The following is a 107,348-nucleotide window of genomic DNA, read 5'->3' on the forward strand; positions in this document are numbered from 1 at the left end:
TACACTAGCAAGTCTACATACTCTAGCCTCTATGTGTAACCCAGCCTCTCTCTCTGTATACCCTAGCCTCCATCTCTGCATACCCAGGTCATTCTTCTGTATAATCTAGCCAATCTGTATACACTAGCCTGTCTTTTGTACACATTAGCCTCTCTGTATAAACTAGCCGGTCTACTGTATACACTAGTCCGTCTGTATACACTAGCAAGTTTGCATACTCTAGCCTCTCTCTCCGTATACCCTAGCCTCCATCTCTGCATACCCAGGACGTTCTTCCGTATACACTAGCCTGTCTTTTGTAGAACATTTGCCTCTCTGTATAAACTAGCCGGTCTTCTGTATACACAGGCCTCTCTGTATACCCTTGGTTGTCTTTTGTATACCCCAGACTCTCTTTATACATTAGCTCTCTGTATAAACTAGCCGGTCTTCTGTATTCACGGGCCTCTCTGTATACCCTTGGTTGTCATTTGTATACACCAGCCTCTATTTATACATTAGCTCTCTGTATACTCAAGCCTCTCTGTATACACTAGTCTGTCTGTATACACTAGCAAGTCTGCATACTCTAGCCTCTCTTTGTAACCCAGCCTCTCTCTCTGTATACCCTAGCCTCCATCTCTGCATACCCAGGATGTTCTTCTGTATAATCTAGCCTATCTGTATACACTAGTCCGTCTGTATACACTAGCAAGTCTGTGTAACCCAGCCTCTCTCTCTGTATACCCTAGCCTCCGTCTCTGCATACCCAGGACGTTCTTCTGTATAATCTAGCCTATCTGTATTATACTACCCTGTCTTTTGTACAGATTAGCCTCTCTGTATAAACTAGCCGGTGTTCTGTATACACGAGCCTCACTGTATACCCTTGGTTGTCTTTTGTATACACTAGCCTCTCTTTATACATTAGCTCTCTGTATACCGAAGCCTCTCTGTTATACACTAGTCAATCTGCATACACTAGCTTCTCTATGTAACCCAGCCTCTCTCTCTGTATACCCTAGCCTCCATCTCTGCATACCCAGGACGTTCTTCTGTATAATCTAGTCTATCTGTATACACTAGGATGTCTTTTGTACACATTAGCCTCTCTGTATAAACTAGCCGGTCTTCGGTATACACTAGTCCGTCTGTATACACTAGCAAGTCTGTGTAACCCAGCCTCTTTCCCTGTGTACCCTAGCCTCCATCTCTGCATACCCAGGAGGTTCTTCTGTATAATCTAGTCTATCTGTATACACTAGCCTGTCTTTTGTACAAATTAGCCTCTCTGTATAAACTAGTCGGTCTTCTGTATACACTAGTCCGTCTGTATACACTAGCAAGTCTATGTATACCCAGCCTCCATCTCTGCATACCCAGGACGTTCTTCTGTATAATCTAGCCTATCTGTATACACTAACCTGTCTTTTGTACAGATTAGCCTCTCTGCATACACTAGCCGGTGTTCTGTATACACGAGCCTCACTGTATACCCTTGGTTGTCTTTTGTATACACTAGCCTCTCTTTATGCATTAGCTCTCTGTATACCGAAGCCTCTCTGTTATACACTAGCAAGTCTACATACACTAGCCTCTCTGTGTAACACAGCCTCTCTCTCTGTATACCCTAGCCTCCGTCTCTGCATACCCAGGACGTTCTTCTGTATAATCTAGCCTATCTGTATACACTAGCCTGTTTTTTTTACACATTAGCCTCTCTGTATAAACTAGCCGGTCTACTGTATACACTAGTCCGTTTGTATACACTAGCAAGTTTGCATACTCTAGCCTCTCTCTCCGTATACCCTAGCCTCCATCCCTGCATACCCGGGACATTCTTCTGTATACACTAGTCTGTCTTTTGTACACATTAGCCTCTCTGTAAAAAATAGCCGGTCTTCTGTATACACGAGCCTCTCTGTATACTCTTGGTTGTCTTTTGTATACACCAGCCTCTCTTTATACATTAGCTCTTTGTATACCCAAGCCTCTCTGTATACACTAGTCCGTCTGTATAAACTAGCAAGTCTACATACTCTAGCCTCTGTGTAACCCAGCCTCTCTCTCTGTATACCCTAGCCTCCATCTCTGCATACCCAGGTCATTCTTCTGTATAATCTAGCCTCTCTGTATAAACTAGCCGGTCTACTGTATACACTAGTCCGTCTGTATACACTAGCAAGTTTGCATACTCTAGCCTCTCTCTCCGTATACCCTAGCCTCCATCTCTGCATACCCAGGACGTTCTTCCGTATACACTAGCCTGTCTTTTGTAGAACATTTGCCTCTCTGTATAAACTAGCCGGTCTACTGTATACACTAGTCCGTCTGTATACACTAGCAAGTTTGCATACTCTAGCCTCTCTCTCCGTATACCCTAGCCTCCATCTCTGCATAACCAGGACGTTCTTCCGTATACACTAGCCTGTCTTTTGTAGAACATTAGCCTCTCTGTAAAAAATAGCCGGTCTTCTGTATACACGAGCCTCTCTGTATACTCTTGGTTGTCTTTTGTATACACCAGCCTCTCTTTATACATTAGCTCTCTGTATACCCAAGCCTCTCTGTATACACTAGTCCGTCTGTATACACTAGCAAGTCTACATACTCTAGCCTCTCTGTGTAACCCAGCCTCTCTCTCTGTATACCCTAGCCTCCATCTCTGCATACCCAGGTCATTCTTCTGTATAATCTAGCCAATCTGTATACACTAGCCTGTCTTTTGTACACATTAGCCTCTCTGTATAAACTAGCCGGTCTACTGTATACACTAGTCCGTCTGTATACACTAGCAAGTTTGCATACTCTAGCCTCTCTCTCCGTATACCCTAGCCTCCATCTCTGCATACCCAGGACGTTCTTCCGTATACACTAGCCTGTCTTTTGTAGAACATTTGCCTCTCTGTATAAACTAGCCGGTCTTCTGTATACACGGGCCTCTCTGTATACCCTTGGTTGTCTTTTGTATACCCCAGACTCTCTTTATACATTAGCTCTCTGTATAAACTAGCCGGTCTTCTGTATTCACGGGCCTCTCTGTATACCCTTGGTTGTCATTTGTATACACCAGCCTCTATTTATACATTAGCTCTCTGTATACGCAAGCCTCTCTGTATACACTAGTCTGTCTGTATACACTAGCAAGTCTGCATACTCTAGCCTCTCTTTGTAACCCAGCCTCTCTCTCTGTATACCCTAGCCTCCATCTCTGCATACCCAGGATGTTCTTCTGTATAATCTAGCCTATCTGTATACACTAGTCCGTCTGTATACACTAGCAAGTCTGTGTAACCCAGCCTCTCTCTCTGTATACCCTAGCCTCCGTCTCTGCATACCCAGGACGTTCTTCTGTATAATCTAGCCTATCTGTATTATACTACCCTGTCTTTTGTACAGATTAGCCTCTCTGTATAAACTAGCCGGTGTTCTGTATACACGAGCCTCACTGTATACCCTTGGCTGTCTTTTGTATACACTAGCCTCTCTTTATACATTAGCTCTCTGTATACCGAAGCCTCTCTGTTATACACTAGTCAATCTGCATACACTAGCTTCTCTATGTAACCCAGCCTCTCTCTCTGTATACCCTAGCCTCCATCTCTGCATACCCAGGACGTTTTTCTGTATAATCTAGTCTATCTGTATACACTAGGATGTCTTTTGTACACATTAGCCTCTCTGTATAAACTAGCCGGTCTTCGGTATACACTAGTCCGTCTGTATACACTAGCAAGTCTGTGTAACCCAGCCTCTTTCCCTGTGTACCCTAGCCTCCATCTCTGCATACCCAGGACGTTCTTCTGTATAATCTAGTCTATCTGTATACACTAGCCTGTCTTTTGTACAAATTAGCCTCTCTGTATAAACTAGTCGGTCTTCTGTATACACTAGTCCGTCTGTATACACCAGGAAGTCTATGTAACCAAGCCTCTCTCTTTGTATACCCTAGCCTCCATCTCAGCATACCCAGGATGTTCTTCTGTATAATCTAGCCTATCTGTATACACTAGCCTGTCTTTCGTACACATTAGCCTCTCAGTATAAACGAGCCGGTCTTCTGTATACATGAACCTCTCTGTATACCCTTGGTTGTTTTTTGTATACACCAGCCTCTCTTTATACATTAGCTCTCTGTATACCCAAGCCTCTCTGCATACACTAGTCCGTCTGTATACACTAGCAAGTCTACATACTCTGGCCTCTCTGTGTAACCCAGCCTCTCTCTCTCTGTATACCCTAGCCTCCATCTCTACATACCCAGGACATTCTTCTGTATAATCTAGCCAATTTGTATACACTAGCCTGTCTTTTGTACAGATTAGCCTCTCTGTATAAACTAGCCGGTGTTCTTTATACACGAGCCTCACTGTATACCCTTGGTTGTCTTTTGTATACACTAGCCTCTCTTTATACATTAGCTCTCTGTATACCGAAGCCTCTCTGTTATACACTAGTCAATCTGCATACACTAGCTTCTCTATGTAACCCAGCCTCTCTCTCTGTATACCCTAGCCTCCATCTCTGCATACCCAGGATGTTCTTCTGTATAATCTAGTCTATCTGTATACACTAGGATGTCTTTTGTACACATTAGCCTCTCTGTATAAACTAGCCGGTCTTCGGTATACACTAGTCCGTCTGTATACACTAGCAAGTCTGTGTAACCCAGCCTCTTTCCCTGTGTACCCTAGCCTCCATCTCTGCATACCCAGGAGGTTCTTCTGTATAATCTAGTCTATCTGTATACACTAGCCTGTCTTTTGTACAAATTAGCCTCTCTGTATAAACTAGTCGGTCTTCTGTATACACTAGTACGTCTGTATACACTAGCAAGTCTATGTATACCCAGCCTCCATCTCTGCATACCCAGGACGTTCTTCTGTATAATCTAGCCTATCTGTATACACTAACCTGTCTTTTGTACAGATTAGCCTCTCTGCATACACTAGCCGGTGTTCTGTATACACGAGCCTCACTGTATACCCTTGGTTGTCTTTTGTATACACTAGCCTCTCTTTATGCATTAGCTCTCTGTATACCGAAGCCTCTCTGTTATACACTAGCAAGTCTACATACACTAGCCTCTCTGTGTAACACAGCCTCTCTCTCTGTATACCCTAGCCTCCGTCTCTGCATACCCAGGACGTTCTTCTGTATAATCTAGCCTATCTGTATACACTAGCCTGTTTTTTTTACACATTAGCCTCTCTGTATAAACTAGCCGGTCTACTGTATACACTAGTCCGTTTGTATACACTAGCAAGTTTGCATACTCTAGCCTCTCTCTCCGTATACCCTAGCCTCCATCCCTGCATACCCGGGACATTCTTCTGTATACACTAGTCTGTCTTTTGTACACATTAGCCTCTCTGTAAAAAATAGCCGGTCTTCTGTATACACGAGCCTCTCTGTATAGTCTTGGTTGTCTTTTGTATACACCAGCCTCTCTTTATACATTAGCTCTTTGTATACCCAAGCCTCTCTGTATACACTAGTCCGTCTGTATAAACTAGCAAGTCTACATACTCTAGCCTCTGTGTAACCCAGCCTCTCTCTCTGTATACCCTAGCCTCCATCTCTGCATACCCAGGTCATTCTTCTGTATAATCTAGCCTCTCTGTATAAACTAGCCGGTCTACTGTATACACTAGTCCGTCTGTATACACTAGCAAGTTTGCATACTCTAGCCTCTCTCTCCATATACCCTAGCCTCCATCTCTGCATACCCAGGACGTTCTTCCGTATACACTAGCCTGTCTTTTGTAGAACATTTGCCTCTCTGTATAAACTAGCCGGTCTACTGTATACACTAGTCCGTCTGTATACACTAGCAAGTTTGCATACTCTAGCCTCTCTCTCCGTATACCCTAGCCTCCATCTCTGCATAACCAGGACGTTCTTCCGTATACACTAGCCTGTCTTTTGTAGAACATTAGCCTCTCTGTAAAAAATAGCCGGTCTTCTGTATACACGAGCCTCTCTGTATACTCTTGGTTGTCTTTTGTATACACCAGCCTCTCTTTATACATTAGCTCTCTGTATACCCAAGCCTCTCTGTATACACTAGTCCGTCTGTATACACTAGCAAGTCTACATACTCTAGCCTCTCTGTGTAACCCAGCCTCTCTCTCTGTATACCCTAGCCTCCATCTCTGCATACCCAGGTCATTCTTCTGTATAATCTAGCCAATCTGTATACACTAGCCTGTCTTTTGTACACATTAGCCTCTCTGTATAAACTAGCCGGTCTACTGTATACACTAGTCCGTCTGTATACACTAGCAAGTTTGCATACTCTAGCCTCTCTCTCCGTATACCCTAGCCTCCATCTCTGCATACCCAGGACGTTCTTCCGTATACACTAGCCTGTCTTTTGTAGAACATTTGCCTCTCTGTATAAACTAGCCGGTCTTCTGTATACACGGGCCTCTCTGTATACCCTTGGTTGTCTTTTGTATACCCCAGACTCTCTTTATACATTAGCTCTCTGTATAAACTAGCCGGTCTTCTGTATTCACGGGCCTCTCTGTATACCCTTGGTTGTCATTTGTATACACCAGCCTCTATTTATACATTAGCTCTCTGTATACGCAAGCCTCTCTGTATACACTAGTCTGTCTGTATACACTAGCAAGTCTGCATACTCTAGCCTCTCTTTGTAACCCAGCCTCTCTCTCTGTATACCCTAGCCTCCATCTCTGCATACCCAGGATGTTCTTCTGTATAATCTAGCCTATCTGTATACACTAGTCCGTCTGTATACACTAGCAAGTCTGTGTAACCCAGCCTCTCTCTCTGTATACCCTAGCCTCCGTCTCTGCATACCCAGGACGTTCTTCTGTATAATCTAGCCTATCTGTATTATACTACCCTGTCTTTTGTACAGATTAGCCTCTCTGTATAAACTAGCCGGTGTTCTGTATACACGAGCCTCACTGTATACCCTTGGCTGTCTTTTGTATACACTAGCCTCTCTTTATACATTAGCTCTCTGTATACCGAAGCCTCTCTGTTATACACTAGTCAATCTGCATACACTAGCTTCTCTATGTAACCCAGCCTCTCTCTCTGTATACCCTAGCCTCCATCTCTGCATACCCAGGACGTTTTTCTGTATAATCTAGTCTATCTGTATACACTAGGATGTCTTTTGTACACATTAGCCTCTCTGTATAAACTAGCCGGTCTTCGGTATACACTAGTCCGTCTGTATACACTAGCAAGTCTGTGTAACCCAGCCTCTTTCCCTGTGTACCCTAGCCTCCATCTCTGCATACCCAGGACGTTCTTCTGTATAATCTAGTCTATCTGTATACACTAGCCTGTCTTTTGTACAAATTAGCCTCTCTGTATAAACTAGTCGGTCTTCTGTATACACTAGTCCGTCTGTATACACCAGGAAGTCTATGTAACCAAGCCTCTCTCTTTGTATACCCTAGCCTCCATCTCAGCATACCCAGGATGTTCTTCTGTATAATCTAGCCTATCTGTATACACTAGCCTGTCTTTCGTACACATTAGCCTCTCAGTATAAACGAGCCGGTCTTCTGTATACATGAACCTCTCTGTATACCCTTGGTTGTTTTTTGTATACACCAGCCTCTCTTTATACATTAGCTCTCTGTATACCCAAGCCTCTCTGCATACACTAGTCCGTCTGTATACACTAGCAAGTCTACATACTCTGGCCTCTCTGTGTAACCCAGCCTCTCTCTCTCTGTATACCCTAGCCTCCATCTCTACATACCCAGGACATTCTTCTGTATAATCTAGCCAATTTGTATACACTAGCCTGTCTTTTGTACAGATTAGCCTCTCTGTATAAACTAGCCGGTGTTCTTTATACACGAGCCTCACTGTATACCCTTGGTTGTCTTTTGTATACACTAGCCTCTCTTTATACATTAGCTCTCTGTATACCGAAGCCTCTCTGTTATACACTAGTCAATCTGCATACACTAGCTTCTCTATGTAACCCAGCCTCTCTCTCTGTATACCCTAGCCTCCATCTCTGCATACCCAGGACGTTCTTCTGTATAATCTAGTCTATCTGTATACACTAGGATGTCTTTTGTACACATTAGCCTCTCTGTATAAACTAGCCGGTCTTCTGTATACACTAGTCCGTCTGTATACACCAGCAAGTCTATGTAACCAAGCCTCTCTCTTTGTATACCCTAGCCTCCATCTCAGCATACCCAGGATGTTCTTCTGTATAATCTAGCCTATCTGTATACACTAGCCTGTCTTTTGTACACATTAGCCTCTCAGTATAAACGAGCCGGTCTTCTGTATACATGAACCTCTCTGTATACCCTTGGTTGTTTTTTGTATACACCAGCCTCTCTTTATACATTAGCTCTATGTATACCGAAGCCTCTCTGTTATACACTAGTCCATCTGCATACACTAGCCTCTCTATGTAACCCAGCCTCTCTCTCTGTATACCCTAGCCTCCATCTCTGCATACCCAGGACGTTCTTCTGTATAATCTAGCCTCTCTGTATAAACTAGCCGGTCTACTGTATACACTAGTCCGTCTGTATACACTAGCAAGTTTGCATACTCTAGCCTCTCTCTCCGTATACCCTAGCCTCCATCTATCTATCTATGTCTATCTGTATACACTAGGATGTCTTTTGTACACATTAGCCTCTCTGTATAAACTAGCCGGTCTTCTGTATACACTAGTCCGTCTGTATACACTAGCAAGTCTGTGTAACCCAGCCTCTCTCTTTGTATACCCTAGCGTCCATCTCTGCATACCCAGGACATTCTTCTGTATGATCTAGCCTATCTGTATACACTAGGCTGTCTTTTGTACACATTAGCCTCTCTGTACAAACTAGCCGGTCTTCTGTATACACGAGCCTCTCTGTATACCCTTGGTTGTCTTTTGTATACACAAGCTTCTCTTTATACATTAGCTCCCTGTTTACCCATGCCTCTCTGTATACACTAGTCCGTCTGTATGCACTAGCAAGTCTGCATACACTAACCTCTCTGTGTAACGCAGCCTCTCTCTCTCTCTCTGTATACCCTTGCCTCCATCTCTGCATACCCAGGACGTTCTTCTGTATAATCTAGCCTATCTGTATACACTAGCCTGTTTTTTGTACACATTAGCCTCTCTGTATAAACTAGCCGGTCTACTGTATACACTAGTTCGTCTGTATACACTAGCAAGTTTGCATACTCTAGCCTCTCTCTCCGTATACCCTAGCCTCCATCTCTGCATACCTAGGACGTTCTTCTGTATACACTAGCCTGTCTTTTGTACACATTAGCCTCTCTGTATAAACTAGCCAGTCTCCTGTATACACGAGCCTCTCTGTATACCCTGGTATACCAAGGTGAACGCAGAGGTGAATTATAGCTGGACAGCTTTAAGTAGGCAGGTCAGACAAGCATGATCAGGGACAGCTGGTAACTGTGGAGAGAGATGATAGCTGGCAATTAGACGACAGCTGAGCAGCCAGCCCAGAGAAGGAAGGGCTAAGCCAGCCCTGACAGTACCCCCTCCTCAATGACCCCTCTGCCTTGGAGGGCCACCAGGCTTGAGGGGAAACCATCTATGGACCTTGCAGAGGAGGATAGGGGCATGTATGTCAGAGGATGAAACCCAGGAGTGTTCCTCCAGACCGTACCTCTTCCAATGCACCAGGTACTGTATGTGCCCACAGAACCTATGGGAGTCAAAAATGGATTGTAGGGGTGGCACTAAGGTGGTAAATCGGTTACAGACCAACGGTTTCAATAAGGAGACATGAAACACATTAGAGATGCGCATTCTAGGAGGAAGTTTGTCACGGTCCCTACCGTGTCTTTTTTCGATGGCCCAGCATGGTCGCGCCCCAAGAGGCTGTAAGCGGTATTGAACTAATGACTGTTTGTTCTTGCTCCTGTTTCTTTACCTCTGAGCCACACCTCAGATCTATTCTGTCTGCTTTCCAGCCATGCCTAGTTTTGCATAAAGTACTGTGGGCAATTCTGTTTGTACCTGTCACTCTTGGATCAGCTGTGGCAGGTTACCTAATTAGCTGGGTATAAAACCCTGTCTCACTCTGTGAGCTGGGTCAGTTCATTGTCTCTTGTCACCAAAAGTACCTGTGTTCCTGTGTTCAAAGTTGCAGTGTTCCAAGACTGACCCCGGCTTCTATTAAGCTTATGCTGACTTCTGGAATCCTGGACAACGGCTTTACTTTGATGATCCCTTGGCTATTCCTGTCAAGCTCCCATGCACAGATTCACAGCCCAGGTAGCTTATCTCTTTGTTACAGTGGGCTGCGTGTATTTGCAAGGGTGAGCATACATCTCTGCACCATGGACTCCAACCTAGGTAAGCCCTCACAAAGGTCCAACGTGTAAGCCACTGGGTTAATCCTGCGAAGGATACAGAAAGGCCCAATTAACCGAGGTGCAAACTTCAGTGAGGGAACACGAAGCCAGAGGTTGTGAGATGACAGCTCGACCCTGTCCCCAACCTAGTAGGAAGGCGCAGGCAGGCATCTGCGGTCAGCATGGCGCAAACCCTCCTGGACTTGTACCCAAGTAGAACGAAGACCACGGAGATGCTCCTCTAATGCAGGAATACTCTGCAGAACAAACGAGTCAGGCAACATGGAAGGTTGGCAACCATAATTCACCATAAATGGAGACAATCAGGAGGCAGAATTCAAGGCACTCTTGTGAGCAAACTCTGCCCATGGTAATAGGTTTGACCAGTTGTTATGTTGGTCAGAAATATAGCAACGTAGGAATTGCTCCAAGGACTGATTGTCTCGCTCTGTGGCCCCATTAGACTGCAGGTGATACCCAGAAGAGAACGCAAGTTGGATTCCCAACTGTGCACAAAAGGCTCGCCAGAACCAGGAGACAAACTGACTGCCCCTGTCCAAGACAATCACCTTGGGTAGCCCATGTAAGCGAAAGATCTCCTGAGCAAAAATGGAAGCCAGTTCCTTATAGGTGGGTAACTTCTTAGGTGGAATACAATGACACATCTTTGAGAACCGGTCAACCACCATAAGGATAACAGTGTTGCCTTGGGTGTTGGGCAACTCCACAATGAAATCCATAGACAGATGAGTCCAGGGCCTCTCTCCATTGGGTATGGGTTGTAGAAGGCCCACTGGAAGGTGTCGTGGAGTCTTACTCTGGGCACACATGGGACAGGCAGCTACGAAGGCAGTAACATAGACTAGGCCACCAGAATTGTTGGGAAATGGCCCAAATGAGTTGATTCTTCCCAGGATGGCCAGCTGCCTTGGGAGAATGGTAAGTCTGGAGCACAGCAGTACGGAGACTCTCTCGGACAAAGCAGCGGTCACAAGGTTTCTCAGGAGGAGCATGGACCTGAGCAGCAAGAATTTTGTCACCCAAAGGAGAAGTAAGACTGGTGCAAACCGCAGCCAAGATACGATCAGGAGGAATCACAGGAACCGGAACCGGCTTTGACTTGGAAATGGAGGAAAATTGTCGTGACAAGGCATCAGCCCTTACATTCTTAGTACCGATAAGAATGAGACAATGTAATTAAAGCTTGAGAAGAAAAGAGCCCATCGCGATTCCGGGAGAGAGTCGCTTAGCCTCAGATAAGAATGTAAGATTCTTATGGTCAGTAAGAATAAGAACAGGCACAGTGGTACCTTCAAGGAGATGTCTCCATTCTTCCTGGGCTAAAATGATCGCCAACAGCTCTCTGTCACCAATCTCATAATTGTACTCAGCAGGTGACAATTTCTTGGAAAAGTAGCCACACGGATGCATAGCGCTCTCAGAGTTAGGACGTTGAGACAGAAGGGCACCAACTCCAGTCTCAGAAGCATCAACTTCTAGGATAAAAGGCAACGTAGGATCAGGATGTGCCAACACAGGAGCAGAAACAAAGGCAGCCTTGAGAGTCTCAAAGGCCTTAATGGACCCCGGAGACCAACTCTGTGGGTTACCGTCCTTTCTGGTCATATCAGTCAGGGGCTTGACCAGAGACGAGAAGTTACGAATAAACTTCGGATAGTAGATGGCAAAGCCCAGGAAACGCTGCAGAGGGCATAAACCCACAAGTCGAGGCCACTGTAGGACTGCCGAAAGTTTCTCTGGGTCCATCGAAAAACCAGCAGTTGAAATGACATAGCTCAGGAATGTAACTTGTTCACGATGAAACTCGCACTTCTCCAGTTTACAATAGAGATTGTTCTGTCTTAGTTTCTGAAGCACACAACAGACATCTGTGTGGTGGCTCTCCAGGGACTTGGAAAATATGAGGATATCATTGAGATAAACCACCACACATAGCAACAAATCTCGGAGGACATCGTTAATACATTCCTGGAAAACTGCCGGGGCGTTACAAAGGCCAAAAGGCATTACCAGGTATTCATAATGGCGTGTTCTGGTATTAAGCGCAGTTTTCCACTCGTCACCCTCCTCAATGCGCACAAGATTGTATGCCCCTCTCAAGTCAAGCTTCGTGAAAACCGTTGCTCTCTTGAGGAGGTCAAATAACTCTGTAATCAGGTAGGCATTCTTAATCGTGACACGACTGAGACCCCTATAATCTATACAAGGTCTCAGTTCAGCGCTCTTCTTCTTCACAAAGAAGAAGCCAGCACCAGCAGAAGATGAGGATTTGTGAATGAAACCTCGAGAAAGTGCGTCAGCACCATATTCCTCCATGGCCTTATCCTTCAAGACCAACAAAGGGTAAACCCGGCCACGAGGAGGTATGGCACCAGGTTGAATGTCAATTGCACAATCATAACACCAGTGTGGAGGCAAACTACCAGCCTGACCTTTATCAAAGACATCGCTAAAATCGCGGTACTCCTCCGGCAGGGAGGGGAGTGAAGAGGTGCACAGGATCTTGGATACCTTCAGGAAGCATGTCTCACTGCATTGTGGTGACCAGGAGCGAACCTCAGCATGGAGCCAATCAAAAGAGGGGTTGTGCCTCTGTAACCAAGGATAACCAATAACCAGTGGAAACTTGGGTGAGGAAATAACTTGGAATTGGATTATCTCATGGTGAAAAGCCCCTATGGCCATGGACAATGGAACTGTCTCATGAGTCACATTGGCAGACTGTAAAGGTCTCCCGTCAAGAGCCTCAATGGCAAGTGGAGTGTCATGCAGCTGCAGAGGAATCGAGTGCTGCGAAACAAATGCAGCATTAATGAACAGGCCTGCAGCCCCAGATTCGATTAGAGCCTGTATCTCGATGGACGGCTCAGCCCAAGAAAGGGTGACCAAAACCAGAGGCTTATCCTTCTGGATAAAGGGACAAAACAACAGGTGTTTGGGTGTTCCCTGGATGGGTAGGACAAGACTTCAAAAATTGACCTGCCTGGCCACAATAAAGGCACAATCTCTCCCTCCTCCTAAAGGCTCTCTCATCCGCAGAGAGATTGGTAAAGCTCAGGTGCATGGGTTCATCTTCACTGACTAACTCAGTGCCAGGAGGCATGGGAGGTGAGGGAGGCATGGGTGGGACTACAAAGCTTGGAGGCAAATGTACAGGAGGCTTCCGCAAGCGCTTCTTAAGAGAAAGTCTTTCTCTGAGTCTGGAGTCAATGAGGATGGCAAACAAGATCAAGCTTTCCAGATCAGTGGGTATATCTCGGGCTGCTATCTCATCCTTGATGGAATCTAAGAGACCATGAGAAAAAGCAGCCATGAGGGCCTTATTGTTGCAAGCAACCTCTGCTGCCAGAACACGTAATTCAATGGCGTAGTCGGCAACAGTTCTCGTACTCTGTTTGATGGATATGAGGCACTTGGCAGCAGAAGCGGAGCATACAGGAATGTCAAATAGCCTTTTAAAGTAGGCCACAAACTCAGGGTAACTCAAGACAACAGTTTTTTTGCATCTAAAAGTAAAAAGTAGTGGTGCGCTGTACTGAGGTGGAGTTTGCCTACCCCCACAGGGACAGTATGCTATATCCACAATTAGATTCAACAAACAATAATCCTAAAGATTATAAATTAGATAGGTATAAATACGACATGTCATAAAGTCAGTTGCTCAGATAAAACATATATGTGAATCCGTACAGCATACTTCAATAGCAAGTAGTGATACTTTTTGTGTTCATAAAGCTGTAAAAAACATTAATACGCAAACTGTAATATAAAAATATATATAAAGTATAAAATAAAAATATATATTCAAAGTGCAGTGTGTGGCGATAAATTAGAAATCGCATAAAGTGCAAGTGCTCTAATGTAATAGAAACGGATAACCTTCCCAAATATATGCAAATATAAACTAACAAACAAGACTAGTGTAAAAGACAACTGTTCATTTAAAGTGCAAAGTGGAGCGATTATCCTCAAAATCCCACAGAGTACTGGTGCTCCAATTCAATTTTGCGTCTCCCATAGAGAGTTAGCCCAGGCCAAGGCTCTCACAGAAAGCAAAGATATCACAAAACCTACTTTTCTTCTGTCTGTGGGAAACGCCTGGGGCAGCATCTCGAAGTATATCTCAACCCTCAACCTGATTGAGAAACCCTCTGCATTGAACTGGATCAACCCCAAATCGCGAGGTAATATTCGAGGCGGGCGACTGCACAGAGACTGGCGTGCGATTCAGGTTGTACCGGAGCAGCCACCGTGGGGGATTCCAGGTGAGCCGTGCAACTCAGGAGCGTTTGTAATGCCATGGCAAACTGATCCATGTGGTGATCTTGCTCATCCAATCTGCAAAAAATATTACCAACAAATGGATTGACTGTATCTTCTGAATTCATGGCCTTCGCCTACTGTCAGAAACCATTAATCAGACCTAGACAGAAGTACAATTAAATGACACTTGTTTATTAAATAATAATAAAAAGCTAAATAGAAAAAGCGTAGTCAAAGCATAGCCAGAGTCCAGTACCCGGATCGAGTAGTCAGCCAGGCCAGAGTTCAATAACCAGATCGGGTAATCAGCCAGTCCAGAAGTCAGGATCCAAATAGAGCAACAGCAAGCAGGATAAGGAGCCAGAAGGGATGTCAGCAAGCAAGTCTTTAAACAGAACCGCAGGAGATGGTTTCTTGTGATGTGACCAAGGCGAAGGCCGAGGTGAAGTGAGCTGGACAGCTTTAAGTAGGCAGGTCAGACGAGCATGATCAGGAACAGCTGGTAACTGTGGAGAGAGATGAGAGCTGGCAATTAGCCGACACCTGAGTAGCCAACCCAGAGAAGGAAGGGCTAAGCCAGCCCTGACACCTCTCTGTATACACTAGTCTGTATACACTAGAAAGTCTACACAAGCCTCTCTGTGTAACCCAGCCTATCTCTCTGTATACCCTAGCCTCTCTGAATACCCCACCAACTCTGTATACCCAGGATGTTCTTCTGTATACTCTAGCCTATCTGTATACACTAGCCTGTCTTCTGTACACATTAGCCTCTCTGTATACACTAGTCGGTCTTCTGTATACACTAGCCTCTCTGTATACCCTTGGTTGTCTTTTGTATACACTAGCCTTACTGTATACCCAAGCCTCTCTGTATAAACTAGCTCTCTGCATACCCCAGCCTCTCTGTATGCACTAGCCTGTCTTTAAACAATAGTCTCTCTGTATACACTAGCCTTTCTTTACACACTAGCCTTTCTGTATACCCTAGCTTGCCTTTTGTATAAACTAGCCTCTCTGTATACACTACCCTCTCTGTATACTCCAGCCTGTCTTCTGTGCCTGTCTTCTATTTACACTAGCCTGTCTTCTGTATCCCCTAGCCTCTCTTACCCCAGTCCCTCTGTACACACTAGCCAGTCTGTATATACACTAGCCTCTCTGTACCCTAGCTTGCCTTTTGTATACACTAGCCTCTCTGTAACCCCTGGCCTCCCTGTATACACTAGCCTCTCTGTATACACAAGCCTGTTTTATTTATACCCCAGCCTCTCTGTATACACTAGTCCGTCTGTATACACTAGCAAGTCTGAATACACTAGCCTCTCTGTGTAAGCCAGCCTCTCTCTCTGTATACCCTAGCCTCTCTGTATACCCCACCATCTCTGCATACCCAGGACGTTCTTCTGTATACTCTAGCCTATCTGTATACACTAGCCTGTCTTTTGTACACACTAGCCTCTCTGTATAAACTAGCCGGTCTTCTGTATACACTAGCCTCTCTGTATACACGAGCCTCTCTGTATACCCTTGGTTGTCTTTTGTATACACTAACCTCTCTTTATACATTAACTCTCTGTATACCCAAGCCTCTCTGTATACACTAGCCTGTCATTATACACTAGCCTCTCTGTATACCCCAGCCTGTCTTCTGTATATACTAGCCACTCCGTATACACTAGCCTCTCTGTATTCCTTTGTTTGTCTTTTCCGTACCCTAGCCTCTCTGTATATCCTAGGCTCTCTTGTTTTGTGTATGAACGTGCCTTTCTTCAATATGCACTAACTTGTATTCTTTTTACCCTAGTCTCTCTGTATATCCTGGCATCTCTGTGCACCCCAGCCTGTTTTCTGTATACCCGAGCCTCAATGTATACCCCAGTCTCACTGTATACACTTGCCTGTCTGTATGAACTAGCCTCTCTGTATACCCTAGCTTGACTTTTTTATACACTAGCCTGTATAACATAGTCTCTCTGTATACATCAGCCTGTTTTCTTTATACCATAGGCTCTCTATATACCCCAGCCACTCTGTGTACACTAGTCTGTCTGTATACACTAGCAAGTCTGCATACACTAGCCTCTCTGCATACCCTAGCCTCTCTGTATACCTCACCATCTCTGTATACCCAAGATGTTCCTCTGTATAGTCTAGCCTATCTGTATACACTAGCCTCTCTATATACACTAGCCCGTCTTTATACACTAGCCTCTCTGTGTACCCCAGCCTTTCTGTATACAGTAGCCTCTCTGTATACCCAGCCTGTCTTCTGTATACCCTAGCTTGTCTTTTATATACACTAGCCTGTCTATGTATAAACTAGCTTCTCTGATTACCCCAGCTTCACTGTATACTCTTAGCTGTCTTCTATATACCCTAGCATCTCGTTGTATACATTAGCCTCTTTGTACACTAGCCTCTCTCCCCCAGCCTGTTTTCTGTATACTCTATCTTCTCTAAATACTCCAGCCTCTCTCTATGACCCAGCCTGTCTTCTGTATCCATGTACCTGTCATCTATATGCACTAGCCTGTCTTCTTTTTACCTTAGTCTCTTGGTATACCCAAGCCTCTCTGTTTAACCCAGCCATTTTCTGTATATCCTAGGTTCTCTGTATACACTAGCCTGTCTTTATACAATAGCCTCTCTGTGTTCCCCAGCCTCTCTGTATACACTAGCCTCTCTGTATACCCCAGCCAGTCTTCTGTATACCCTAGCTTCTCTTTATTTTATCAACAATGGTTTTTATTGAAATAAGGCACATATAGTTAGAACACAGCTTACAGTATGTGAACACACATTTAAGGAGTCTACATCAGGTTACATGGATAATGCTATAACATGATCAACATATATCATCAACTAACACACTTAATATTATTAGCCACTTATTGGTTAATACAATATATGAAAATCTATCGTCATTCAACTGGTAGTCATAAGTCTAAACAATTTCTACGTGCAGTTGTCTGAGTGATTCAGCCATCGGTCCCATACTTTATTATATTTGATCAGGCACTCTCTATTAGTGTAGATACACTTTTTATATGGCAGGGTCAGATTAACGTCCGCTTTCCACTCTGCTAATGTTGGGGGTGTAGGTCTCATCCATTTCCTGGCAATATGTTTTCTTGCAGCCAACAGAGTTTCCTGCAGGAATGTTTTAGTGTGCCTATCGGCACCTAAGGGTATATGCCCAGGAGGCATTGCTTGGGGTCCAAGCCAAGAGGTGCGCCCATGCAATCATGCAGAAAATTCACTACTTGTACCCAGAACCCTTGTAGACGGGGGCATGACCATATGAGGTGGAAGAAGGCTCCTGTGGCTGCCCGACACATTGGACAGTTAAGTGAAAATTCTGTTTTATATCTCGCTACTCTAAGAGGGGTGAGGTAAGCTCTATGTAATATTTAGATTTGGGATAGTCTATCTGATAGCTTGGGAGAAACCTCTCTGCATGTCTCGAGTGCCCCCTCCCATTCACCATCCTCCATCTGACCTAAATCTCTTTCCCACCGTATCTTTGGGGCGTATGCGATTTTGTTAGAAATTGATTGGGGTGGATAGCATATGATAGTAAGATGAAATAAGGCCCTTGGGGTTGGAGCTTCTAGCCACGGACATAATAGGGTTAGGGGTGGGTGGCGGGTAAACTTCTTGTGGGAATTGTGAACGAGCCACGTGTCTACCCTGTAGGTATAGAAAGTGCATATTGTTTTGTATTGCAAACTCCTCCTGTAATTGGTTAAAAGGTTTGGGGGTACCTCTAGAAAGTAGGTATTGCAAATAGTACACACCTCGCTTGCTCCACATCTATTGTACCTGAATTTTTACAAATTCCTTCATATGTTTGTTGTTCCATAATGGCGTATAGTCATTGTAAGTCGAGATTCCTAATTTACCAGTGGCTATATCCCATATGCGCCTGTATTGTTGGAGGATAGGTGCAATTTCGTCATCCGAACCAATGGTGCCTGAGCCCATGGTAATAGCATATAGTGGGTCACCCGTTTGTTGAGCCCACTTGTGGAAAATCAAGGTTATAAAGCGAACTCCATCAGTCTTATCCAGGTGGAAAAACTGGGAGAGCTGTTCTGCAATGTAATAGTGGTTGAAGTCTGGTAATGCTGTGCCCCCCCTGCCTGTGGAGTTCTTGAGCGTTTTCCAGGCAAGTTTGTGCCTATTTTTACCCCCATACAAAGGGACCTAGAAGGGCTTCTAGCATTTTAAAATATTTTAGTGGGAGCTATATAGGTGAGTAAAAACAAGAGAAATAGGGTTAAAGATGAGACATTTGTAAGAATAGTCCTATACTTCTGCAGTCAAACCTTCTTTCTATTTATTGAATTTTCCCATTAACGTAGCATAAATTTACCAAAAAACAAAAACAAAAAAAACAAACACCCAACTAGACAACATAAATGAGATGAAAGTTTTCATGTTATAGTTTACTTGTTTTTAAAATCAGATGCGTGCTCAAAGATTAACTCTGCCTATATATGTTGTATTTTTTTTCTTCTTATTTTTCTTTTTTCTATTTAGCTGTTCTTTTTTTGTGAGGTAGGGCTGGGGGGGGGGGGGGGGCTGGGGGGGGGGGGCTGGGCTTGAGGGAAGGGATAACCTTAAATAGATTCACGTTGATTACTCTACAAATGAGGTGTGCATGGTTAGGTCACAGTAGAAGGCCCCCGGTTATGCCTAGCAAGGCAATGAGAGGTGTATATGAGATGGGTAGATGGTATGATTGGAGTGTTTAGAATGCAAGATATGTAAGGCTCAGTAAGTATATAAGGTGGAGGGAAGATTGGAAGAAGCACATTCAAGAGAATAGAGTTTTTAACGAAGTACACTTGATCACTAAGATACCACAGGCAAAAAGTATTAGTAAAAGGCTAATCAAGTTAATTAGTAAGGAAATGATACAGTGTCACAAGATTAATAGGAAATGTAAACACTAATGATTAAAACCACACTGTTAAACATAGGGGACTTGGTCATGGACAGTGTTTCAACTAGTTTTGCAGCCGATTCATCAGGAAAAACATCTGCGATTTAATAGACACAAGATCAATGGCAATATAATCAATCATATATAAAAAATATATTCTACAATTCAGCAATATATGTTACACAAGGAGGGAAAAGGGGGGGTGTAAGACTGCTTTCCCAAGTCCTGGTGTGCACATGGCACCGGTCGTCAGCAGTGAGGGAGGTCTCCCGTCGCAACTGGGGGAGATTAACAAGTCAAGGGGCTGGAGTCTGGGTGAAATGAGGTACATAAGGTAAATGAGCCAAAAAATTATGTAACGGATGAAAAGAGATGCCAGTGATATGGTGACTATGAAATAAGGTGTTGCGGAATGGTGGGTGGTTACCATAAAGGGGATGTTGGTGGTGCAAATAGTGAATAAATTGTGAATTTTGATAAAAAATAGGTAACGGATGAAAGGAAATCCAAGGAAAACAACCAAACTGAATTGATGTGAGAAAAAACAAAGGCATGTACACCACAGTGAGGAATGGAGGGGGATAGGTGGATAGAGATGAAAGGGGGAAGTTGCCTATGGCCACATCACCCAGAAAAAGCCTGACGTCGTCTGATCTCGGAGGCTAAGCAGGATCGGCCTGGATGGGATGGGAGACCATCTAACAAATATCTATAAGCCTGAATGTTTTTTGGCCAGAAAATTGCATGTGGTGGGGGGGGGGGCTAACCCTTCCATATGTACCACCTAATATCTCTATTTTGATGTGGAATATCTCTGAAATGATGTGAGATCTAACATTAAAACCACTTGATCATACCGGATCTAACGAATATTTATCAGCCTGAATGATTTTTGGCCAGAAAATTTGATAAGGGGGATGATGGGTTAGCCCCCCTGCAAATAACTGTTAATATTGCTTCTTCTGTGTGAGATCTAACGCAAACAACGGTTGATCTAACCTGATCTAACAAAGATCTAACAAACTGAATAAGATTTTTTCAAAAAGTTTGATATGAGTGGCTAACCCGGCAGAGGTACTTTTACCTACTGTACATTGTAATAAATCACAACAGAGGGAGGCTAGAGGTTACAGAAAGGTCACTGCTCAATACAAACAACCAAACATTGATACAATCTCATCTGATCTCGGATGCTAAGCAGGGTCGGACCTGGTTAGTACCTGGATGGGAGAATGCCAGGAAATACCAGATGCCGTAGTTTTTTTTTAATATGTTGTTGGCGTCGACGACCTGTTTTATTTTTCTGTTTGTTTGCCGAGGTGAACATCTTGGCGTTTGTCAAGAAGGTTGAGAGTGGCCAGCAAGATTGCCTATGGCCACATCACCCTGAATGCACCCGATTTCGTCTGATCTTGGATGCTAAGCAGGGTCTGGCCTGGTTAATACCTGGATGGGAGACCGTCTGGGAATACCAGGTGCTGTAGGCTTTTTTAAAATATGTTCTTGGCGTCGATGACCTGTTTTATTTTTCTGCTTGTTTGCCGAGATGACCATCTTGGCGTTTGTCAAGAGGGTTGAGAGCGGCCAGCAAGATTGCCTATGGCCACATCACCCTACATGTGCCCGATCTCGGATGCTAAGCAGGGTCAGGCCTGGTAAGTAGCTGGATAGGAGACCGCCTGGGAGTACCAGGTGCCGTAGGCAATTTTTTAATATGTTGTTGGCGTCGACGACCTGTTTTATTTTTCTGCTTGTTTGCTGAGGTGACCATCTTGGCATTTGTCAAGAGGGTTGAGAGTGGCTAGCAATATCGCCTATGGCCACATCACCATGAATGCAACCTATCTCGTTTGATCTCAGACGCTAAGCAGGGTCGGGCCTGGTTAGTACCTGGATGGGAGACCGCCTTGGAATGCCAGGTGCCGTAGGCTTTGTTTTAATATGCTGTTGGCATCGGCGACCTGTTTTATTTTTCTGCTTGTTTGCCGAGGTGACCATCTTGGCATTTGTCAAGAGGTTGAGAGTTTGCAGCAAGATCGCCTACAGCCATATCACCCTGAATGCGCCCGATCTCATCTGATCTCGGATACTAAGCAGGGTCATACCTGGATGGGAGACTGAATGGAAATACCAGGTGCCGTAAGTTTCTTTTTTAATATGTTGTTGGTGTCGACGACCTGTTTTATTTTACTGTTTGTTTTCCGAGGTGACCATCTTGGCGTTTGTCAAGAAGGTTTAGAGTGGCCGGAAGGATTGCCTACAGCCACATCACCCTAAATGTGCCTAATCTCATCTGATCTCAGATGCTAAGCAGGGTTGGGCCTGGTTCATACCTGCATGGGAGACCATTTTGTAATACCAGGTGCCGTAGGCTTTTTTTTAAACATGTTGTTGGCGTTGATGACCTGTTTTATTTTTCTGCTTGTTTGGCGAGGTGACCATCTTGGAGTTTGTCAAGAGGGTTGAGAGTGGCCAGCAAGATCACTTACAGCCACATCACCCTGAATGCGCCCAATCTCATCTGATCTCAGATGCTAAGCCGGGTCGGGCCTGGTTAGTACCTGGATGGGAGAACGCCTGGGAATACCAGGTGCCGTAGGCTTTTTCTAAATATGTTGTTGGTGTAACGACCTGTTTTATTTTTCTGCTTGTTTGCCGAGGTGACCATCTTTGGCGCTTGTCAAGAGGGTTGAGAGTGGCCACCAAGGTCGCCAATGGTCACATCACCCTGAATGCGCCTGATCTTGTCTGATCTCGGATGCTAAGCAGGGTCGAGCCTGCTTAGTACCTGGATGGGAGACCTCCTAGGGATACCAGGTACTGTAGGATTTTATTTTTAATATGTTGTTGGCGTCGATGACCTGTTTTATTTTTCTGCTTGTTTGTCAAGGTGACATTTTGGCGTTTGTCAAGAGGGTTGAGAGTGGCAAGCAAGGTCGCCTATGGCCACATCACTCTGAATGCACCTGATCTCTTTTGATCTCGGAAGCTAAGCAGGGTCGGGCCTGGTTAGTACCTGGATGGGAGAAAGCCCGGGAATACCAGCTCTCATAGGCTTTTTTTTAATATGTTGTTGGCGTTGATGACCTGTTTCATTTTTCTGCTTGTTTGCCGAGGTGACCATCTTGGCGTTTGTCAAAAGGGTTGAGAGTGGCCAGCAAGATCGACTATGGCCATATCACCCTGAATGCGCCCGATCTAATCTGATCTCGGATGCTAAGCAGGGTCGGGCCTGGTTAGTACCTGAAAGGGAGACCGCCTGAGAATACCAGGTGCCGTAGGCTTTCTTTTAATATGTTGTTTGCGTCGATGACCTGTTTTATTTTTCTGCTTGTTTGCCGAGATGACCATCTTAGTGTTTGTCAAGAGGGTTGAGAGTGGGCAGCAAGATTGCCTATGGCCACATCAACCTGAATGTGCCCTATCTCGTTTGATCTCAAATGCTAAGCATGGTCGGGCCTGGTTAGTACCTGGATGGGAGACCGTCTGGGAATACCAGGTGCCTTAGGCTTTTTTTTATCTGTTGTTGGTGTCGATGACCTGTTTTATTTTTCTGCTTGTTTGCCGAGGTGACCATCGTGGCGTTTGTCACAAAGGTTGAGAGTGGCCACCAAGATTGCCTATGGCCACATCACCCTGAATGTGCCCAATCTCATCTGATCTCGGATGCAAAGCAGGGTTGGGCCTGGTTAGTACCTGGATGGGAGACTACCTGGGAATACTAGGTGCCGTAGGCTTTTTTTTAAAATCTAGTTGGCGTCGATGGCCTGTTTTATTTTTCTGCTTGTTTGCCGAGGTGACCATCTTGGCGTTTGTCAAGAGGGTTGAGAGTGGCCAGCAAGATTGCCTATGGCCACATCACCCTACATGTGCCCGATATCGGATGCTAAGCAGGGTCAGGCCTGGTAAGTAGCTGGATAGGAGACCGCCTGGGAATACCAGGTGCCGTAGGCAATTTTTTAATATGTTGTTGGCGTCGACGACCTGTTTTATTTTTTTGCTTGTTTGCTGAGGTGACCATCTTAGCATTTGTCAAGAGGGTTGAGAGTGGCTAGCAAGATCACCTATGGCTACATCACCAAGAATGCACCCTATCTCGTTTGATCTCAAACGCTAAGCAGGGTCGGGCCTGGTTAGTGCCTGGATGGGAGACCACCTTGGAATGCCAGGTGCCGTAGGCTTTGTTTTAATATGCTGTTGGCATCGGCGACTTGTTTTATTTTTCTGCTTGTTTGCCGAGGTGACCATCTTGGCATTTGTCAAGAGGGTTGAGAGTTTGCAGCAAGATCCCCTAAAGCCATATCACCCTGAATGCGCCCGATCTCATCTTATCTCGGATGCTAAGCAGGGTCGTACCTGATTGGGAGACTGAATGGAAATACCAGGTGCCGTAAGTTTCTTTTTTAATATGTTGTTGATGTCGACGACCTGTTTTATTTTTCTGTTTGTTTTCCGAGGTGACCATCTTGGCGTTTGTCAAGAGTGTTGAGAGTGGCCAGCAAGATTGCCTAAGCACACATCACCCTGATTTTGCCCGCTCTCGTCTGATTTCGGATGCTAAGCAGGGTCGGGCCTGGTTAGTACCTGGATGGGACACCGCCTGGGAATACCAGGCGCCGTAGTATTTTTTTTAATATGTTGTTGGCGTCGACGACCTGTTTTATTTTTCAGCTTGCTGGCCAAGGTGACCAGCTTGGCGTTTGTCAAGAGGGTTGAGAGTGGCCAGAAGCATGGCCTATGGCCACATCACCCTAAATGTGCCTAATCTCATCTGATCTCAGATGCTAAGCAGGGTTAGGCCTGGTTCATACCTGGATGGGAGACCATTTTGTAATACCAGGTGCCGTAGGCTTTTTTTAACATGCGGTTGGCGTCGATGACCTGTTTTATTTTTCTGCTTGTTTGCAGAGGTGACCATCTTGGCGTTTGTCAAGAGGGTTGAGAGTGGCCAGCAAGCTTGCCTTCGGTCACATCACCCTGAATGTGCCTGATCTCGGATGTTAAGCAGGGTCGGGCCTGGTAAGTACCTGGATGGGAGACCGCCTCGGAAAACCAGGTGCCGTAGGCTTTTTTTTAATATGTTGTTGGCGTCGACGACTTGTTTTATTTTTCTGCTTGTTTGCCGAGGTGACCATCTTGGCGTTTGTCAAGAGGGTTGAGAGTGGCCAGCATGATTGCATACAGCCACATCACCTTGAAAGCGCCCGATCTCGTCCGATCTCGGATGCTAAGCAGGGTCAGGCCTGGTAAGTACCTGGATGGGACAACGCTTGGGAATACTAGGTGCCAAAGGCTTTTTTTTATATGTTGTTGGCGTCGACGCCCTGTTTTATTTTTCTGCTTGTGTTACCGAGGTGACCATCTTGGCGTTTGTCAAGAGGGTTGAGAGTGGCCAACAAGATTGTCTACGGCCTCATCATCCTGAATGCACCCGATCTCAGATGCTGAGCACGTTCGGTCCTGGTTAGTATCTGTGATGGGAGATCGCCTGGGAATACCAGGTGCCGTTGGCTTTTTTTTAATATGTTGTTGGCGTTGACGACCTGTTTTATTTTTCTGCTTGTTTGCTGAGGTGACCATCTTGGCATTTGTCAAGAGGGTTGAGAGTGGCCAGCATGATTGCCTACGGCCACATCACCCTGAATGCACCCTATCTTGTTTGATCTCAAATGCTAAGCATGGTCGGGCCTGGTTAGTACCTGGATGGGAGACCGTCTGGGAATACCAGGTGCCTTAGGCTTTTTTTTAATCTGTTGTTGGTGTCGACGACCTGTTTTATTTTTCTGCTTGTTTGCAGAGGTGACCATCTTGGCATTTGTCAAGAGGGTTGAGAGAGGCCAGCAAGATTGTTTATGGCCACATCACCTTGAATGCATCCGATCTCGTCTGATCTCGGATGCTAAGCATGGTCGGGCCTGGTTAGTAACTGGATGGGAGACCGCCTGGGCTTACCAGGTGCCGTAGGCTTTTTTTTAATATGTTGTTGGCGTAGACGACCTGTTTTATTTTTCTGCTTGTTTGCCGTGATGACTATCTTGGTGTTTGTCAAGAGGGTTGAGAGTGGCTAGCAAGATTGCCTATGGCCACATCACCCTAAATGTGCTCGTTCTCGTCTGATCTCGGATGCTAAGCAGGGTTGGGCCTGGTTAGTATCTGGATGGGAGAACGCCTGGGAATACCAGGTGCCGTAGGCTTTTTCTAAATATGTTGTTGGTGTCGACGACCTGTTTTATTTTTCTGCTTGTTTGCCGAGGTGACCATTTTGGCGTTTGTCAAGAGGGTTGAGAGTGGCCACCAAGGTTGACAACGGTCACATCACTCTGAATTCGCCTGATCTCTTTTGATCTCGGAAGCTAAGCAGGGTCACGCCTGGTTAGTACCTGGATGGGAGACCGCCCGGGAATACCAGCTCTCATAGTCTTTTTAATTAATATGTTGTTGGCGTTGACGACCTGTTTTATTTTTCTGCTTGTTTGCTGAGGTGACCATCTTGGCGTTTGTCACGAGGGTTGAGAGTGGCCAGCAAGATCGACTATGGCCTTATCACCCTGAATGCGCCTAATCTAATCTGATCTCGGATGCTAAGCAGAGTCAGGCCTGGTTAGTATCTGGATGGGAGACCGTCTGGGAATACCAGGTGCCGTAGGCATTCTTTTAATATGTTGTTTGCGTCGACGACCTGTTTTATTTTTCTGCTTGTTTGCCGAGGTGACCATTGTGGCATTTGTCAAGAAGGTTGAGAGTGGCCACCAAGATCGCCTACGGCCACATCACCATGAATGCGCCCGATTTAGTCTGATCTTGGATGCTAAGCAGGGTCGGGCTTGCTTAGTACCTGTATGGGAGAATGCCTGGGAATACCAGGTCCCGTAGGCTTTTTTTTAATATGTTGTTTGGGTCGACGACCTGTTTTATTTTTCTGCTTGTTTGCTGAGATGACCATCTTGGCGTTTGTCAAGAGGGTTGAGAGTGGCCAGCAACATTGCCTATGGCCACATCACCCTGAATGTGCCCGATCTCTTCGGATCTTGGATGCTAAGGACGGTCGGGCCTGGTTAGTACCTGGATGGGAGACCGCCTGGGAATACCAGGTGCCGTAGGCTTTTTTTAATATGTTGTTGGCGTCGATGACCTGTTTTGTTTTTCTGCTTGTTTGCCGAGATGACCATCTTGGCGTTTGTCAAGAGGGTTTAGAGTGGCCAGCAAGATTGCCTATGGCCACATCACCCTACATGTGCCCGATCTCGGATGCTAAGCAGGGTCGGGCCTGGTAAGTAGCTGGATAGGAGACCGCCTGGGAATACCAGGTGCCGTAGGCAATTTTTTAATATGTTGTTGGCGTCGACGACCTGTTTTATTTTTCTGCTTGTTTGCTGAGGTGACCATCATGGCATTTGTCAAGTGGGTTGAGACTGGCCAGCAAGATCGCCTATGGCCACATCACCATGAATGCACCCTATCTCGTTTGATCTCAGACGCTTTGTTTTAATATGCTGTTGGCATCGGCGACCTGTTTTATTTTTCTGCTTTTTTGCCGAGGTGACCATCTGGGCATTTGTCAAGAGGGTTGAGAGTTTGCAGCAAGATCGCCTACAGCCATATCACCCTGAATGCGCCCGATCTCATCTGATCTCGGATGCTAAGCAGGGTCGTGCCTGGTAAGTACCTGGATGGGAGACCGCCTTGGAATACCAGGTGCCGTAGGCTTTTTTTAAATATGTTTTTGGCGTCGACGACCTGTTTTATTTTTCTGTTTGTTTGCGAGGTGACCATCTTGGCGTTTGTCAAGAGGGTTGAGAGTGGCCAGTATGATTGCCTACAGCCACATCACCCAGAATGCGCCCAATCTCATCTGATCTCGGATGCTAAGCCGGGTCGAGCCTGGTTAGTACCTGGATGAGAGACCGCCTGGGAATACCAGGTGCCGTAGGCTTTTTTAAAATATGTTTTTGGCGTCGATGACCTGTTTTACTTTTCTACTTGTTTGCGAGGTGACTATCTTGGCATTTGTCAAGAGGGTTGAGAGTGGCCAGCAAGATTGCCTACAGCCACATCACCCAGAATGCGCCCGATCTCATCTGATCTCAGATGCTAAGCCGGGTCAGGCCTGGTTAGTACCTGGATGGGAGACCGCTTTGGAATACCAGGTGCTGTAGGCTTTTTTTTAATATCTTGTTGGCGTCAATGACCTGTTTTATTTTTCTGTTTGTTTTCCGAGGTGACCATCTTGGCGTTTGTCAAGAGGGTTGAGAGTGGCTGGCAAGCTAGCCTAACGCCACATCAGCCTGAATGCGCCCAATCTCATCTGATCTCAGATGCTAAGTAGAGTCAGATCTGGTTAGTACCTGGATCGGAGACCGCCTGGGAATACCAGGTGCCATAGGCTTTTTTTTAATCTGTTGTTGGCGTCAACGACCTGTTTTATTTTTCTGTTTGTTTGCCGAGGTGACCATCTTGGTGTTTGTCAATAGGGTTGAGAGTGGCTAGCAAGATTGCCTATGGCCACATGACCCTACATGTGCCCGATCTCGGATGCTAAGCAGGGACGGGCCAGGTAAGTAGCTGGATAGGAGACCGCCTGGGAATACCAGGTGCCGTAGGCAATTTTTTAATATGTTGTTGGCGTCGACGACCTGTTTTATTTTTCTGCTTGTTTGCTGAGTTGACCATCTTGGCATTTGTCAAGTGGGTTGAGAGTGGCCAGCAAGATCGCCTATGGCCATATCACCATGAATGCACCCTATCTCGTTTGATCTCAGACGCTAAGCAGGGTCAGGCCTGGTTAGTATCTGGATGGGAGACCGCCTTGGAATGCCAGGTGCCGTAGGCTTTGTTTTAATATGCTGTTGGCATCGGCGACCTGTTTTATTTTTCTGCTTTTTTTGCCAAGGTGACTCTCTTGGCATTTGTCAAGAGGGTTGAGAGTTTGCAGCAAGATCACCTACAGCCATATCACCCTGAATGCGCCCAATCTCATCTGATCTCGGATGCTAAGCAGGGTCGTGCCTGGTAAGTACCTGGATGGGAGACTGCCTGGGAATACCAGGTGCCGTAGGCTTTTTTTAAATATGTTTTTGGCGTCGACTACCTGTTTTATTTTTCTGTTTGTTTGCGAGGTGACCATCTTGGCGTTTGTCAAGAGGGTTGAGAGTGGCCAGTATGATTGCCTACGGCCACATCACCCTGAATGCGCCCAATCTCATCTGATCTCGGATGCTAAGCCGGGTCGAGCCTGGTTAGTACCTGGATGAGAGACCGCCTTGGAATACCAAGTGCCGTAGGCTTTTTTTAATATGTTGTTGGCGTCGATGACCTGTTTTATTTTTCTGCTTGTTTGCCGAGATGACCATCTTGGCGTTTGTCAAGAGGGTTGAGAGCGCCCAGCAAGATTGCCTATGGCCACATCACCCTACATGTGCCCGATTTCGAATGCTAAGCACGGTAGGGCCTGGTAAGTAGCTGGATGGGAGACCGCCTGGGAATACCAGGTGCCGTAGGCAATTTTTTAATATGTTGTTGGCGTCGACGACCTGTTTTATTTTTCTGCTTGTTTGCTGAGGTGACCATCATGGCATTTGTCAAGTGGGTTGAGAGTGGCCAGCAAGATCGCCTATGGCCACATCACCATGAATGCACCCTATCTCGTTTGATCTCAGACGCTAAGCAGGGTCGGGCCTGGTTAGTATCTGGATGACCTGTTTTATTTTTCTGTTTGTTTTCCGAGGTGACCATCTTGGCATTTGTCAAGAGGGTTTAGAGTGGCCAGAAAGATTGCCTAAGGACACATCACCCCGACTTTGCCTGCTCTCGTCTGATTTCGGATGCTAAGCAGGGTCGGGCCTGGTTTGTACCTGGATGGGACCCCGCCTGGGAATACCAGGCGCCGTAGTATTTTTTTTAATATGTTGTTGGCGTCGACAACCTGTTTTATTTTTCTGCTTGTTTGCCGAGATGACCATCTTGGAATTTGTCAAGAGGGTTGAGAGTGGCCAGCAAGATTGCTTATGGCCACATCACCCTGAATGCACCCTATCTCGTCTCATCTCGGATGCTAAGCAGGCTCGGGCCTGGTAAGTACCTGGATGGGAGACCGCCTGGGAAAACCAGGTGCCGAATCCTTCATTTTAATATGTTGTTGGCGTCGATGACCTGTATTATTTTTCTGTTTGTTTGCCGAGGGGAACATCTTGCCGTTTGTCAAGAAGGTTGAGAGTGGCCAGCAAAATCACCTAGGGCCACATCCCCCTGAATGCGCCCGATTTCGTTTGATCTTGGATGCTAAGCAGGGTCGGGCCTGGTTAGTACCTGGATGGGAGAACGCCAGGGAATACCAGGTGCCGTAGGCTTTTTTTTATATATTGTTTTGCGTCGACGACCTGTTTTATTTTTCTGCTTGTTTGCCGAGGTGACCATCTTGGTGTTTGTCAAGAAGGTTGAGAGTGGCCAGCAAGATAACCTACGGCCACATCACCTTGAATGCACCCGATCTCATCCGATCTTGGATGCTAAGCAGGGTCAGGCTTGGTTAGTACCTGGATGGGAGACCGCCTGGGAATACCAGGTGCTGTAGGGTTTTTTTAATATGTTGTTGGCGTCGACGACCTGTTTTATTTTTCTGCTTATTTGCCGAAGTGACCATCTTGGCGTTTGTCAAGAGGGTTGAGAGTGGCCAGCAAGATCACCTTCGGCCACATAACCCTGAATGCACTCGATCTCGTCTGATCTCGGATGCAAAGCAGGGTCCCACCTGGTTAGTACCTGGATGGGAGAATGCCTGGGAATACCAGGTGCCATAGGCTTTTTTATTTATATGTTGTTGGCGTCGACGACCTGTTTTATTTTTCTGCTTGTTTGCCAAGGTGACCACCTTGGCGTTTGTCAAGAGGGTTGAGAGAGGCCAGCAAGATTGCTTATGGCCACATCACCTTGAATGCACCCGATCTCATCTGATCTCGGATGCTAAGCAGGGTCGGGCCTCGTTAGTACATGGATGGGAGAACGCCTGGGAATAACAGGTGCCGTAGGCTTTTTTTAATATGTTGTTGGCGTCGACGACCTGTTTTATTTTTCTGCTTGTTTGCCGAGGTGACCATCTTGGCGTTTGTCAAGAGGGTTGAGAGTGGCCAGCAAGATCGCATACAGCCACATCACCTTGAAAGCGCCCGATCTCGTCCGATCTCGGATGCTAAGCAGGGTCAGGCCTGGTAAGTACCTGGATGGGATACTGCCTGGGAATACTAGGTGCCAAAGGCTTTTTTTTAATATGTTGTTGGCGTCGACGACCTGTTTTATTTTTCTGCTTGTTTGCCGAGGTGACCATCTTAGCGTTTGTCAAGAGAGTTGAGAGTGGCCAACAAGATCGTCTACGTCCTCATCACCATGAATGCACCCAATCTCAGACGCTAAGCAGGTTCGGGCCTGGTTAGGAGCTGTGATGGGAGACTGCCTGGGAATAACAGGTGTCGTAGGCAATTTTTTAATATGTTGTTGGCGTCGACGACCTGTTTTATTTTTCTGCTTGTTTGCCAAGGTGACCATCTTGGCGTTAGTCAAGAGGGTTGAGAGTGGCCAACAAAATCACCTACAGCCAAATCACCCTGAATGTGCCCGATCTCATATGATCTTGGATGCTAAGCAGGGTCAGGCCTGGTTAGTTCCTGGATGGGAGACCGCCTGGGAATACCAGGTTCCATATGATTTTTTTAATCTGTTGTTGGCGTCGACGATCTGTTTTATTTTTCTGCTTGTTTGCCGGGGTGACCATCTTGGCGCTTGTCAAGAGGGTTGAGAGTGGCCAGCAAGATCACCTTCGGCCACATAACCCTGAATGCACCCGATCTCATCTGATTTCGGATGCTAAGCAGCGTCGGGCCTTGTTAGTAGCTGGATAGGAGACCGCCTGAGAATACCAGGTGCCGTAGGCAATTTTTTAATATGTTGTTGGCGCCGATGACCTGTTTTATTTTTCTGCATGTTTGCTGAGGTGACCATCTTGGCATTTGTCAAGAGAGAGGCTAGCAAGATTGCCTACGGCCACATCAACCTGAATGCACCCAATCTTGTTTGATCTTAGATGCTAAGCAGAGTCGGGCCTGGTTAGTAGCTGGATAGGAGACCTCCTGCCAATACCAGGTGCCGTAGGCAATTTTATAATTTGTTGTTGGCGTCGACGACCTGTTTTATTTTTCTGCTTGTTTGCTGAGGTGACCATCTTGGCATATGTCAAGAGGGTTGAGAGTGGTCAGCAAGATTGCCTACGGCCACATCACCCTGAGTGCACCCTATCTCGTTTGATCTCGGATGCTAAGCAGAGTCGTGCCTGGTTAGTACCTGCATGGGAGACCGCCTTGGAATGCCAGGTGCCGTAGGCTTTATTTTAATATGCTGTTGGCGTCTGCGACCTTTTTAATTTTTCTGCTTGTTTGCTGAGGTGACCATCTTGACGTTTGTCAAGAGGGATGAGAGTTGGCAGCAAAATCGCCTACCGCCATATCACCCTGAATGCGCCCGATCTCATCTGATCTCGGATGCTAAGCAGGGTCGGGCCTGGTTAGTACCTGAATGGGAGACCGCCTGGAAATACCAGGTGCCGAAAGTTTTTTTTTAATATGTTGTTGGCGTCGACAACCTGTTTTATTTTTCTGCTTGTTTGCTGAGGTGACCAACTTGGCGTTTGTCAAGAAGGTTGAGAGTGGCCAGCAAGATCGCCTACGGCCACATCACCCTGAATGCGCCCGATTTCATCTGATCTTGGATGCTAAGCAGGGTCGGGCCTGGTTAGTACCTGAATGGGAGAACGCCTGGAAATACCAGATGCCGTCTTCTTTTTTTTAATATGTTGTTGGCGTCGACGACCTGTTTTCTTTTTCTGCTTGTTGGCCGAGGTGACCAGCTTGGCGTTTGTCAAGAGGGTTGAGAGTGGCCAGCAGGATTGCCTACGGCCACATCACCCTGAATGTGCCCAATCTCGTCTGATCTCAGACGCCAAGCAGGGTTGGGCCTGGTTAGCACAAGGATGGGAGACCATTTTGTAACACCAGGTGCCGTAGGCTTTCTTTTAACATGTTGTTGGTGTTGATGACCTGCTTTATTTTTCTGCTTGTTTGCCGAGGTGACCATCTTGGCGTTTGTCAAGAGGGTTGAGAGTGGCCAGCAAGATCCCTTACAGCCACATCACCCCGAATGCACCTGATCTCGTCTGATCTCAGATGCAAAGCAGGTTCCGGCCTGGTTAGTATCTGGATGGGAGAACGCCTGGGAATACCAGTTGCCCTAGGATTTTTTTAATATGTTGTTGGCGTCGACGACCTGTTTTATTTTTCTGCTTGTTTGCTGAGGTGACCATCTTGGCGTTTGTCAAGAGGGTTGAGAGTGGCCAGCAAGATCGCATACAGCCACATCACCATGAAAGCGCCCGATCTCGTCTGATCTCGGATGCTAAGTAGGGTCAGGCCTGGTAAGTACCGGGATGGGATACCGCCTCGGAAAACTAGGTGCCAAAGGCTTTTTTTTATATGTTGTTGGCGTGGACGACCTGTTTTATTTTTCTGCTTGTTTGTCGAGGTGACCATCTTGGCGTTTGTCAAGAGGGTTGAGAGTGGCCAGCAAGATTGTCTACGGCCTCATAACCCTGAATGCGCCCGATCTCATCTGATCTCGGATGCTAAGCAGGGTCAGGCCTGGTTAGTAGCTGGATGGGAGACCGCCTGGGAATACCAGGTGCCGTAGGCGATTTTTTAATATGTTGTTGGTGTCGACGACCTGTTTTATTTTTCTGCTTGTTTACTGAGGTGACCAACTTGGCATTTGTCAAGAGGGTTGAGAGTGGCCAGCATGATCGCCTATGGCCACATCACCCTGAATGCACCCTATCTCATTTGATCTCAGATGCTAAGCATGGTCAGGCCTGATTAGTACCTGGATGGGAGACCGCCTGGGAATACAAGGTGCGGTGAAGTTTTTCTTAATATGTTGTTGGCGCCGACGACCTGTTTTATTTTTCTACTTGTTTGCCAAGGTGACCATCTTGGCGTTAGTCAAGAGGGTTGAGAGTGGCCAGCAAAATCACCTACAGCCACATCACCCTGAATGTGCCTGATCTCATATGATCTTGGATGCTAAACAGGGTCGGGCTTGGTTAGTTCCTGGATGGGAGACCACCTGGCAATACCAGGTTTCATAGGATTTTTTTTAATCTGTTGTTGGCGTCGACGACCTGTTTTATTTTTCTGCTTGTTTGCCGAGGTGACCATCTTGGCGTTTGTCAAGAGGGTTGAGAGAGGCCAGCAAGATTGCTTATGGCCACATCACCTTGAATGCACCCAACTCGTCTGATCTCGGATGCTAAGCAGGGTCGGGCCTGGTTAGGACCTGGATGGGAGAACGCCTGGGAATAACAGGTGCCGTAGGTTTTTTTCATATGTTGTTGGCGTTGACGACCTGTTTTATTTTTCTGCTTGTTTGCCGAGGTGACCATCTTGGCGTTTGTCAAGAGGGTTGAGAGTGGCCAGCAAGATTACCTTCGGCCACATAACCCTGAATGCACCCGATCTCATCTGATTTCGGATGCTAAGCAGCGTTGGGCCTGGTTAGTAGCTGGATAGGAGACCGCCTGGGAATACCAGGTGCCGTAGGCTTTTTTTAATATGTTGTTGGCGTCGATGACCTGTTTTGTTTTTCTGCTTGTTTGCCGAGATGACCATCTTGGCGTTTGTCAAGAGGGTTTAGAGTGGCCAGCAAGATTGCCTATGGCCACATCACCCTACATGTGCCCGATCTCGGATGCTAAGCAGGGTCGGGCCTGGTAAGTAGCTGGATAGGAGACCGCCTGGGAATACCAGGTGCCGTAGGCAATTTTTTAATATGTTGTTGGCGTCGACGACCTGTTTTATTTTTCTGCTTGTTTGCTGAGGTGACCATCATGGCATTTGTCAAGTGGGTTGAGACTGGCCAGCAAGATCGCCTATGGCCACATCACCATGAATGCACCCTATCTCGTTTGATCTCAGACGCTTTGTTTTAATATGCTGTTGGCATCGGCGACCTGTTTTATTTTTCTGCTTTTTTGCCGAGGTGACCATCTGGGCATTTGTCAAGAGGGTTGAGAGTTTGCAGCAAGATCGCCTACAGCCATATCACCCTGAATGCGCCCGATCTCATCTGATCTCGGATGCTAAGCAGGGTCGTGCCTGGTAAGTACCTGGATGGGAGACCGCCTTGGAATACCAGGTGCCGTAGGCTTTTTTTAAATATGTTTTTGGCGTCGACGACCTGTTTTATTTTTCTGTTTGTTTGCGAGGTGACCATCTTGGCGTTTGTCAAGAGGGTTGAGAGTGGCCAGTATGATTGCCTACAGCCACATCACCCAGAATGCGCCCAATCTCATCTGATCTCGGATGCTAAGCCGGGTCGAGCCTGGTTAGTACCTGGATGAGAGACCGCCTGGGAATACCAGGTGCCGTAGGCTTTTTTAAAATATGTTTTTGGCGTCGATGACCTGTTTTACTTTTCTACTTGTTTGCGAGGTGACTATCTTGGCATTTGTCAAGAGGGTTGAGAGTGGCCAGCAAGATTGCCTACAGCCACATCACCCAGAATGCGCCCGATCTCATCTGATCTCAGATGCTAAGCCGGGGCAGGCCTGGTTAGTACCTGGATGGGAGACCGCTTTGGAATACCAGGTGCTGTAGGCTTTTTTTTAATATCTTGTTGGCGTCAATGACCTGTTTTATTTTTCTGTTTGTTTTCCGAGGTGACCATCTTGGCGTTTGTCAAGAGGGTTGAGAGTGGCTGGCAAGCTAGCCTAACGCCACATCAGCCTGAATGCGCCCAATCTCATCTGATCTCAGATGCTAAGTAGAGTCAGATCTGGTTAGTACCTGGATCGGAGACCGCCTGGGAATACCAGGTGCCATAGGCTTTTTTTTAATCTGTTGTTGGCGTCAACGACCTGTTTTATTTTTCTGTTTGTTTGCCGAGGTGACCATCTTGGTGTTTGTCAATAGGGTTGAGAGTGGCTAGCAAGATTGCCTATGGCCACATGACCCTACATGTGCCCGATCTCGGATGCTAAGCAGGGACGGGCCAGGTAAGTAGCTGGATAGGAGACCGCCTGGGAATACCAGGTGCCGTAGGCAATTTTTTAATATGTTGTTGGCGTCGACGACCTGTTTTATTTTTCTGCTTGTTTGCTGAGTTGACCATCTTGGCATTTGTCAAGTGGGTTGAGAGTGGCCAGCAAGATCGCCTATGGCCATATCACCATGAATGCACCCTATCTCGTTTGATCTCAGACGCTAAGCAGGGTCAGGCCTGGTTAGTATCTGGATGGGAGACCGCCTTGGAATGCCAGGTGCCGTAGGCTTTGTTTTAATATGCTGTTGGCATCGGCGACCTGTTTTATTTTTCTGCTTTTTTTGCCAAGGTGACTCTCTTGGCATTTGTCAAGAGGGTTGAGAGTTTGCAGCAAGATCACCTACAGCCATATCACCCTGAATGCGCCCAATCTCATCTGATCTCGGATGCTAAGCAGGGTCGTGCCTGGTAAGTACCTGGATGGGAGACTGCCTGGGAATACCAGGTGCCGTAGGCTTTTTTTAAATATGTTTTTGGCGTCGACTACCTGTTTTATTTTTCTGTTTGTTTGCGAGGTGACCATCTTGGCGTTTGTCAAGAGGGTTGAGAGTGGCCAGTATGATTGCCTACGGCCACATCACCCTGAATGCGCCCAATCTCATCTGATCTCGGATGCTAAGCCGGGTCGAGCCTGGTTAGTACCTGGATGAGAGACCGCCTTGGAATACCAAGTGCCGTAGGCTTTTTTTAATATGTTGTTGGCGTCGATGACCTGTTTTATTTTTCTGCTTGTTTGCCGAGATGACCATCTTGGCGTTTGTCAAGAGGGTTGAGAGCGCCCAGCAAGATTGCCTATGGCCACATCACCCTACATGTGCCCGATTTCGAATGCTAAGCACGGTAGGGCCTGGTAAGTAGCTGGATGGGAGACCGCCTGGGAATACCAGGTGCCGTAGGCAATTTTTTAATATGTTGTTGGCGTCGACGACCTGTTTTATTTTTCTGCTTGTTTGCTGAGGTGACCATCATGGCATTTGTCAAGTGGGTTGAGAGTGGCCAGCAAGATCGCCTATGGCCACATCACCATGAATGCACCCTATCTCGTTTGATCTCAGACGCTAAGCAGGGTCGGGCCTGGTTAGTATCTGGATGACCTGTTTTATTTTTCTGTTTGTTTTCCGAGGTGACCATCTTGGCATTTGTCAAGAGGGTTTAGAGTGGCCAGAAAGATTGCCTAAGGACACATCACCCCGACTTTGCCTGCTCTCGTCTGATTTCGGATGCTAAGCAGGGTCGGGCCTGGTTTGTACCTGGATGGGACCCCGCCTGGGAATACCAGGCGCCGTAGTATTTTTTTTAATATGTTGTTGGCGTCGACAACCTGTTTTATTTTTCTGCTTGTTTGCCGAGATAACCATCTTGGAATTTGTCAAGAGGGTTGAGAGTGGCCAGCAAGATTGCTTATGGCCACATCACCCTGAATGCACCCTATCTCGTCTCATCTCGGATGCTAAGCAAGCTCGGGCCTGGTAAGTACCTGGATGGGAGACCGCCTGGGAAAACCAGGTGCCGAATCCTTCATTTTAATATGTTGTTGGCGTCGATGACCTGTATTATTTTTCTGTTTGTTTGCCGAGGGGAACATCTTGCCGTTTGTCAAGAAGGTTGAGAGTGGCCAGCAAAATCACCTAGGGCCACATCCCCCTGAATGCGCCCGATTTCGTCTGATCTTGGATGCTAAGCAGGGTCGGGCCTGGTTAGTACCTGGATGGGAGAACGCCAGGGAATACCAGGTGCCGTAGGCTTTTTTTTATATATTGTTTTGCGTCGACGACCTGTTTTATTTTTCTGCTTGTTTGCCGAGGTGACCATCTTGGTGTTTGTCAAGAAGGTTGAGAGTGGCCAGCAAGATAACCTACGGCCACATCACCTTGAATGCACCCGATCTCATCCGATCTTGGATGCTAAGCAGGGTCAGGCTTGGTTAGTACCTGGATGGGAGACCGCCTGGGAATACCAGGTGCTGTAGGGTTTTTTTAATATGTTGTTGGCGTCGACGACCTGTTTTATTTTTCTGCTTATTTGCCGAAGTGACCATCTTGGCGTTTGTCAAGAGGGTTGAGAGTGGCCAGCAAGATCACCTTCGGCCACATAACCCTGAATGCACTCGATCTCGTCTGATCTCGGATGCAAAGCAGGGTCCCACCTGGTTAGTACCTGGATGGGAGAATGCCTGGGAATACCAGGTGCCATAGGCTTTTTTATTTATATGTTGTTGGCGTCGACGACCTGTTTTATTTTTCTGCTTGTTTGCCAAGGTGACCACCTTGGCGTTTGTCAAGAGGGTTGAGAGAGGCCAGCAAGATTGCTTATGGCCACATCACCTTGAATGCACCCGATCTCATCTGATCTCGGATGCTAAGCAGGGTCGGGCCTCGTTAGTACATGGATGGGAGAACGCCTGGGAATAACAGGTGCCGTAGGCTTTTTTTAATATGTTGTTGGCGTCGACGACCTGTTTTATTTTTCTGCTTGTTTGCCGAGGTGACCATCTTGGCGTTTGTCAAGAGGGTTGAGAGTGGCCAGCAAGATCGCATACAGCCACATCACCTTGAAAGCGCCCGATCTCGTCCGATCTCGGATGCTAAGCAGGGTCAGGCCTGGTAAGTACCTGGATGGGATACTGCCTGGGAATACTAGGTGCCAAAGGCTTTTTTTTAATATGTTGTTGGCGTCGACGACCTGTTTTATTTTTCTGCTTGTTTGCCGAGGTGACCATCTTAGCGTTTGTCAAGAGAGTTGAGAGTGGCCAACAAGATCGTCTACGTCCTCATCACCATGAATGCACCCAATCTCAGACGCTAAGCAGGTTCGGGCCTGGTTAGGAGCTGTGATGGGAGACTGCCTGGGAATAACAGGTGCCGTAGGCAATTTTTTAATATGTTGTTGGCGTCGACGACCTGTTTTATTTTTCTGCTTGTTTGCCAAGGTGACCATCTTGGCGTTAGTCAAGAGGGTTGAGAGTGGCCAACAAAATCACCTACAGCCAAATCACCCTGAATGTGCCCGATCTCATATGATCTTGGATGCTAAGCAGGGTCAGGCCTGGTTAGTTCCTGGATGGGAGACCGCCTGGGAATACCAGGTTCCATATGATTTTTTTAATCTGTTGTTGGCGTCGACGATCTGTTTTATTTTTCTGCTTGTTTGCCGGGGTGACCATCTTGGCGCTTGTCAAGAGGGTTGAGAGTGGCCAGCAAGATCACCTTCGGCCACATAACCCTGAATGCACCCGATCTCATCTGATTTCGGATGCTAAGCAGCGTCGGGCCTTGTTAGTAGCTGGATAGGAGACCGCCTGAGAATACCAGGTGCCGTAGGCAATTTTTTAATATGTTGTTGGCGCCGATGACCTGTTTTATTTTTCTGCATGTTTGCTGAGGTGACCATCTTGGCATTTGTCAAGAGAGAGGCTAGCAAGATTGCCTACGGCCACATCAACCTGAATGCACCCAATCTTGTTTGATCTTAGATGCTAAGCAGAGTCGGGCCTGGTTAGTAGCTGGATAGGAGACCTCCTGCCAATACCAGGTGCCGTAGGCAATTTTATAATTTGTTGTTGGCGTCGACGACCTGTTTTATTTTTCTGCTTGTTTGCTGAGGTGACCATCTTGGCATATGTCAAGAGGGTTGAGAGTGGTCAGCAAGATTGCCTACGGCCACATCACCCTGAGTGCACCCTATCTCGTTTGATCTCGGATGCTAAGCAGAGTCGTGCCTGGTTAGTACCTGCATGGGAGACCGCCTTGGAATGCCAGGTGCCGTAGGCTTTATTTTAATATGCTGTTGGCGTCTGCGACCTTTTTAATTTTTCTGCTTGTTTGCTGAGGTGACCATCTTGACGTTTGTCAAGAGGGATGAGAGTTGGCAGCAAAATCGCCTACAGCCATATCACCCTGAATGCGCCCGATCTCATCTGATCTCGGATGCTAAGCAGGGTCGGGCCTGGTTAGTACCTGAATGGGAGACCGCCTGGAAATACCAGGTGCCGAAAGTTTTTTTTTAATATGTTGTTGGCGTCGACAACCTGTTTTATTTTTCTGCTTGTTTGCTGAGGTGACCAACTTGGCGTTTGTCAAGAAGGTTGAGAGTGGCCAGCAAGATCGCCTACGGCCACATCACCCTGAATGCGCCCGATTTCATCTGATCTTGGATGCTAAGCAGGGTCGGGCCTGGTTAGTACCTGAATGGGAGAACGCCTGGAAATACCAGATGCCGTCTTCTTTTTTTTAATATGTTGTTGGCGTCGACGACCTGTTTTCTTTTTCTGCTTGTTGGCCGAGGTGACCAGCTTGGCGTTTGTCAAGAGGGTTGAGAGTGGCCAGCAGGATTGCCTACGGCCACATCACCCTGAATGTGCCCAATCTCGTCTGATCTCAGACGCCAAGCAGGGTTGGGCCTGGTTAGCACAAGGATGGGAGACCATTTTGTAACACCAGGTGCCGTAGGCTTTCTTTTAACATGTTGTTGGTGTTGATGACCTGCTTTATTTTTCTGCTTGTTTGCCGAGGTGACCATCTTGGCGTTTGTCAAGAGGGTTGAGAGTGGCCAGCAAGATCCCTTACAGCCACATCACCCCGAATGCACCTGATCTCGTCTGATCTCAGATGCAAAGCAGGTTCCGGCCTGGTTAGTATCTGGATGGGAGAACGCCTGGGAATACCAGTTGCCCTAGGATTTTTTTAATATGTTGTTGGCGTCGACGACCTGTTTTATTTTTCTGCTTGTTTGCTGAGGTGACCATCTTGGCGTTTGTCAAGAGGGTTGAGAGTGGCCAGCAAGATCGCATACAGCCACATCACCATGAAAGCGCCCGATCTCGTCTGATCTCGGATGCTAAGTAGGGTCAGGCCTGGTAAGTACCGGGATGGGATACCGCCTCGGAAAACTAGGTGCCAAAGGCTTTTTTTTATATGTTGTTGGCGTGGACGACCTGTTTTATTTTTCTGCTTGTTTGTCGAGGTGACCATCTTGGCGTTTGTCAAGAGGGTTGAGAGTGGCCAGCAAGATTGTCTACGGCCTCATAACCCTGAATGCGCCCGATCTCATCTGATCTCGGATGCTAAGCAGGGTCAGGCCTGGTTAGTAGCTGGATGGGAGACCGCCTGGGAATACCAGGTGCCGTAGGCGATTTTTTAATATGTTGTTGGTGTCGACGACCTGTTTTATTTTTCTGCTTGTTTACTGAGGTGACCAACTTGGCATTTGTCAAGAGGGTTGAGAGTGGCCAGCATGATCGCCTATGGCCACATCACCCTGAATGCACCCTATCTCATTTGATCTCAGATGCTAAGCATGGTCAGGCCTGATTAGTACCTGGATGGGAGACCGCCTGGGAATACAAGGTGCGGTGAAGTTTTTCTTAATATGTTGTTGGCGCCGACGACCTGTTTTATTTTTCTACTTGTTTGCCAAGGTGACCATCTTGGCGTTAGTCAAGAGGGTTGAGAGTGGCCAGCAAAATCACCTACAGCCACATCACCCTGAATGTGCCTGATCTCATATGATCTTGGATGCTAAACAGGGTCGGGCTTGGTTAGTTCCTGGATGGGAGACCACCTGGCAATACCAGGTTTCATAGGATTTTTTTTAATCTGTTGTTGGCGTCGACGACCTGTTTTATTTTTCTGCTTGTTTGCCGAGGTGACCATCTTGGCGTTTGTCAAGAGGGTTGAGAGAGGCCAGCAAGATTGCTTATGGCCACATCACCTTGAATGCACCCAACTCGTCTGATCTCGGATGCTAAGCAGGGTCGGGCCTGGTTAGGACCTGGATGGGAGAACGCCTGGGAATAACAGGTGCCGTAGGTTTTTTTCATATGTTGTTGGCGTTGACGACCTGTTTTATTTTTCTGCTTGTTTGCCGAGGTGACCATCTTGGCGTTTGTCAAGAGGGTTGAGAGTGGCCAGCAAGATTACCTTCGGCCACATAACCCTGAATGCACCCGATCTCATCTGATTTCGGATGCTAAGCAGCGTTGGGCCTGGTTAGTAGCTGGATAGGAGACCGCCTGAGAATACCAGGTGCCGTAGGCAATTTTTTAATATGTTGTTGGCGTCGATGACCTGTTTTATTTTTCTGCTTGTTTGCTGAGGTGACCATCTTGGCATTTGTCAAGAGGGTTGAGAGAGGCTAGCAAGATTGCCTACGGCCACATCGACCTGATTGCACCCGATCTCATTTGATCTTAGATGCTAAGCAGAGTCGGGCCTGGTTAGTAGCTGGATAGGAGACCTCCTGCCAATACCAGGTGCCGTAGGCAATTTTATAATATGTTGTTGGCGTCGACGACCTGTTTTATTTTTCTACTTGTTTGCTGAGGTGACCATCTTGGCATTTGTCAAGAGGGTTGAGAGTGGTCAGCAAGATCGCCTACAGCCACATCACCCTGAGTGCACCCTATCTCGTTTGATCTCGGATGCTAAGCAGAGTCGTGCCTGGTTAGTACCTGCATGGGAGACCACCTTGAAATGCCAGGTTCCGTAGGCTTTATTTTAATATGCTGTTGGCGTCGGCGACCTTTTTAATTTTTCTGTTTGTTTGCTGAGGTGACCATCATGTCCATCCATGACCATCTTGTCAAGAGGGATGAGAGTTGGCAGCAAAATCGCCTACAACCATATCACCCTGAATGCGCCCGATCTCATCTGATCTCGGATGCTAAGCAGGGTCTGGCCTGGTTAGTACCTGGATGGGAGACCGCCTGGAAATACCAGGTGCCGTGGGCTTTTTTTTTATATGTTGTTGGCGTCGACAACCTGTTTTATTTTTCTGCTTGTTTGCTGTGGTGACCAACTTGGCGTTTGTCAAGAAGGTTGAGAGTGGTCAGCAAGATCGCCTACGGCCACATCACCCTGAATGCGCCCGATCTCATCTGATCTTGGATGCTAAGCAGGATCAGGCCTGGTTAGTACCTGAATGGGAGACCGCCTGGGAATACCAGGTGCCGTAGGCTTTTTTTAATATGTTGTTGGCATCGACGACCTTTTTTTTGTGCTTGTTTGCCTAGGTGACCATCTTGGCGTTTGTCAAGAGGGTTGAGTGTGGCCAGCAAGATTGCCTACGGTCACGTCACCCTGAATGCGCCCCATCTCATCTGATGTTGGATGGTAAGCAGGGTCGGGCTTGTTTAGTACCTGTATGGGAGACAACCTGGGAATACCAGGTGCCGTAGTTTTTTTTTAAATATGTTGTTGGCGTTGACGACCTGTTTTATTTTTCTGTTTGTTTGCCGAGGTGACCATCTTGGCGTTTGTCAAGGGGTGGAGAGTGCCCAGTAAGATTGTCTACGGCCACATCACCCTGAATGCACCTGATCTCGTCTAATCTCGGATGCTAAGCAGGTTCGGGCCTGGTTAGTACCCGTATGGGAGACCGCCTGGAAATACCAGGTACCGTAGGCAATTTTTTAACCACTTTAGGACCGCCACATGTAATTATACGTCGGCAGAATGGCGTGTACGGGCACAAGCACGTACCCATACCTGCCTGCCTTCCAGCGGGTGGGGGGTCCGATTGGACCCTTCCCGATGGCTGCGGCGGTCCGTTTCGCTTCAGGAGCGATCCAGGATGAGGAGATGGCCGTTGGTTTCTGGCCATCCCCTCTTGATCGCACCTGGCGAATGAGAAACTTCCCCTGCCTGCGTTTACACTACACAGAAGAAGAAGTGATGTCACTCTCCTCGGAGCGGTCTTTTTGACCGGACTGTCAGAAGAGGACATAGTAAGTGTGCACCAATCTCTACACTGACACGTAGGTACACATAGGCACACAAATCACCCCCCGGTCGCCCCCCCCGCCCCCCCTCCCAGTCACAGTGTCACTGATTGCAGTGTTTATTTATTTACTGATCACTGCATTTAGTGTCAGTTGTGACAGTAAAAAGTGTCAGGGCAGTTAGTGTTAGGTCCAGGGTAGCCCCCTACCCCCAATAAAGGTTTAACCCCCTGATTGCCCCTGATTGCCCCTAGAGTTAACCCTTTCACCCCCTTTTAACAGTGTCACTAAGCAATCGTTTTTCTGATCGCTGCATTAGTGTCACTAGGTAGCTAGTTATTTTTTTATGTTCACCGCCAGGTTTTTATAGCATTAGGTACCCCCATATACTACCCAATAAAGGTTTTAACCCTCTGATTGCCCCTAGAGTTATCCCTTTCACCAGCAATCACCGCATAAGTGTCACTGGTGACGCTGGTTAGCCAGTTAGTTATTTCGTTATTTAGGTTCCCCGCCAGGTTTTTATAAAGCGTCCGGGAGCCCCATATACTACCTAATAAAGGTTATAACCCCCTGGTTGCCCCCAGGTAACCCTTTCACCCCCTTTTGCCAGTGTTACTAAGCGATCGTTTTTCCGATCGCTGCATTAGTGTCACTAGTGCCGCTAGGTACCTAGTTATTTTTTAGGTTCACCGTCAGGTTTTTCTAGCGTTAGGTACCCCCATATAGTACCCAATAAAGTTTTTAACCCCTTGATTGCCCCTAGAGTTAACCCTTTCACCAGCGATCACCGCATAAGTGTCACTGGTTACGCTGGTTAGCCAGTTAGTTATTTAGGTTCCCAGTCAGGTTTTTATATAGCGTCAGGGATCCCCATATACTACCTAATAAAGGTTTTAACCCCCTGATTGCCCCTAGTTAACCCTTTCACCAGTGATCACCGTATAAGTGTTACGGGTGACTCTGGTTAGTAAGTTTGCTTTTTATAGCATCAGGGCACCCCCCAATTATTACCCAATAAAGGTTTAACCCCCTGATGACCCGGTGGGTGATATCAATTAGGTTTTAGGGTCAGATAGGGTCTGCATCACCCCAGGCAGTGCTAGGTTAGTGCCAGTACTGCTAACACCCACGCGCAAAGCTTACACCTCCCGTAGTGGTATAGTATCTGAACAGATCAATATCTGATCTGATCAGATCTATACTAGCGTCCTCAGCAGTTTAGGGTTCCAAAAAACGCATTGTTAGTGGGATCAGCCCAGAAACCTGCTAGCACCTGCGTTGCGTTTGCAGAGTCAGGCCTGATCCCTGCGTTCATTAAAAGTTTTTTTGGTAGCGTTTTATATTTAAATCCTGAAGGCGGTGCTTGGTTTTCGGGGTACCGTACATGGATAGGCTCCTAAAAAGTCCCCCACATGTGGTATCCCCATACTCGGGAGAAGCAGCAGAATTTATTTTGGGGTGTAATTTCACATATGCCCATAGCATGTGTGAGTCATATATCATTTAGTGACAACTTTGTGCAAAAAAAAAAAGTTTGTAATATTCCCGCAACTTGTGTCAAAATATAAAATATTCCATGGACTCAAAAGGCCTCTCAGTAAATAGCTTGGGGTGTCTACTTTCCAAAATGGGGTCATTTGGGGGTTTTGTGCTATTCTGGCATTTCATGGCCTTCGAAACTGTGATAGGTAGTGAGGAGTGAAATCAAAAATTTGCACCCTTAGAAATCCTGAAGGCAGTGATTGGTTTTCGGGCTCCCAAAAAGTCCCACATATATGGTATCCCCGTACTCCGGAGAAGCAGCAGAATATATTTTGGAGTGCAATTCCACATATAACTATGGCATGTGTGAGCAATACATCATTTAGTGACAACTTTTTGTAAACTTTTTTTTTTCTGTGTCATTATTCAATCACTTGGGACAAAAAAAAATTCAATGGGCTCAACATGCCCCTCAGCAATTTCCTTGGGGTGTCTACTTTCCAAAATTGGGTCATTTGGGGGGGTTTGTACTGTCCTGCCATTTTAGCACCTCAAGAAATGAGATAGGCAGTCATAAATTAAAAGCTGTGTAAATTCCAGAAAATGTACTCTAGTTTGTAGACGCTATAACTTTTGCGAAAACCAATAAATATACGCTTATTGACATTTTTTTTTACTAAAGACATGTGGCTGAATACATTTTGCCCTAATTGTATGACTAAAATTTAGTTTATTCGATTTTTCTTATAACAAAAAGAAGAAATTATCTTTTTGTTTCAAAATTTTCGGTCTTTTTCCATTTATATCGCAAAAAATTAAAATCGCAGAGGCAATCAAATACCATCAAAAGATAGCTCTATTTGTGGGAAGAAAAGGACGCAAATTTCGTTTGGTTACAACATTGCATGACCGCGCAATTACCAGTTAAAGTAGTGCAGTGTGAAATTGTAAAAAGACCTCTGGTCCTTAGGCTGCCAATTGGTCTGGGGCTGAAGTGGTTAAGAAACAGAAAATAAACATATATTTTAGGATAACATTGAGTCAGCATTGGTCTCAAAATGGGTGTTGTAATACTCAAAATGGGTTTTTGAAAAGCAGTGTATAAGTTTATATTTTGTCCGAGATATTTGAAAAACCCTCATTTAAGACAGTATGTCGATAATTTTATGAGATGATATGTTTTAATATTTGTATATCGCCAAAGAGAGCACAATGTAAAAAAAAGTTTAATTTTGTAGTTTACATGTATGTTGATAGTTTTTTCGAAGATAGATGAATTATGCTAATAATAATAACCTAGTAATAATAGAATAGGTCGGCTATAAGATTGGAAATATAAATGAAAAACGGATTACATTAAATGTAAGATATGATTGATATTATTTGATTGATTGCAACGGTGTCTCAAATAGACAGAACAAGGCTAACGGAACCTGACTAAATGTAACAAATGTTGAGTCGACGTTATGTCTTATAATTTTCTCCCTTTCGCCTTGGTATTTTTAAGAGAATTAAACTTTATGATAATATATCCCTTTTAAGCAATGTAGTCTATGTCTTTCTTCTCTCGCTCTATCTTTCTCCTCTCTCAAATCTTTCTTTCTCTCTTGTTCTACTCCCTTTCGTCTCTATGCTCTTCTCTCTTCTCTCATTTTTCTTCTCGATTCTCTCTCTACACTCTCTTCTTTCTCTCTTCTCTCCCACCCTCTCTTCTATCTCTTCTCGCTTTCCTCTCTCCATATTCTCTCTCTCTCGAGTCTCTCTTTTTCTTTTTTCAGATTTTTTTTACAAATATTTATCTTTATCAAAAAAGAGTAGTAGATAATACATTGTAACCGCACATTCCACCAAATACTTTTCTATCATTATAACATCATTATAACATTCAAACTAACATTCATACTGACTACACCACCTCCAGGGAGTTTACACACACACACACACACACACACACATATATATATATATATATATATATATATATATATATATATATATACACATATAACTTTATCTTTTACTCACACCGTGGCCTGATGGATACTTATCACAAGACCCGGCAGCTGTTGAGAGTTATAGTCCGATATCACTATTAAATATGGACGTGAAGATCTACGCAAAAATAATGGCCGAGCGATTGAAAACACTCCTCCCCGATTGGATAAATACCGATCAGGTGGGATTCGTACAGGGACGGGATGGAAGGGATAACTCCTTGAAGTCGATCATTCTGATTCAAGAAGCAATAAGAAGGAAGACCCCCACACTACTTCTATCTGTTGACGCCGAGAAGGCCTTTGATAGAGTGGATTGGGAGTTTATAAAGGAGACCCTAAAATATATGGGACTGGGTGAGAGAATGATGAGATGGGTAAATGCGTTATATGCTCGGCCGACTGCCAGGATCAGGGTGAATGGATCTCTGTCTCGCCCCCTTGAATTGTTCAATGGAACAAGACAGGGATGTCCCCTATAGCCGATTCTCTTTGTGATCACTCTGGAGCCCCTTCTAGTAGCGATCCGAAGGAACCAGGATCTTAGGGGAGTCGAGGTGGGAGGAAGAGAATATAAGGTATCGGCATTTGCCGACGTCTTATTGCTATATATAGCAAACCCCAGAACATCGATCCCGTCGGCCCTTAAAGAACTGGAACAATATGGACGACTCTCAAATTTTTAAATTAACCTGTCGAAGTCAGAAATCCTGAACTTGAACCTTCTTTTTTCAAAATTTTCAGTCTTTTTCCTTTTATATCGTAAAAATTAAAAAATCGCAGAGGCAATCAAATACCATTAAAAGAAAGCTCTATTTGTGGGAAGAAAAAGATAAATTTCGTTTGGGTACAACATTGCATGACCGCGCAATTATCACTTAAAGCAGTCCAGTGCGAAATTGTAAAAAGTTAGTAGCTGGATGGGAGACCGCCTGGGAATACCAGGTGCTGTAGGCAATTTTTTAATATGTTGTTGGCGTCGACGACCTGTTTCATTTTTCTGCTTGTTTGCCGAGGTGACCATCTTGGCGTTTGTCAAGAGGGTTGAGAGTTGCCATTAAGATCGCCTATGGCCACATCACTCTGAATGCGCCTGATCTCATCTGATCTCGGATGCCTAGCAGGGTCAGGCCTGGATGGGAGACCGTCTGGGAATACCAGGTGCTGTAGGCTTTTTTTAAATATGTTGTTGGCGTCGACAACCTGTTTTATTTTTCTGCTTGTTTGCCGAGGTGACCATCTTGGCGTTTGTCAAGAGGGTTGAGAATGGCCAGTGGGATCGCCTATGGCTACATCTCCCTGAATGCGCCCCATCTCATCTGCTCTTGGATGCTAAGCAGGGTCATGCCTGGTTAGTACCTGGATGGGAGACTGCCTGGAAATAGCAGGTGCCGTATGCTTTTTAAATTGTTGTTGGCGTCGACGACCGTTTTATTTTTCTGCTTGTTTGCCGAGGTGACAATCTTGGCATTTGTCAAGAGGGTTGAGAGTGGCCAGCAACATCGCATACGGTCACACCACCCTGAATTTGCCTGATCTCGGATGCTAAGTAGGGTCGAGCCTGCTTAGCACCTGGATGGGAGACCGCCTGGGAATACCAGGTGCCGTAAGCTGTTTCTTAATATGTTGTTGGCATCTAAGGAACTGTTATATTTTTCTGCTTGTTTGCCAAGAGGGATGAGAGTGGCCAGCAAGATTGCCTACTGCCACATCACCTTGAACACATCTGATCTCGTCTGATTTGGTATGCTAAGCAGGGTCGGGCCTGGTTAGTACCTGGATGGGAGACCACCTGGGAATACCAGGTGCTATAGGCAATTTTTAATATTTTGTTGGCGTAGACGACCTGTTTTATTTTTCTACTTGTTTGCTGAGGTGACCATCTTGGTGTTTGTCAAGAGGGTTGAGAGTGGCCAGCAAGATCGCCTATGGCAACATCACCCTGAATGCACCCCATCTCATCTGGTCTCAGAGGCTAAGCAGGTTCGAGCCTGTTATGTACCTGGATGGGAGAACGCCTGGGAATACCAGGTGCCGTAGTTTTTTTTAATATGTTGTTGGCGTCGACTACCTGTTTTATTTTTCTGCTTGTTTGCCGAGGTGACCATCTTGGTGTTTGTCAAGAGGGTTGAGAGTGGCCAGCAAGATCGCCTATGGCTACATCACCCTGAATGCGCCCCATCTCATCTGATCTCGGATGCTAAGTAGGGTCGAGCCTGCTTAGCACCTGGATGGGAGACCGCCTGGGAATACCAGGTGCCGTAAGCTTTTTCTTAATATGTTGTTGGCGTCTAAGGAACTATTATATTTTTCTGCTTGTTTGCCAAGGTGACCATCTTGGCGTTTGTCAAGAGGGTTGAGAGTGGCCAGCAAGATCGCCTACTGCCGCATCACCTTGAATACATCTGATCTCGTCTGATTTGGTATGCTAAGCAGGGTCGGGCCTGGTTAGTACCTGGATGGGAGACCACCTGGGAATACCAGGTGCTATAGGCAATTTTTAATATTTTGTTGGCGTAGACGACCTGTTTTATTTTTCTACTTGTTTGCTGAGGTGACCATCTTGGTGTTTGTCAAGAGGGTTGAGAGTGGCCAGCAAGATCGCCTATGGCAACATCACCCTGAATGCACCCCATCTCATCTGGTCTCAGAGGCTAAGCAGGTTCGAGCCTGTTAAGTACCTGGATGGGAGAACGCCTGGGAATACCAGGTGCCGTGTTTTTTTTTTAATATGTTGTTGGCGTCGACTACCTGTTTTATTTTTCTGCTTGTTTGCCGAGGTGACCATCTTGGTGTTTGTCAAGAGGGTTGAGAGTGGCCAGCAAGATCGCCTATGGCTACATCACCCTGAATGCGCCCCATCTCATCTGATCTCGGATGCTAAGCAGGGTCGTACCTGGATGGGAGACCGCCTGGAAATACCAGGTGCCATATGCTTTTTTTAATATGTTGTTGGCGTCAACGGCCTGTTTTATTTTTCAGCTTGTTTGCTGAGGTGACAATCTTGGCGTTTGTCAAGAGGTTTGAGAGTGGCCAGCAATGTGTCCTACGACCACATCACCCTGTATACGCCTGATCTCATCTGATCTCGGATGCTAAGCAGGGTCAGGCCTGGTTTGTACATGGATGGTAGACCACCTGGGGATACCAGGTGATGAAGGCTTTTTTTTATATGTTGTTGGCGTCGACGACTGGTTTTATTTTTCTGCTTGTTTGCCGAGGTGACAATCTTGGCGTTTGTCAAGAGGGTTGAGAGTGGCCAGCAAGATCACCTGTGGTCACATCACCCTGAATGCGCCTGATCTTGTCTGATCTCGGATGCTAAGCATGGTCGAGCCTGCTTAGCACCTGGATGGGAGACCGCCTGGGAATACCAGGTGCCGTAGGCTTTTTCTTAATATGTTGTTGGCGTCTAAGGAAATGTTATACTTTTATGCTTGTTTGCCAAGGTGACATCTTGGCGTTTGTCAAGAGGTTTGAGAGGGGCCAGCAAGATCGCTTGCTGCCACATTACCTTGAACGCATCTGATCTCGTCTGATTTCGAATGCTAAGTAGGGTCGCGCCTGGTTAGTACCTGCATGGGAGCCCGTCTGGGAATACCAGGTGCTATAGACAATTTTTTATATTTTGTTGGCGTAGACGACCTGTTTTATTTTTCTACTTGTTTTCTGAGGTGACCATCTTGGCATTTGTCAAGAGGGTTGAGAGTGGCCAGCAAGATCGCCTATGGCTACATCACCCAGAATGCGCCCCATCTCATCTGATCTCGGATGGTAAGCAGGGTTGTACCTGGATGGAAGACCACCTGGAAATACCAGGTGCCATATGCTTTTTTAATATGTTGTTGGCATCGACGACCTGTTTTATTTTTCTGCTTGTTTGCTGAGGTGACAATCTTGGCGTTTGTCAAGAGGGTTGAGAGTGGCCAGCAAGGTCTCCTACGTCCACATCACCCTGAATACGCCTGATCTCGTCTGATCTCGGATGCTAAGCAGGGTCAGGCCTGGTTTGTACATGGATGGTAGAGCACCTGGGGACACCAGGTGATGAAGGCTTTTTTTTAAATATGTTGTTGGCATCGACGACCTTTTTTTTGTGCTTGTTTGCCTAGGTGACCATCTTGGCGTTTGTCAAGAGGGTTGAGTGTGGCCAGCAAGATTGCCTACAGTCACGTCACCCTGAATGCGCCCCATCTCATCTGATGTTGGATGGTAAGCATGCTTGTTTAGTACCTGTATGGGAGACAACCTGGGAATACCAGGTGCCGTAGGTTTTTTTTAAATATGTTGTTGGCGTTGACGACCTGTTTTATTTTTCTGTTTGTTTGCCGAGGTGACCATCTTGGCGTTTGTCAAGGGGTGGAGAGTGCCCAGCAAGATTGTCTACAGCCACATCACCCTGAATGCACCCGATCTCGTCTAATCTCGGATGCTAAGCAGGTTCGGGCCTGGTTAGTACCCATATGGGAGACCGCCTGGAAATACCAGGTACCGTAGGCAATTTTTTAACCACTTTAGGACCGCCGCATGTAATTATACGTCGGCAGAATGGCATGTACGGGCACAAGCACGTACCCATACGTGCCTGCCTTCCAGCGGGTAGGGGGTCCGATTGGACCCCTCCCGATGGCTGCGGCGGTCCGTTTTGCTTCAGGAGCGATCCAGGATGAGGAGATGGCCGTTGGTTTCTGGCCATCCCCTCTTGATCGCACCTGGCGAATGAGAAGCTTCCCCTGCCTGTGTAGTGTAAACGCAGGCAGGAGGAAGTGATGTCACTCTCCTCAGAGCGGTCTTTTTGACCGGACTGTCAGAAGAGGACATAGTAAGTGTGCACCAATCTCTACACTGACACGTAGGTACACATAGGCACACAAATCACCCCCCGGTCGCCCCCCACCCCCCCTCCCAGTCACAGTGTCACTGATTGCAGTGTTTATTTATTTACTGATCACTGCATTTAGTGTCAGTTGTGACAGTAAAAAGTGTCAGGGCAGTTAGTGTTAGGTCCAGGGTAGCCCCCTACCCCCCAATAAAGTTTTACCCCCCTGATTGCCCCTAGAGTTAACCCTTTCACCCCCTTTTAACAGTGTCACTAAGCAATCGTTTTTCTGATTGCTGCATTAGTGTCACTGGTGCCACTAGGTAGCTAGTTATTTTTTTAGGTTCACCGCCAGGTTTTTATAGCATTAGGTACCCCCATATACTACCCAATAAAGGTTTTAACCCTCTAATTGCCCCTAGAGTTAACCCTTTCACCAGCAATCACCGCATAAGTGTCACTGGTGACGTTGGTTAGCCAGTTAGTTATTTCGTAATTTAGGTTCCCCGCCAGGTTTTTATAAAGCGTCCGGGAGCCCCATATACTACCTAATAAAGGTTATAACCCCCTGATTGCCCCCAGGTAACCCTTTCACCCCCTTTTGCCAGTGTTACTAAGCGATCGTTTTTCCGATCGCTGCATTAGTGTCACTGGTGCCGCTAGGTACCTAGTTATTTTTTAGGTTCACCGTCAGGTTTTTCTAGCGTTAGGTACCCCCATATAGTACCCAATAAAGGTTTTAACCCCTTGATTGCCCCTAGAGTTAACCCTTTCACCAGCGATCACCGCATAAGTGTCAATGGTTACGCTGGTTAGCCAGTTAGTTATTTAGGTTCCCAGTCAGGTTTTTATATAGCGTCAGGGATCCCCATATACTACCTAATAAAGGTTTTAACCCCCTGATTGCCCCTAGTTAACCCTTTCACCAGTGATCACCGTATAAGTGTTACGGGTGACTCTGGTTAGTAAGTTTGCTTTTTATAGCATCAGGGCACCCACCAATTATTACCCAATAAAGGTTTAACCCCCTGATGACCCGGTGGGTGATATCAATTAGGTTTTAGGGTCAGATAGGGTCTGCATCACCCCAGGCAGTGCTAGGTTAGTGCCAGTACTGCTAACACCCACGCGCAAAGCTTACACCTCCCGTAGTGGTATAGTATCTGAACAGATCAATATCTGATCTGATCAGATCTATACTAGCGTCCCCAGCAGTTTAGGGTTCCAAAAAAACGCATTGTTAGTGGGATCAGCCCAGATACCTGCTAGCACCTGCGTTGCGTTTGCAGAGTCAGGCCTGATCCCTGCGTTCGTTAAAAGTTTTTTTGGTAGCGTTTTATATTTAAATCCTGAAGGCGGTGCTTGGTTTTCGGGGTACCGTACATGGCTAGGCTCCTAAAAAGTCCCCCACATGTGGTATCCCCATACTCGGGAGAAGCAGCAGAATTTATTTTGGGGTGTAATTTCACATATGCCCATAGCATGTGTGAGCAATATATAATTTAGTGACAACTTTGTGCAAAAAAAAAAAGTTTGTAATATTCCCGCAACTTGTGTCAAAATATAAAATATTCCATGGACTCAAAAGGCCTCTCAGTAAATAGCTTGGGGTGTCTACTTTCCAAAATGGGGTAATTTGGGGGGGGGTTTGTGCTATTCTGGCATTTCATGGCCTTCGAAACTGTGATAGGTAGTGAGGAGTGAAATCAAAAATTTGCACCCTTAGAAATCCTGAAGGCAGTGATTGGTTTTCGGGGTGCCGTACGCGGCTAGGCTCCAAAAAAGTCCCACATATATGGTATCCCCGTACTCCGGAGAAGCAGCAGAATATATTTTGGAGTGCAATTCCACATATAACTATGGCATGTGTGAGCAATATATCATTTAGTGACAACTTTTTGTAAACTTTTTTTTTCTGTATCATTATTCAATCACTTGGGACAAAAAAAAATTCAATGGGCTCAACATGCCCCTCAGCAATTTCCTTGGGGTGTCTACTTTCCAAAATTGGGTCATTTGGGGGGGGGGGTTTGTACTGTCCTGCCTTTTTAGCACCTCAAGAAATGAGATAGGCAGTCATAAATTAAAAGCTGTGTAAATTCCAGAAAATGTGCTCTAGTTTGTAGACGCTATAACTTTTGCAAAAACCAATAAATACGCTTATTGACATTTTTTTTACTAAAGACATGTGGCTGAATACATTTTGCCCTAATTGTATGACTAAAATTTAGTTTATTCGATTTTTCTTATAACAAAAAGAAGAAATTATCTTTTTTTTTCAAAATTTTCTGTCTTTTTCCATTTATATCGCAAAAAATAAAAATCGCAGAGGCAATCAAATACCATCAAAAGATAGCTCTATTTGTGGGAAGAAAAGGACGCAAATTTCGTTTGGTTACAACATTGCATGACCGCGCAATTACCAGTTAAATTAGTGCAGTGTGAAATTGTAAAAAGACCTCTGGTCCTTAGGCTGCCAATTGGTCTGGGGCTGAAGTGGTTAAGAAACAGAAAATAAACATATATTTTAGGATAACATTGAGTCAGCATTGGTCTCAAAATGGATGTTGTAATACTCGAAATGGGTTTTTGAAAAGCAGTGTATAAAGTTTATAGTTTGTCCGAGATATTTGAAAAACCCTCATTAAGACAGTATGTCGATAATTTTATGAGATGATATGTTTTAATATTTGTATATCGCCAAAGAGAGCACAATGTAAAAAAAAGTTTACTTTTGTAGTTTACATGTATGTTGATAGTTTTTTCGAAGATAGATGAATTATGCTAATAATAATAACCTAGTAATAATAGAATAGGTCGGCTATAAGATTGGAAATATAAATGAAAAACGGATTACATTAAATGTAAGATATGATTGATATTATTTGATTGATTGCAACGGTGTCTCAAATAGACAGAACAAGGCTAACGGAACCTGACTAAATGTAACAAATGTTGAGTCGACGTTATGTCTTATAATTTTCTCCCTTTCGCCTTGGTATTTTTAGAGAATTAAACTTTATGATAATATATCCCTTTTAAGCAATGTAGTCTATGTCTTTCTTCTCTCGCTCTATCTTTCTCCTCTCTCAAACCTTTCTTTCTCTCTTGTTCTACTCCCTTTCATCTCTATGCTCTTCCCTCTTCTCTCATTTTTCTTCTCGATTCTCTCTCTACACTCTCTTCTTTCTCTCTTCTCTCCCACCCTCTCTTCTATCTCTTCTCGCTTTCCTCTCTCCATATTCTCTCTCTCTCGAGTCTCTCTTTTTCTTTTTTCAGATTTTTTTTACAAATATTTATCTTTATCAAAAAAGAGTAGTAGATAATACATTGTAACCGCACATTCCACCAAATACTTTTCTATCATTATAACATCATTATAACATTCAAACTAACATTCATACTGACTACACCACCTCCAGAGAGTTTACACACACACACACATATATATATACACATATAACTTTATCTTTTACTCACACCGTGGCCTGATGGATACTTATCACAAGACCCGGCAGCTGTTGAGAGTTATAGGCCGATATCACTATTAAATATGGACGTGAAGATCTACGCGAAAATAATGGCCGAGCGATTGAAGACACTCCTCCCCGATTGGATAAATACCGATCAGGTGGGATTCGTACAGGGACGGGATGGGAGGGATAACTCCTTGAAGTCGATCATTCTGATTCAAGAAGCAATAAGAAGGAAGACCCCCACACTACTTCTATCTGTTGACGCCGAGAAGGCCTTTGATAGAGTGGATTGGGAGTTTATAAAGGAGACCCTAAAATATATGGGACTGGGTGAGAGAATGATGAGATGGGTAAATGCGTTATATGCTCGGCCGACTGCCAGGATCAGGGTGAATGGATCTCTGTCTCGCCCCCTTGAATTGTTCAATGGAACAAGACAGGGATGTCCCCTATCGCCGATTCTCTTTGTGATCACTCTGGAGCCCCTTCTAGTAGCGATCCGAAGGAACCAGGATCTTAGGGGAGTCGAGGTGGGAGGAAGAGAATATAAGGTATCGGCATTTGCCGACGACTTATTGCTATATATAGCAAACCCCAGAACATCGATCCCGCTGGCACTTAAAGAACTGGAACAATATGGACGACTCTCAAATTTTTAAATTAACCTGTCGAAGTCAGAAATCCTTAACTTGAACCTTCTTTTTTCAAAATTTTCAGTCTTTTTCCTTTTATATCGTAAAAAATTAAAAATCGCAGAGGCAATCAAATACCATTAAAAGAAAGCTCTATTTGTGGGAAGAAAAAGACAAATTTCGTTTGGGTACAACATTGCATGACCGCGCAATTACCACTTAAAGCAGTCCAGTGCGAAATTGTAAAAAGTTAGTAGCTGGATGGGAGACCGCCTGGGAATACCAGGTGCTGTAGGCAATTTTTTAATATGTTGTTGGCGTCGACGACCTGTTTCATTTTTCTGCTTGTTTGCCGAGGTGACCATCTTGGCGTTTGTCAAGAGGGTTGAGAGTGGCCATTAAGATCGCCTATGGCCACATCACTCTGAATGCGCCTGATCTCGTCTGATCTCGGATGCCTAGCAGGGTCAGGCCTGGATGGGAGACCGTCTGGGAATACCAGGTGCTGTAGGCTTTTTTTAAATATGTTGTTGGCGTCGACAACCTGTTTTATTTTTCTGCTTGTTTGCCGAGGTGACCATCTTGGCGTTTGTCAAGAGGGCTGAGAATGGCCAGTGGGATCGCCTATGGCTACATCTCCCTGAATGCGCCCCATCTCATCTGATCTTGGATGCTAAGCAGGGTCGTGCCTGGTTAGTACCTGGATGGGAGACTGCCTGGAAATAGCAGGTGCCGTATGCTTTTTAAATTGTTGTTGGCGTCGACGACCGTTTTATTTTTCTGCTTGTTTGCCGAGGTGACAATCTTGGCGTTTGTCAAGAGGGTTGAGAGTGGCCAGCAACATCGCATACGGTCACACCACCCTGAATTCGCCTGATCTCGGATGCTAAGTAGGGTTGAGCCTGCTTAGCAGCTGGATGGGAGACCGCCTGGGAATACCAGGTGCCGTAAGCTTTTTCTTAATATGTTGTTGGCATCTAAGGAACTGTTATATTTTTCTGCTTGTTTGCCAAGGTGACCATCTTGACGTTTGTCAAGAGGGTTGAGAGTGGCCCGCAAGATCGCCTACTGCCACATCACCTTGAACACATTTAATCTCGTCTGATTTGGTATGCTAAGCAGGGTTGGGCCTGGTTAGTACCTGGATGGGAGACCACCTGGGAATACCAGGTGCTATAGGCAATTTTTAATATTTTGTTGGCGTAGACGACCTGTTTTATTTTTCTACTTGTTTGCTGAGGTGACCATCTTGGTGTTTGTCAAGAGGGTTGAGAGTGGCCAGCAAGATCGCCTATGGCAACATCACCCTGAATGCACCCCATCTCATCTGGTCTCAGAGGCTAAGCAGGTTCGAGCCTGTTAAGTACCTGGATGGGAGAACGCCTGGGAATACCAGGTGCCGTAGTTTTTTTTAATATGTTGTTGGCGTCGACTACCTGTTTTATTTTTCTGCTTGTTTGCCGAGGTGACCATCTTGGTGTTTGTCAAGAGGGTTGAGAATGGCCAGCAAGATCGCCTATGGCTACATCACCCTGAATGCGCCCCATCTCATCTGATCTCGGATGCTAAGTAGGGTCGAGCCTGCTTAGCACCTGGATGGGAGACCGCCTGGGAATACCAGGTGCCGTAAGCTTTTTCTTAATATGTTGTTGGCGTCTAAGGAACTATTATATTTTTCTGCTTGTTTGCCAAGGTGACCATCTTGGCGTTTGTCAAGAGGGTTGAGAGTGGCCAGCAAGATCGCCTACTGCCACATCGCCACATCACCTTGAACACATCTGATCTCGTCTAATTTGGTATGCTAAGCAGGGTCGGGCCTGGTTAGTACCTGGATGGGAGACCACCTGGGAATACCAGGTGCTATAGGCAATTTTTAATATTTTGTTGGCGTAGACGACCTGTTTTATTTTTCTACTTGTTTGCTGAGGTGACCATCTTGGTGTTTGTCAAGAGGGTTGAGAGTGGCCAGCAAGATCGCCTATGGCAACATCACCCTGAATGCACCCATCTCATCTGGTCTCAGAGGCTAAGCAGGTTCGAGCCTGTTAAGTACCTGGATGGGAGAACGCCTGGGAATACCAGGTGCCGTAGTTTTTTTTTAATATGTTGTTGGCGTCGACTACCTGTTTTATTTTTCTGCTTGTTTGCCGAGGTGACCATCTTGGAGTTTGTCAAGAGGGTTGAGAGTGGCCAGCAAGATCGCTTATGGCTACATCACCCTGAATGCGCCCCATCTCATCTGATCTCGGATGCTAAGCAGGGTCGTACCTGGATGGGAGACCGCCTGGAAATACCAGGTGCCGTATGCTTTTTTTAATATGTTGTTGGCGTCAACGGCCTGTTTTATTTTTCAGCTTGTTTGCTGAGGTGACAATCTTGGCGTTTGTCAAGAGGGTTGAGAGTGGCCAGCAAGGTCTCCTACGGCCACATCACCCTGAATGCGCCTGATCTCATCTGATCTCGGATGCTAAGCAGGGTCAGGCCTGGTTTGTACATGGATGGTAGACCACCTGGGGATACAAGGTGATGAAGGCTTTTTTTTTATATGTTGTTGGCGTCGACGACCGGTTTTATTTTTCTGCTTGTTTGCCGAGGTGACAATCTTGGCGTTTGTCAAGAGGGTTGAGAGTGGCCAGCAAGATCACCTGTGGTCACATCACCCTGAATGCGCCTGATCTTGTCTGATCTCGGATGCTAAGCAGGGTCGAGCCTGCTTAGCACCTGGATGGGAGACCGCCTGGGAATAGCAGGTGCCATAGGCTTTTTCTTAATATGTTGTTGGCGTCTAAGGAAATGTTATACTTTTATGCTTGTTTGCCAAGGTGACATCTTGGCGTTTGTCAAGAGGGTTGAGAGTGGCCAGCAAGATCGCTTGCTGCCACATCACCTTGAACGCATCTGATCTCGTCTGATTTTGAATGCTAAGTAGGGTCGGGCCTGGTTAGTACCTGCATGGGAGCCCGTCTGGGAATACCAGGTGCTATAGACAATTTTTTATATTTTGTTGGCGTAGACGACCTGTTTTATTTTTCTACTTGTTTTCTGAGGTGACCATCTTGGCATTTGTCAAGAGGGTTGAGAGTGGCCAGCAAGATCGCCTATGGCAACCAGATGAGATGGGGTGCATTCAGGGTGCTGAATGCACCCCATCTCATCTGGTCTCAGATGCTAAGCAGGTTCGGGCCTATTAAGTACCTGGATGGGAGAACCCCTAGGAATACCAGGTGCCATATGTTTTTTTAATATGTTGTTGGCGTCAACTACCTGTTTTATTTTTCTGCTTGTTTGCCGAGGTGACCATCTTGGAGTTTGTCAAGAGGGTTGAGAGTGGCCAGCAAGATCGCCTATGGCTACATCACCCAGAATGCGCCCCATCTCATCTGATCTCGGATGGTAAGCAGGGTTGTACCTGGATGGGAGACCACCTTGAAATACCAGGTGCCGTATGCTTTTTTAATATGTTGTTGGCATCGGCGACCTGTTTTATTTTTCTGCTTGTTTGCTGAGGTGACAATCTTGGCGTTTGTCAAGAGGGTTGAGAGTGGCCAGCAAGGTCTCCTACGTCCACATCACCCTGAATACGCCTGATCTCGTCTGATCTCGGATGCTAAGCAGGGTCATACCTGGACGATAGACCGTCTGGAAATACCAGGTGCCGTATGCTTTTTTTAATATGTTGTTGGCGTCGACGACCTGTTTTATTTTTCTGCTTGTTTGCCGAGGTGACAATCTTGGCGTTTGTCAAGAAGGTTGAGAGTGGCCAGCAAGATCGCCTATGGCTACATCACCCTGAATGCGCCCCATCTCATCTGATCTCGGATGCTAAGCAGGGTCGTACCTGGACGGTAGACCGTCTGGAAATACCAGGTGCCGTATGCTTTTTTTAATATGTTGTTGGCGTCGACGACCTGTTTTATTTTTCTGCTTGTTTGCTGAGGTGACAATCTTGGCGTTTGTCAAGAGGGTTGAGAGTGGCCAGCAAGGTCTCCTATGGCCACATCACCCTGAATGCACCTGATCTCCTCTGATCTCGGATGCTAAGCAGGGTCAGGCCTGTTTTGTACATGGATGGTAGACCACCTGGGGATACCAGGTGATGAAGGCTTTTTCTTTAATATGTTGTTGGCGTCGACGACCTGTTTTATTTTTCTGCTTGTTTGCCGAGGTGACAATCTTGGCGTTTGTCAAGAGGGTTGAGAGTGGCCAACAAGATCGCCTACGGCCACATCACCCTGAATGCGCCCCATCTCATCTGATCTTACCTGCTAAGCAGGGTGGGGGCTTGGTTTGTACCTGGATGGGAGACAGCGTGGGAATGGCAGGTGCCATAGGCTTTTTTTAATATGTTGTTGGCATCGACGACCTGTTTTATTTTTCTGCATATTTGCCGAGGTGACCATTTTGGAGTTTGTCAAGAAGGTTGAGAGTGCCCAGCAAGATCGCCTATTGCCACATCACTCTGAATGCGCCCGATTTCGTCTGATCTCGGATGCTAAGCAGGGTCGGGCCTGGTTATTTCCTGGATGGGAGAACGCCTGGGAATACCAGGTGCCGTAGGCTTTTTTTAATATGTTGTTGGCGTCGACGACCTATTTTATTTTTCTGCTTGTTTGCCGAAGGTGACCATCTTGGCGTTTGTCAAAAGGGTTAAGAGTGGCCAGCAAGATCCCCTATGGCCACATCACCCTGAATGCGCCCGATCTCATATGATCTCGGATGCTAAGCAGGGTTGGGCCTGGATGGGAGACCGCCTGGGAATAGCAGGTGCTGCAGGCTTTTTTTTAATATGTTGTTGGCGTTGACTACCTGTTTTATTTTTCTGCTTGTTTGCCGAGGTGACCATCATGGCGTTTCTCAAGAGGGTTGAGAGTGGTCAGCAAGATTGCCTATGGCCACATCACTCTGAATGCGCCTGATTTCATCAGATCTCGGATGCTAAGCAGGGTCAGGCCTGGATGGGAGACCGCCTGGGAATAGCAGGTGCTGCAGGCTTTTTTAAAATATGTTGTTGGCGTCGACGACCTGTTTTATCTTTCTGCTTGTTTGCCGAGGTGACCATCTTGGCGTTTGTCAAGAGGGTTGAGAGTGGCCAGCAAAACCACCTATGGCTACATTACCCTGAATGCGCCCCATCTTATCTGATCTCGGTTGCTAAGCAGGGTCGTACCTGGATGGGAGACCGCCTGGAAATACCAGGTGCCGTGGGCTTTTTTTTAATATGTTGTTGGCGTCGACAACCTGTTCTATTTTTCTGCTTGTTTGCTGAGGTAACCATCTTGGCGTTTGTCAAGAGGGTTGAGAGTGGGCAGCAAGATCGCCTACGGCCACATCACCCGGAATGCGCCCGATCTCTTCCGATCTCGGATCCTAAGCCGGCTCAGGCCTGGTTAGTAGCTAGATGGGAGCCCGCCTGAGAATACCAGGTGCTGTAGGCAATTTTTAATATTTTGTTGGCGTCGACGACCTATTTTATTTTTCTGATTGTTTGCTGAGGTGACCATCTTGGCATTTGTCAAGAGGGTTGAGAGTGGCCAGCAAGATCGCCTACGGCAACATCACCCTGAATGCACCCCATCTCGTCTGATCTCAGATGCTAAGCTGGGTCAGGCCTGGTTAGTACTTGGATGGGAGACCGCCTGCGAATACCAGGTGCCGTAGGCTTTTTGTAAATATGTTGTTGGCGTCAACGACCTGTTTTATTTTTCTGCTTGTTTGCCGAGGTGACCATCTTGGCGTTCGTCAAGAGGGTTGAGCATGGCCAGCAAGATCTCCTACGGCCACATCACCCTGAATGCGCCTGATCTTGTCTGATCTCGGATGCTAAGCAGGGTCAGGCCTGGATGGTAAACCGCCTGGGGATACCAGGTGCTGTAGGCTTTTTTTAATATGTTGTTGGCATCGACGACTTGTTTTATATTTCTGCTTGCTTCCCGAGGTGACCATCTTGGCATTTGTCAAGAGGGTTGAGAGTGGCCAGCAAGATCACCTATGGCTACATTACCCTGAATGCGCCCCATCTTATCTGATCTCGGTTGCTAAGCAGGGTCGTGCCTGGTTAGTACCTGGATGGGAGAACGCCTGGGAAAACCAGGTGCCGTGGGCTTTTTTTTAATATGTTGTTGGCGTCGACGACCTGTTTTATTTTTCTGCTTGTTTGCCGAGGTGACCATCTTGGCGTTTGTCAAGAGGGTTGAGAGTGGCTGGCAATATCATCTACGGCCACATGACCCTGAATGCACCCGATCTCATCTGATCTCGGATGCTAAGCAGGGTCGGGCCTGGTTAGTATCTGGATGGGAGACCTCCTGGGAATACCAGGTGCCGTAGGCTTTTTGTCATGGTTATGCAGTGATCTTCCTGTGTTTGCTTACCTCCCCTCATGTGTTCAGACTAAGAGGCCAGCCACTTCCACCTCATGGTTTTTATAACCTCTCCTCTAAGCCATCAGTGCTGATCAACCATTGTGTATTCCTTTGTGTATTCCTTTGTGTGTTAGCTTCCTGTTACCTGCCGTGTGCTCTTCTACTGTTTTCCGTTACCGACTTTTGCGTGTCTTTGACTATCCCTGTTTGCCTGTGATCCTGACCTTTTGGCGTGTCCCCGACTATTCTTGTCTGCTTGTGGCCCCCGACCTTGGCTTTGTCCCTCACCATCCCTATCCTCCTGTTGCCTACTGTGGGTGTGAGCTGGGAGACCCTGGGGGTCACGACCTGGAGTCAGTTGTAGCCAAGTCCATCCTCACCACTCCAGGCTCTGGTGAACACCTGCTGGCTCTTAGACTCCGCGCCTCAGGGAATTTTGAGCTCTAACCCCGGTGGGACCTGTCTCCCGTCCGCAGCAGTCAGCTGTAGGGTCCACAACCTTGCGGTGCACTCCTGATCCCTACGGTGTGCATCTGTCACCTCGCCTCAAGGTGACCTGACAGTTTGATCAGCCATGGACCCGGCTGACGTGCCGCTTCCTGCAGATGATCCATTGCAGAGCTTAGTTCGCAGACTTGAGACCCAAGAATCGCATCAGTCCCAGATGATGCGATTCCTTCAGGATTTGGCATCGCGTGTTGAACAGGTTCAGGCCTCATTAGGACCCCCGGTTCAACAACCTCAACCGCTATCTGCTGGTGCATCTATCGCATCAGTCGCAGCCACACATTCATTACAACTACCAGCTCCGGCCCGTTTCTCTGGGGACTCCAAGGCTTGCAGGGGGTTCATTTTGAACTTCAGCCCCAAAGCTTCCTGTCCGATCGGGCAAAAGTCGCATATATCATATCCCTCCTGTCCGGCGAGGCGTTGGCTTGGGCCGCCCCTCTGTGGGAACTGGGTGATCCAGTGGTTTCTAGCCTGTCTGATTTCTTGAAACTTTTTCGGAATATCTTCGAGGAACCGGGTCGTGTCTCCTCAGCGGCTAGTGCTCTTTTACGTCTCCGTCAAGAGTCTGCATCTGTGGGACAGTATGCTCTTCAGTTCCGTATCCTCACAGCTGAATTGAGCTGGAATAATGAGGCCCTAGTTGCAACCTTTTTACATGGCCTCTCTGATAGAGTGAAGGATGAATTAGCAGGAAGATCCCTTCCTGCTGATCTGGACAGTGTCATCACCTTGTGTAACCAGATCGATATTCGCTTTCAGGAGAGGGCCCTGGAAAAAAGACGCCAGCACTCCCCGTTCTTTAGGCAGCCTGAGCCCCCTGTCCCTTCGATCCGAGGAACACCCCCTGCCAAGTCTCTGACTTGCTGACTATGGAATGCAAATATAAAAATATACTCCCCACAAAAACCGTGGTGAAAATATAGTTGAAGTTTGTTCCCCTCTTCCACCCGAAACAAAATAGCAGATCTCTGCGAGCGGATATGTACCTCTGTGCATTGTGCTAAACAGTACTTTGGACAGGAGGGATCACTCAAATAGTAATCTGAATTTGTCCAAATCCGCGATTCAATCCTCTTAAAGCACCACACACAGATGAGTACCCTACTCTGTCCCTTTTACCTGCCCACTTTAGCAATGCTCTCTGTCTTAGCAGGATCATAGGACATATATCAACTACCCAACCATCTATCTGAATTCAGAAAACAAAAACAATCTTATACTCTAAATTGGAATTCCAAGACAAGACAAAAATTCACATACACATAAAATTAAGCATTTCTCTCCATTAACCAGTTCCCTCTACCCATGTGTCCGTCTTATAAAACTGTGAACAGTGCGACCCAAGGACTGCCACTAACCACAGTCCACAAACAGTCCCTGAAGCAGAGACAGTCGTGGGAGAAGTGTTTAACCACTTGCCGACCGCCGCACGACGATGTACGTCGACAGAATGGCACGGGCAGGCATAAGGGCTTACATGTACGTCCTTGCCTGCCCGCCGGTCGGGGGCCCGATCGGGCCCCCGCCCGGTGCCTGCGGCGGTCGGTATTCGTTCGGGAGCGATCCCGGACGAGGGGACGGCCATTCATTCATGGCCACCCCCTCGCGATCGCTCCCGACGAATGAAAATGTCCCGTGACATCATTTCCTCTCCTGTAATGTAAACACAGGAGAGGAAGTGATGTATTCTCTCCTCCGTGTCGGTATTTTTCGTTCCGACACCGAGGAGAGAGGTTCGGTGAGTTGCACCAACACACCACACATACAGTAGAACATGCCAGGCACACTCACACCCCCCCTTTACCCCCGATCACCCCCCCAATTACCCCTGCCCCCCCAGTCACAGTGACACCAATTGCTTTTTTTTTTTTTTTTTTTGCATTGGTGTCATTTGTGACTGTAATAACTGTTAGGGCAGTTAGGGTTAGCCCCCTTTAGTTCTAATGTGCCCCCCTAACCCCCCCAATAAAGGTTTAACCCCGTGATCACCCCCCGCCGCCAGTGTCACTAAGGCTGGGTTCACATTGCAGCGGTTTATGAGAACGAATGTGATTCGCACCGCACTGCAGTGCAAATCACATCCGATCTCTGTGCGATTCGAGTTCAGCCATACAGATAGTATGGCTGAATTAGTGTCGCACCCGCCGCACCCGCCACAAACTCGCACGGGACCCTTTTTTTGGTCCGCAGCAGAATCGTGGCGTAATTTGTGTCGCACCCGCCGCACCCGCCGCAAATTCGCCAGGACCCTTTTTTTGGCCCGCAGCAGAATCGGATCGCATGGGTGTTCACACCATGCGATCCGAGTTTGCAGATCGCACTGCGATATGCGAACTGATCTGGGGGTGTCATTAACATTTCACTGACACTCCCAGCAGTTCGCATAGGGCAGTGTGAACTGCCGCCGGGAGGCATGCGATGCGGGAACCCGCCGCGGATTCATGGCGTTCCCGCATCGCTCCAGTGTGAACCCAGCTTAATAAGCGATAGTTTTTCTGATCGCTGTATTAGTGTCACAGGTGACGCTAGTAAGGCAGGTAGGTATTTAGGTTCGCCGCAGCTTTTTATAGCGCCAGGGACCCCCATATACTACCGCATAAAGCCCCCTGATTGCCCCCTAGTTAACCCTTTCACCAGTGATCACCATATAACTGTTACAGGTGACGCTGGTTGGTTAGTTATTTTTTTATAGTTTCAGGGCACCCACCATTTATTACCTAATAAAGGTTTAACCCCCTGATCACCCGGCGGGTGTCATTTGTGACTGTAATAACTGTTAGGGCAGTTAGGGTTAGCCCCCTTTAGTTCTAAGGTACCCCCCTAACCCCCCCAATAAAGGTTTAACCCCGTGATCACCCCCCGTCGCCAGTGTCACTAAGGCTGGGTTCACATTGCAGCGGTTTATGAGAACGGATGTGATTCGCACCGCACTGCAGTGCAAATCACATCCGATCTCTGTGCGATTCGAGTTCAGCCATACAGATAGTATGGCTGAATTAGTGTCGCACCCGCCACAAACTCGCACGGGACCCTTTTTTTGGTCCGCAGCAGAATCGTGGCGTTCCCGCATCGCTCCAGTGTGAACCCAGCCTAATAAGCGATCGTTTTTCTGATCACTGTATTAGTGTCACAGGTGACACTAGTTAGGCAGGTAGGTATTTAGGTTCGCCGCAGCTTTTTATAGCACCAGGGACCCCCATATACTACCGCATAAAGCCCCCTGATTGCCCCCTAGTTAACCCTTTCACCAGTGATCACCATATAACTGTTACAGGTGACGCTGGTTGGTTAGTTATTTTTTTTATAGTTTCAGGGCACCCGCCATTTATTACCTAGTCTCACTAGTGTACCCCTAAATTTAGGGGTGTCTACTTTCCAAAATGGGGTCATTTGGGGGGGGTTTGTGCCATCTTGGCATTTTATGGCCTTCAAAACTGTAACGCCCTTAGAAAGCCTGAAGGCGGTGCTTGGTTTTCGGGGCCCGTACGCGGCTAGGCTCCCAAAAAGTCCCACATATGTGGTATCCCCGTACTCAGGAGAAGCAGCAGAATTTATTTTGGGGTGTCATTTCACATATGCCCATGGCATGCGTGAGCAATATATCATTTAGTGACAACTTTGTGAAGAAAAAAAAAAAAAAGTTTGTAATTTTCCCGCAACTTGTGGCAAAATATAAAATATTCCATGGACTCTACATGCCTCTCAGCAAATAGCTTGGGGTGTCTACTTTCTAAAATGGGGTCATTTGTGGGGGTTTTGTGCCATCTTGGTATTTTATGGCCTTCAAAACTGTAATAGGTAGTGAGGAGTGAAGTCAAATATTTACGCCCTTAGAAAACCTGAAGGCGGTTCTTGGTTTTCGGGGCCCTGTACGCGGCTAGGCTCCCAAAAAGTCCCACATATGTGGTATCCCCGTACTCAGGAGAAGCAGCAGAATTTATTTTGGGGTGTCATTTCACATATGCCCATAGCATGTGTGAGCAATATATCATTTAGTGACAACTTTGTGAAAAAAAATAAAAAAAAATTAAAGTTTGTAATTTTCCCGCAACTTGTGGCAAAATATAAAATATTCCATGGACTCAAAATGCCTCTCAGCAAATAGCTTGGGGTGTCTACTTTCTAAAATGGGGTCATTTGTGGGGGTTTTGTGCCATCTTGGCATTTTATGGCCTTCAAAACTGTAATAGGTAGTGAGAAGTGAAATCAAAAATTTACGCCCTTAGAAAGCCTGAAGGCGGTGCTTGGTTTTCAGGGCCCCGTACGCGGCTAGGCTCACAAAAAGTCCCACATATGTGGTATCCCCGTACTCAGGAGAAGCAGCAGAATTTATTTTGGGGTATCATTTCACATATTCCCATAGCATGTGTGAGCAATATATCATTTAGTGACAACTTTGTGTAAAAAAAAATAAAAAATTTTTTTTGTCATTATTCAATCGCTTGAGGCAAAAAAATAAAATATTCAATGGGCTCAACATGCCACTTATCAATTTCCTTAGGGTGTCTACTTTCCAAAATGGGGTCATTTGGGGGGGTTTTGTACTGCCTTGCCATTTTAGCACCTCAAGAAATGAGATAGGCAGTCGTAAACTAAAAGCTGCGTAAATTCCAGAAAATGTACCTTAGTTTGTAGATGTGACAACTTTTGCGCAAACCAATAAATATACAATTATTGACTTTTTTTTACCAAAGACATGTGGCTGAATACATTTTGGCCTAAATGTATGACTAAAATTGAGTTTATTGGATTTTTCTAATAACAAAAAGTAGAAAATATCATTTTTTTTCAAAATTTGCGGTCTTTTTACGTTTATATCGCAAAAAATAAAAATCGCAGAGGCAATCAAATACCATCAAAAGAAAGCTCTATTTGTGGGAAGAAAAGGACGCAAATTTTGTTTGGGTACAACATTGCATGACCGCGCAATTACCAGTTAAAGCAGCGCAGTGCCAAATTGTAAAAAGACCTCTGGTCATTTACCAGCAAAATGGTCCGGTCTGAAGGTGGTTAAACATGTTTTCCCTCCGACAGAAACAGTCAGTCCATAAAACTGCGACCCTTTTGCCTCATGTCAGAATTCACACCCCCAAACCCACCAGCTCAGAGGTGGAGAATCGGAGAGCGATGAGGGAATCTGGGGGAATCCGAGGGGGGAAGCAGGAAGATTCATATTCTCCCTCTACCTAACTCAGACCCCCCAAAACAGTAACCATGTCCCCCTGTCAGTGCATCCAGCAGCAATTTAATCACTGCCCAATAAACCAACATCTTGATGTCTCTATGAATCTCTGGTACCGTAATCCCGCAAAAGTCTCACGAGACCCCAGCACCAGGGCTGCTCATTTCACGAGGTGGGGTGCTTTAAACAAGGTTTCTAGCCTCCCCACCAGCTCTCTCTCTTTTTACCCTTGGTTGAACCCTTTTCCCGTGCCTGTTGCCAAACAGGGATCTGCACTGATCTGCACATCCCACCAACCCACCTGTACCGACTCATTATAACTTCAGAAAACAACAATAAACAAATAATCAATGAACAGACACACAAATAAACAAGTCTACACTAAAACATCCCTAGTTTAACAACACCTTTTATCTGACAATCCAAATGAAACTAGCTGTGACACTCTAAAAATCCTTATTTTAAACAAAACTCTCTCTATGTTAATTTCCTTACCTGCCCAAAACCTCCCATCCCGGCTGTCCTTTAAAATCATTTCCTCAACGCAAATAGAATGTCCCTTTTAACTCTCAAAACAAGCTCTGCTAACTTCCCATTTTCTAAATGTAACTTTACTTCACTTTTTTTTTCTTCCTTCTATGTCAGTTCTAAAATGGCTTTGAAACCCGGCTTGTATATAAAAAGAACAATGCATTGAAAAACCTTGCAAAATGCACACCTTCCTTTAATAAATAACTCAAATCTCTCCTTTACCTTCTAACTTCACTTACTTTACCTTCAATAAATGTAGGATATTCTTAATTAACATCTTACTCACTTACTTAAATCTCATCACTCCTGGGCATTCTTCCAAAATACCCACCTGTCAAAATCAACCCCCTTCCACCTAACACATACATTTTACAACCTGCAAAAAATACCATTCCGATACCCTTCCAAGAGTTACCAAAACACATGTTAAACATGTGCAAACAAATTATGCACTTCTCAAGCAGAGAAATTTAACAAGGGAAATTTACTTCACTCTAATCTAATTTTCCCCTTTTGGGACATCATATAACAGTGAAAACAGGGGCTGCCTTACCTTCCATACAGCTCTGTATCCCACACAACACAACACATATCTTATTACTTTAATACAAATGCGATAGACAAGAAAAGCCAGATAGAGCAAAAGTTTGTAGCAGTTTTGTGGGTTCCGGTAGTAATTGGTAATTGCCCCATTACCCTTTTTTTCCTTCTCCTACCCTAAAGGAGCCTAATATTAGGTTTTTAAACAGAGTCCCACCAAGGACATACACAGGCTTCTCATAAGCCACTTCTTAACAGCCTGGTCCGTCTCACAATTCTCTTAACTAAAATTTATCTGGCCAGGGTTGTGTCTGTTAAAGCTTCAACGTTTGACCACACCCTGCCAAGTCCTAAATTCCTAAATTCCAAAATCTCAGCGAGTGCCTCCATTCTGTTGTGATTAAAATGGTATTTCTTTTTACCTGACAAAGACCAGCTAGGTGTAACTAACGCAATTACAATACTCACGAGACCCTTTAACTAATGCTGCAGCATTAGGAGACAACACAAAAAAGTAGACCAGCACATTTACAGCTTAGCAGTTGTCTAATTTATTGTGGGAGGGGCTGCACTCTATATGCACCCTTATCAGCCAATCATTGCATAGAACATGGGTGTGGTTAATACATAGGCGTACATTACACACCATCATTAGATATCATTATGCATGTCATCTGCTTCTGAATCACAGTCATGGGATATGTGGCCCAGACATATTGTGACACAATCTCTTTATTTAGACAGCATAGAATGAGACTGCCTATGCAAGCTATATTTCCTTATGTGCATGTTTACAGAAAAACTGCTACAGTCTGCAGATACAGAACCTAAGCATAATCCCATATGAACTTACAAAGATGGAGTCACTCTGGTTCAGCCATATTACTACACCTTTGTCTGTCCCTAAGACCCCTTGGACGCACAGCCAGGCTAACTTGTCTGCAAGTTCCACAGTTGCTATGCCCTGTGATGCGATTGAGATGGTCGCTACACCTGATAATACTATTCAGTTGACCTCTGCACCAGTTATGCCAGTCCAGGCCATGCCCAATGAGTTTCCTGCTTCTTGTTCAGTACCTTCGGTGACCTGGCCTCACCCTACTGCTACTATGTCCGTTCAAACCCGTTTAAGAGGCTCAATCCATCCTTTGGAAAGAATTCCTCATTCGGCCAGGAGGGGTTTTCAATCTTTTTCTCAGGGTTCTCTGCATTCTGTTTGTGTTGCAGCTATCCAGCATGACTCTTGTGACATGTCACTTTCTAACCAACCTGACCTCAGGGATCCACTGACCTATGCCCAGTCTGGTGGTCCTGTTATGGATGCCCAGCTCATCTTTAAGGGTGTGGGGGACCCTGCTCAGACTCCTGATCTTCTCATGCCCTTACCCATTCTTAAAAAGCCTTTAGTCCCGAAGTCCTCTCGTCCTCTCCCTACCTCTGTTTCGGTCTCTGAGGATAATCTAAAATACGAGGTTAGTCAAGTTTTGGATTCCTGGCTCCGTAAAGGCATTCTTCAGTACCTCGTAGTCTGGAAAGGGTTGGGCCCTGAGGAGAGGTCTTGGATCACTGCATCTGAGGTCTTTGCTCCCTGTCTGTCAAGGAGGTTCCATCTGGAGTTTCCCTTTAAGCCTGGACCCAGGCGGGGGAGGGGGAGGCCTCGTAAGAGGGAGGGTACTGTCATGGTTATGCAGTGATCTTCCTGTGTTCGCTTACCTCCCATCACGTGTTCAGACTAAGAGGCCAGCCACTTTCACCTGGTGGTTTTTATAACCTCTCCTCTAAGCATGGCTCCACCCCAGGCCCTATCAGGGAGCCCTATATTAACCTGTGCACTGCAGGCCATCAGTGCTGATCAACCATTGTGTATTCCTTTGTGTGTTAGCTTCCTGTTACCTGCCGTGTGCTCTTCTACTGTTTTCCGTTACCGACTTTGGCGTGTTAGGGTTCACAACCTTGCGGTGCACTCCTGATCCCTACGGTGTGCATCTGTCACCTCGCCTCAAGGTGACCTAACACTTTTCTTTTAATATGTTTTTGGTGTCGACGACCTGTTTTATGTTTCTGCTTGTGTGCCGAGGTGACCATCTTGGCGTTGGTCAAGAGGGTTGAGAGTGGCCAGCAAGATCGCCTACGGCCACATCACCCTGAATGCACCTGATCTCATCTGATCTCGGATGCTAAGAAGGGTCGGGCCTGGTAAGTACCTGGATGGGAGACCGCCTGGGAATACCAGGTGCTGTTGGCTTTTTTTTTATATGTTGTTGGTGTCGACGATCTGTTTTATTTTTCTGCTTTTTTGCCGAGGTGACCATCTTGGCATTTGTCAATAGGGTTGAGAGTGGCCAGCAAGATTGCCTACGGCCGCATCACCCTGAATGTGCCCGATCTCGTCTGATCTTGGATACTAAGCAGGATCTGGCCTGGTTAGTACCTGGATGAGAGACTGCCTAGGAATACCAGGTGCTATAGGCTTTTTTTTAATATGTTGTTGGCGTTGACAACCTGTTTTATTTTTCTGCTTGTTTGCCCGAGGTGACCGTCTTGGCGTTTGTCAAGAGGGGGGAGAGTGGCTATTTGATCGCCTTCAGCCAATTCCCCCTGAATGCGCCCAATCTCGTCTGATCTCAGATGCTAAGCATGGTCGGGCCTGGTTAGTACCTGGATGGTAGACCGCCTAGGAATACCAGGTGCCGTAGTTTTTTTTAAAAATGTTGTTGGTGTCGGAGATCTGTTTTATTTTTCTGCTTGTTTGCCGAGGTGACCATCTTGTCAAGAGGGTTGAGAGTGGCTGGCAAGATCGCCTTGGCCACATCACCCTGAATGTGCCTGATCTCGTCTGATCTCAGATGCTAAGCAGGGTCGGGCCTGGTTAGTAACTGGATGGGAGACCGCCTGGGAATACCAGGTGCCGTAGGCTTTTTTTAATGTTGGCGTCGACGACCTGTTAATTTTCTGGTTGTTTGCCGAGGTGACCATCTTGGCGTTTGTCAAGAGGGTTGAGAGTGGCTATTAAGATCGCCTTCGGCCACTTCACCCTGAATGAGCCTGATCTCATCTGATCTCAGATGCTGAGCATGGTCAGGCCTGGTTAGTACCCGGATGGCAGACCACCTGGGAATACCAGGTGCCGTAGGTTTTTTTAAAAATGTTGTTGGCGTCGACGACCCGTTTTATTTTTCTGCTTGTTTGCCGAGGTGACCATCTTGACGTTTGTCAAGAGGGTTGAGAGTGGCTGGCAAGAGCGCCTACGGCCACATCACCCTGAATGCGCCTGATCTAGTCTGATCTTGGATGCCAAGCAGGGCCTGGTTAGTACCTGGATGGGAGACCGCCTGGGAATACCAGGTTCCGTAGGCTTTTTTTAATGTTGGCGTTGTCGACCTGTTCATTTTCTGGTTGTTTGCCGAGGTGACCATCTTGGCGTTTGTCAAGAGGGTTGAGAGTGGCCAGCAAGATCGCCTATGGCCACATCACCCTGAATGCGCCCAATCTGGTCTGATCTCAGATTCTAAGCAGGGTCTGGCCTGGTTAGTACCTGGATGGGAGACCGCCTGGGAATACAAGGTGCCAATAGGCTTTTTTTAATATGTTGTTGGCGTTGATGGCCTGTTTTATTTTTTTGCTTGTTTGACGAGGTGACCATCTTGGTGTTTGTCAAGAGGGTTGAGAGTGGCCAAAGAGATCGTCTAGGTCCACATCACCCTTAATGCACCCTATCTCGTCTGATCTCAGATACTAAGCAAGGTCTGGCTTGGTTAGTACCTAGATGGGAGACTGCCTGGGATTATCAGGTGCCATAGGCTTTTTTTAATGCTTTTGGTGTCGACGACCTGTTTATTTTTCTGCATGTTTGCCAAGGTGACCATCTTGGCGTTTGTCAAGAAGGTTAAGAATGGCCAAAGAGACTGCCTACAGCCACATCACCCTGAATGCGCCCGATCTCGTCTGATCTCAGATGCGAAGCAGGGTTGGGTTATTCTGGGGATTGTAAGGAGGGAAATACTGCTTAGAGTTCTAAAGATCTCCCCCGCGCAGACTCCTGGTCACGATTCTTCCCAGGTGTGTAGAGAAATCCGAGGCCCTGTTGGAGTCAGAGTTGTAAATCCAGAATTTAGTGCGCTTGGTCCCATTGGACAAAATAGGAGAGAGGTTTTACTCGCACATCTTCGTAGTACGGAAACCCTTAGGGAAGTTCAAACTTATCTTGAACCTAAAGCTCTAGAACCAGTCTGGTTTACGGAAGATTCCACATGAATTAAATTTTCTCGGTCAGAGCATTACTACCTCCAAATTGCTACATGGCATTTATAGACCTCAGAGATGCTATCTTCATATCCTAATTGCAGAGGGGTTTCAGTAATTTCTCTGGCAGTATGAGTCAATGAAGAAACGGTCCACTTGCAGTTTTAGGCTCTTCCATTCGGCCTATCCTCCTCGCCTCGCATTTTTACGAAGGTCATGACTAAGGCCCAGGATTTTCTTAGTCTAAGGCGTCTCGATAATTGCTTACATGGACAACTTTCTCCTCTGCAGCTTCCCCAGCACAGTTAATCCGGGATCTGGAGCTGACAAAGGACTTTGAGAAGCCTTGGGTGGCTGCTTAACCTCAAAGTCCAGCTTTGTGCCCTCCCAGTGAATTGCCTACCTGGGGTATTTCTGTGACAGGAAAAGGTGCATAAGGTAGACGGCACAATGATTCTGCTTCAGGGCAGCCAGCCAGAAACAACAGAAACAGATAACAGAAATGTTATCTTCAGCTATCCAAGTAGTACAATGGACAGGGCTACACTTTCATCCCCTACAGAGCTTCATACTGGAGGTGTTGGGACCACAGTCAAACATCATTAGATGTCCCAGTGAAGATGCTACCACGAGTAAAAAGATCTTTGCGTGGTGGATTGCAAACCTGTCCCAGGGTCGGTTGTGGGCTTTTCCAGTCACCAAGATGGTGACCACGGATGCAAGATGCAGGGGCTGGGGTTCCCACCTGGTGCCTCTGCTAACACAGGGTGCCTGGAAGGGAGAGCAACTCCAAAGGTTGTCAAACTGGATGGAACTGAAGACTGTGTCTTTAGCACTCCTGGCCTTCCAGGGGTAACACAGAGGCCACCACATACAGCTGCAGTCGGACAACTCTTCAGTGGTGGCATATATAAACAAACAAGGAAGAACTAGGAGCGGAGCCCTTCTATCCCTGGCATCAGAAATCCTGAGCCCGGCCGAACACAATGCACTGTCCCTCTCCACGGTTCATTTAAAAGGGGAGAAACAGTCGTAGACTTCCTCAGCAGGAGTACACTGAAGGAGAGTGATTAGGTCCTGAACCAGGAGGTCTTCAAGCTGATAACCAGGAGATGAGCACCACCACACATGGATCTTTTTGCCTCAAAGGGAACTGCAAAAACTCTGCTATTCTCACAAAACAGGTTGGAAAGCACTCTGGGCGGATGCACTAGTGAAGGAATTGGCATTTCTCCAGGTGCTATAAAGTTTCTCGCAGGGTCTGATACTTTGTCCCCAGGTGGAGTGGTGGAACCTTGCGGCCTGGTTACTGAGGAGTTGCTAAACTCCAAAGGTTTTTCAGAGAGGTTAGTTTCCACTCTGCTCGGTAGGAGGAAAAAGGAGACATGCCTGCTATACTGGAAGACCTGGATGCGCTTTTAAAGACTGGTGTACAGAAAACTCCTTCAATGTACCATTGCACTATTGGAGTTGCTGCAGTGCTGGGCAGATGAGGGTTTAGCCCTAAGCACTTTGAAAAGCCAGGTGTTGGCCCTCAGTGCATTTTTGGAAAAAGCACTGGCCTCCAATCCTTGGGTGGTTAGGTTCCTTAAGGTGCTGGGTAGGCAGTGGGACCTGTCTTTAGTTTTGCAGGACCTAGTGGGGGTGTCAGGTCACCTGAGACCAGGTGACAGATGCACTCCATAGGAGTTGGAAGTGCACCGCTAGGTAGTGGACCTTAGGACTGACTGCTGCAGATTGTACCCAGGGAGATTCAGGACACAGGTCTACTGTATCACTAACACAGATCCCAGTAGGAGCTAGAGCATAGATTCCCCAGGGCGCGGAGTCTAAGAGCCAGCAGGTGTTCACCAGAGCCTCCAGTGGTGAGGATGGACTTCGCTGCAGTCTGGCTCCAGGTCGCGGCCCCTAGGGTCTCACAGCTCACACTCACAGTAGACTACAGGAGAAGGAAGCAGCAGGCTGGAACAACAAGAATAGTAAGGGGATAAGGCAGAGGTCAGGGCAACTAGCAAACAGGAACAACAGAGTACACGCCAAAGGTTCAGGGTCACAGGCAGACAGGGATGGTCAGGGACATGCCAAAAGCTCAAGGTCACAAGCAGACAGGAATCATTGAGAACACTCCAAGGTCGGTAACAGAGACAAGCGAAGAGCACCCGGCAAGCAGGATCCAGGAAGCCAAACACACAATGAATACACAATGGTTGATCAGCACTGCACAGATTAATATAGGGTTCCCTGATAGGGCCTGGGGTGGAGCCATGCTTAGAGGAGAGGTTATAAAAACCCCCAGATGGACGTGGCTGGCCTCTTAGTCAGAACACATGGAGGGGAGGTAAGAAAACAGAGGAAGATCACTGCATAACCATGACAGGGGGGTTCCCTTTTGAACCTCTAGAAGGATGTTCGCTAAAACGGCTAACTCTTAAAATGGCCTTTTTAGTAGCAATAACGCCCGCCAGGAGGGTCAGCAAGCTGGAAGCTTTGTCAATTAGACCCCCCCTTTTTTGTTTTTCCATATCAAATAGTCTTCAAGACTGATTCGGCCTTTTTGCCAAAAGTGGCTTCAAGGTTCCACAGAAGCCAAGAAATAGTTTTGCCCACGTTTTGTGCTAACCTCTCAGGAGATGGGATTTTTTAAGTTCAACATGTTGGATGTAAAGAGATGCATCCTTCAATACTTAGAGGAAATAAAACCTGTCAAGAAAACTGCTTCCTTGTTTTATTTTCGGGTGCAAAGAAAGGTTATGAGGACTCCAGACATTACTATAGCTAGGTGGCCTAGGTTAGCCATTGGCCAAGCATACACTTTAGCGTGCTAGGAGGTTCCCGAAGGCATCAAGGCACACTCCACTAGAGATATGGTGGCTTCACAAGTGGAAAGGGCTGGAGCTACGCCAGAGCAACTTGATCCAGTTTTACCATCTTTGTAAAACATTACAAGGTGGACCAGGTGTCTGTAAAAGAGCAGTCCTTTGGTTGAAAGGTCTTGCAAGCCATAGTCCCACCCTAACAGTGAGTGCTTGTTTATCCTCAAGGTGGCTGTCCTAAAAGACGCAGAGGGAAAACCAAAGTTGGGCTTACTGGTAACCTTTTTTCCTGCAGTCTTTCAGGATAGCAATGGTTACCCACCCGGATGTATAGGTTTCTTGGGGGGCCTCAACACAGGAATGGCAGAACTATTTTATTTTTTGTTATGTTCTTGTGTGTCCCCAGCTGGCCGGAGTTGCTCTTGAAAATCTGAAGGGCTGGCGGACTAAGTGAATTTTTAAGATGAATGTGAATAAGAAACTCGAGCGCTAATATAAATATTAACAAAAAAACAAAATTCTGATATTCTGATGTGCTCTTGTATCACAAATAGGATAGATTAAATAGTGTGCTAGAACCTATAAAACCCTTCCACAGTGATAAGTTTTTAAAGAGACATCCACATCGAATTATTTGTCCATGTGTCTAATTACCACAAAAATACTGTAATAAAAACTGTAGTAAAAAAAGCCTTAGACCGTGATCATAAAAAATCAATAAAAATGGAAAGATGAAATAATGGAAGAAGTGCAGACCAAGTCACCACCACCTCAGTGTGAACTGCCTGCTCACCCTCCAGAAGTTTTCAGACACTAAGGCCCTCATAATAGTCAGCCTGTGTGTGTTTCGAACCTTGGACACAGTTCAAACGGTTTTGCTTGATGTTTCCAAAAGCAATCCAGCCTTTCCAGGTTAAGTTGATTCTCAAAACAATCTTTGCACAAGATTGCTTATACGCAGATTGCCTCCTCTTAATAAAAAATAAACACTCACATTTGCCTCAATGTATAACGCATATTGAACGATCAGCGTAAGAACGTAGCTTTTCTCCTCACTGCACATCCAGCGTGTTCAGCGAAAACAAACATTCAGAGGTGACGTCACTGGCTCCTCCTGATGAGCTGCGTAACTTTGTTTTTTTGTAATTCATAAACTTTTTTCCAGTGAGTTCAAATTTGAGTTATAATCTTTTTTGATAATTACTGGAGGGCTGGTTGCGCACAATCTGTTTTTTATTCTCAGACTAGTAATGCATTATGGCTTGTTGGTGCATTTCCCAACTGACCCATTAAATTGTCCTGTGAGACTTTTAGGAAATGGCGAGCCATAGCTAAATGAGCAGTTCCTTCTGGCCAGTAAATATCTGGGTAATTGAAATACCCCATTAACACATTGCCCTGTCTCGCCGCCATTTATAACTGATAAGTCAGACTCCTCCTCATCCTTCAGGTTAGGTGGCCTGTAGCATATGCCCACTATTGCTTTACATTAGTTTCTTCCTTTCGTAACTACAGCTACAAGGATTCCACCTCCTCCCTTGTTCCATTAGTTGTCCCTAACAATTACTTGCAAATCCTTCTCGGTGTACAGACATACCCCTCCCCCCTTCCTACCTTCCCTGTCCCTGCAATCTAGGGAATACCCCTGAACGGTTGCCAGCCAGTTGTGTGAGCTGCAAAACCAAGTTTATTACCTTTAAAATCCCCTGCCTAAATATGCAGCTCCATTTCTTCAATTTTATTAGCTAGACTTCTAGCATTTGTGTACCTGCCTATTCATTTTGTTCGGTCGCATTTTTCCTTGTTATGAGGATGCAATTGGGATTTGCCAACTTGCTTAACTTGTGTTTTAGGTATTCTTGTTACCCAACCACTAATGCCCCCAATAGTACCTACTGAATAGTGCCTCCCTCCCTGCCAACACCTTGTTTAAAGTCCCTGTAACTTTCTGGCCACCTTCTCTCCCAACAGCTGCACCCCCTCTCCTATTTTAGATGCAGTCCGTCCCTCCTAAAGAGCTGGTAACTGAGCGAAGTCAGCCCAGTAACCCAAACTCCTCCTTACCCTACACCAGTTCCTCAGCCCCTTACCCTAATCTGCTGCTGCCTCTAGTATGGCTCGAGGTACAGGGAGTATTTATGCGAATGCCACCTTGGCAGTCTTTATCTTCAATATAGCTCCTAAATCCCTGAAATAGTTTTTTAGGGCACCCCACCTATCTCTAACTTTGTCTTTGTTACCTTCGTGTACCATTATAGAGGAGTCCTCACTAGCCCCACCCAACAATCTGTCCATCCGATCCGCGATATGCCAAACCCAAGCACCCGCTAAACATACTGTTCATTGATCATGGTCTTTGTGACATATTTCCTTATCTGTCCCTCTAATAATTGAATACCCTACCACCAGAATCTCTCTCCTTCCCCCTTGGGCCTGCCCCTGTCCTCACTGGAGTTTTTGTTCACCTTGCAGCTAGGGGAGTCACTCTGCTCCAGCAGTAACACTCTTTGACTGGCTTCCCCAACATCACACAACAGGGCATACATTTTGGGATGTGCCAATTCAGGACTGCCTTCCCTAACTTTTCCATCTACCCTGCCTTACGCTCACCCAACTTCTCTGCTCTTGTGCCTGCAAACCTGTGTCTCCAGCCACCTCTGTGCTGGCTCCTGCCAGCACCTGATGGGTACGGTCCAAACTCTTTCAGGTTGGTGATGCTGGGCAGTGTTGCCAGATGCTCCCATAGATTCAGGACCTGGGCTTCCAAAGAAGCAACCTGCTTAGTTAATGCAGCAGTATTCCCTCCCGCCCAGCGCGTCCCCCAGATGTGCCCTCCCGCCCAGCGTGTCGCCCCAATGTTTTACCATGGTGTTTCCTTTAATAATCCTAGTACACTGTAATTCTGGATGAAGGTCTGGTTTAGATATTAAAGGGGAACCTGACTCTTTATTTTTGTGGCAGAGTTTCCCTTTAATCTTTATAATCAGAGCAGATATTAACCACTTGCCGACCGCCGCACGACGATATACGTCGACAGAATGGCACGGGCAGGCATATGGGCGTATATATACGTCCCTGCCTTCCCGCGGGTGGGGGGCCCGATCGGGCCCCCCCCGGTGCCTGCGGCGGTCGGTATTCGTTCGGGAGCGATCCGGGATGAGGGGGCGGCCATTCATTCATGGCCACCCCCTCGCGATCGCTCCCGACGAATAGAAATGCTCCGTGACATCACTTCCTCTCCTGTAATGTAAACTGTAAAGTGATGTAATCTCTCCTCCATGTCGGTATTTTTTGTTCCGGCACCGAGGAGAGAGGATCGGTGAGTTGCACCAACACGACACTACACAGTAGAACATGCCAGGCACACTCACACCCCCCCTTCACCCCCCGATCACCCCCCCAATTACCCCTGCCCCCCCCAGTCACAGTGACACCAATTGCATTTTTTTTTTTTGCATTGGTGTCATTTGTGACTGTAATAACTGTTAGGGCAGTCAGGGTTAGCCCCCTTTAGTTCTAATGTACCCCCCTAACCCCCCCAATAAAGGTTTAACCCCGTGATCACCCCCCGTCGCCAGTGTCACTAAGGCTGGGTTCACATTGCAGCGGTTTATGAGAACGAATGTGATTCGCACCGCACTGCAGTGCAAATCACATCCGATCTCTGTGTGATTCGAGTTCAGCCATACAGATAGTATGGCTGAATTCGCGCCGCACCCGCCGCACCCGCCGCAAATTTGCACGGGACCCTTTTTTGGGTCCGCAGCAGAATCGGATCGCATGGGTGTTCACACCATGCGATCCGAGTTTGCAGATCGCACTGCGATATGCAAACTGATATGGGGGTGTCATTAACATTTCACTGACACTCCCAGCAGTTCACATAGGGCAGTGTGAACTGTCGCCGGGAGGCATGCGATGCGGGAACCCGCCGCGGATTCGTGGCGTTCCCGCATCGCTCCAGTGTGAACCCAGCCTAATAAGCGATGATTTTTCTGATCGCTGTATTAGTGTCACAGGTGACGCTAGTTAGGCAGGTAGGTATTTAGGTTCGCCGCAACTTTTTATAGCGCCAGGGACCCCCATATACTACCGCATAAAGCCCCCTGATTGCCCCCTAGTTAACCCTTTCACCAGTGATCACCATATAACTGTTACAGGTGACGCTGGTTGGTTAGTTATTTTTTTATAGTTTCAGGGCACCCGCCATTTATTACCTAATAAAGGTTTAACCCCCTGATCACCCGGCGGGTGTCATTTGTGACTGTAATAACTGTTAGGGCAGTTAGGGTTAGCCCCCTTTAGTTCTAAGGTACCCCCCTAACCCCCCCAATAAAGGTTTAACCCCGTGATCACCCCCCGTCGCCAGTGTCACTAAGGCTGGGTTCACATTGCAGTGGTTTATGAGAACGGATGTGATTCGCACCGCACTGCAGTGCAAATCACATCCGATCTCTGTGCGATTCGAGTTCAGCCATACAGATAGTATGGCTGAATTCGTGTCGCACCCGCCGCACCCGCCACAAACTCGCACGGGACCCTTTTTTTGGTCCGCAGCAGAATCGGATCGCATGGGTGTTCACACCATGCGATCCGAGTTTGCAGATCGCACTGCGATATGCGAACTGATCTGGGGGTGTCATTAACATTTCACTGACACTCCCAGCAGTTCGCATAGGGCAGTGTGAACTGCCGCCGGGAGGCATGCGATGCGGGAACCCGCCGCGGATACATGGCGTTCCTGCATCGCTCCAGTGTGAACCCAGCCTAATAAGCGATCGTTTTTCTGATCGCTGTATTAGTGTCACAGATGACGCTAGTTAGGCAGGTAGGTATTTAGGTTCGCCGCAGCTTTTTATAGCGCCAGGGACCCCCATATACTACTGCATAAAGCCCCCTGATTGCCCCCTAGTTAACCCTTTCACCAGTGATCACCATATAACTGTTACAGGTGACGCTGGTTGGTTAGTTATTTTTTTATAGTTTCAGGGCACCCGCCATTTATTACCTAGTCTCACTAGTGTACCCCTAAATTTAGGGGTGTCTACTTTCCAAAATGGGGTCATTTGGGGGGGTTTGTGCCATCTTGGCATTTTATGGCCTTCAAAACTGTAACGCCCTTAGAAAGCCTGAAGGCGGTGCGAGGTTTTCGGGGCCCCGTACGCGGCTAGGCTCCCAAAAAGTCCCACATATGTGGTATCCCCGTACTCAGGAGAAGCAGCAGAATTTATTTTGGGGTGTCATTTCACATATGCCCATGGCATGCGTGAGCAATATATCATTTAGTGACAACTTTGTGAAAAAAATAAATAAAATAAAAAAGTTTGTAATTTTCCCGCAACTTGTGGCAAAATATAAAATATTCCATGGACTCAACATGCCTCTCAGCAAATAGCTTGGGGTGTCTACTTTATAAAATGGGGTCATTTGTGGGGGTTTTGTGCCATCTTGGCATTTTATGGCCTTCAAAACTGTAATAGGTAGTGAGGAGTGAAGTCAAATATTTACGCCCTTAGAAAACCTGAAGGCGGTTCTTGGATTTCGGGGCCCCGTACGCGGCTAGACTCCCAAAAAATCCCACACATGTGGTATCCCCGTATTCAAGAGAAGCAGCAGAATTTATTTTGGGGTGTCATTTCACATATGCCCATGGCATGTGTGAGCAATATATAATTTAGTGACAACTTTGTGAAAAAAAAATAAAAAAAAATTAAAGTTTGTAATATTCCCGCAACTTGTGGCAAAATATAAAATATTCCATGGACTCAACATGCCTCTCAGCAAATAGCTTGGGGTGTCTACTTTCTAAAATGGGGTCATTTGTGGGGGTTTTGTGCCATCTTGGCATTTTATGGCCTTCAAAACTGTAATAGGTAGTGAGACGTGAAATCAAAAATTTACGCCCTTAGAAAGCCTGAAGGCGGTGCTTGGTTTTCGGGGCCCCGTACGCGGCTAGGCTCCCAAAAAGTCCCACATATGTGGTATCCTCGTACTCAGGAGAAGCAGCAGAATTTATTTTGGGGTGTCATTTCACATATGCCCATGGCATGCGTGAGCAATATATCATTTAGTGACAACTTTGGGAAAAAATAAAATTAAATACAAAAGTTTGTAAATTTCCCGCAACTTGTGACAAAATATAAAATATTCCATGGACTCAACATGCCTCTCAGCAAATAGCTTGGGGTGTCTACTTTATAAAATGGGGTCATTTGTGGGGGTTTTGTGCCATCTTGGCATTTTATGGCCTTCAAAACTGTAATAGGTAGTGAGGAGTGAAGTCAAATATTTACGCCCTTAGAAAACCTGAAGGCGGTTCTTGGATTTCGGGGCCCCGTACGCGGCTAGACTCCCAAAAAATCCCACACATGTGGTTTCCCCGTACTCAGGAGAAACAGCAGAATTTATTTTGGGGTGTCATTTCACATATGCCCATGGCATGTGTGAGCAATATATAATTTAGTGACAACTTTGTGAAGAAAAAATAAAAAAAAATTAAAGTTTGTAATTTTCCCGCAACTTGTGGCAAAATATAAAATATTCCATGGACTCAACATGCCTCTCAGCAAATAACTTGGGGTGTCTACTTTCTAAAATGGGGTCATTTGTGGGGGTTTTGTGCCATCTTGGCATTTTATGGCCTTCAAAACTGTAATAGGTAGTGAGACGTGAAATCAAAAATTTACGCTCTTAGAAAGCCTGAAGGCGGTTCTTGGATTTCGGGGCCCCGTACGCGGCTAGGCTCCCAAAAAATCCCACACATGTGGCATCCCCGTACTCAAGAGAAGCAGCAGAATTTATTTTGGGGTGTCATTTCACATATGCCCATGGCATGTGTGAGCAATATATAATTTAGTGACAACTTTGTGAAAAAAAATAAAAATAAATTAAAGTTTGTAATATTCCCGCAACTTGTGGCAAAATATAAAATATTCCATGGACTCAACATGCCTCTCAGCAAATAACTTGGGGTGTCTACTTTCTAAAATGGGGTCATTTGTGGGGGTTTTGTGCCATCTTGGCATTTTATGGCCTTCAAAACTGTAATAGGTAGTGAGACGTGAAATCAAAAATTTACGCCCTTAGAAAGCCTGAAGGCGGTGCTTGGTTTTCGGGGCCCCGTACGCGGCTAGGCTCCCAAAAAAGTCCCACATATGTGGTATCCTCATACTCAGGAGAAGCAGCAGAATTTATTTTGGGGTGTCATTTCACATATGCCCATGGCATGCGTGAGCAATATATCATTTAGTGACAACTTTGTGAAAAAAAAAAAAAGAAAAAGTTTGTAAATTTCCCGCAACTTGTGACAAAATATAAAATATTCCATGGACTCAACATGCCTCTCAGCAAATAGCTTGGGGTGTCTACTTTATAAAATGGGGTCATTTGTGGGGGTTTTGTGCCATCTTGGCATTTTATGGCCTTCAAAACTGTAATAGGTAGTGAGGAGTGAAGTCAAATATTTACGCCCTTAGAAAACCTGAAGGCGGTTCTTGGATTTCGGGGCCCCGTACGTGGCTAGGCTCCCAAAAAATCCCACACATGTGGTATCCCCGTACTCAGGAGAAACAGCAGAATTTATTTTGGGGTGTCATTTCACATATGCCCATGGCATGTGTGAGCAATATATAATTTAGTGACAACTTTGTGAAGAAAAAATAAAAAATAATTAAAGTTTGTAATTTTCCCGCAACTTGTGGCAAAATATAAAATATTCCATGGACTCAACATGCCTCTCAGCAAATAGCTTGGGGTGTCTACTTTCTAAAATGGGGTCATTTGTGGGGGTTTTGTGCCATCTTGGCATTTTATGGCCTTCAAAACTGTAATAGGTAGTGAGAAGTGAAATCAAAAATTTACGCCCTTAGAAAGCCTGAAGGCGGTGCTTGGTTTTCGGGGCCCCGTACGCGGCTAGGCTCCCAAAAAGTCCCACATATGTGGTATCCCCGTACTCAGGAGAAGCAGCAGAATTTATTTTGGGGTGTTATTTCACATATGCCCATAGCATGTGTGAGCAATATATCATTTAGTGACAACTTTGTGTAAAAAAAATAAATAAAATTTTTTGTCATTATTCAATCGCTTGAGGCAAAAAAATAAAATATTCAATGGGCTCAACATGCCACTTATCAATTTCCTTAGGGGGTCTACTTTCCAAAATGGGGTCATTTGGGGGGGTTTTGAGAAATGAGATAGGCAGACGTAAACTAAAAGCTGCGTAAATTCCAGAAAACGTACCTTAGTTTGTAGATGTGACAACTTTTGCGCAAACCAATAAATATACAGTTATTGACTTTTTTTTTACCAAAGACATGTGGCTGAATACATTTTGGCCTAAATGTATGACTAAAATTTTTTTTATTGGATTTTTCTAATAACAAAAAGTAGAAAATATCATTTTTTTTCAAAATTTGCGGTCTTTTTACGTTTATATTGCAAAAAATAAAAATCGCAGAGGCAATCAAATACCATCAAAAGAAAGCTCTATTTGTGGGAAGAAAAGGACCCAAATTTTGTTTGGGTACAACATTGCATGACCGCGCAATTACCAGTTAAAGCAGCGCAGTGCCAAATTGTAAAAAGACCTCTGGTCATTGACCAGCAAAATGGTCCGGTCTGAAAGTGGTTAAAGAGGAAGTAAACCCTGATGAGTTTACTTCCTCTTTCATTCCCTGCAAAGGCAAAGCATAATGGACTACTATGCATCGCATAGTAGTCCATTATGTGTCACTTACCTGACACAGGAGCCAGCGATGTCACCACTGTCCCCTGTAGTCCGGCACATCCATCTTCTCGTGGGGTCTTGCTGCTCCGCCGCTGTCATTCGGTGAAGCCGCGATGACGTCACTCCCGCGCATGCGCATGGGAGCCAACACACGCGGTATCTTCATCGTTGACGGTGCCGCGCTCAGTGCGCCTGCGCGCCGCTGTCTACGGTGCATGCACAGTAGACAGCGGTGCCTGTTTTTCGGCAAATGTCTCCTAAACCTTAATCTAGGCTTACCTGTAGGTCAAAGTGTGTTGTATGGGTTTACAACCACTTTAATCCTAGATGAAGGTCTTGTATGTATATTAAGGAGGAACCCCACACTTTATTTTTGCATTAGGATATTGGGCTGCATTCACACATAGGGATTTGGAATTGTGGGCAGAATTGGCATGATACTGCCCCAGTTTCCAAATTGTGTGGAAAAATGCACATTGCATGTTTGAGCGCCATTTTTTCCTAATAAAACATGATACAAATTTGCTGCCATTGTTGACAAAAACGTGCGGCAATTGTGAAAAACAAGCACACATGGGTCAGCCCATTCAAGTGAAAACAAGTGAATGGGCTGCCCTATATGTGACACAGAAAAGTGTATGAGTGGTGCTAAAAATATTGTGAGCTTGTTCCTGCTACACGAAGCCTGAACGGGGCCCTAGATGCAAGGGATCATTGCTATACTAGAATCATTGCAGATTTAGGGCTTGTTTACATAAGTGGATGTGGGCAGTAAAGCCTTGTGGTTGTTAGTTTTACCTCCCCTAACCACACTCCCCTTTAGCTGACGAGGGAGCGGCTAGGGTGTACACATGGCACTGCTGCGATACTTTGCTTCATAGCTGTGGTGGGGACTATACCTCCTGTTGTGATTGATGGGCACTACCGTTCACTGAACACATGCACCATTCTAGTAAATAGAGCCATGCTGCAACTGCGCATAATGTGCATGTTTGCAGTGCAGTGGTCTTGTGTTTTAGGTGGTTAAAACAGGTGATGACCACCTGTCAAATGCTATCTGAAGATAAAGCCGAATGCCCATCACTCTTTAGATAGCAAAGCAAGGTGTACATGAGCCCAAAAAAATCCTTTATCCTTGGTTAAACCTGTCTTGCAGCCTGCTAAAGGATATTGGTACACTGCAAAACTACAAAGAGAGCTCCGTTATTATGAAGGAGCTTCCTTCATATGTAAGTGAATCAGTATAGAGTGCTGAGCTCTAGGAGGAGGGGGGCAGGACTCTCCTCAGGGGCGTTGCTAGGTGTCAAAAAGACCAGGGGCTTCAGCCCAAAGGCCGATAGTGGCACCGCGGGGGGACCCAGGGTGGTCGTGTCGCAGGTGTGTTTGGCAGAGAGATGGGGTTGTGTGGCAGGGGGTAAGCTAACTTGCTGGTTGCTGCCTGGCTTACTAGTGCTGCCCATCAATGATGCATCAATGTATGACTCCCCTACCTGACACACACTGACCTCACCTACCTGAAATACATACACTGACGGACAGTACAGACATACATACACTGACCTCACCTTACCAGCTACCTGACATACATACACTTCACTGACCTGGCTAACTGACATACACTGAGCTCACCTACGACGAGTATTATATATACCTATGTTTAAGTCAGTATTAATCATATGCAGGGAGCAAAAATAGAATATATGCATGGGCATTGCGCACACATATTCCCTTTGTGCAATGCACACACCAAAACACATTGGCAGAAGAGTAAACTTAGACTCAATTAAAAAAATATGCATACAAAATTTCTTAATAAGTTGTATTTTTATTATACTTAAAACAAAGTCATCAACATCCAATATATGGGTGGGAGAGAGACAGAGTCACGCTATGTCTCCTCTAATATTAAAAAACACAACTAGAAACATACAGTAGAGTATCCCCTCCCACAGAATTAGGTATATTGAATTATAATATCCAACACTGTGCATGAAAGTTTACCCCGTATTGATGCCCACCATATACTCTAAAAAGTCTGAGAGTGAATCCCCTCTTGTGTGCTCACACTGCTAGATCGTACTATATCAGGCCATTACAAAATCCACAAAGGTAAGTAAAGGACAACAACAAATAATAATAGAAATAATAATACATAAAATATAAGAAATTAACCACATCAATACCAGGCACTTAAACACCTTCCCGCCCAGACCAATTTTGAGCTTTCTGCGCTGTCGCAATTTCAATGACAATTGCGTGGTCATGCTACACTGTACCCAAATTAAAAAAATTTCATTTTTTTCCCACAAATAGAGCTTTCTTTTGGTGGTATTTGATCACCTCTGCGGTTTTTATTTTTTGCTAAACAAATAAAATAAGACAGAAAATTTTGAAATTTTATATTTTTTGTTTCAGTTTCAAAACTTTGTAAATAAGTACGTTTTCTCCTTCACTGATGGGCACTGGTGGGGCGGCACTGATAAGGCGGCACTGATGAGGTGGCACCAATGAAGTGGCACTGTTGAGGTGGCATTGATGGGCACTGATATGTGGCACTGATTGGCATGGATAGCCAGCATGGATTGGCATGGATAGGTGGCACGGATGGGCATGGATAGGTGGCACGGATGGGCATAGATGGGCACTGATAGGTGGCACGGATGGGCACTGATAGGCGGCATTGTATTGTACTGATGGATGCCAATCAGTGCCAAACAATAATGCATGCCAATCTACGCTCTCCTCTATCTCCCAGATGCGTCCTCGACATTGGAAATGGCCCTTAATCTCAGACGAATTTGGCTCCTTCTCGGGGGTACACATCAACTGGGATAAGTCTTTACTGTTCCCCCTGTCACCCGCTCCCCTCGTTGTATCTACCCGTACCTCTCTACGGACTGTAGATAAATTTCGCTATCTAGGAATAGAGGTTCAGAGGGAGCCCAAGCAGTATCTGACAGATAATGTTTACCCAGTCTTACAGGACCTAGTGGCTAAGTGCCAGATGGGGAAAACTCTACCCCTGACACCGGTGGGTAGGGTCAACTTGCTCAAAATGACGTTTCTCCTGAAATTTTATCTTTCGAAACACCCCGGTCCCGATCCCCAATTCATTTTTTAAGAAGGTAGAACAGATAGTGAACACCTTTATAGGGGCTGGGGTGACCCCAAGAATAGCACAAACTACTCTCCAATTGCCCCTGTCACTTGGGGGTCTAGCCCTTCCCTGTCTGAAGGAATATTATTGGGCAGCGGTACTGATTACGGTGCGGTGGTGGTTCATGCAGCTCCGCTCTAACCCGTCTGTTAATCTGGAGGCGGCAATTTTAGGCTCTTATGCTGCATTGAGTAACTTAGTCTTTAGAGGGCCGAAGGCTCACCCTGAGGTCACTACCCTTATGCGAACTACGCTTCGGGTTTGGTATCAGGTTATGACTCGATTGAACCCACCCGCCTTCACCATACACCCCACTGTGGGAAAACCCAAAGTTGAAACACCTCAGCTCGGTCCCGGACCCTGCCCTTTGGGCTAGGTATGGTGTCACAACTCTGCAACAGGTGATGCCGAGGGGATCGCGTATCCCCTTTGATTCCCTTAGAGAAGAATACCAATTCCCCTCCAGAATGATTTTTCGCTACATACAATTACGCCACGCACTGAGAGAACAATTTCCTTCAGGAGTAATCTTACACTCCCACATTGTCGAGAAATTTCTCATGGCCCAGGAGGCGGATCGTGTCCTCTCCTCTCTTTATCTTAGAATCTCAACGGGGGGGACCTAGCCTCTTCCAGGAATGGCAGGAGGACCTCCCCACCCTGGCGACTGATGATTGGGAAGAGGGGATACAACAATATTTGCCATTGATGATATCAGCTAAGGACAGGTACATACAGTTGAAATTTATTCATAGGGCATACTATACCCTGCAACGCCTTTCCAGAATATACCCGGGATACTCGGATAGATGCCCGAAGTGTACCACTGAGGTGGGGTCCTTTATACATGTGGTGTGGGAGTGCCCAGTTATAAGACGATTTTGGGAAGGTGTGGTGCGGGAGATCAACAAAGTTGGGGACCTCTCGTTGGGGTTAGATCCGGTAGTTTTACTGCTGGGCGTGTGTGACAGGGTGGCGCCAAATACATATAAACAGCTGTTTGTGTTTTATACGGCGTTCTATGCCAGAAAGACTATTCTTATGCAGTGGAAGAAATCGGACCCACCTAGTGTAGCCCACTGGAAATCCCTGATTGATTCTGCCCTCCCGCTGTACAAGGTACAAAGTTTACTAAGATCTGGGGATGTTGGGTGCAAGAGAGAAGCGCACTATGAGACACAGGGCTGACCTGTATTGATGCGTTGGTCCTCAGTTTTCCAGGCCCTCCCGCTTTCGCGGGCCTCCCTCCCCCCCCACACCCCGACCCACTGTAGATGGTTAGGTGCTGTATTATGATCAAATGGCCTGACCCTTTATAGCAGCCAAATTAAGGAGTTGTCCCCTACGAATACTGGGATAAGTGCAGTGTGGATATGTTCTGCGGAATATGACTGCTAAATCTGAATGTACTCCATAGCTTGATTCTGCTCTGATCCTTTTTTTTCTTTTTCTTTTTTGTGCTTGTTACATTGTATTTTATATTTTATATGTAAAAAATATGATGTGATGCATTGCTGTATCCGTTAAGAGACCAATAAAAACGTTTCTGTTTAAAAAATAAAATAATGCATGCCAATCAGTGTTGCCCATTGTGGACACTGATTGGCATACATTGTGGGCACTGACTGGAATCCCTGGTGGTCTAGGGTGGCATACCTGCTGCTGGGCATCCCTGGTGGTCTGGTGGAGTCCCTGGTTTTCCAGTGTGCAGCACTGACCCCCCCTCTCAGAGGAGCAGCCGATCGGCTCTCCTCTACTCGTGTCTGATAGACGCGAGTGAGGAACAGCCGATCACCGGCTCTTCCTATTTACACTGTGATCAGCCGTGATTGGATCAGACTGACACCCCGCAACAATGATTGCCGTGATGCGCACCCCCGGGGGCACGCAGCGGCTCAAAATCCTGAGGATGGTCTATGACGTCCAGTCAGGATTTTGAAACCACTTTGCCGCCGTCATTTGACAATGTGGACTAGAATATAAGTGTCTTAAATATCGTATATTGTATATAACATCCAACGTTAATCAAGGATCAGTAAAAGTCCAAAAATAGTGCAAAACTGTATATCTCTTGTGTCCATAAAGTGCAGAGTGCAAAAAAAATCAAAAAAATATGTGCAAATAGTGCAAAAAATTTATAAAAATAAATTGTATATGCAAAAAACTGTGGAAAAAACTGAGCAAAGCAAAGTTGTTTTATATATGCCACATAAGGCTACCAGCTATATAAATAATGCGCTCAGTCAATATGTATCAGTTCATAGGAACCATGAGGTAGATCAAAAACAGATTATAGGTGAGTCAACTATAATCTGTTTTTGATCTACCTCATGGTTCCTGTGAACTGATACATATTGACTATTTATTGGTGACCTGCTACTCAGGTAAAGTGAGAACACACAGATTTCAATAGGTGCTGTCTTAAATTCAGTGACTTGAGTCTTGCAGTATTTTTTGGTGACTCTGGTGTAGCATGACTCCCATTGTAAAATCGCCAGCTAGGGGTACGTTTTGTCTTAATCTTTGAGACTTCTGATGTAGTGTTTTTGTTTTTTGACCCACCCCCCTCTCCTCCCTAGTTATCCTTGCTGCCTAAAAGCTTACTCCCCAGCACATCCCATCCACAACCGAGCATAGTGGAAATGCATGTTCCTGCTTCACTTTTTTTTGTGTTTTTCCCATGTAAACAAGCATTACTTGAATGGGCTGCCCTATAAGCGACAAACGCCCCAAAGTAGTTTAAATAAACTTTTTGGTCATGGAGCATTGCGCGTTTTGGCAGCAAAACCTTTCTGCATGTTTCCAAACAGGCAACAAATGTGCATAGCGTGTGCGCTTCTATTTAGGCAGTGTCTGAATCCATCTACACATTTCCGAACACGCAACCCACACAGAAAATGCAGTTTGCTGTGCGGTTTCAAAACACGCTGCAACGCCCACTGTTCTGCTTTGCGTTATTGAACTGTTGTATAACACTAGTCAGACAGTTTAAAAATAATTCAGAAGTCAAGAAACATGAGACATCAGATCTGTATGTATTCTTTTTTCCAAATAAATTTGTAAAACTACAATATAAGCATAAACAAATGTGTCAGTGCATTAAAACCATTATACAGCAGCCTCACTCTATCAGTGAAAGTACTCACGGACAATTCCACCATTAGCCCAGGAATAGTTAAGAGCTCTACTGCATTCAGTCAGCTTGGATCAAGGAGCAATCATGAAATTAAGGAAATACAGTTCCAGCTTTCACTGTGAAGAAAATATCACTTCCTGTCAAGCTGTGGCAAAATAATAACTAACTCTGACCACTAGATGGCAGCAACGTGAAACGAACATTGCAGTATAAGCTGTAACAGCACATAAAAAATATGGGCAGAACACTCTGTCTGGCATAATTTATTATGTCACTACCTAAATAACTACTGCTATGCAGAAAAAACATATAAACAGGAAAATGGAATCCTAGCTAGTCCGAGATCAAAACTGTCAGTTACAGGTCTGAGATAAATTCTGGCGGTCTCATTTTTCACAATCTTGACCTCCACCTTTCTAACCTTGCCATCCCTGCTTAGAGCATTAACAAGTCCTTCAACATAACATCACCCACTTTTACATTTGGACGATCCTCAGTCCATTTCCTAAGGCATTGCAGATTTGACAGATACTCTTTTCCATCTTTTCCAAAATGTGTCTGCCAAGCATTGTACTTCCATTGTTTTGCATGAAATTGTGTTGTACTTATGGTTCCAGATGGAGCAGACAAAGAGTTCACCTTTTGAGCCAACAACATTGCTGGGGTAAGGGCCATAGGTGTATCTGAGTCTGAGGACACAGGAACTATAGGCCTGGCAATAGCCATAACCTCTGCCATAAAGGTGCGTGGGTCTCATGGGTCAACTGAGCAGGTTTGGTTTGTAGCAACATAGCATCCAAGATTCGACCTGGCAATACCTATAAGTCTCTCCCAGATGTCACCCATATGTGAGGAGTGTGGAGGATTAAAGACCCATGTACATCCTCCGTCTTGGATAAAGTCTTGCAATTGTGATTCGCTGTCACAATTGTTAAGTTCTTTGCAGGCTCCCACAATTTGTTCCTCTCACTCCCCCCCCTGTTCTACCCCCCCATTGCTCTCCACTCCTCCCAGTGCTCTCCCCCCTGTTCTCCCCTCAGTGCTCTCCACTCCCCCCAGTGCTCTCCTCCCTGTTCTTTCTCACCTCCCCAGTGCTCTCCAGCTCTCCCCATCACTCTCCAGCTCCCACCCCAGTGCTCTCCATACCTCCATTCTCCCCACCCCTGTTCATTATGGCCCCCTGGTGCTCTCAAGCTCCACCCATCTCTCTCCAGCCCCCTGTGCTCTCTACCCCCCCCCCCCCCGTGCTCTCTACTCTTGTTCTTTTTGGCTCCCCCCCAGCACTTTCCACTCCCCACCCCTCTACTCTCCACTCCCCCCTGCATTTTGCCCCCACCCATGTGCTTTCCAACCCTGCCAATTCTCTCCACCTCCCATAATGCTCTCCAATCCCCCATGCTTTTCCCCCTGTTCTTTCTGGCCCCCACTGGTGCTCTCAAGCCCTCACCCCTACTCTTTGTACCCCCCAGTACTCTCCAGCCCCCGCGCTCTCCATCCCTGTTTTTTTGCCCCTCCAGTGCTCTTCGCCACTCCACATTCTTATCCCCCTCAGTGCTCTCAGACCACCATGCTCTCCACCCCTGTTCTTTTTGGCCCCCCAAGTACTCTCAAGTTCCCCCCAGCACTCTCTGCTTCCCACCCCTGTGATCTCCACTACCCCCTGCTCTTTGCCCCTACCCATGTGTTCTCCAACCCCGCCAATACTCTCTGCTCCCCTTCTCTCCACCTCCCACCCAGTACTCTCCACTTCCCCAGGACCAGAGGACAGGCTGACTGGGGCCGGAAAATGGGGACGGCTGAAGGTGCATGTGGCCAGGGACCACTCCATCTCACAGCAAACAGATCCTCTGGAAGGAGCACTGTCCCCATCCAAAACGAGAACAGACCCTGCCTGCTGCTGGCCGTCATGGATATCCTTCTGGCATGCAAGGTACCGTACAGAGCATCAACAACACACCTTCCCACAGACAGGGACTGCAGACTGGGACATGGGACATAGGAGGGGCTGCTTTCATGGGCTCAGTAAGGCTGCATTCATGGGCACAGTAAAACTGCATTTGATGGGCACAGCGAGGCTGCAATAATGGGCACAGTGAGGCTGCAATGGTGGGCACGGTGAGGAGTAAACAGGCAGAGTAAAGCTGCATTTGGTGAGCACCTGTCCCCTTTACCTTAGTGTATTCTTTCTGTGGAAGGTGGCCCCCCCCACGTTCTGAGTTCCTGGGGTCCCCCTTGATGATTGTCCGCTTACCACTTTTAACTGGAATTTGCATATATATATATATATCCCTATGTGACTTCATATCTATATATAATACACTCTTCATCAAATGTTCTTTAAAATGTATGGTTTTCCCTTTCATGAACAAGAAAATAATGACGTTATGCGGTTGGGCTGGTTTTTATTCCCAGTCCGGCCCTGGCGGTCTTCCATCCGGGTACTAACCAGGCCCGACCCTGCTTAGCATCCGAGATCAGGCGCATTCAGGGTGATGTGGCCATAGGCAATCTTGCTGGCCACGCTCAACCCTCTTGATAAACGTCAAGATGGTCACCTCGGCAAACAAGCAGAAAAATAAAACATCAGGTAGTAGGTACTAACCAGGCCCGACCCTGCTTAGCATCCGAGATCAGACGAGATCGGGCGCATTCAGGGTGACATGGCTGTAGGCGATCTTGCTGGCCACTCTCAACCCTCTTGACAAACGCCAAGATGGTCACCTCGGCAAACAAGCAGAAAAATAAAACAGGTCGCCGACGCCAACAACATATTGAAAAAAGCCCACCGCACCTGGTATTCCCAGGTGGTCTACCATCCATTCACTAACCAGGCCTTACCCTGCTTGGCATCCAAGATCAGACGAGAATGGGTGCATTCAGGGTGATGTAGCCATAAGCAATCTTGCTGTCCACTCTCAACCCTCTTGACAAATGCCAAGATGGTCACCTCAGCAAACAAGCAGAAAAATAAAACAGGTCGTCGACGCCAACAACATATTAAAAAAAACCTGGTATTCCCAAGTAGTCTCCCATCAAGGTACTAACCAGGCCCGACCCTGCTTAGCATCCGAGATCAGCTGAGATCAGGCACATTCCGGGTGATGTGGCCGTAGGCGATTTTGCTAGTCACTCTCAACCCTCTTGACAAACACCAAGATGGTCAGCTCGGCAAACAAGCAGAAAAATAAAATAAGTCGTCGACGCCAACAACATATTAAAAAAAAGCCTACTGCACCTGGTATTCCCAGGGGGTCTCCCATCCAGGCTCTAACCAGGCCCGATCCTGCTAAGCCTCCGAGATCAGATGAGATTGGTTGCTTTCAGGGAGATGTGGCCGTATTCAATCACTTTGGGCACTCGCAATCCTCTTGAAAAACGCCAAGATGTTAACCTTGGTAAACAAGGGAAAATAACAAGTCAACACCCAAAAAAAGACTTGCACTTTGAGTGAGCGGTGGGCGGTGCTTCCGACGTCACTCAAGGAAGTGACGTTGGCACAGCACTTCTCTGTTCTGCCCGCCTGAGAGGATCAGGTAAGGGGCTGCCACATGGCAGCTTACAAATTCTCTATTATTTATTCAGCCCTACCGGTACTCCCTCCACATCCACTGGGTTATCATGGTGGTTGCACTCGGCAGCATACCCCAACCCCCTTCACCCCTGCTAACAAGATTTAAAGAAAAAGTGTTATTATCGGTGGCCGGCAGCATACACCCCCCCCCCCCAAGAAGCTTTAAAAAAAATTATTATTAATTATTATTATTAATATTATTATTAATAACCCTTTTTTAAATCTTGTCTAGGGGGGTATGCTGCAACAACCGGTAATAACCCTTATTTTTAAAATCTTGTTTAGCGGTGGTCGGCAGCATACTCCACCCCAAACAAGATTTACAGGTTGTAGATATGTGCAATTTACAGGTTGTAGATATGTGCGATTTACAGGTTGTAGATATGTGCAATTTACAGAATGCGATTTACAGAATGCAGATATGTGCTATTCACAGGTTGTAGATATATGCGATTTGCAGGTTGTAGATATGTGCGATTTATAGGTTGTAGATATGTGCAATTTACAGGTTGTAGATATGTGCAATTTGCATGTTGTAGTTATGTGCAATTTACAGGTTGTAGATATATGCGATTTGCAGGTTGTAGATATGTGCGGTTTACAGAATGCAGATATGTGCTATTTACAGGTTGTAGATATGTGCAATTTACAGGTTGTAGATATGTGCGATTTGCATGTCGTAGATATGTGCAATTTACAAATTTACAGAATGCAGATATGTGATTTACAGAATGCAGATATGTGCGATTATCAGAATGTGATTTACAGAATGTAGATATGTGCGATTTACATGTTGCAGAATGCAGATATGGGCAATTTACAGGTTGTAGAATGCAGATATGTGCGATTTACAGGTTGTAGATATGTGCTATTTACAGGTTGCAGATATGTGCGATTTACAGAATGCAGATATGTGCGCTTTACAGAATGCGATTTACAGAATGCAGATGTGCGATTTACAGAATGCAGATATGTGCGATTTACAGAATACAGATGTGTGATTTACAGAATGCAGATATGTGTGATTTACAAAATGCAATTTACAGAATGCAGATATGTGCGATTTACATGTTGCAGAATGCAGATATGGGCAATTTATAGGTTGCAGAATGCAGATATGTGCAATTTACAGGCTGCAGAACGCAGTTATGTGCAATTTATAGAATGCAGACATTTGAAATTTACAGGTTGCAGAATGCAGTTATGTGCGTTTTACAGAATGCAGATATGTGTGATTTACAGGTTGCAGAATGCAGATATGTGTGATTTACAGGTTGTAGATATGTGCTATTTACAGGCTGCAGATATGTGCGATTTACAGAATGCAGATATGTGCAATTTACAGAATGTGATTTACAGAATGCAGATATGTGCTATTTACAGGTTGTAGATATGCGCAATTTACAGGTTGTAGATATGTGCGATTTGCATGTTGTAGATATGTGCAATTTACAGGTTGTAGATATGTGCAATTTACAGAATGCAGATGTGTGATTTACAGAATGCAGATATGTGCGATTTACAGAATGCGATTTACAGAATGCAGATATGTGCGATTTACATGTTGCAGAATGCAGATATGGGCAATTTACAGGTTGCAGATGGCAGATATGTGCGATTTACAGGTTGCAGATATGTGCGATTTACAGAATGCAGATATGTGCGATTTATAGAATGCGATTTAGAGAATGCAGATATGTGCGATTTACAGAATGCAATTTACAGAATGCAGATATGTGTGATTTACATTTTGCAGAATGCAGATATGGGCAATTTACAGGTTGCAGAATGCACATATGTGCAATTTACAGGTTGCAGAACGCAGTTATGTGCGATTTACAGAATGCAGATATGTGCAATTTACAGGTTGCAGAAGGCAGATATGTGTGATTTACAGGTTGCAGAATGCAAATATGTGCAATTTACAGGTTGCAGAAAAGGTGCCTGATGTGGTTATAAACAAGATAGGCATGTGCATAATGTGCAGCCTGGTATATGATGTTGATTCAATAAGGGGTGTGGCTTGTGATAAGTGGGGGGGGCAAATCTGAGGGGGTGTGGTCTTGCGCCCCCATCCTAAAACTTCACCAGCCGCCACTGCCCAGGAGGTCTCCCATTTGTTACTAACCAGGTCAGACGCTGCTCAGCCTCCGAGATCAAACAAGATAGAGCACTTTCAGGGTGATGTGGCCGTAGGAAATCTCTTTCGGCAACCTCAACCCTCTTGACAAACACCAAGATGGTCACCTTGGGAAACAAAGGACAAAAAAAGTCAACGCCAAAAAAAAAAAAAAAGAAACCTATGGCACTAGGTATTCCCAGGGGGTCTCCCACCCAGGTATAACCAGTCCCGACCCTGCAAAGCCTCCGAGATCAGACGAGATCGGTTGCTTTCAGCGAGATGTGGCCTTAGGCAATCGCTTTGGGCACCCTGAACACTCTTGAAAAACACCAAGATGGTCACCTTGGTAAACAAGGGAAAATAAGTCAACGCCAAAAAAAAAGAAAAAAAGAAGCCTATGCCACCTGGTATTCCCAGGCAGTCTCCCATCCAGGTACTATCCAGGCCTGACCCTGCTTAGCCTCCGAGATTAGACGCGATTGGTCGCTTTTAGGGTGATGTGGCCATGGGCAATTTCTTTGGACGCCCTGAACCATCTTGACAAACGCCAAGATAGTCACCTTGGGAAACAAGGGAAAAAAACAAGTAAATGCAAAAAAAGAAAAGAAGCCCAGGGTCCTGGTATTCCCAGGCGGTCTGCCATCCAGGTATTAACCAGGCTCAGCCCCTGCTTAGCCCCCGAGGTGAGACAAGATGGGGCTCTTTCAAGGTGATGTGGCCATAGCCAATCTTTTTGGACATCCTCAACCCCCTTTACAAACACCAAGATTCACCTTGGGAAACAAGGGAAAAAATAAGTCAATGCCCCAAAAAAATAAATAAAAAAAAAGGAAACCTAAAGCACCTTGTATTTCCAGGCGGTCTCCCATCCAGGTACTTACCAGGCCCGACCCTACCCATAGGCAATCTCTTTGGGCACCCTCATCCCTCTTGACAAACGCAAAGATGGTCACTAGGCCCGACCCTGCTTAGCCTCCGAGATCAGATGAGATTGGGCGCTTTCATGGTGATATGGCCCGTAAGCAATCTCTTGGGCATCCTCAACCCTCTTTGACAAACGGCAAGATGGTCACCTTGAGAAACAAGGGAAAAAAACAAGCCAACGCCAAAAAAAAGAAGCCTATGGCACCTGGTATTCCCAGGCGGTCAGCCATCCAGGTACTAACAAGGCCTGAAGCTGCTTCTTTGGGCACCCTCAACCCTCTTCACAAATGCCAAGATTGTCACCATGGAAAACAAAAAAAAACAAGTCAATGGCAAAAAAAAAAAAAGACGCCTAGAGCACTTGGTATTCCCAGGCGGTCTCCCATCCAAGTACTAACCAGACCCGCCACTGCTTAGTCTCCGAGATCAGATGACATGGTGCGCTTTCAGGGCGATGTGGCCGTAGGCAATCTCTTTGGGTACCTTCAACCCTCTTGACAAATGCCAAGATGGTCTCCATGGGTAAAAAGAGAAAAAAACAAGTCAACGCCAAAAAGAAAAAAAAGAAAGAAACCTACAGCACCTGGTATTCCCAGGCGGTCTCCCATCTACGTACTAACCAGGCCCGCCCCTACTTAGTCTCAAAGATGTGATGAGTTGGGGCGCTTTCAGGATGATGTGGCCGTAGACAAATGCTTTGGGCACCCTCAACTCTCTTGACAAACACCAAGATCATCACCTTGGGAAACAAGGAGGAAAAAAAGTAATCGGCAAAAAAAAAGCCTCTGAGATAAGACGAGATTTGTCACTTTCAGGGTGATGTGGCTGTAGGCAATCTCTTTGCGCACGCTCAACCCTCTTGACAAATGCCAAGATGGTCACCTTGGGAAACAAGGGAAAAAACAAGTCAACGCCAAAAAAAAAAGAAGCCTGTAGCACTGGGTATTCCCAGGCAGTCTCCCATCCAGGTACTAAGCAGGTCTGACTCTGCTTAGTCTCCAAGATCAGATGACATCGGGCGCTTTCAAGGGAATGTGGCTGTAGGCAATCTCTTTGGGCACCCTCAACCCTCTTGACAAATGCCAAGATGGTCACCTTGGGATACAAGGGAAAAAAACAAGTCAACGCCAAAAAAAAAATAGAAGCCTACGGCACTTGGTATTCCCAGACGTTCTCCCATCCAGGTACTAACGAGGCCCGACCCTACTTAGCCTCTGAGATCGGGCGCTTTCAGGGTGATGTGGCCGTAGGCAATCCTTTTGGCCATCCTCAACCCTCTTGATAAACTCGAAGATGGTCACCTTGGGAAACCTACGGCACCTGGTATTCCCAGGCAGTCTCCCATTCAGATAGTAAACAGACCCGACCCTGCTTAGCCTCCGAGATTAAACGCTTTCAGGGTGATGTGGAAATAGGCAATCACTTTGGCAACCCTCTTGACAAACGCCAAGATGGTCACCTTTAGAAAAAAGGAAAAAAAACAGGTCAATGCCCCAAAAAAAAAGAAAGAAGAAGCCTACGGCGTTCCATTCAGGTACTAACCAGGCTCGACCCTGCTTAGACTCGGAGATCAGACAAGATCGGTTGCTTTCAGGGTGATGTGGCCATATGCAATCTCTTTGGGCACCCTAAACCCTCTTGACAAAAGCCAAGATGGTCACCTTGGGAAACAAGAGAAAAAAAAAACAAGTCAACACCCAAAAAAAAAGAAAGAAGAAGCCTGTGGCACTGGGTATTCCCAGGCAGTCTCCCACCCAGGTACTAACCAGGCCTGACCCTGCCTAGCCTTTGAGATGAGGCGCTTTCAGGGTCATGTGCCCATAGGCAATCTTTTTGGGTAGCCTCAGCCCTCTTGACAAACGCTAAAATGGTCACCTTGGGAAACAAGGGAAACCTTGGCACCCTAGATTTTTGGAAATACAATTCCCATGATGCTCAAAAACACTGCAAAGTGCATGAGCATCACGGTAAATGTAGTTCCAAAATATCTGGGGTGCCAATGTTCACCATCACTGTCCTAGGGCAAGGATAGATGAAGACTTCGCACTATGCGGTCTTCCAGAGAGGCCTGCTGCAGATGGCAGGCTCTCACCTTGTCCGTCCCTGCAACGCGCTGATCTACTCACTGTCTCTCCTTGCTCCTTCCCTTTGCCTCTCCAGCATGGATTCTTTCACTGCCTTCTGAGTCAGGATCCTTCCAAGCCAGCTTTCCTGAGCCCCTGGCCTGAGCTACCACCCCTTCCTTGCAGGGGTTTCCTCAAGGGCCACCAACAGCCTCTCCTCAGCACTGCTTCTCCATCTTCCACCCAACTCCCCTGCTGGTATGGTCCATGTCTCAGTCCTTTGCCAACCCACTTCTGGGGACCCCATAAACATTCATGTCAGCCCTTCCTAACCCCTACCTTCTAGTTCTAGAAGATTCTTCAACCTTCTAGACACCATGGGGAGGCACCGGAGAGCTGCCAAGAGGAGTCATCCAGCCCTGGCCTCTAGTAACCAGACCCAATTTAATGATTCAGGTTATTCCTGGCCAGAAATATGCTTTTTTTCTACTCTCACACTAGAGGGTGCTATACTCACCTCCCTCTTAAAAGCAGCCGTGTCCCCATCTTCTAGAAAAACAAAAATTGGTCCTGCACCCAGGAGCAAGGGCATCCCATAAGCAAAAATGGGAAGGGGAAAAAGGGAATACACCTGGCAAAGGGCTTTGTACAAATAAATATGTGGTATCAAAAAAAGATGATTTATATATTTTCTTTCACGAACAGAAACCATATACATAATGTGTACATCCCGACTACAGGTCCTAGTAGCTAGAAAGATCTGTCAATGTCAACATATGTACATTAGGGATGAGCTTGGTGTTTGAGACAAACACATGTTCGACTCGAACAGCGGCTGTTCGCCTGTTCGGCAAAAGCCAGAACTCTGTGGGCCGTTCGCACCAAATTCGTGTGGTGCTCACAGCCCACAATGCACTGCGCCATCGCAGTGTATTGCTGGCTCATGATTGGCCAAGCATGCACTGTGACCCTGCATGCTTGGCCAATCACAGCGCCGGCAACGAGGACAGCCATGATTGCCTGTGGCCAATCATAGCTCAGGCTGTGTAGTGCACGCCCCACACTATATAAGGCCGCCAGCGCGGCGGACTTGTGTAGTGTGTTGGCGTCTGCAGGAGTTAGTGGGTGTTCTCTGTGTACCTTCAACGCAGTATACAACGTCCATTATCTACCTATATAGCTATATTGCTCTTCTGTAATTGAGCTATCAGCCATCTGCAGGAGTTTCTGGGTGTTGTCTGTGTGCCCTAAGTGCAGTATGCACCATTATCCACCTATATAGCTATATTGCTCTTCTGTAATTGAGCTATCAGCCATCTGGGAGTTTCTGGGTGTTGTCTGTGTGCCCTGAGTGCAGTATACACCTTTATCCACCTATTTTGCTCTTCTCTAATTTAGCCATCTGCCATCTGCAGGAGTTAGTTGGTGTTGTGTGCGTCCAGCACAGCACAGTATACACCGGTATCTACCCATTAATTCCTGTTGTTCTATAATAAAGGCATCTGCAGGAGTTAGTGGGTGTTGTGTGCCTCCAGCACAATATACACTACCCAATTGCTGGTTTTCCCATCTCCCTTCAGGCCATTACCATGTCTGGAAGGCCAACAAGGAGAGGCAAACAGGTGCGAGCCGATAAAAGAGGGCAAGCAGACTCTGTGTCTAGAGACAACAGTGCTGGTCGTGGACGCTGTGCATCGTCATCAGCACGTGGCCATGGGACACGCTTGTCCTTATTTTCGGCAGCTGGACGTGTTTAGCCGCATCATACTCAATACTTGGTAGAGTGGATGACCAAGCCCTCTTCATCCTCCCCATCCTATCTCACCCAGGCTCAGGGTACTAGCAAAGCAGCTGCCAACGCATCCTCTTCCCTCGTCTCAATGTCATCATCAGTGATTCCTTCCCTAGACCCCCCACGTCCTCCTAAGGAGTCCCCTGAACTCTTTGAGCACAGTGTTGGGTACATGCTTCAGGAGGATGCCCAGTGTTTTGTAGGCTCTGATGATGATACTCAGCTAGAGGAAGGCAGTAGCGTGAGCGCAGAGAGAGGGGATGCTCAAGAAGGACAGCAATCCAGCAGTCATGTTCCACAACCTGCAGCATACTGCCAGGCTTGCTCCAGCGATGAAGAGGTAGGGGATGATGAGGGCACTGACTCCACGTGGGTGCCTGGTAGGAGAGAGGAGGAGGAGGCACATCTCTAATGATGCAGGATGCCCTCCGGGGGCCAGCTTAGGGGCAGCACACGACTGAATCACACCGCAGAGCTCCGCCTGTGCAGGGCGCTGCCTCTGCGCGTTATTCTAAAAGTTCTTTGGTGTGGGCCTTTTTTGAGACGAGTGCATTAGATCACACTGCTGCTATTTGCAACATATGTCTCAAGCCTATCTCTGGGCCCCACATGCTTGACCAGACATATGTTGACCTGCCATGCAGCTCGTTGGCAAGTGTACCTCAAAGACCCACACCAAACAACAAAGCGGACCTCTCCTTGCTCCTCATCAGCTGGGATCTCCAACCCCACTAGACCTTCAGTCCTCTCTGAAACCTGCGCTGAGAGGAATGGTCTAGAAAGGTCTAGAATTAGGTGTGTCACAGCCAATTGCTTGCAGGCACTCTGCTAGCAGTACAGCCACGTCCGATTGTAGCTGGCAAATTTCCCTGCCCCAGCTGCTGGACCATAGAAAGAAGTTCACTCCCAGCCATCCACATGCCCAGCGGTTGAATGCTAGCTTGTCTAAATTGCTAGCACTTCAACTGCTACCTTTTCAGTTGGTAGACTCGGCCCCCTCCATGAGTTTGTGCAATATGCGGTTCCTCAGTGGCAGGTCCCCAAACACCACTTTTTCTCACGGAAGGCGAATTCCGGCTCTCTACCGGCATGTGGAAGGCAATCTCCTTGCCTCGCTGGACAGGGCAGTTAGTGGTAAGGTGCATATTACCGCTGACTCATGGTCCAGCGGGCATGGACAGGGACGTTACCTGTCTTTCACGGCCCATTGGGTCACTCTTCTGGCAGCTGGGAAGGATGCAGGACAAGGTGCAGTAGTGTTGGAGGTTGTTCCACCACCATGCCTCCAAAATGCTACTACTGGTTGTGACACACCTCTCTCCTCCACCCCCTCCTCTTCTTTGTCCTTCATGGCCTCTTCCAGTGCTCTGTCCTCTGAACCAGAGGTGCACCGTAGGCGTTCAAGGGGCTACGCAAGTACACAGGCAAAACGATGCCATGCTGTGCTTGCGCTGGTTTGTTTGGGGGACAGGAGCCACACTGGGGCAGATATTTTGTCAGCTCTGCAAGGGCAGGCCGAGAGGTGGTTGACGCCACGCCAGCTTAAGCCAGGATTGGGGGTTTGCGACAATGGCACCAACCTCCTCTCCACCTTCCGACAGGGACAACTGACCCATGTGCCCTGTGTGGCTCACGTCCTTAATCTGGTGGTGCAGCGGTTCTTGGGCAGGTACCCGCCATATATGTGACATGCCCACTAGGTGGAACTCAACTTCGGCCATGCTGCAGCGGCTGCACACGCAGCAGAGGGCCATCAATGAGTACCTGTGCGACTAGGGCACCAGGACAGGGTCAGGGAAGCTCGTTTTTTTCTCACCACGCCAGTGGGGCATGATCAGGGATGCATGCACTGTCCTGTCACTGTTTGAGAAGGCCACAAGGATGGTGAGCAGTGACAGTGCATGCATCAGTGACACTGTACCTCTCGTCCACCTGTTGGAGCATACGCTGCGTACAATAATGGACAGGGCACTTGAGGCAGAACAGAGGCAAGAAGAGGAGGGCTTCCTTGCCTCTCAAGGCCCCCTTTTCCAGACAGTGTTCCTGCTGTCCCACCCATCACACAGGAAGAGGAGGATGATTGTGTCAGCATGGATGTGGAGGCTGGCACTCAGCATCAGCAGCAGCAGTATTGTAGGGATGATTTACAGTCCCAAGAAAACTGTGGACTTGTACGTGGCTGGGAGGAGGTAGCTGCGGATCATGTTGTCCTTAGTTACCCAGAGGACTCCGGACCGAATGCCTCAGCTAACCTACGCTGTATGGCCTCCCTGATCCTGCAAAGCCTGCGGAAGGATCCTCGTATTCTTCTGATCAAGGAGAGGGACCATTACTGTCTGGCCACTCTCCTTGATCCACGGTACAAGGGTAAGGTTGCGGAGCTTATCTTTCCATCGCAGAGGGAGCAGAGGATGAGACATCTCTGGGAGGCCTTGCAGAAAGGTCTGTGCAATGCGTTCCTAGAGACTGGGAGGTTACAAACTCCTGGTCCTGGACAATGTGTTGCTGAGGCATTGGTCAGAAGGAACGGTGGAGAAGGTGGCCGTCTGACCGATGCGTTCAGACAATTTTTTAGTCCGCAGCCCCAAGGTATGATCGGTTCCAGCAACCATCGCCAGCGTCTGATTTACATGGTGCAGGAATACCTAGGGGCAAGGTCAGACTTGGACACCTTTCCCACTGAAAATCCTCTGGCTTACTGGGTCTTGAGGATGGATCACTGTCCAGTGCTTGCACAGTATGCAATTGAGCTACTGGCCTGTCCTGCATCCAGCGTTCTTTCAGAACGCACCTTCAGTGCTGCTGGTGGCTTTGTTACCGATCCCAAGGTGTGCCTGTCCACCGACTCGATTGATCGACTGACCTTCATAAAGATGAACCAGTCTTGGATCACCCACAGCTACCAAGCACCTGAAGCTGATGTAACCGAATAATTTTTTGGGAAATATCACATCCCTTCAAGACTGCCTATGCTGATGCGGAGTGACTGTCCTGTTATGTTGACTGTCTATCATCTTCCTCCTCCGCTGATATCTTGGAAGAACATTTTTGGTTCTGGGTGATCCCACCAGCCCAATTTTTGATGTAATGCTTTGCAGCAGGGCTCATTCCTGCACTACAGCACTATATGGGAGAGGTTGCAGTGTCGTGGCACCAACACTAGTGCCTAAGGCCCAATTTTTCAGCCCCTGTTTAACAGGGGCATGTAATTACAATTTTTGATGCAATGCTTTGCAGCAGGGCTCATTCCCGCACTACAACTAGAATATATGGGAGAGGTTGCAGTGTCATGGCACCAGCACCAGTGCCTAAGGCCCAATTTTTCGGCCCCTGTTTAACAGGGGCGTTTAATTACAATTTTTGATGCAATGCTTTGCAGCAGGGCTCATTCCTGCACTACAACTAGAATATATGGGAGAGGTTGCGGTGCCTAAGGCCCAATTTTTCAGCCCCTGTTTAACAGGGGCATGTAATTACAATTTTTGATGCAATGCTTTGCAGCAGGGCTCATTCCTGCACTACAACTAGAGTATATGGGAGAGGTTGCAGTGTCGTGGCAGCAGCAGCCGTGCCTAAGGCTCAATTTTTCAGCCCCTGTTTAACAGGGGCATGTAATTACAATTTTTGATGCAATGCTTTGCAGCAGGGCTCATTCCTGCACTACAACTAGAGTATATGGGAGAGGTTGCAGTGCCTAAGGCCCAATTTTTCAGCCCCTGTTTAACAGGGGCATGTAGTTGCAATTTTTGATGCAATGCTTTGCAGCAGGGCTCATTTCTGCACTACAACTAGGGTAGCAACAGATGTGAGTGTGCACTGTACAGGGATAGGGACAATTGTAGACACTCAGGTTGAACTGGATGGACTGGTGTCTTTATTCAACCTTACTAACAATGAAACTATGAACTAGAGTATATGGGAGAGGTTGCAGTGTCGTGGCACCAGTGCCTAAGGCCCAATTTCTAAGCCCCCGTTTAACAGGGGCATGTAATTACAATTCTTGATATAATATTTCACAGCAGGGCTCGTTCCTGTGCCCACTGAGAGTAACTGTGAGGACAAATAGTGTTGTGGCACCAGCACCACCACAACCACCAAAAGCCCAATTTTTCTACCACTGTTCATCAATGGCATGTAATTACAATTCTTGATATAATCGTTCACAGCAGGGCGCTTCAGCACCCACCAAGAGTCACTTTGAGGGCTTACAATGTTGTGGCAACACCAACACCTTGTTCCGCCATTTCTGCTGAGCATATAGGGCAGGCCCACACTTTCAAACATCTAACTTACAAACGTCTCCTACTTGCAAACGGAAGGAGACAACAGGAAGTGAGATGAAAAAAGACGTAGGCAAAAAAAATTATACAGGGGTGATAACCCTTCCCTATGTTTTCCAAAAAGCTTAAAAATAGATTTTTTGACTAGAGCTACACTTTAAAAATGTACCAGTTCAAAATTACAAACAGATTCTACTTAACACAACAAACCTACACAGTCCCTGTCTTGTTTGTACCGCCTGTATACTGCTGTTCTGGGTATATAGGGCCTGGGGGCCCCACGTCTTTCCTTTTTTTAATATGGGTACTGGGTTCCCCTTAATACCCGTACAAGACCCAAAGGGGCTGGTAATGGGCAGGGGGGCTACCCATGCCATTTTGCTCAATGATTTTCATCCATATTGCCGGAACCAGATATTACATTAAAATCGCAAGCAGTTTTAAATGACTTTTTTTAAATGTCATTTTGTGCAGGGACTGTTCTAAACACAGGAATCACGTGGCACTTCACAGGCATACTATAGACACCCCCCAGGCACAATATTTAAAGGAATATTTCACTTTTTTTCACTTTAATCGTTATTAAAATCAGTGCTCCCGAAAAAACTGCCGTTTTTAAAAACATTTTAGGCATTGATCCATGTCCCCTGGGGCAGGAGCCAGGTCCCCAAACCCTCTTTAGGACAATATCTTACATATTAGCCATTCAAATTAGCACTTTTTATTTCGAACGTTGGGGTCCCATAGACTTCAATGGGGTTCTAAAGTTCGCACAAATTTGCGGTTCGTTCGAAAGTTCTGGTGCGAACCGAACAGGGTGGTGTTCGGCTCATCCCTAATGTACATGTTTTCTGGAGCACCTCCCCCAAAAGAGAAGCCCTCCCAGCATGACTGTAAGAATAGCAGGAACAGTCCTAAAAGTCCAGAACTAGACGACAGCCGTTCATGATGGTACTGCAAGAAACAGAAGAAAATACATCCTCAGACTAAACGAATTGTGTGTACATTCTGCTAACAGGAGTTATAATCCTGCTGGCAAAAAACAAAACTTTGTACATAAAAGTTTGTGAATGAGGAGCCCCTCCACAGTAGTGATGCCACATGACACTAGGCCTCACCCAAGGATCTTCTTCAGGACACCATCACTGGAAGCATATTATTGAACTAGTCCACAAGAAAGGAATTTAAGGGGTAGCAGACCCTTGTTTGCAGCTAGAGTTTGGTGAACAGTTTGAGCCAAGCAAAAGTTCGGCCCAAACATCGCCTGTTTAGCGAACACCTGAACTTGCGGGGCTCTTAGGGTTGCCAGCTTTTCCTCAAGCCAAACCCGAACACTTTAGCGTCGCATGGCAAATTTTTTTGTGGTATGCACTATAGGATTTTACTGAAACTACTGGTACCATCCACTGCCCTACTGACACTGTCCTCTGCTCTACCGACACCGTCCTCTGCTCTACCGACACCGTCCTCTGCCCTACCGACATCGTCCACTGCCCTGGTGACATCGTCCACCTCCCTCCCCACAGACTCCCCTTCCTTATATTGGTCACCCCCCCTCAATTAGATCAGGGAACCCATCCATTAGT

The 107,348-nt window shown here is 46.3% G+C and overlaps 4 non-coding genes and 85 pseudogenes across 4 annotated transcripts; all 89 read left to right on the plus strand.

Moving 5' to 3' along the window:
- The first annotated feature begins 20,923 nt into the window (after positions 1–20,923).
- LOC143928446 (5S ribosomal RNA) lies at positions 20,924–21,042 on the plus strand (annotated as a pseudogene).
- Positions 21,043–21,367: 325 nt separating this feature from the next.
- LOC143928612 (5S ribosomal RNA) lies at positions 21,368–21,486 on the plus strand (annotated as a pseudogene).
- Positions 21,487–21,810: 324 nt separating this feature from the next.
- Positions 21,811–21,929, plus strand: LOC143929118 (5S ribosomal RNA; annotated as a pseudogene).
- Positions 21,930–22,038: 109 nt separating this feature from the next.
- LOC143928804 (5S ribosomal RNA) lies at positions 22,039–22,157 on the plus strand (annotated as a pseudogene).
- A 108-nt stretch (positions 22,158–22,265) lies between these two features.
- LOC143928708 (5S ribosomal RNA) lies at positions 22,266–22,384 on the plus strand (annotated as a pseudogene).
- Positions 22,385–22,493: 109 nt separating this feature from the next.
- Positions 22,494–22,612, plus strand: LOC143928971 (5S ribosomal RNA; annotated as a pseudogene).
- A 108-nt stretch (positions 22,613–22,720) lies between these two features.
- On the plus strand, positions 22,721–22,839 carry LOC143928780 (5S ribosomal RNA; annotated as a pseudogene).
- Positions 22,840–22,947: 108 nt separating this feature from the next.
- LOC143928956 (5S ribosomal RNA) lies at positions 22,948–23,066 on the plus strand (annotated as a pseudogene).
- A 107-nt stretch (positions 23,067–23,173) lies between these two features.
- LOC143928943 (5S ribosomal RNA) lies at positions 23,174–23,292 on the plus strand (annotated as a pseudogene).
- Positions 23,293–23,617: 325 nt separating this feature from the next.
- Positions 23,618–23,736, plus strand: LOC143928445 (5S ribosomal RNA; annotated as a pseudogene).
- Positions 23,737–24,288: 552 nt separating this feature from the next.
- On the plus strand, positions 24,289–24,407 carry LOC143929050 (5S ribosomal RNA; annotated as a pseudogene).
- Positions 24,408–24,514: 107 nt separating this feature from the next.
- On the plus strand, positions 24,515–24,623 carry LOC143928841 (5S ribosomal RNA; annotated as a pseudogene).
- A 108-nt stretch (positions 24,624–24,731) lies between these two features.
- LOC143929126 (5S ribosomal RNA) lies at positions 24,732–24,850 on the plus strand (annotated as a pseudogene).
- Positions 24,851–25,176: 326 nt separating this feature from the next.
- On the plus strand, positions 25,177–25,295 carry LOC143928812 (5S ribosomal RNA; annotated as a pseudogene).
- A 108-nt stretch (positions 25,296–25,403) lies between these two features.
- LOC143928648 (5S ribosomal RNA) lies at positions 25,404–25,522 on the plus strand (annotated as a pseudogene).
- A 108-nt stretch (positions 25,523–25,630) lies between these two features.
- Positions 25,631–25,749, plus strand: LOC143928507 (5S ribosomal RNA; annotated as a pseudogene).
- A 108-nt stretch (positions 25,750–25,857) lies between these two features.
- LOC143928440 (5S ribosomal RNA) lies at positions 25,858–25,976 on the plus strand (annotated as a pseudogene).
- Positions 25,977–26,085: 109 nt separating this feature from the next.
- On the plus strand, positions 26,086–26,204 carry LOC143928900 (5S ribosomal RNA; annotated as a pseudogene).
- A 335-nt stretch (positions 26,205–26,539) lies between these two features.
- LOC143928462 (5S ribosomal RNA) lies at positions 26,540–26,658 on the plus strand (annotated as a pseudogene).
- A 107-nt stretch (positions 26,659–26,765) lies between these two features.
- On the plus strand, positions 26,766–26,874 carry LOC143929116 (5S ribosomal RNA; annotated as a pseudogene).
- Positions 26,875–27,143: 269 nt separating this feature from the next.
- On the plus strand, positions 27,144–27,262 carry LOC143928409 (5S ribosomal RNA). Its single transcript, XR_013262407.1, has one exon. It is a non-coding gene; the product is annotated as a 5S ribosomal RNA (ribosomal RNA).
- Positions 27,263–27,369: 107 nt separating this feature from the next.
- LOC143929013 (5S ribosomal RNA) lies at positions 27,370–27,488 on the plus strand (annotated as a pseudogene).
- Positions 27,489–27,595: 107 nt separating this feature from the next.
- Positions 27,596–27,714, plus strand: LOC143929071 (5S ribosomal RNA; annotated as a pseudogene).
- A 552-nt stretch (positions 27,715–28,266) lies between these two features.
- On the plus strand, positions 28,267–28,385 carry LOC143928713 (5S ribosomal RNA; annotated as a pseudogene).
- A 109-nt stretch (positions 28,386–28,494) lies between these two features.
- LOC143928920 (5S ribosomal RNA) lies at positions 28,495–28,613 on the plus strand (annotated as a pseudogene).
- Positions 28,614–28,720: 107 nt separating this feature from the next.
- LOC143928457 (5S ribosomal RNA) lies at positions 28,721–28,839 on the plus strand (annotated as a pseudogene).
- A 716-nt stretch (positions 28,840–29,555) lies between these two features.
- LOC143929020 (5S ribosomal RNA) lies at positions 29,556–29,673 on the plus strand (annotated as a pseudogene).
- Positions 29,674–29,782: 109 nt separating this feature from the next.
- On the plus strand, positions 29,783–29,901 carry LOC143928576 (5S ribosomal RNA; annotated as a pseudogene).
- A 108-nt stretch (positions 29,902–30,009) lies between these two features.
- LOC143928711 (5S ribosomal RNA) lies at positions 30,010–30,128 on the plus strand (annotated as a pseudogene).
- A 107-nt stretch (positions 30,129–30,235) lies between these two features.
- On the plus strand, positions 30,236–30,354 carry LOC143928998 (5S ribosomal RNA; annotated as a pseudogene).
- A 109-nt stretch (positions 30,355–30,463) lies between these two features.
- Positions 30,464–30,582, plus strand: LOC143928467 (5S ribosomal RNA; annotated as a pseudogene).
- A 107-nt stretch (positions 30,583–30,689) lies between these two features.
- Positions 30,690–30,808, plus strand: LOC143928909 (5S ribosomal RNA; annotated as a pseudogene).
- A 326-nt stretch (positions 30,809–31,134) lies between these two features.
- Positions 31,135–31,253, plus strand: LOC143928437 (5S ribosomal RNA; annotated as a pseudogene).
- Positions 31,254–31,360: 107 nt separating this feature from the next.
- Positions 31,361–31,479, plus strand: LOC143929093 (5S ribosomal RNA; annotated as a pseudogene).
- Positions 31,480–31,580: 101 nt separating this feature from the next.
- Positions 31,581–31,699, plus strand: LOC143928838 (5S ribosomal RNA; annotated as a pseudogene).
- A 108-nt stretch (positions 31,700–31,807) lies between these two features.
- Positions 31,808–31,926, plus strand: LOC143928479 (5S ribosomal RNA; annotated as a pseudogene).
- Positions 31,927–32,034: 108 nt separating this feature from the next.
- LOC143929119 (5S ribosomal RNA) lies at positions 32,035–32,153 on the plus strand (annotated as a pseudogene).
- A 108-nt stretch (positions 32,154–32,261) lies between these two features.
- LOC143928922 (5S ribosomal RNA) lies at positions 32,262–32,380 on the plus strand (annotated as a pseudogene).
- A 108-nt stretch (positions 32,381–32,488) lies between these two features.
- LOC143928953 (5S ribosomal RNA) lies at positions 32,489–32,607 on the plus strand (annotated as a pseudogene).
- Positions 32,608–33,167: 560 nt separating this feature from the next.
- On the plus strand, positions 33,168–33,286 carry LOC143928791 (5S ribosomal RNA; annotated as a pseudogene).
- Positions 33,287–34,072: 786 nt separating this feature from the next.
- LOC143928516 (5S ribosomal RNA) lies at positions 34,073–34,191 on the plus strand (annotated as a pseudogene).
- A 107-nt stretch (positions 34,192–34,298) lies between these two features.
- Positions 34,299–34,407, plus strand: LOC143929117 (5S ribosomal RNA; annotated as a pseudogene).
- A 269-nt stretch (positions 34,408–34,676) lies between these two features.
- Positions 34,677–34,795, plus strand: LOC143928728 (5S ribosomal RNA). Its single transcript, XR_013262531.1, has one exon. It is a non-coding gene; the product is annotated as a 5S ribosomal RNA (ribosomal RNA).
- Positions 34,796–34,902: 107 nt separating this feature from the next.
- Positions 34,903–35,021, plus strand: LOC143929025 (5S ribosomal RNA; annotated as a pseudogene).
- A 107-nt stretch (positions 35,022–35,128) lies between these two features.
- On the plus strand, positions 35,129–35,247 carry LOC143928456 (5S ribosomal RNA; annotated as a pseudogene).
- Positions 35,248–35,799: 552 nt separating this feature from the next.
- Positions 35,800–35,918, plus strand: LOC143928714 (5S ribosomal RNA; annotated as a pseudogene).
- A 109-nt stretch (positions 35,919–36,027) lies between these two features.
- Positions 36,028–36,146, plus strand: LOC143928931 (5S ribosomal RNA; annotated as a pseudogene).
- A 107-nt stretch (positions 36,147–36,253) lies between these two features.
- LOC143928458 (5S ribosomal RNA) lies at positions 36,254–36,372 on the plus strand (annotated as a pseudogene).
- A 943-nt stretch (positions 36,373–37,315) lies between these two features.
- LOC143928508 (5S ribosomal RNA) lies at positions 37,316–37,434 on the plus strand (annotated as a pseudogene).
- Positions 37,435–37,542: 108 nt separating this feature from the next.
- Positions 37,543–37,661, plus strand: LOC143928722 (5S ribosomal RNA; annotated as a pseudogene).
- Positions 37,662–37,768: 107 nt separating this feature from the next.
- Positions 37,769–37,887, plus strand: LOC143928999 (5S ribosomal RNA; annotated as a pseudogene).
- Positions 37,888–37,996: 109 nt separating this feature from the next.
- Positions 37,997–38,115, plus strand: LOC143928468 (5S ribosomal RNA; annotated as a pseudogene).
- A 107-nt stretch (positions 38,116–38,222) lies between these two features.
- LOC143928910 (5S ribosomal RNA) lies at positions 38,223–38,341 on the plus strand (annotated as a pseudogene).
- Positions 38,342–38,667: 326 nt separating this feature from the next.
- LOC143928438 (5S ribosomal RNA) lies at positions 38,668–38,786 on the plus strand (annotated as a pseudogene).
- Positions 38,787–38,893: 107 nt separating this feature from the next.
- On the plus strand, positions 38,894–39,012 carry LOC143929094 (5S ribosomal RNA; annotated as a pseudogene).
- A 101-nt stretch (positions 39,013–39,113) lies between these two features.
- Positions 39,114–39,232, plus strand: LOC143928839 (5S ribosomal RNA; annotated as a pseudogene).
- Positions 39,233–39,340: 108 nt separating this feature from the next.
- Positions 39,341–39,459, plus strand: LOC143928480 (5S ribosomal RNA; annotated as a pseudogene).
- A 108-nt stretch (positions 39,460–39,567) lies between these two features.
- On the plus strand, positions 39,568–39,686 carry LOC143929084 (5S ribosomal RNA; annotated as a pseudogene).
- Positions 39,687–39,794: 108 nt separating this feature from the next.
- LOC143928923 (5S ribosomal RNA) lies at positions 39,795–39,913 on the plus strand (annotated as a pseudogene).
- A 108-nt stretch (positions 39,914–40,021) lies between these two features.
- LOC143928954 (5S ribosomal RNA) lies at positions 40,022–40,140 on the plus strand (annotated as a pseudogene).
- A 560-nt stretch (positions 40,141–40,700) lies between these two features.
- Positions 40,701–40,819, plus strand: LOC143928803 (5S ribosomal RNA; annotated as a pseudogene).
- Positions 40,820–41,605: 786 nt separating this feature from the next.
- On the plus strand, positions 41,606–41,724 carry LOC143928799 (5S ribosomal RNA; annotated as a pseudogene).
- A 108-nt stretch (positions 41,725–41,832) lies between these two features.
- Positions 41,833–41,951, plus strand: LOC143928782 (5S ribosomal RNA; annotated as a pseudogene).
- Positions 41,952–42,059: 108 nt separating this feature from the next.
- On the plus strand, positions 42,060–42,178 carry LOC143929112 (5S ribosomal RNA; annotated as a pseudogene).
- A 120-nt stretch (positions 42,179–42,298) lies between these two features.
- LOC143928990 (5S ribosomal RNA) lies at positions 42,299–42,417 on the plus strand (annotated as a pseudogene).
- Positions 42,418–42,525: 108 nt separating this feature from the next.
- On the plus strand, positions 42,526–42,644 carry LOC143928734 (5S ribosomal RNA; annotated as a pseudogene).
- A 329-nt stretch (positions 42,645–42,973) lies between these two features.
- Positions 42,974–43,092, plus strand: LOC143928519 (5S ribosomal RNA; annotated as a pseudogene).
- A 5,074-nt stretch (positions 43,093–48,166) lies between these two features.
- On the plus strand, positions 48,167–48,285 carry LOC143929100 (5S ribosomal RNA; annotated as a pseudogene).
- Positions 48,286–48,583: 298 nt separating this feature from the next.
- Positions 48,584–48,702, plus strand: LOC143928916 (5S ribosomal RNA; annotated as a pseudogene).
- Positions 48,703–48,809: 107 nt separating this feature from the next.
- Positions 48,810–48,928, plus strand: LOC143928444 (5S ribosomal RNA; annotated as a pseudogene).
- A 106-nt stretch (positions 48,929–49,034) lies between these two features.
- LOC143928623 (5S ribosomal RNA) lies at positions 49,035–49,153 on the plus strand (annotated as a pseudogene).
- A 109-nt stretch (positions 49,154–49,262) lies between these two features.
- On the plus strand, positions 49,263–49,381 carry LOC143929070 (5S ribosomal RNA; annotated as a pseudogene).
- Positions 49,382–49,929: 548 nt separating this feature from the next.
- LOC143929021 (5S ribosomal RNA) lies at positions 49,930–50,048 on the plus strand (annotated as a pseudogene).
- A 107-nt stretch (positions 50,049–50,155) lies between these two features.
- Positions 50,156–50,274, plus strand: LOC143928781 (5S ribosomal RNA; annotated as a pseudogene).
- A 992-nt stretch (positions 50,275–51,266) lies between these two features.
- Positions 51,267–51,385, plus strand: LOC143928784 (5S ribosomal RNA; annotated as a pseudogene).
- A 5,049-nt stretch (positions 51,386–56,434) lies between these two features.
- LOC143928772 (5S ribosomal RNA) lies at positions 56,435–56,553 on the plus strand (annotated as a pseudogene).
- A 322-nt stretch (positions 56,554–56,875) lies between these two features.
- LOC143928831 (5S ribosomal RNA) lies at positions 56,876–56,994 on the plus strand (annotated as a pseudogene).
- Positions 56,995–57,101: 107 nt separating this feature from the next.
- On the plus strand, positions 57,102–57,220 carry LOC143929047 (5S ribosomal RNA; annotated as a pseudogene).
- A 106-nt stretch (positions 57,221–57,326) lies between these two features.
- LOC143928636 (5S ribosomal RNA) lies at positions 57,327–57,445 on the plus strand (annotated as a pseudogene).
- A 1,010-nt stretch (positions 57,446–58,455) lies between these two features.
- On the plus strand, positions 58,456–58,574 carry LOC143928455 (5S ribosomal RNA; annotated as a pseudogene).
- Positions 58,575–60,253: 1,679 nt separating this feature from the next.
- Positions 60,254–60,372, plus strand: LOC143928792 (5S ribosomal RNA; annotated as a pseudogene).
- Positions 60,373–61,128: 756 nt separating this feature from the next.
- On the plus strand, positions 61,129–61,247 carry LOC143928800 (5S ribosomal RNA; annotated as a pseudogene).
- Positions 61,248–61,354: 107 nt separating this feature from the next.
- Positions 61,355–61,473, plus strand: LOC143928489 (5S ribosomal RNA; annotated as a pseudogene).
- A 323-nt stretch (positions 61,474–61,796) lies between these two features.
- Positions 61,797–61,915, plus strand: LOC143928924 (5S ribosomal RNA; annotated as a pseudogene).
- A 108-nt stretch (positions 61,916–62,023) lies between these two features.
- On the plus strand, positions 62,024–62,142 carry LOC143929078 (5S ribosomal RNA). The gene has a single exon (XR_013262534.1). It is a non-coding gene; the product is annotated as a 5S ribosomal RNA (ribosomal RNA).
- An 8,921-nt stretch (positions 62,143–71,063) lies between these two features.
- Positions 71,064–71,182, plus strand: LOC143928961 (5S ribosomal RNA). The gene has a single exon (XR_013262533.1). It is a non-coding gene; the product is annotated as a 5S ribosomal RNA (ribosomal RNA).
- A 108-nt stretch (positions 71,183–71,290) lies between these two features.
- LOC143929057 (5S ribosomal RNA) lies at positions 71,291–71,409 on the plus strand (annotated as a pseudogene).
- A 327-nt stretch (positions 71,410–71,736) lies between these two features.
- LOC143928463 (5S ribosomal RNA) lies at positions 71,737–71,854 on the plus strand (annotated as a pseudogene).
- Positions 71,855–71,954: 100 nt separating this feature from the next.
- Positions 71,955–72,073, plus strand: LOC143928847 (5S ribosomal RNA; annotated as a pseudogene).
- The last annotated feature ends 35,275 nt before the right edge of the window (positions 72,074–107,348 follow it).

Source organism: Lithobates pipiens, unplaced genomic scaffold, assembly GCF_037356315.1.
Source record: "Lithobates pipiens isolate NorthernLeopardFrog02 unplaced genomic scaffold, aLitPip1_a1.2 Scaffold_23, whole genome shotgun sequence".
In the NCBI taxonomy this organism is placed as follows: Eukaryota; Metazoa; Chordata; class Amphibia; order Anura; family Ranidae; genus Lithobates; species Lithobates pipiens.